General features: G+C 37.6%; 5 protein-coding genes across 8 annotated transcripts; 2 read left to right on the plus strand and 3 right to left on the minus strand.

Moving 5' to 3' along the window:
• Window positions 1-15811: 15811 nt before the first annotated feature.
• On the plus strand, window positions 15812-37473 carry LOC139119730 (uncharacterized). 2 transcript variants are annotated; one of them, XM_070683606.1, is made up of 10 exons: window positions 15812-15942; window positions 25766-26051; window positions 26627-26697; window positions 27501-27530; window positions 29809-30091; window positions 31010-31080; window positions 31424-31462; window positions 31926-32056; window positions 35995-36234; window positions 36968-37473. In XM_070683606.1, exons 1-9 carry the CDS (start codon window positions 15885-15887, stop codon window positions 36118-36120), a joined length of 1095 nt encoding a protein of 364 aa, XP_070539707.1. In that variant the 5' UTR covers window positions 15812-15884; the 3' UTR covers window positions 36121-36234; window positions 36968-37473. The 2 variants fall into 2 exon arrangements, with proteins under 2 accessions (XP_070539707.1, XP_070539716.1); XM_070683615.1 differs by having other exon boundaries at window positions 31926-32049.
• Window positions 37474-42246: 4773 nt separating this feature from the next.
• LOC139148180 (tumor necrosis factor-inducible gene 6 protein-like) lies at window positions 42247-70204 on the minus strand. 3 transcript variants are annotated; one of them, XM_070719494.1, is made up of 6 exons: window positions 70128-70204; window positions 66813-66882; window positions 65338-65605; window positions 63710-63779; window positions 62531-62818; window positions 61868-62038 (listed from the first exon to the last, which is right to left on the minus strand). In XM_070719494.1, the coding sequence occupies exons 2-5, from the start codon at window positions 66859-66861 to the stop codon at window positions 62771-62773; spliced, it is 435 nt and encodes a 144-aa protein (XP_070575595.1). In that variant the 5' UTR covers window positions 66862-66882; window positions 70128-70204; the 3' UTR covers window positions 61868-62038; window positions 62531-62770. The 3 variants fall into 3 exon arrangements, with proteins under 3 accessions (XP_070575610.1, XP_070575602.1, XP_070575595.1); XM_070719509.1 differs by lacking the exons at window positions 61868-62038; window positions 62531-62818; window positions 63710-63779; window positions 65338-65605; window positions 66813-66882 and adding exons at window positions 42247-42420; window positions 42920-43204; window positions 44545-44614 and having other exon boundaries at window positions 70128-70152; XM_070719501.1 differs by lacking the exons at window positions 61868-62038; window positions 62531-62818; window positions 63710-63779; ... (1 more) ...; window positions 66813-66882; window positions 70128-70204 and adding exons at window positions 42247-42420; window positions 42920-43204; window positions 44545-44614; window positions 46028-46096.
• Window positions 70205-75285: 5081 nt separating this feature from the next.
• Window positions 75286-84764, minus strand: LOC139119745 (very low-density lipoprotein receptor-like). Its single transcript, XM_070683626.1, has 10 exons — window positions 84589-84764; window positions 83629-83871; window positions 82570-82707; window positions 82156-82272; window positions 80874-80993; window positions 80539-80652; window positions 79599-79694; window positions 77868-77990; window positions 76949-76982; window positions 75286-75590 (listed from the first exon to the last, which is right to left on the minus strand). The coding sequence occupies exons 1-10, from the start codon at window positions 84650-84652 to the stop codon at window positions 75569-75571; spliced, it is 1071 nt and encodes a 356-aa protein (XP_070539727.1). The 5' UTR covers window positions 84653-84764; the 3' UTR covers window positions 75286-75568.
• Window positions 84765-92307: 7543 nt separating this feature from the next.
• LOC139119752 (transportin-3-like) lies at window positions 92308-121495 on the plus strand. Its single transcript, XM_070683638.1, has 22 exons — window positions 92308-92504; window positions 97180-97269; window positions 97669-97856; window positions 98524-98680; window positions 99328-99468; window positions 100427-100501; window positions 100916-101016; window positions 101451-101526; window positions 102184-102393; window positions 103156-103263; window positions 104126-104223; window positions 105011-105150; window positions 105529-105720; window positions 106440-106531; window positions 107542-107621; window positions 108121-108322; window positions 108811-108927; window positions 109813-109907; window positions 110801-110957; window positions 114229-114396; window positions 114698-114810; window positions 115733-121495. The coding sequence occupies exons 1-22, from the start codon at window positions 92388-92390 to the stop codon at window positions 115791-115793; spliced, it is 2778 nt and encodes a 925-aa protein (XP_070539739.1). The 5' UTR covers window positions 92308-92387; the 3' UTR covers window positions 115794-121495.
• LOC139119759 (P2X purinoceptor 7-like) lies at window positions 112201-115737 on the minus strand. Its single transcript, XM_070683650.1, has 3 exons — window positions 113240-115737; window positions 112874-113000; window positions 112201-112403 (listed from the first exon to the last, which is right to left on the minus strand). The coding sequence occupies exons 1-3, from the start codon at window positions 113634-113636 to the stop codon at window positions 112235-112237; spliced, it is 693 nt and encodes a 230-aa protein (XP_070539751.1). The 5' UTR covers window positions 113637-115737; the 3' UTR covers window positions 112201-112234.
• Window positions 121496-129501: the final 8006 nt, after the last annotated feature.

Consider the following 129501-nt stretch of genomic DNA (forward strand, 5'->3'; position numbering starts at 1 on the left):
GCGATAGCGGTCCGCTATACCGTGTTGGATGAAATGACAAGCACGTCTGCACTCCTAGAGTGAGACAAAGGTTGATCAGCAATATGATCTCTCTCTCTCTCTCTCTCTCTCTCTCTCTCTCTCTCTCTCTCTCTCTCTCTCTCTCTCTCTCTCTCTCTCTCTCTCTCTCTCTCTCTCTCTCTCTCTCATATATCGACAAACATGTTGTCACATGGATTCTACTTATAGGGTTTGCAATGGATGAAATAAATTCCCGGGGGGCCTACATGTTCTGACTCTAAAGTATATTCAACATATTGCTTGTCTTCTGTTTATTTAACACATTTTGATTCAAGGTGTCCATAAAGAGACTTAGGACACATGCTCAAAATTTACAGTTTCGATAGACACACTACCTAAACTGAACAGTGATGTGAAGTTTGGAATGGAATTTGCCTTCAGTTTATACTTGCTCTAATCATGATTTCATAAAGAAAATATGACAATTTTTAACTATCGAACGATTTCTAACACTTAAATACTGTACAACCTACCAATATGTCAACTTAATAAATGTGCGTATATGATGAAAGTGTAAGCATAGTGCAAATCCAGTCTTGTCGTTAGTTTGTTCCCTGCCCCATTTCTACCGCTGGCTGCGCTGCTAACGAGAATAGGGTAAGGTATAGGCTAATGTTTCAGTCAGAATTTTGACGGTATATTAATGAGCACAGTCACCCGACAAGGCCATGTGATCAGCACATCTGTACAGTGGCAAGCTCGGACATTTGATGACAAAACATCGACCTTGAAGTTGATTGCAGGGCTTCACTTTTAAGTCGCCGACTCTGTTCTTCTATGATTGCATTTAGTGGTGGTGAAATGATGGTTATCGTTTATGCCTTGTTTCTCAGATTTGACCTGGTGACTTTGATGACCTTGACGTGTACGGCAATGACTCAAAAATAAATGATTTTTTTTGTTTTTCATTTAATGTCGACATAGGATGCTTGGTTCGGGAAACTATAGGATGACTCCATGGGCATGCGAAATCTAAATTCCAAAGTATCTCCAAGTTGGAAATAAATTCAACACAATTACTGCACTCGTACTATTGACCAATGCTAGCCATGCTTACAATAGACCATACTTGACCCTATTTATGTTAGCAGCGCAGTCAGCGGTATCATATATACAGTACATGCTCAGTGAAGAGCGTCCTCTAGAAGTTGTTTCTTACACGCCTTTGTTTGCTTCCTTTAATGTTTTATGCGCTGCATACTATGCATGCCAGCGGGTTACAAATGCTGGACAGTCAAACGGGTCGAGGGAAGTCACAGAGCAGTTTGTGAAGGAGCATGGTCACAATAGACCAATTCATCTACTTGCACCTGTTTCAGTTGCCGAAAATACAATTAAAATTTAACTTTCGTCAAGATTGAACTATATACTCATAGATGCGTAAATGCTATTCGTCACACAGGCGCTTGGCACATTGCTTGGATAATAATCTTATTTAATATGTAGAATGTCTACATACGACTAGTGTATTCAATAAAAAAAATCACCGTACGTGAAATAAGTGTAGGCCTATAGGCTACGTGTTGACTGGCACTATACCGAGTGGCTATGGCTGCCTGGCTCGGGCCCGGCGAACGCACTGCATAATCATCAATGTTTAGAATGTCTACATGACTTGATTATTTGATAAAGAATAACGGTACGTGATATTACTGTACATGTCGGCTAGCCAAACCGAGCGGCTGTTGCTGCAGGACTTGGGCCGTGCTTGGGCCCGTTGTCCACTGCTGCACAGACATAAACTCAAGGTGAGAAAACTTTTCACAGCCCGATTACATAAATCAGAGAAATTCACGAACTCTGAGCGTTTCCGGTGATAAAAACTGGTCAACGGTCAGATGGTTGGATAAACAATCGATCGACCGGCCTCTTTTGCCTAAATTCATACCTTACCCTATGCTACTGGCGAGAAATCGTCTTGAAATCGGCTGGGCACACCAACCCAGCGTCGGCCATTTTGAATAAGCTGCATGCAATATATGCGCCTGTGCGTACAACCCTTGGCAGATGACGTATTATCTTTCAATTGCTCTTCTCTCATTGGACGCGTACATTGCATGCAGCTTATTCAAAATGGCCGGCGCTGGGTTGGTGTGCCCAGCCGATTTCAGGACGATTTCTCGCCAGTAGCATAGGGTAAGGTATGAATTTAGGCAAAAGAGGCCAGTCGATCGATTGTTTATCCAACCATCTGACCGTTGACCAGTTTTTATCACCGGAAACGCTCAGAGTTCGTGAATTTCGCTGATTTATGAAATCGGGCTGTGAAAAGCTTTCTCACCTTGAGTTTATGTCTGTGCAGCAGTGGACAACGGGCCCAAGCACGGCCCAAGCCCTGCAGCTACAGCCGCTCGGTTAGGCTAGCCGACATGTACAGTAATATCACGTACCGTTATTCTTTATCAAATAATCAAGTCATGTAGACATTCTAAACATTGATGATTATGCAGTGCGTTCGCCGGGCCCGAGCCAGGCAACCATAGCCACTCGGTATAATGCCAGTCAACATGTAGGCCTATAGGCCTGCACTAATATCACGTACGGTGATTCTTTTATTGAATAATCAAGTCGTATATAGACATTCTACACGATTTACTATCCCAGCAATGTGCCAAGCGCCTGTGATTCGTCATGTGATAATCATACGCTTCAAATATCAGAAAATAGACCATTATGATGTTACTTATGGTGAAAATATGACGGTATTCAATGTCAATACTCAAGACACACGATTGGAAGTCTTTGAAGAAACCCTATGGTGTATTGAGTAAATTAAATTTAAAACTAGTTCATGTATGATGAGTGATATTTCTGTAAATCTGAAGATGTCATACAATGCGGGACTTGTAAGTCTGCCACAATATATACAGATCGTAAGGCATGCTTGCTTGCATACATATACATAAAAATAATTACCAAATCTTTAATACGTATCCAATTCTGTTGATTTATCATTGATGTTAATTTATCACTGACTTCTGGCAGCTCTAGAACGTTTGTACATATCCCTTCTTTCGAATTTGACTAGGTCGTCTTGTTTTATTTGAACTGATATCTGTACGACTTCTCTCCAGCAGGTTGAAAACAGGACACTATATATTCTTTTGTCAACTTGACGATCTCTTAATTTCATTGACTTCTTTTATATCAATCACTCTGTATTTCCTTTTGGGGACTGTACAATTAACGATTGTACAGTCATTTTGGTAAAATTGCACTCGGACTATTAATGATCAGCTATCTTCACAAAAATTCTACCTTCAGTTCTTCTTTAACTCCTTAAAAGGTAAATTCTACATGACAAAACATGCTTAATTGAAATTACACATTTCATTAAATTCTCGTTGTGATTCAAACTCACAACGCACGGCACCCAGTCACCTAGCGAAGATATCACGGTCAATACCGCTCGGCTAAACCCCCATCCTTAAAAAAATGGTTCGATAACTGAGTTATAGTTGTTAGAACATTTCTGACTGTGACCGCTCCACACGCTGAAGCGTTCAAGCACCGCGCTCACACACTCGCTGTCACACATCGCTCACGGACTTTATAGAAAAGCGATGAATACATCATTTCAATGGGCAAAACATAGCTTCGGGGACAATTCTGTCCACTAGCAGAGCTATCATCCAACAGCAGACATTTCAGTAAATTCTCGATGGAATGAAAGTCTGGTTTTCTTTTTCATTTGATCCGACTGAGATGCGTAAAGCGGACTTAGGAAAAGGGACGTCACTGGATTAGCAAAAGTGCCGCAAAGAAACGGATTGTGCAAACCCACTGACAACAACCTGTAAGTATAAGCAAAATATTATTTTTGGATCACTAGAGTCGAAATAGTAAAACATATGCGGCCTCGCCGGCATAAAAAAGCACGGTCACGAATTTAAAAATGTCCTTACCATAAATTTTAGTGTTTTTTTGCATGTAGTTACAGCCACACATCAGGTGAAATATATATGCGCAAAGCTTAGTAGTAACCATGGCAGACTATACTTTTTAAAGGATATAGTTTCACTGCTGTATATTGTGTTGTCAAATTCTTCAGCTCCAAAGTTACTTTAATACTTTATACTTACTCATTCTCCTAGCTTTTTTACGTACACTTACTAATGTTAGTCTTTCTGTTGCTCACAGGAACTCCATTTGCGGATGTCATTTTTCTGCCCTTTTATAATATATTACTTTACTCATATACCATTCGTAGTGTTACCTAAGATTCATTTCTACATGAACCTTTACTTTAGTGCAGTTATTAGAAATCAAAACAGCTTTAATAATCAACCAGAATAATTCAACTTGAGTAACAATTTACCAGGTACAAGGGCATAATCATAATGGCAATGGCATCAAGGTCACCTTCACCAACTGATGAGTGGTAGTGTAACTTGTCTAAAGATTGTTAGAGTACCTTGCTAGCAAACCACAGCCATCAATATCACCCGAACTGCCAAATAAAGTCTCATTTATTCATTCCAACAATGACCATACTTGTGAAAGAAGACTTGCTTCGACAGAAATGAAAAAATCTTTCTTTTTCATAAAGGATGGTTGTGTATACTATTGACAAGATCTAATGTTCGCCTACTCTGATCACGCATTTTTTTCCTATTAGCTTCTTGAACTTTTCCACATCAACGCACTTCATCAGGTTTATTAGAACGGTGAAAATTGTGACAATCGTATAGTGTAATATAGGAAATATCGATCTTTCAATATTTTGTGTGAATCCTTGTGAATTGAAAGTAAAAATAATTCCAACGGCTATACTGCCAGAGCAGAATCCAATGCTTTTTCTGTAAACAAAAATAACTTTAAACTTGAGGGTAACATTCAGTCGTCAGTGAATGATGACCGTGATTGGAAATATCGTGATAAAATAGTGAAAAGTAAGGTTTTCGTTTCATTTGGGCAATTTAATTGCTGTAAACGTTTAAAGTCGACAAGTAATACGGCTTAATTACAATATTTGAGTCACCACAAAGTGTCTAAAACTGATAAATTACTTTGACGTTTTTGCACCTTGTAGCATTAACAAATATTGCCTATGTAATAATAAAACTCAATAAATAAAAAACTAAAACCAAGTTTTCACTGACAATAAAAGGCGTTTTTCCGTAATGAGTCTATCTAAATATCCATATAGCTATAAACTGTCTGTCTGTCTTTCTATCCCTCCATTTACATGAACAGTTGCATATATATGTTTTTTCATGTCTTTTCATTTCACATACAGAAAATAATTTCCGGTTGTCAAACTCCAAAAAGAAACATAAAATATACGGATGCATAATCTGTGTCGTGTTAATATGGTGAGGTGTTTAAATTCAATAAAAGAAATGCTATAAACAAAAAAACAGCCATTGAAAACACAGGTACAATCAACTTTTTCCCAAAAAATCATATAGTGTAAGGTATATATATGCTAATGCCACTTCATTCACATTTTTTTTCTTTTGATCTGCTTTTTGGTGCGTACACTGTGTTCAGGGGAAGGGACGCAACAGACGAGGAAAAATATCAAAGAAAAAGATTCTGCGTATAAAATGGCAACCCTGCTGACAGCAACCTGTAGGTATACGTCATGAATAACGGGCCATTATTTATGTTCGACTCGAAATAAAAACTATGCCACCTCGTTGACATGACACCAGCATGGTCATAAATAAAAACGAACTACATTTTAGTGTTTTTGTCCATGAAAGGTGCAGAAATCATTGGATTCCAATACTATTCAGTGATCGATGCAAAGAGAATACCCTTGACAGTATAGAGTATTTTTGTTTTGTTTTTGTTTCTTTGTTTTGTTTTTTTTTTGATCGGCTGCTATACATGGTATAAGGATTCATTCATTTTTTTAAGGGAAGGGTTGGTTGAAATCTTGGGTTGACTTTTAAAAAAACAAACAAACAATTTTTAAGGGGGTCAAAGTTTACCAACAATGATTGGGGGGTTAAGACTCTCTAGCTCGGTTAGAATCTTCCATGCCGCGCTACAATCTCTGTGTATGCTGTGTTTATATTGCAAAATATGTTGTGGGCACACTGTTTCAAAATACGGGCAATCGCGTGCACTTCTGAACTACCTTCATTCTATTTACTATGCGCGTTGTTATTCGGAAAACGTTTTATTTGTAAGCAAAGCCAGCAAGGGGTCAGAAAACGTTCTGATCGTAGAGATGACAGTGAAGCCTGCAACATCAGTTATTATCGATTTCAAACTTACTATCCAATCTGTCACCTGTCGCTCAGGTACATTGATATTCTATCATGGAATTGTCACAAACCAATGCCTGTAAGCATAATTTTGTTCTCAATATAACTTTTTTTTTTTTGGGGGGGGGTGATTGAATATCGCTGCCTGAATTTTATTCACGGTACATTTCATCAGACCGTTGTCCTTCGTACACGTGGACTTCTTCTTACATGGCATTCCGAGTTTTACAAGCAAATAACGTCATTATGTATATCAATCCAATACGGGATGCGGTCGTCGCTTTTCGAAAGAAAATGTCACAAATGGCGATGAAGTATTGTTATCGCATGCATTTTTTATTTCCAAAACTTTGCGGAATGTCATTTTAAAGTATTGATCATTCCATAAGGTATAAAAAAAATTTACGGTCTCGATACGGGTTTTCTGGACCGTTCGTACTAGGAACTCGCACCATCGCAACCTACTATCTCAGTTGCTCCACAAAACGCGTATCGGGGCCAAAAAGACAATCTGTTGAAATCAAACGTGAGAACATACTGGAAAATGAGGTTAAACGTTACTTTCTAAACAGGAAATGAGTTATTTTACGCGTACGGTATCATGGTAGGATATTGTACCAGCGTCTCTTCCCATAGTTCTTTTCCTATAGTTTGATCGTCACTTAACATCGGTAAATAGATAAGATAATAATCTTCCCTACTGTTTTTCTGTTCGGCAACTCTTGCTGCATGTCTCTGCTGACAGTAATATCAGTGTTTCAATATTCTCTGCAAATCTTTTCAACTTTTAGGAAGAAAGTAAAAATAAATCCAACGGCTATACACTGAGAGCGGAATCCATTGGTTTTTTGTTAATAAAAATAACTTTAAACATGCGGGTATCATAAAGTCGTCGGTGAAAGATGGGTGTGTTCGAAAATATCGTGAAAAAAACGAAGGGTGGTTTTCGTTCTATTTAGACATTTAGATTGCTATTTTTAAAGACGACAAATATTGCCCTTTTTTTGCAAGCGTTGGAACCGACAGTGGTTGCTGTCGTGTTTTGTGGCCAGAAAAACGTTTAAAAATGTAGAAAATGTTTTGACGATTTTTGCACCTAGTAGTTTTGAAAAGCCATACCTATTTGATAATGAAGCTAAATAAATAATTATAAACCTTAAAAAATATATTTTATTTACAATGAAATGCATGTTCCTGTACTGAGTATAGATGAATAGGTATCTACCTATATACTGTTTCTTTGTTTGTTTGTTTGTTTATCTGCCTGTCTGTCCCTCCTTTTCAGTCTGTAGCTGCATTTCTATTTAGGATTGTTAATTATTATGTATCTTTATATCTATTCCATTTAGTTGTAGGGAATAATTTCCAGTTGACTAAACTCTCCAAGGAACCACAAAATATCGGAATGCGTCGTGCGAACATGATGAGGTTTTTGAATTCACCAAACAAAAGGTTGTTAACATAAAAAGCAACCAATGCAAAACACAAGTCAATTAATATTTCAGCTACAACGAGTCATAAAGTCTATAGGCGACAAAACTTTGCGTCATTCGCATTTCCTTTTTCGTTTGGTGTGCTTTAGATGCATACAGCGGATTCAGGAGAAGGGACGTCAAAAACTTTGAAACAATTTTAGAGGAAACAGATGCTACGTATGAAAATGGCAACCTCGCTGACAGCAACATTCTATAGGTATACGTTAAGTTATTTATGGCCATTACTGATATGTCCGATTGCGTCAAGCTACAACAAGATATCAACCAGGTTGTGAAGTGGACGAGCAAATGGAAGCTGTCATTAAATGTTAAAAAATGTTCATGTATTTCATTCACTTTGAAAAAACCGTCAAAATATTTCCTTACAGATGTGCTTAGCAAACTATCTTGACTCGCACCAGCTTTTTAAAAAACCTTGGTGTATTTTTAACAAGTAAACTTAACTGGAGTAAGCACATTAACCATGTTGTTTCAAAGGCTTTTAAAATGCTTGGATTTATCAAGCGTTCATGTAAATATTTTAATAGTATCAAGGTTTTAAAAACATTGTGTGTCTCCTACGTCAGAAGCCACGTTGAATACTGCTCACCCATCTGGTCCCCTCATCAATTATATTTGATAAAGAAATTAGAAAGAGTCCAAATAAAATTTATCAAGTATCTTTGTTTCCGTTCATCGATGGCTTACTCAAGGGCTCTGTATAGTAACCTATGTTATGAATTTCGCCTTCCCACATTGGAGAACAGGCGGAAATTTTTAGACACCCTTTTTCTTTATAAAATCCTTCACTCAGTTTATAGTGTACCAGATGTTCTTGCACAGATTCATTTTAACGTTCCTGCTTTTACATTGCGTCGTGCTGTTCTTTTTAGACCAGTGTCAGCACGTACGTCATGGATTATGTAAGATCCTTTTTTCTGAATAATTACTTTTTTCTGGATGTATTTCTGTTTATCCTTCGCTGTGTTGTTGTTTTTTTGGTTTTTTATGTGAATTCTCCTGTCTGTTTGTTTACGTTGTTACTGTTATATTTTTTTCGTTTTTGTATTATATTTTAATTTTCAAACGAACCTGTTATTGGGGCAACCTGTTGGTTCGAGATTAAATAAAATAAAATAAAAAATAAAAAATTAAGAATAACAAGACATTATTTATGAGATGTTCGAGTCGAAATGGTAAAAATACACTGCCTCGCTGACATGACATTGCATGGTCATAAATCGAAAAAGGTCTTCGAAATAAATTTCGACAAATCTAAATTCGACAAAAGTCTAATAAAACCGCGTTCGCCAAACCTGAGTTTTCATAGTTTTTTTCCCATGACAGGCCCCGCAATCATTTGATTTCAATATAACTACTCAAAGCCCGATGCTAAGAGAATACCCTTGACAGCATATAGTATTTTGAGGATATGGATTGACTGCCAAACGTGGTGTACACAAATCTCCACACAGAGATTAAAACTGTGTGTATGATTTCAATATAACCTAGCTAGAGAATCTGCTCCCACAAATCTCTACTGCAGGCGACATTTTGCGCTGTTTTAATGTCTGTCTTTTTATGTTCATGTTTCGAACTTTAAATAAAATTAGATAAGTAAAGCGATATCAGTTTCAAAATCGATTCTTGAATCCGTGAAGACTTGCAAAATATAGACCTTGCTATTGGTTACGAAGATGATGTTAATCGATGATTCAGAATGGCTGCCCTTGTGGCTATCAGCTTGCGATTATTAAAGTTATGGCAGGCTATGAATTTTTCGTTTTGTTTCACTGAAAGTGCTATCTTTCTCCGGACAGCTCCTCATGAAATTTGAGATGTCCGCCATATTTTGGAGCCAATGTAAAACGCGCAGGACAGAAAGACCAAGTCTGGAATATTTAAATTTACATGCAGCTAGATTAGTGTGGCTTTTCATCAGACTCCCTTAGCTAGGTTATGATATCCACTCTGTGCTACAATCTCTATGCTGAGATCGGGTGTTATCAGCCCTGAGAGCGCGTAAATTTCTTAAATAATTTATACCAACTTTTTCTCTTCTTTTTTCCCTTTTTAGTACGCTCACTTACATTACTCCTTCTGTTTCTTTAAATAAAAGTCACATGTTATCACTCCCGCTTATCCTTTTTTTCCGTTTGAGAAACAATTACTTCATAACCCAGTGATGACACTCAGATTCAGTGCCACGTGATGTATTACGAGAGAAGAAATGAGACATCAGATAAGTTTCCTTATTAATATCTTTGAACGTAAATAGATAATGTACTAGTAAATGGGCCAAGGAACAAAGAATTGGCATGATAATGACATAGGGTCATCTTGAATCTCTGTTTAGTGGTGGTACCAGTTGTCTGAAATTGGTTAGCCTACCCTGCTAGCTTGCTCCACCTATCAAGATTGACCCCAGTGTTACATATGGCAAAGTTGTCAAATTATTGTTGTGAAATATAGCCAGGAATGTTGTTATTCATCATTTGAGAAAAATACGTGCTATATCTCTGAACAGTATCTCAGTATACACTTCCGTAGAACTTCAGAAATGATTTTTTCTAGCTTTAAAGAGGCCTACCCGTGAAACTTTTTGTCTAGTTTCATTAATATTACTAATTAAATAAATGTTGACTGTTCTGTGCTGGACTTAAAAGACATGGCTGATTGAAAAAGACCCTAATGGAGATTTTTGCAGCTCTGGATAATGGCAAACGCTTGTAAACCTTCGGTTACTAAAAAGATAATATATTTGGCCAGTCAAAACCCACCAGCCACTCATAGTCATGCTGTTAGTACTCAATGTGATACGAAGGATTTGTCGAACGTGGTTTTTTGCGTTAGTGGAAAATTCGTACAGTTTATTAATGAAGTGGTAAAATGAAGTGGTAAAATGAAGTGGAATGAACTCGTTTAAATTCAAAAACAATTTTTATCACATGCCTTCTTTCACGTGCTTTCGTAAAGCTTTGGAAAAAAGTGCTCAAAAAACATAACACTTCACTACAAGCACATCACCAGTTTTCTTTTAGGTGTTTACTCTTAAATTGGGAACTTTATGAAGAAACAAGTAAATTCTTTAAAAAAAAACTTTTCTTCTCTTCTCGATGTCAGCAATCACGACGACAGTTCCTTCAGCATGCAGTCTGTAGCATTGCCAGTGCAGTCTACTCTATCAACAAGTTTGACACGATACAACACTGAATATTGTCAACCAGAAAATGCTAAACACTCCTGTATGAAGCTTTAATCCCGCTTTCTCTTTTGTCTCACCTAAATGAAACTTTCTCAATTGACACTTCTCTGAGCTACAAAATAGACATGAAGAAAAGTGTTGATTTTGCATATGCTAGTGCAATTCAATCAACGCGGTACATTTTGTGCCATTGAATAACACACCCAGTGTTTCTGAAATAGTTCACTGTATTTTGGCACTTAATTTCCCGGACGGAATCATACATGGCAATGGGTTAGCATGGAGGGGACGATGATATATCTCTGCCTTCACAATATTCTTTACCTTGCTGAAGAAATACAATGTTCTACTTATAATAAAACGCCCAGAGTCAGTCCGGTTGATGTAGAGGACTTTCCTCGAGATATAGATCCGACACTCGAAAAATATGCCAGTGAGTTTTGTCTGAGTTGTATTTCCCAAATCAAAGTACACAAATAGCTTAAAGAAAACTTTGATGATGTGCTATAGCTATAGTGCGGTGTCAAGCTTGTTATGCATGAGTGGCATGCTGAAACGACTGTCATGATTGTAGACTAGACAGTGTATGGGAAACGTATACTGCGCGCGCTGTATAATCTAAGATCAAAGACTCAATTTGTTGCAAATGTTTACTTTTCTAATGATAAGCAACATGTAGACTTGTCGAGCTCTGCAAGGCAAAACGGACACTCGATCAAATTCCACTGTAGCCAATCTGTCACCTGCCGCTCAGGTACATTGTGATTTTATCATGAAATTGTCGCAAACCAATACCTGTAAGCAAAATTTAATATTCCATATAACTTTTTTTCTGATAGCGGGAACTCGCTGTCTGATACCACACGCTTTTTTATCTCAAAAACGTTGCAGAATTATCATTTTAACAATTAATCATGCAATGAGGTACATGACAAAAACATTACGGCCCTGATACGTGTTTGCGAACCTCGGTCGTACGGCGTACTATGCCCTCGCACGCTTGGGCCCTTCCGCCCTACTACCTTGCTATACAGAACGCATATTAGAGCAATTAAGATTACAAACATTATCTGTTGAAATCAAACGTTATAATATACGCCTACTTGAAAATGATTTTAAATATTTTGTTCTAAACACGAAATGAATTATTTTTCGGTATCACGGTACGATACTGTAAACAGTGTCTGTTCCAATAGGTTAATTTTATAGCATTGCCCAATATCAGTATGAGTAACCCATTGCCCACTGCCCATGCAGCAATGAGGAGTAAGTGCCTCGCTTAAGGGCACAAAACCGTCTCGAACTCACCCTCCTCCTACTCTGGACTTGCGTGGTCTCGATCTCACCATCCTCTGATAGTCAGAACGGTACCCTAACTACTGGCCAATGGTAATTCCCTCGTAACATCGGTATATAAATAAAAACATTTCCTTCTCTTTTTCTTTTCGAGAACTCTTGCTGTCTCTGCCGACGGTAAAAAATCTTGCAATAATGTATGAAAATCTTTGCACCTTTAGAGAAGAAAGTAAAAATATTTCCAACGGCTATACTATGACTACTGTCAGAACATGATCTATTCTTGTTGTTGTTTTTTTAAACAAAAATAACTTTAAATTTGCGGGTATCATAAAGTCGTCATTGAAAGAGTGGTGTGATCGGAAATATCGTGACAAAAAGCAAGGGAGTAACGTTTTCATTTCATTTATACCTTTCCGTTAATATCAGTTTTTAAAGACGACAAATAATAGGAATTTTCTTTACACGCTTTGGAACAGACAGAAATGTTAAAATTGTTTTCATTATTTAAATTTGTTTGCACCTTGTAGTATTACAAAAGCCATGCGTATATGATAACGTAAAACTTTACAAATATAAACCTAAAACTAATATTTGATGTACAATGAAATTCATTTTCCTGTTTTAAGTATTTCTAAATAACTATTCACCTATAAACTGTCTCTCTGTTTGTCTATCTGTCACTCCTTTTACGTTCGTTGCAGCTCTGCTACATTTATAATTAGGAAAAATATGCATCTTTATATCTATTCCCTTTACGTATAGGAAAACTTTTCAGGGTGTAAAAACTCCCCAAGGAATAAAGCTATCAGAATTCTTGATTTGAGTCACGTGAACATGATGAGGTTGTTGAATTGCAACAAAGTGCTTGTAACATAACAACAACCAATGCAAACACAAGCCCATTATTAACGTTCCGGCAACAACGGGTCATAAAGTTTAAGTTACATACTGTAATACGCCTTTTCTTTCACATTATACTATGATTTGTTTTCTTGCTTCTTTTGATCTGCTTAAGATACCAAAAGCAGATTCAGGCAAAGGGACATCAACAGGTGAGGACAAATCTTAAGAAACAGTCGTAAAAAAAAAAAATACTGCGTATAAAAATGGCAACACCGCTGACAGCAACATTTCAGTATACGTTATAATTTATTAGGTGTTCAATTTGAAATAGTAAAAATATGCTGCCTCACCGACATGAAAAACATGGTCATAATTCGAGGTATAACAAATTTGAGTCACATTTTCGGATGTTTCCTTAATTTACAAGTCATCTGTGTAGATGTTATGAAGAAACCTGGATTTGCAAGGTTTGTTTAAAATTATGAGAACATCAAAACATCTATGAAATATGAGAGGATAGTGTGAGCTTGTGGGAGTTATTTTATTTTTTTGTTTGAATGTTATTCCAGCATATTTGGTAGATATTTTTATTGATTAGAAAATTTAACATCTCAGTAGTATCCGCCTCGAAAGTGAAAGACTTAAACTTGTATTCAAACTTTCCTCAATGAAACTTTCAGCCTCTCTCTTACCAAATCAATGGTAAAAATCAGGGGTTACCGCCCAAAGTTTTGAATATTGAAATAAACTAAAAACATTTTGCGACATTCGAAATTCAAAATGGCCGCAATCCCTGTGTTAACTCTACGGGGAAAATTAAAATGTAGATTTTCGAAAAAACTAAGATGCTGAAAGTTTTTCTTTCTCCTAGCGCTTTAAAATGTGCCCCAAACAAGTGGTAGATCAGAAAAGAATTGTAGAAATTGTGAAAGTCCGAATATCTGTCCCCGAGAGCGTTCTACCTTAAATGTCCCGAGACACCAATGCATCCATACGTACGGCTACGATTGTTATACAAGGAGATTCAATTTTATCAGAATAAGCAGTCTTTCTTTAAGATTGTTATGTTGGATGGTTGTATGAAATATTGAAAATAAATCAAATGTTTCGATTGAACTGTACACGTTAGCTTAAAAATAATTATGATAATTCTTACATCTTTTGTATCCACATTTATTACTGTACTATTCTCATGAACTTTGTTACAATGATGCATTATTTATCAGATTTGTTAGTTGATAAAATGATGGAGAAACATTGTGATGAGCGTAACCAATGAAACGATGTTTACTAGGATTCTTATGAGAAATACATGAAAAGTATTGAAGTTATCATATACCAATGTCTGTATTAATATTGTGAATTATATTTACCTTATTCCCACTGTAAATATCGAGATACATGCACAAACATTACCTATTTCAGGGAGGTTCTTAACTGCGCTTGCACATCGCAAGTAAACAAAATAAACAAACAAAATGGTCACAGGTCTGCATCTGTGATGCGATGTTGCTGACATCAAAATTTGAAGTACTTCTCGGAACATGAATGTCTTTGTCTCCTTGTCTGTGATACAGTACTTGTATGCTGGCTCCTTTACATTTATTGTATGGTAGTGAGCGATTTTTACGCGGGATACCAACAATTTTATCATTGTCGAAGCTTCACAAAAAACGACGATTCTTTAATGAGTACCGTCTTCCTCAAGTCCCATAATGATGGTGGGCGTGTTCATATAAAGCATGGCAGTGTGACGCCTAGTGCGTTTCTAATGTAGGCCTTGCGACTTCCAGCTTGAAGAAAAAAAAAATTGGCAAAATTAAAGTCTACATGGAAATGAGGTGAAAGTTGCCTTCTAAAAGGGGCGATTGATTATAATGTGGCAAAACGTTCAAATGGGGCATGGAATCTAACGGGAAAATGATTGAAAAGATAGAATCCATAGTGAGGATGAACTAGTTGCTGGTTCCCACATTTGTGACGCCAGACAATAACAGAGAAATATGTAAGTTTGGGGAATGGATTTGTATGGTAGCAGGAGTCTTGATTTGAGAATGGTATGATTTTATTCTTTATCATTCGCCATCCGTTTACAAATAAATTAATATAATGTTCTAAAATGTGTTTCTGATCGGATCTCCATGTTGTTTCTGTGGACGGCAGTATGTGAGAATCTTCCAACTTCGAAGTAATTGAAAAGCTTTGCTTGCACTCACATCATATTCTATGCCATAGATAGGGTTTTCTTTCCAATTTTAAAATCTATACTTCTATAAATTGTTGATAGCGACCATTTTGGTTTCACTTCAAGCTTATGAACGAGCAATGTTTACTGATTTTACAAACGATGGCAGAATTATTCACACAAAAAAAGATTATGATACGTTTATTGAATTGTTTGTCAATTTTGACTAATTGTTAATATGTAACAAATATTTGAGTAACTTTTAAGTTTTTGACGAAATTTGAACAGATTATAATTTATGTTTTTATATTTATTTATTTATTATTTTTAAACATACAGCATTATACATACTAGTTATATGTGTATTTGGTCCACCGGATGTATGCACGTGTGTATGTGTTAATGCATTATGTATGTATTCATGAGGCAACCACTGTTTGCCAATCAGCGTGAAGAAAACAAATTTCTTCTGACGTATACAAACGTTTCGTGTGCAACGACCATTGGTCAGAAGTGATATATTTAGCATCATGGAATGTATAAATGCGACTGTGGACTACAACACAGTGTCTGTTTGATCGCACGGTCAGTTCATAACCATGAAGACGATTCTTGTTTCGATGTACATCGCTGCTGCGATACACCTTTGTCTGGCAGGTAAGGATTTCATATTACGTTTAAACCTTTAAATTACAGTGAAGTCCTGTCAAGCACATTACGGGAGCTCGAGCATAAACTTTAACATTGAAATTCAAATTGGCAAGTCTGTCATGAGCTACCCTTTCATAGTTTACACCCAAATGTACTGTTAAAAGCAAGCATATTTTGACTCATGCGTATTATGAGTGGCAAGCTATCTGAAATAACAACCTCAATGCAAACATAACACGATGGAACCAGCTCAATTCACAGGCTCATGAAATCGTATCATATGAATTATAATTAAATGTTTTGCAATCTTCAATGCTTAAGCGAGTGTGCTTTGATCATTCTGATGAATACAGTGAAAATTCAACATAATCTTTATCATCAAATCTCCTGTTTCAGGCCATTTTTTCCGATTATAAATTGATTACAATAACATCAACAAAAACTTGATAATTCAAACAATTAAAAGCGTGTCCATCGCAATTTCCAGTCAAGAACGTTTTCGCTAATATGGTTCTTAGTGCATATGTGTACAAGGTAACCCATTTAAAACAACTTAGACTGTTATGGTACAACAAGAAGTTGACTAATGAGAATCGGTGCGACTCTGCTACCCCTTATGATGTCAGATAGTGTCTGCAGACAGTGAACAAGTAATAGATGCTATTAATTATTTGCGATCACTTCCGCTCACTGATTTTTGACGATTGCGTGTGAATTTTGTGAGCTTTGACATAGAGGAGGACGCCTTAATGTCGTGTTTTCGTTTTCTCATGTCTACAATGTTGCTAAAATGTTGCAACAATTTTGCTTTTTAACTTTTTAGACCAACGAGTAAGGTTACTATAAAATTTGTTGATCCTTGATAGACAAGTATGTATTGTCAGATACTCGTGTTGCTTACTTGAACCGTGAATTAGCCAGGGACTTGCTCCGGGGACTTTCAAGACGGAGTCAGCTTGGACTCTCTGTTGTGCCGTGCTTTAACAAAGTAAACGCATTCACTGACGCTTTTTCAGACAGAACACCCAAACTAAACGCCATCAAACAATCGCGCAAATCAAACAAAAGATTTGTAACAAATAATTACGTGTGCAGAATTTCTCTACAGACGGATTAATTGGAAACACACTGAAAACATTCATCATTCCAGCGAGATATACATGTATACTGCAGACTGTAAAATGAAATGACAGAAAAACCGCAACCGTCTTTCTAGGGTTACCTGGTTCGTTCTCAGGAAAAGGACCTATTTCCCAGGAAAAACTACATGGTCAAATAGCCAACTTTGCGATAAAAGCCAAGGCAATCACCAGGCGTAATTTCCATTACTGCGCGAAGGACATCATATTGTTTATTGTCCTCAAACAAATGCCTGAATATCGGTCTTTTACATAGTGTCTTTAAGTGTCCGAAGACATACTCAGCTGCGTTGAAGTCAGGCGAGTAAGTTGGCGTGAAAATGTACTGTATTCCCACGTGATCTTAGAATTGTGCCAAAAGTTCACCTCCACGATTGTGATGAGTTGGGCAATTTCAACAATGACGACGTCGCCAACCATGAGCGAAGGAGTACCATCGTCCATTACCGAATTTGCTGCCGAGAATCGAATCAGTGTCTGACGCCCATCCACTACGTTTGCATGACAAATGCCCGCATGGGCGCTGACAAGTAGATTCAGCGTTACATTTGGTTGTTTAGCGTACCGTTGTATTTCAACACAGCGAGTGCCGATAGCTGCATGTCCGTACAGGCTATTACAAACTCCCCGATAACTAAATCCTGATTCGTCAAAAAAGAGAGAGTAAGAGATGGCATTCAATTATTGAGTGGATGGTGAAAACATACGATGGGTTTGAGAATAAAACAAAAAATACGGTAAATCCTGTACAGAAAGAGCTTGAACGGCGCGGTATCACGTTTTCTGCGCCCGAATCTACACAAATGCCCGATCGAGGAGGTGGTGTTAGCTTTGATCAGCGAAAGTGGGATAGCGTCAACCGAGCAATCTCCGCAGCACGCAGCTCAATTTAGATTGCTGCCTTCGTATTGCCAGTACTACACACCTTATCCGTATTATGCGATGCCACCTTCATCAGCGTACGTCTATTATCAACGTCCAGGTGAAATTCCGACAACAGCGAGCACACCGTCAGCGACTGTGACTGTGACTGACTCCTATATCTTCTCCCGCTAAACACATCAGCGACTAGTATCCGTACCGATGAATGGTTCCCACCTATTCCCAAAGAATTTCCACCATCGTATCCACAAACACCTTGAATGGCAAGGAACACGACTGGTATTGCCAGGCTTACGAACTTGTTGACATTTTCTTGCATGTTCATGTTTTAAAATTTTAGTGTTTCCATAGACCCTATCAATGCTTGGGGTCAATTTTTCACCCAAAGACGGAAAGCCTTCGTTTCTGAGTTGGATAAAATCGTTGAAATATCGAAATTTAACTTTTTTCATTAGTTTTTTGTTCTAGACATGGATATATTTATCTAACATCCATGATGAAATCAGTACGTTTAAAACAGTCCTGGTAACGCCAGTACGCCTTTTCAACAAAAAAGATTTCATGATATTTGCTACATTGTCTGTATGTTTTGTCTGTAATAAACGTCAGTGGCTACGTTTATTTTGTTGAGAGGCACGAGAGAGAGTCCACGCTGACTCCGTTTTGGCCGTATTAATCTTTACGGCCCTGATACGGCTTTTGCGGCCCGAGGTCGTACAGAGGAAGGGCCCGAGCGTGCCCTCAGATCTGTGCATTTTTTTAAGTATCACGCCCCGGCCCGGTGCCCAAATATGGGCAATCGCGTGCTTTTCTGAATTATATCGATTCTGGTTACTACGCGCGTTGCTATCCGCAAACGTTCCATTAGCGATCTTTCACTAAACGAACGTGGAAGACGGACGAGAACGTCGTGTTTCCAAGCATGCCATTGGTCCGCTTTCGTCACATTTGCATGTCTCGTCGCAAATTCTGCAACCCGGTTGGACAGTATCCTAATTACTTAGTAGCCGACGAGGACTCGTCCGTTCCTTTCGTCGTCTCTCGTCTCATTATAATATTCGGGCACTGCTTTGTGTCACGGACAAGACAATTGACAGAAATAGCTGCAAAAAGGATCCGTTCATTGATGCAGTCGACAGGAGGGGATAAATTGTCATGTTAGGGTTATATATTTGGAACCTTGGATTGGCGGTGAGATTTTTAGATGATAGGGTTCACATCGTGAGTAGCACGACTTCCACAGGCCAGGAGGTAAATAATTCATTTTCACTAAGATAAAATACCTATTACACGCACAATATACGGTGATAGTAGCGATGGTTTTAATTCACTTATATATTAGTAACCAGGCAAAAAAAACAAAATAGACAATTGACAATGTTGCGGGATTTTCCCTAGCGAAGTCTTCGCACTAAGTTAGTGTAGCGCTGGGGAGAACGGCATACACATCAGCAACTACAGGCATGAACCAACAAGGTTGGCGGTACAGATATTTTGTTGCCTTTATAGGTCTTGAAATATGCAATCACGTGCTCCACGTTAATGCGACACCGATAAATTCAATATTGAATATTATGCGATCCATTCGATTCTCGCCAACAAGCTGACTAGCTGGAAACTATCAGAAGAGGATACTTTTTCATGTATCCATGATCAGCAAATAAATATGTATCATTCGGAATATCCAATTCCACTTCAGAGCCGATGCCAGGCAGCAACTGAAATTGTCCGTTGTCATTTAAATGGCCCCAAAATCCAGACTGTAGATATATTATAGTCCCCCTGTTGTCACAAATTAATTGGGTTCTCATCGCATTACACGAGAATGTCTGCAATTGGTTCCGTTGTTGAACGATATATTACGTGCAACGTACCCTCAATGGTGCATATTGCGTTTGGAAAAAATTCCAAGTGTGCTCAGAGAGTTCAATATCCTCCCTTGAAGGCCATCTCACCATTCCTCTGAAATAGTGCCACAACAAGGGTATTAAATGGGTAATTTCTCTGGAAACGGTTCATATGCTAACGTGAAACCATGGTGCCAGTGTATTTTCATTTAGGTACTCTCCTAACCAGATCAGTACCAGTTAGATTCGATTTCTTGAAGTCATCGCTCGACGCTCAGAACAGTTTAACCTTGAATACAGATCGGTGACAATCTGATTCAAAGACTCCTCAGTTTCGCCGGTTTGCATTGAGAACAATGCAATGAAGAAATACATCTTATTTCTTTTTTAAATTTGATTTAAAACAAGTAATAGATATGCAACGTAATTTTCCAAGACTAAAGGCGCCGTGAATGTATCAAGAGACGACTCGAGTTAAACTGGTTGCGCAGCCTACAATACTTGTAACGCCCACATGTGTGTACACTCACACCACATCCATATTGGTTACTGAGTGGTGTAAGACTGGATGAATGCGAAAGTGTGAACTATTTAGGTGTTACACTTTCATCGTCTAATCCTAATGATCACATCAGAAATAGAATAAATGCATGTAGGAAAGCTTTTTATGGACTTCAAGGCGCTGGATTCAGTAATGGCCATATTGATTGTGATGTACTCGCTTATGTATGGAATGCTGCCATAAGACCAGTTTTATTGTATGGTATTAACTGTGTACACATGTCTAAATCATCAATTAATGAAGCCGAAAAAATCCAGTCAAAATTATTAAAAGCTGGGTTTGGCATTCATAAATATTGTAGAAGTACTTCTTTCCTGAAGGAAATTAATGTTATGAAAATTGATACGTCTCTTGAAATCAGTTCTCTTGATTTGATAAAATCCATCTTCAGTAATAAATCTCGTGCACGTTGTTTTTTACCTGCATCTTTTGAATATGCATTTATGTGGTAGATTGCATGGTCACACTGATTTAGTATCACGTGTTAATAGAATTTGTGTCAGAAATGGTATTTCACTTTTGCGGTATATTTTTGACAAGCGTTATTCTCAATCGATCCTTAAAAATATGAAAACATGTTCAAGGCCAGATGGGCTGACTGACAGCATTCGCCAGTTGTTACTTGCAAAACATTTGCACAGTCGTCATCTTCTTAATATGTTATTAAGACCATTTTAAACTTGGGATTTTTTTTTGTCTTGTACCGAGTGTTTTCATTTGATACCTGATTTTTAAATTGTCATTGTATTAGTTTTTGTATTTCTCTTCTTTTGAAGGCTTTATAATAAAATAATAATAATTAATATAAGTATTATATAGAAATAATAACGCGAATAATGATAGGTTCAATTTCCGTGAAAATTTCACCATAAGGGTATTTTGGGTCGAAAAGAGAAAATATGATATCGATTTCAGTGCCCCATGTTTCCATGGTAACCATTTTAGGGGTTGAAAATTTCAGTTTTTCTCGTATCCCCTGAAAAGTTATTTTAATTGATATGAAAATTACCTAGTGGGGGGGTTCGGGTCAGAGAACACAAAAACCAGACTTATCTTAATGTTTCAAGTTGCCATGGTAACTATTTTGGGATTGAAAATGTTACTTTTCCCTAATTCCTATTAAAGAACTGTTGATTGATGTACAAAAATTAATATAAGGGTTTTTCTTGTTAGCACAACAAAAAAATCACACTCATTTTAATGCGAGATGTTTCCATGGTAACCATTCAGGAGTAAAAATTACCAGTTTTTCAAAGATTCCTCCTAAAATCCAGTAACCAACAGAATATGTTATATCAAAGGGATATTTTGGGTTAGAAAGACCAAATATCAGTCCAGTGTAAAAATCCAGTAAGCAACAGAAATATTATACTAAAGGGTTATTTTGGGTTAGAAAGACAAAACATGATATCCATTTTTACTACCCTGTGTTTCCATAGTGACCTATTTGCGTTTTAAAATTTCAAGGTTTTTCCAAATTCCATTAAAAGTAATCCCAGTTACTATGCAAATGCTCTCCTAAGAGTATTTATCACAGCATGAACTCCATGTTCATTTTTGTTTCATGTTACCATGGTAACCATTTAGGTAACCACAGGTTTTTTTATTTAAAACCATGCATATTTTAGATCAGGGGTATCTTTTTTAGTTAACCAGACAAGAAAAGGCTAATTTACGAGATTCTGCCCATGAAGTGAATTTTCTAGTCTTTTGATGTGTATACTTGCACACCTTTAATACCCAAGGAAACAGGTGTAATGGACGACAGTGGGACTCAAAAGTTTTGTGACCTATTAACAACCCATTTGACTCTCAGAGTTGTATGCAAATTTTAAAAGTCGCCATGACAACCTGACAACAACATGGCCTTTTCAGCACTGAGACATACTGTAGCAGGGCTAAAAATTGGCCATGGCCCTTCTGCCGGGAGGAGACATAATTTCTGTGTCATTGTGATTGATACATTATTATCAAAATGCAACGAGAATGCGTTTTTATTGGCCGTCGTTTCCTGTGCCTGTCATTCAAGTAAGTCAGTTCAGATATTGAAACTTTGTTGCAAAGTTCCACCGCACGGCCGGTCGTCTTCGTAATTTCCAGAACAAAGTCACATTATGTGCCCAGCTGGGTTTGACTGCATTTATCTACCTCGTCCCAAAGTGACGGACGGATCTTTCAACCTTTCAGCTTGGTGAAAAACGCATTTATTGAATCACCAAAGGCATGTGGATTCGCTTCTTTTTGCACAAGTGCTACATGGACATAGGAAAAAGTTCGACTCACCCTAGCCCTCTCGATTGTTGAATACAACCACGGTCCATGATGAGAGTTCTCGAATCAAAAACTGTAGCCGTGCTCGAATACAAATGTCTTCTCATTAAATTTCGTCATTCTTGATATACAAGAGTTAGCATTCCAAATCTGTCACCCTGTGTTTTTCAAAGTTTGGAGAAGGGCGGCATTTCCATCTGAATGATTGAACGACGTGAAACGCAAAATTCCATCGCATATTATCCGGCAATATGTACACTGTACAGTAGAAATACTGCATACGCTCCAGGTACGTATAACTTTAAGCTTATAGGCCTACTCCACAAAATGGCCACAGGCGGTGTGAACTTTCTGAAAGGATTTCCTAAAGGTCCTACTTGTTACCTTAGAGACTCACATGTGATGTCCTGAAAAGTATTCTCTGCAGTAATTCCAGTTTCTGTCAACATGCAAAGCTGAACGACATGATTATAGCACGAGACGTAGTGTACAGACTGCACATTCACGCGCACGTTCACTCAATTGCGCATGCTCATATTGGCAGACTACACTGGCAAAAGAGTGCGCACGCGTAAAGTTATATTTAGAGCACAGATCTTGCGGAAACTCATGCCTTTGCTCTATTTCCATCCCAAAACGTCCTTGATTGCTTACATTTAATGCACATGAATAAAATAAAACCAACAACGTCAGCATAGGGAGAGGGTTTATGGTTTTCGCCACAACTACAAATGCCACGCTGAAGATACGTTTATAAGGCCAATTACACTGGCATAGACTCTCCACAGTCGCTGTGCCTTGTTTTGTGCACGCCAACGACTGCCACGATGGGCCTGCATTCGAGGGCTACGCTGTGCAGCTCAGCAGCTGTGAGCACGCGCTGCCAGACACAGCGACTGTCAGTTTTTGCAAGTATATAAATATTCATAAGGGTAGTGATGTCAAAAGGAACACCTAACTGGGCGGAAAGAATATACGTACGACAATTAGAAGTCACCCCTATTGAGAAAATTAAAATAAACAACACCTCTTTTTCAGAATTCCCACAGCTTCGATGAACTGTTATTAGATTTCTATATAATACTTATAGCCCCTAAACTTGTAATAATAATAATAATAATAATAATAATAATAATACATGCTTTCATAGTGACAAATCCCTAGAATTGCAGGAACACGATGGACAGGTGTGCATTTATATCGACACTCACTCACAGTCCTGCCATCCATCTGTCATACGCGAAGCTATTCTCTGATCGGAAGACATGAATCAAGCGCTACCGTGGCGGCATCACAGAGTAGCGTCTGAATATTATAGTGAGATGAGAGACGACGAAAGGAACGGACAAGTCCTCGTCGGCTACTAATTAACTAGGCTACTGTCCAACCAGGTTGCAGAATTTGCAACGAGACATGCAAATGTGACGAAAGCGGACCAATGGCATGCGTGGAAACACGACGTTCCCGTCCGTCTTCCACGTTCGTTTAGTGAAAGATCGCTAATCGTACTTGCGTTGCGACAGTGGAGCCGCGCACGTGACATCGGCTTTTATTTCTAAATTCTAGTGAAATCCTGTGTATACTAAAGTGCGTGCCTATCCAGTATAAATTACAAGAAACTGACATCACGCTTTTGTCCTTCTTACACCTCGATTTCAGCCTTGATCTCCGTTGGTCACGTAATAGTACGGATGTTACTTTGCGCGTTCTAGAATTCTGCATGTAAACAAATGACGTCATTATATATGTCAATCCGCGACGGGAAGCGGCCAACGTATTTATGAAAAACTGGTGCAAATGGCGATGAATGTTTGATATCGCACGCATTTTCATCTCCTAAACAATGTTGAATATTATGTAAACTACATATTTATCGTTCCATAAGGTACGGGCCCTCGCACGCTCGGGCCCATCCGCCGTACGACCTCGGGCCGCAAAAGAGAGGTTAAGATTTCATACGGGAACGGAACACGAACGAATACGTCATCACTTTCTGCGCGCTCTCATCATGTTCTGATGATGTCACACGTTCTCTTGTCGTTTGGCAGTCGTTTTCACGTGAAACTGCCACTTTTCTCGTATACCTTTTCCGAGAGCGATTTTCACGCTCGCTTCGCCATAGACTTAATATTCAAAACTAACATTCCTTTCGTTTTGTATTGTTGCTCTTGGTTTTATCGATCGCTGTCTGATTTTGAGATATTTTGAAATATTTTAGGTAACAACAAGGAAAAAGTAGGCTACCTCCTGCACTCGCAGACGATGGCATGCGCGCTGCAGACGTCGTTACTCTGCACTGCCGATACATTTAGTCTAGACTGAAATTAACATTGTCATTTGTTAATACCTCCGTGGCTTTACACGGTTTTTCAGACGCAAAGTAAAATTTCAGTATTTTCAAGTTTTTATCTCTGTGTTCTATTATTCGCGGCATGCCTTTTGTTTCATGGTCGTCTCGTAAATCTGATAACAAAGCAAAATTCTTTAGACAATGCGACTGTGTGAGTCGGGTGTGTGAGTCAGCACGCATAAGTCTTAATCTAGACATGCTTCAAGTCTATAAAATCAAAACAGAGCGAATTGAATGTATAAACTTCAGCAAACTGTCGCATTAGTGGTAGGCTGTTACGTAGATCATTAGGTGAAAACAGACATGTGAACCTTGCTCGGCTAGCCAGTTACTGCTGCCGTGGAAAGCAAAGAGACGGGGCCGGTCAAGTCTTAATCCGAATCTGTGCAGAACGTTACGCGTACGGAACGCGTCGCCAATCTAATTTACGTTCTCGCTACGGATGAAATCTTAACTTCTCTAAAAGCCGTATCAGGGCCGTAAAGATTGTTTCGACAGTACTAGTAGATAACGTGCTTCTGTGCACTTTCCAGACATATTTGAGTTATGTTCTTATACCATAAAATTGCTGTAAACACGTCTTTTAAGAGTGGTTTCAACGCACAATAATGCAGGAATGTATTGTTTATTCGTCTTTTAGCAGTGCAAAATGCCGCATCAGTGCAATTTATTCACACGTCTAAATCAATTTTCTCGGCTGTGCATTGTGCTTTTTGAATCATTGCAATTGTTATTATTTCTATTTCTCTTTTATGACTCCCTCATTTATTACTTACAGGCAAACGAAAACCGTACACGTTAGTTGCGAATTCCATGACTTATGACGAGGCACTGGCGAATTGCGAAGCTTTAGGAATGACATTGGTGTACGACGTGAGTGAAGAAACACATTCTGCAATACTTGCTCTCATAGCTGAGAATAATTTAGAAAACAAAGGTTTTTGGATCAACGCCCGCCGTGGCTCTAGTGGAAAGTTTGAGACCAGTAGCGGCATGGAATTGACGCATTACCATCCTTGGGGAGATAAACAACCAAATCAAGAGGGTGATTGCGTGTGTCTTATGTATGTATTTGCCAATTGTTAGCATAAATGTTGAATTAATGCTACTTCCGTCATAAAATTTATTATACATTTAGATGATTATTTCTATTGGAGTATTGACATTACCATAAGTAATTAGTGCCTGTATTCAGGTGAACAATTGTCACATTTATAGCAAAAGAAACTTTCTTTCAATTTCTTATATTTTACCGCCGTCAAAGTGTTCATAAACATGAGCTTAAAGTACAATTGATCGCTGAAAAAATACGTTATTAGTAAAATGATGCTTAGTGATATGAACTTCACATTTTGCCTACACCTATCGATGGCTTGGCATCTCGATGAATGTGTTTTCTTGATTATATTAAGCTTATATAAATGTCAAATCTGCCATATCCTCGACGATGACATTCTAACATTATGGATAAGTCAAGATGCACACGTTAAACGTCACCATTTTGGAATATATTTGAATTACATTAGCAACTTACAGGTAACCGAATGGGTATTTACACGTCAAGGCCGTTCCTTTACAATACCACTGATTCATATGATCTTGATTATTTTCTTCTGTTTCCCGATATTTGTTTTACTAGACCTAAGTATGATCATGATTGGGATGACGTTAAATGTAGCGCTGGCAAGCGATCTGTTTGTGGATATCCAGGTAATTTAATTATCATATTACAAAGTGTATGTACTTATTACATCAGTAGTAACGGCACCCGCGTCCTATGCAAACACCCTTAAATAGATTCACTTATTTAAAAAATCATTTACATCAACAGTTTCATGTGTTGTAATCCCCTGGTCAGTACTTAATGTCATTTTCTTTGGAACCCCGTAATGCATTGTTTAAAACTAGGAAATTGCAAGTAAACAATTACTGAAAATTCCTCATTGTAATAATAATTATATATATATATATATATATATATATATATATATATATATATATATATATATATATATATATATATATATAAGAAACTTGGGTTGACACACACTACCACACATGGTTGTTATGTGTTCCAAACGTATTTATTATACCTCAAACACAACGTTTCGCTCTAAATTTAGAGCTTCTTCAGGTATTTTCTACAATAAAAAGTACGAACATGAAAATTACAATGGTTGAATTGTGTAGGAAAACGAGCAATGTAGAGTTATAAGTCTGTGAAAATCTGGAAATGTACATGAATGACAGGGGAGAGACTTAAAAATTACAATGGTTGAATTGTATAGAAAAACGAGCAATGTGGAGTTACAAGTATCTGAAAATCTGTAAGTGTACATAAATGACAGGATATATATATATATATATATATATATATATATATATATATATATATATATATATATATATATATATATATATATATATATATGAAATACAGACTGAAACGGAAAATAATAGAGAAAAATTGTTTTCTTTATCCTTGCATCATCAAATATCACCGCTACCGTCAGAGAAACCTTCAGGTCCAATACCAGAACGAGGTAAGAAATTATTTATTATTTATTGTATATCCGATTGTCATATACACAGATTTGTCTTTCTAATTGGACAAATCTATGTGCAAAATATATAGAAAAATAGTTATATTTAAAGATGGAAAGGGACCATTCAACATCAGGTAGCGCCTAAACAAAGGACGCTTAGATGATGGCGAAAATGAAGGTTAGAAAACTTTAATAACCAGAACCGTTTATTTACTTAAAAAGTGGCGAATAACAGTGAACTTTTGAAATTATGCTGTAGTAGAGCCACATCGATACAATGAAAATATGCTATTGTCAAGTTTCCTCATGTCAGTCATTTTACTTTAATGTTTTGGTAAACTTGTGGCGTATGATAAAGTCTTCTACAATTCACAGATTTAAAATAATAATTTGTGGTTTTAGACATGCCAATGCTCATGCTTCATGCATAGAAAAATATATGAAACCAGCGAAAAATAAAATTGAAAGAACACATTCCCCGATACTTCGGTAATAAAAAATAATGTTCTGGGAAACCCAAATGTCTGAATAAACGGTCTTCAACTAACAAACAATCAGTTGGTCACGAAAATTCAATGTTAGAAAAAATATGCTTTAGAAGGGCTATACCGATACATTAAACACACAGTAAGTCGTGTTCGATTGGTTAATTTTCATGGCCCCAATCACGTGACTTTAATGGTTCAGTATACGTGTGACCAACGATATGTAAAAACTCCGTGACTTCGAGCAGCACTTTAATTTATGATTGCTTTATGCGGTAGTACCTTTCACGAGCGGAGCGAGTGAATAGAACAGCACAGTATGCTGCAAAATAAGCGAAACGTATTTACCAGATTGGATTTCGATTCCCTAAAACCGTTCGTTAGATACCATGTCCGACAGACATACAGACATCAACAATTGCAAAGCAATCATTTATTTATTTATTTATTTATTTATTTATCTATTTATTTATTTATTTATTTATTTATTTATCTATCTATTATTTATTTATTATTTACTTTTTTATTTGTTTATTTGTTTATTTATTTATTCGTTTAGTTAGTTAGTAAGTTAGTTAGATAGTTAGTTAGTAAGTTAGTTAATTAGTTAGTTAGTTAGTTAGTTAGTTATGTATTTAGTTATTTATAATACAATAAGCTGACTCAAGAAAAGGTCATGGTTAAAAAACAAGAACTGTGCAATTAGTACAGGATGAAGAACAACAGCTATGGTATATAGTAATTCATACGTATGATTTGTTTCATCATCTAACCATATAGGAGCCTGCAAACCACATCGGAAGATATATGATGCAATCGCTATTATCCTTTATGCGCAGATATATTTCACGTTCGTTGTAAATGCAATGCTGACCCTATTAAATGAGATCATAGGCATTATCCAGGTGCAGGAAATATCGATAGAGCTCCTCATATTAGTATGAGGAATACAATGTCGACATGTAAAAGGCCCTCTACGACTTGCATTATGCCATGTACACACGCCAAATATACCCCAAGGGAACTGAGTCGAAAAAGAGCATTTTTTTTATTTTCCCTTCCACCATAAAGTACATAACACCATCATTGACAGACGTACCATTGCCTTCTGCTCCAACTTTTCCACCTTATGCGTTTCTTTCTTTACGACCGGTTACGACGTGCAAAACAGCCCTTTACGTCATTGACACGCCTATTACGTTTATGTGCAATGCTAGTATCTAACAAAAATATTGTCTGACATTAAATCACTTTTATCTTAGCCTAGGGAGTCTCTTAACCAAACTGCTGATTCTAAAGGAAATGTATCATTGCGATGAGTTTTGATAATCAGCTCTATTCGTTTACCTTTCCCGCTATCGGTAACAAGTTAGTCTTACCTTTCACTATTCCGAAACAATTGATATGATAACTCATTTTACTTTAAATCAATGATTAGTAGCACATAACAATATCACTGTAATAATATAACAACGCTAAAATACACATACCTTGTAGTTTTTAGATTAGGCCAATTTTAATGAAGTTTTCAATAATCTTTGATAATTTTGGACCAAATGATAACCACATTTCATTTGCTACAGTTCTTTCAAAAAATTTCGCAAAAAACTTAGAAAAATTGAATTGGGTTTATTTTTTAAAAGGGACAAAAAAGACTTTGGCGCTGAAAGGGTTAAGGGTTTAGAATGGTGCATCAGTGCGATATTTAGCAATTATTTGTATCGTTGCATTCACCATTTCTTATGGCTATTTCTTACATCCTCATTTCTAACGTAAATGCCACCAAGCAGACCAGTACAAGGTAATTAAGAATTCCAGGACTTACGACGAAGCATTGGCGATCTGCGAGAATATAGGTATGACATTGGCGTATGACGTGAGTGAAGAAACACATTCCACGATACTTGCTCTCTTAGAAGAGAACGGCATATCAAACAAAGGTGTCTGGGCCAACGGCCGCCGGAACGCTAATGGTGAAATGGTCACCAGTAATGGCGATTTATTGTCGGCTTACCCTTACCAGGCATGGGCACAGAACCAACCAAATGGAGATGGTGATTGTTTGTGTCTTAAGTATGTATTTCTGTATAATTACCCTGATTTAGGCAATGGACAGCTAAAGTAAAAATTCGTGAATTTTTTTCATGATAATATTATATGTTCACAATATACATTATAGTGCCTGAATTCTATTGAGACATATTCATATTTTGATAAGAAAAATTCTTATTTTTATTTGTTTCATATTTCAGTTCCATTGGTTTGTTAACTATGGGTGGGGAGAACAATTTGATTGCCAAATATATGTTTATTTTATAAGAATACATCTCAAATTATGGCAGGATTGATTTTGTGACTGGAAAACATTGCAAATTAAGCCATTTAATTACTTCATTTGAAACACACAATAAATCGAAAGTTGACCTATGTTACACAAATAACGTTCGAACCAATTAAACGTTGATGAGAAGTGAAAGAGGGCTAAGTACAAGTTGAGTTCATTCAAATAAACATTCAATCAATTAATCAATTAATCCATCCATCATTCCATACCTACCTACCCGAAAACGAAACCATTCACACACCTGCAAACACCTACCCACCTATTTGCCTACCTACCCCCTCTTTCCTAAACAAAGCTACCTACCTCGAGCTCCCTCCCCTGTAGGCATGTATGCATACGTACGTACATACATACATACATACATACATACATACATACATACATACATACATACATGCATGCATGCATGCATGCATGCATGCATGCATGCAGACAGACAGACAGACAGACAGACAGACATACATACATACATACATACATACATACATACATACATAGTGACTTACTTACTTACATACATACATACATACATACATACATACATACATACATACATTTACAGTAACAACTCACAAGTAAGAAAATGGGTCTAATAGTTCATTTGAATACCATGAATCCATATGATGTTCTGTTGTTTGTTTTACTAGGGTTAATTTTGACCATCAATGGGATGACATTAATTGTGACGCAGGCAAGCGATTTGTTTGTGGATTTCCAGGTAAGTTTTTGTCTTTTTACACCAGTTTACAAAATGCCATATATTTTCCATAGTATCAGAATCTGCTTCGTGTATAAACATTTGGTATTTATATTCACTCATCAAAAGTCTTTAAAGATTGACAGATTTTTATAATTTTTTAAATCCCTTGCCAAAACTCGATAAAATTGTCTAATACAACATCTTTATAAACTATTCTATAACTCGAAGATTACAATAATGTACTATTACTGATATTCAACATTGAAAAACATATATTGGAGAACAGACTAAGATGGAAAATGTTAACGGACATATCTTTTCTTTATTTTGCATATTCATTGAATATTATCATATCTGTCAGTGGCACCACCCCCGCCTCCAGCTCGAACAAGAGCACCACGTAAGCTGTCATATTTTTATTAGAATGTGTTGTATGCAAATAAGTCGTTCTGATTTGAGAAGATATTATACAAAAATAGAAAAATTTTGCTGTTTGTAGCTGAAATGGGCATATCAAAACAAATGGTGATGAGATGACGGTGAAAAGTTTAGATGAAAAAGGGTAAATAACCAAAATTTTGAAGATTCTCTAATATCAGCAAACAATAGTGAACGTTCCATATTGATTAGATGGCGTATGGTTTTTCATGTAAGTCATTTCCATTTCAGTGTACCAGTACTTGTGACGCACAGTGATCTATTTTGAAATTCCAAATTTTCAAAATAATTAGCTATTTAGATCAAAAATTTGTACAACCTTTACCAAATATCACATTTAAATGATATCTATGATGTCTCAAAGTATAGAGTGGGCCTCAAAAATAGAATCAGTATGTCTTCATTTCTCCTTGCATCAAAAATAGCACCACCACCGACGGAGGCACCGCCGACTGAAGCGCCACCAACAGAGGCACCGCCAACTGAAGCGCCACCAACAGAGGCACCACCCCCGCCTCCAGGTAAACCATTCCTTGTATTGTATATCATGTTTCATGTACGCCAATGCATCGTTCTCATTACGCAATAGCCTTTGCTAGCTATTGTTAGAAAATTGTGACCAAACGGGCAAATCAAGTGGCACAGTGGACAATGCCGAAACATGGGGCTTTCAGGTAATGTCAGTATTGATCAAAAATATGGATATTATTTAAAAATGATTGTGTTGTGGTGAATCTTTGTTGCTTTTGTCGAATCTCATCGATCCATTCATATCAGACCTGTACATTGTCATCATCCGTATCTCTTGACTGAAAGACAATACTGATATTGTGACGTTCTCCAGAGGTGGACTTAAGCTTGATTTGCATATGGTTTGCACTATAGAGTTCTAGCCTAGGAGCTCGTTTATGTATCACGTGAAAGCAAACAATGTTAGTTTCTTATGTATACAAACTGTACCTGCGGTCGTTTAATTGCTTGATCTTACTGTGTTGTATATCGCTCGATTTACTTTTTACACGCTTGTCGTTCATAAAAGAAGACACCTATTGCAAAAACCATTTATTATATCGGGAAGAAGTATTGAAAATTGTATCAAATTATATTCGATTTTCTGACTCAACATATGGTCAATCATTTGTCTTCATCTATATTTCAAAAAATAAAATAAAATTTCGTATTTCTATACCTGTCCGAGCCAGGCTTAAAATACTGTTACAAAGATCAAATGGCTCTACTCCGGAATAAAAAGGACGCGATGCGTTCCACAGACTCAGTACGCCCAAATAATCATGTGTACTAGCGCGTATGGAAATACACGTACGTCTATGCGCGTTTGCGCACATGGCTTTGTTTTACCGTGGTCGATTCGAATTCCGGGTTTGGCCTATTAATAGCAGTCTTACCAATTCGTTATCAAAAATTATAGATCAAAATTCATATTACACAGCTACTGTTAGGGACAAACATGCATCACAGCAGGACCTGGTTATATAACACAGTCAAAATTAGGAAATAAAGATATCTGAATCTCTGGGAAAGCAAACAAGAATTGGTGCCAGGTGTTTTGAAGGGTTAAGCGCATCCCACGCCACATGAGGTACCCGCCATATGCTAATTTGGTAACAGTCTATAGACCCATATCTCTGTGATCTGTGAGCATCTGTCTGAGAGAGACATCCTACTTATCAACAAGACTGCGACACCTGCCATAAAGAGCAGTCTGAATTAATGAAGATACAACACTTTGTGATATAGTGTAGCTGCCTTGCAAGCATTTGGACGCTTAGGTACACTACCTACATCATATGAAATGTTCCGTATCTATACGGATGCAAAGCGTCGAGGACAATACCGTAGCGTACGATGTACGAGGACATGAATCCCAGTGTTTTGTGAATAACCGTATTATTATACACAGTTTTAGTCCGATTTTACCTGAAAAAAAATCGAAATTTAGACGTTTTTGGATGCTTCTCGAGCACTGCACTGAGCGATCGCGAGCAGACTGGGAACGCGTTCAGAGCGTCCACTAAGCGCACACTGAGAACGAAATTTCAACCCGCGCTGGGCAGTGCACAAGGTAGAAATGTGACGTCAGCAGCATAATTTCTCTCAAATTCACCGGTTTTTGACTGATCATGATTTACTTCGTGAAGAACTGAATGTTAAAAGGTATATATTTTTGTAAAAAAATGTAAAATATTCTCTTCTTTTTCCCCATGTTGACGTAAAGGTGTTTTGAGTTCAAAGGTCAAATAGCGTCCAATAACACCTAAAATTATTGTACTCCGCGTCAAAGCTATTGGAATCTGCGTCCTCTGATACCGAATCTTACTTTACATCAAAAATTCATAGGTTACAGACGTAGGTGTATAATAAGTTAGATTATTAGATTCTTAAAATATACTGCAGAATCCCCGAGATCATCAATCACCATCTTGCTCTGGGAATCCAGTACTAGAATAAATAACAATGCACCAAAACGCAATAATACACAGATAAATTCACACTAATGAGTTGACTTTATCGTAGAATACCACACGTGAATTCACATAAATCAACATGAAAACAGGCTTGCTGAATACAAGCAATGGATTATTGACTATATTCATCTCTATGTGCACTATGTAGCTAAAATACTGGCGGAAATCTATGCAAATACAGAAGGTATTATTGGGTTTTCGTATTTATAATAGTTCTCTCAAGATTCAAAAGTATTCTGGAGGATAGACGTAGACACCAGCTTATTCCTCTGTGGTATCAGCTTTTTTGGCATAGTGTTAAAATCATAATATATAATAATAATATATAATATGTTTTTTTCTCCTTGAATGCACTTGCAGTGGATCAAAGTAAGTTGATTTAGCTTCTCAAAGTTTGCATGTGAATGAATACGTTTGATTTCCTAGTCGAGGTACAATGAACGCCAGGCCCTGTTGACGCCATGATTGATGATCAAGTAGAAAGGATGTTTTATCTGCAGAAAAAGTGAGCCCATTCCTAAGACATACTTACTTTTACTATTTATTTTATATAACAACACACACATGTTCCTTTTGGTTTTTGCCTCATACTCATAATCATTGCACAAGGAATAATTCTTACAGTCGTTTCTGGGTCAATATTTATTGGCCTACCTATTTGTTACAGCTCTTTTATTTGCCTTGAAACCTTTCATTAGAAATCAGTTTAAACGAACTGCAGCTGCAATAAAAATATACCGCCTACATACTGCCATAAAATACATTAATTGTCAAACAAATCTAATCTTCTTTTCTCTATTTTTGCGTTGCCTCATTATTCAGCCACCATGATTCCGACTCTCCCACGTGAGTATTGTGATTGTATATATTTCTTACAAAAACATAATATAGGATATTTATAAAAATGATCTTATTTATATTTTATATAGGTGACAAAAGTGACTTTGGCACTCAAAGATTTAAACTGAGAGAGCATATACCTATAATTCAGATGTTAGTATGCTTTGAATAATGAAGTGACCGTTGTATTAAAATGAGTGCAATACAAAATCGCAATTGTTTTTATTAGACAGTAGGCTTGCATTTTTGCGAACATATTGTCGTGTTAAGTAAGCTTGGTACAGCATACAGAATGCATGAATACTCTTGTCAACAAAGGGGTCTATTTATTATTTTTCTTAACATGTATGATTGTTGTGCAAAGGCTTAAGCCTGACAAAGTTTGATCTCTCTACAACTATGTCATAATCGACACTAACATTACCGAATCTGAAATAACTGGACAATTAATGTTGGAAAAGTTAGGAAAGTGCAAAAATGTAGTTCCAGTCTAACTATTACATCATATGTATGTAAGTAAAGAGAGTGGATTCGAAGTTCTAAAGCCATGTGAGATACAGCTCATGGTAGTGGACAGCAAATCATTGGGCAGTGGTCCCAATTCAACCTCAAAGTAAACAATGTTGAAATGGTCTCATGGTAAAAATACGCTGACGATGTTACGTATATATAGAAGCTGTCTCATTGTCAGAGAAAGTTTGCAATGGCATTATCAGAGAAAGTTTGCAATGCCTTATCTATAGTACATAATGATCGGGCAGTTTTTAGAAATGCAAATTATGTCAACATGTGAGCTTTTGGGGAAGTTACATTGTCAGAAGTATTTTGTCTGTTGTCCACCTCATGGCGCAATGTACTGCCATACGGTTAAATTGACCGCTAGAGGGTGCCCTCATGTTTGTGTGCGAGATCATTTTATTGGCCCTTTGGGACACAAACTATTATTTTTATTCATTTGTACAGATACACAACCTGTTCTCTAAAATTGTAAATTCGTCGATGTTAACCCTACTGATAGTTTAGACGATGGAAATTATTTAGCATTTCCCAAGCATTCCAACTCTTTCGCCAAACTGAAACTCTATAGTTTATAACTAGTCATTTGAACACTGATATTTGAAATTATTTGGGTCGTGCAAAAGGTTCCATTCTCTATTTCTGTCTACAGCTTGTGAATTCCCTCCTGGTCTTCAAAACTTGGCACAGGGAAGACCAACCGCTCAAAGCTCAGACAAACCTAAAAAGGATTCGGGATCGGAAAACGCAGTTGATGGTGATTACAATACAGATGTAGCAGCGGGATCTTGTTCATGGACCGACAAAGAATTTCAACCATGGTGGACAGTTGATCTTGGAAGTAGACATGATATCTACGAAGTTGTCATCACAAATAGACAGGATTGTTGTCGTAAGTAGGGAACCTCGTATGTCATACAGACAAAAACGAACAGTTTAAGTCGGCCCATATTTAAAACGTCATAATTGTCGAGATTTTATATAGGTAAATCCATAGATCCATCCATCCATCGATCCATCCATCGATCCATCCATCCATCCATCCATCCATCCATCCATCCATACATACATACATACATACATACATACATACATACATACATACATACATACATACATACATACAGACAGACAGACAGACAGACAGACAGACAGACAGACAGACAGACAGACAGACATACATACATACATACATACATACATACATACATACATACATACATACATACATACATACACACACGCACACATACATACTACATGCATACATACATACATACATACATACATACATACATACATACATACATACATACATACATACATACGTACGTACCTACCTACCTACCTACCTACCTACCTACCTACCTACCTACCTACCTACCTACCTACATACATACATACATACATACATACATACATACATACATACATACATACATACATACATACATACATACATACATACAGACAGACAGACAGACAGACAGACAGACAGACAGATATACACACATACATATATACATTCATACATATAAAAAGACACAGAAAGAACGAAAGAAAGAAAGAAAGAAAGTAAGAAAGACAAACTCTAATTTGCATATAAATATCTATGACTGTTGCAGCCTTCCGCATTAAGAATGCGCAGATACGTGTTGGAAACAGTGCTAACTTTGAGGACAACCCTGTTTGTGGAATGATGATACTCGGTAGAATGACAAAAGAAAACCCTATCCATGTGAGATGTGGTTGTGAAACTCCAATGCGTGGACGGTATGTTAGCGTGCAGCTAATTGACAGAGAGCAGCAGCTAACAATGTGTGAGGTAGAAGTTATTGGTAACTAGATGCATCTGCTGTATATTGACGCCACAGAGAATAAGAAAAGTAAGACAAAAAAGAAAGAAACTGTAACGAGACAGATTCACTGCATGCATGGTTCATTGGTTTTGGAGAGGTTATCGTTAAATTATAACTTTCAAAAGATACTTTCCGAGATTTACGCTTTATTTTAATTGACCTGAAACGATGTACTAGGATTTTAATCCGTCAAAGTGTTCCGTCATATTTGTATTTCAGTTTAATTTCAGTTTCTTTTCTTCTGGTAAATAAAGGGATTGCAACTTCAATAACTCTGAAGTCTTTTTATTATATATAATTACACTGCTTATTCCTAACCACAGTAGTTTCCTCTACCCATTTAAACCACCTGACGGAAACTTTTTAATTGAAACATGGCCTTTGAGAATAATTGACATCGGAACAAAATGGTACTAGCGACGTCGACTGCATGTGTTCTACCTTTCGTTATACACATATTATAACCATACAATAACGGTGACCTGACAGTTTTTCACCACTTTTAAACTTAGGAGGCTATTAAAGTTTGTGCCAAAATATCAAAAGACATTTATAGCTGAAGCTTCAATTTTAAAAGTTATTGTGGATGTTGTTGAAGTTTATACAAGGCATTGGACAGTAGTGGGAATGTAGGGCAAAGAATGTCTGTCAGACTGTGTGCACAAGTCGGAGATCATGTGAAATTATAAAATTTACGTGTTCTGAAGACCAACGTAGTGCCTGTCAGGATCAGAGTAATAAAATGTCATATTTCTCCCTTAATGACATAAGGACCAGAGTAACGGTCATGGTAGTTTTCCCGGAACCGGAGGAAGAGAAAGTGCCTTTTGACCAGATTCAAAATCCCATTTAGATGTGTTGTCATCATATCTAGCTTTCATGGACTTCTGAGATGACTCAAGATTTCCTCAGCCTAGTACGATATTCTGATTAATATTATAAACGCAAAGCATTAATTATCATCAGATACAGTTTTCTCTTGAAAGAGCTTGACTGACCATGGACTGTGTCCCCAAATAGGGGCCTGCAAGCACAAATGGGCTAAAATCCATTCACTCTTAAATTGACTCTCTCACAGCAAACAGAAGAAAATTAACTCTTTCATCCCAGAGCTTTACACTGCCTACATATATTTTACGTCTGATGAACTTGTTCGCGAGCCCCATGGCTTTCTGAGTGGTAGACAGACGACCTGTACTGTTTAGTGCCTAATTGATCCATTCCTCGTTGAAAAATATTGCCGGCAAAAAGATTTGACCTTGATCAAATAGAAGATGTAGGAGGGACAAATAAAGTTTAAAAATTGACTGAACCTTTCACTATGTAGTTCTCGCCCTTATCGGGGAGGGGTGGCTTCAAAATCGAGATGTACATATCATAGTCGACATGAACAGAGACCAACACAGTCTTAAAGTGTCCCAAAACTGGTTCATAAAATGCCTGCATAATTGGACTAAAGACGGACCCATCGAGTAGTATGCTCTGATTTCCCTATCCCTTGACATAATGTACAGATATGGGATACACCATTCCTGAGACTAGGCCGATAAACGTGAGAGAGAATATTTTGATAGCTTTCCAACGCCCGAATGACCAGCAAGGGGAGTTCCATGGGCAAGCCAAGATATTTCACTGAGGTAAGATTACGGGACACCAAGTTGATGTTACATTGCCCAATTATCATCAATAAAGACATCTGGAGGTCTATACTTACGCATCAGAATAACAGGCTCTGTTTAATAACCAAGAAGATAGTCTAAATTTCAGTTCCTGTGAAAATCCTGTCAAACAAGCATAAAATATAGGGTTCCTTATGCTGTCAATTAAAGATATGAACTAGAAAATATCTGACCTTGGTCGCAGGCAATTGTTTGGAAGGTTTTACTCAACTTAACATAACGGACTGATCATATTCAAACACCTGACTTATAAAGGTGTCATTTAAGCCAACATCTTTGGTCTCATTTGTTTTATATTTTTCTCTGACATGGCTCTAGTAACGGCATATGCAATATACAAATCAGGAATTCCTTGTTCAATTGGTTAAGGCAAGGTTTATTGGTCACACTTGGATAAGTATTGACCTTGTCCAAAGGAAGGTCGTTTCCAAGTGAAAGGTTAATACCGTCAAAGGGTAATGCGATCTAAATCCTAAAGCCACAGATTCTATTCTGACTTGCTTTTGCACTGACAAATAAGCATCGCCACAATGTAAGGGGAAAGTTGCTCTCATTATCTGTATGAAAGGCACCGCCAATTTAGATTGCATTACAAAGTTTGAATTAGGTCCAAACTTTATGTAGCGGTGTATGTCTTAATCACGAAGTGCATTTAAGGTGAGAAGGCTTTCTCAATTTTATGCGCCTCGCTTATGGAATTCTCTGCCATAACATATTCGAGCAGTTCTCTTTCTTTGCCTTCTACCAACTGGTATAGTACACGATTTTCATCCCTGTCAGAAACCCGATTTAATACTCCTTCCTTACAAGCAATTGGTGTGTCTGTAATATTCAGGTTGGATATGCCACAACGCTAAGAGAGAAAGTGGCAAAGGCAGTGAAATAAAATCTGAACCAGCGTTCTCTGATACTTCTTAGTTTTATAAGGATTCTGATAGGGTAAGTAACGAACTACAAAATGTCATTGTACACCAGACGGACTGTATAAAGTAAGTGGTATCACCTGAGTCATAGCCGAAGTCATGACAAATGACCAGAATGCAACACGACAACATTGATTTGTTAAACATTGGTACATGGTGAGCACCATATAAGTCGTATGAAACATGATATTGCTACATGCGGCCATTTCGAATTTCAATTTCAAGTCATTTGTTTTTTCTAGTGCTAACATCCCTAATTTGTTTTCAGGATTATGAAAGAAAGGTTCAACATTTTCTGGAAAAAACTCTGGACAAAATTTCATTACTCTGTTTGGATTGGCGCACTACCTAAACTGAATGGTGATGCGAGGTTATAAAAAGAGAAATAACCTACAAGTAGGAGTGCTTGCTTTGTTCAATTCGAAAAGAAAACTATGACATTGTTGGAACATGAATTGAACATTTGCATGTTCTCATTGTACCTCTCAAACAATCTTGTAGAGTATCCCTAAAATTAATATTGTTGCATCCATGGGATTGATTAAATGAACAGTTATTAAGTCGCAACATCGAGAGAGGGGGGGATGGAGAAAGGGAGGGAGGGAACAGAACAGAAGGGAAGAGGAAAAGAACTAGACGGGCTTCTCTTTATTGATAAAGTGTGAAGACAATAAAAATACTGACGCGTATATGGATGGCTCACACACTTCATGATATAGAATTACTGTATCACCTACCGTTATGCCTTCAAAGTGATGTGCGCGGACGAGGTAGTGACGTAATGTGACAGCATCATACAAATATATTCTGTCGCATAGTATAGTGTTATACAGTACGTGTACAGTGAAGAGCGTCCTCTAGCAGTCATTTTTTAAATGTCTTTGTTTGTTTCTATTTCCTCTACTTTTAATAAAAAACCATTTAAATCTTACTGCAGCTCGACGTAAGCGTGTTTAATTGAAATTATCGGCAACTTTGATAATTTCTTGTTCATGATTCGGTTTGCGTTCCTTAAGATATATGTTTACTGCGCTGAATACTATGCACGCCAGCGGGTCACAGATGATGAACAGTCAAGATAGTCCAGGAAAGTCAAAGAGATGTCTGTGAAGAAGCATCATCACAACAGACCAACGCATCTTTGTGTACCTTTGTTTTACTACATCTTAGATTATTTTCATCAAAGTTGAATTATATAACCGTGTATATATTCTGCCTGCCATGGGATAATACTTCAAATTAACTATGAGAAAAGAAGCGATTATGTCATTACCAATGATGTAAGGTAAGACTGTATCCTATTTTGATCATGATATAGCACTGAACGTCTCTTAAGAAACCCTATGGTGTATGTAATAAATTTAAAGTAAGTGCATGTATATTGAGTAATGTTTCAGTAAGTTTGAAAATTTCATGCAGTGCCGAGAGGTGCGTGTCTAAACCTTGTCCCTAGTGCTAAGTCACGATTGATTGCATTGTAGGAAAGAGAATTATTCAGTCTTAAGTCTCATCAAACGATCAACCCAATGCATGTAAAATAGCCCAATCCACTGATTCAAATATAATGAATTAAAGGACGTTGAATCTCTCAATCGGTCAAGTAGCAGACCTTTTTTTTCTGTCATGAATACGAGCACATACACTTTCTTATTTTCCTTTTGTAGAGAAGTGTGCCATTGGACTACAGGATGTTGTATACAATGATATACTTATCACAATCTTGAAAGTACTGTCTGATACAACCATAAACATGCAAAATTTTGTATTTAAAACATTCTTGATAAATATAACTCTTTGAAAGGCCATTAAGTAGCAAAAAGCATCCGGCAATTCCTCCAAAATGGATATTTCTAGATTTAACGACGGCCGTGACGAGCTAAATTACAGACGATGGCCAATACTCTTCTCTTCATAGAAGTTACCCTTTGAGTTCTGTAATTTTTTCCACCAAAATTTAGTCCAACAGTTTACAATTTTTTTATGAATTTTTCAGTAAGTTTTGGTAATTTTGAACCAAATGGATATCACATTTTATTTGCGACAGTTTCTTATCAAAATTATTAGGGCAAAAATCTGAAAAAAATTGACTGGGGTACATTGTATAAAGGCGCTCAAAATTGACTTTGACGCTCAAACGGTTAATAGACCTGAGATTGGAATTTTGTCAGAAGTCAATACTATCTTCATGACGCAAACTATAGTCATAACTATATAACGCAAACTATAGTCATATAGTCATAAGGGATTTGGCTTATAAAGTATTTAGAACTTTGCAGTTGCCAAGAGAAGCGGGCATGGTAAAAGTTTGATTCATTTTATAAAAAGCGAACGATTACAATTGATAATCAAGGTTATGTGTAATAAGCTCCTACAAAGGTAAAAATATCAAATATATTGTATACCAATTTCTTAGATTTCGAATGTTAACATACCACAAAAACTATTTTGCCTTTAGACAGCTTTTTATTACCCAGAAATACCCAGTAATATTAGATGAACCATATAACTACTGAAAGATGTAAAAACAGCTCAGCTTATTACAGTATCATAATTTCATTCAAGTCTTCGTTGAACTTTTCATCGAGTGAATATCTTTGAAGTGTGCCTCTTTAATAGCCTGTAAGAGAGTAAAAGTATACTCATGAGGGCCTAAAGAGAAATAGCATTTTCCTTTTGAAATCATTGCCCCGATTAGCGAGAAATTGATAACCTTTCATGACGCGTTGCGCTCCCCGGAAGGCGATGACCAGAGGGAAAGGTAGCTTGATTAGACCCAGTGAGGGCTGACTTTTGTCAATTATATATTATTGTATACCTGAGATCTAAAATTGAAATCTTAAACTTAATTCACAACATATTTTTGGTATCGATACTGTCAGGTATCTCAATATTTTTGTTTTATCAGCATTGAGTCATGGGTAGGTTTTACATGCCATTTTGCGATGAAAAAATTATAGCAACTAAATTTGTAACGGGTATCTTTGTACCATTTCCTTGAAATGTAACCCTTATCATAATGCGTGAACAGGTGTAGATCCAAATCTTCTAACAGCATGGGTGTAAGTCCCACCGATCTAAAGTGATTTCCGAATCACTGTGTGTATCGCCGGACTTACCGTGAGTTTTGCAGTATACATCGTACGTTTTCGATTCGTCTACATTGTTAACTTCCACAATGCCGACCTTATTGCCGCAGGTTCCTATGGCTTCCTGCATAGGATATGCAACACGTACTCCATCCAACCACCCAGCCCTGCATTTCTCGTAGCCAACATTCCATGCCTCCTCAAGATCTTCATACGTGGCTATTTCGGTGCGGTACTTTTCGCATTCACTTCTTGCGTCTTCGTAAGTCAGAGTGTATCTTCCATCACACCCTTCGACGTGAAATACCGGTGAATCTGTAGAGATTACACAAGGGAACATTATTATTACACTTTTCACACAGCCAGATGAGACTTGAAACAACTGTGTCCTGCCCTCTGTGACACCATAGCATTGTTGATGAGAAACGATACATACCAGCAGGTATGCTGAGAGTATACGCATATAGACAGGCTATAAGGATAATTTTGTTGCTAGGTTTCCCGATGGGTAGTGAATTGCATGAGATATAATGTTTTCCTACGGCCAGAAAAATAAAATTGTGGCAAGAGAATCATAGATCCGAAATAATACAGCAAACTATAATGTTATCAATATATGAACCGCACACGTCACTCTTTTTAAAACACATACGCATTCCATTTTTCTCACTGCAAAATCATGAAATGTCTCTGCTATATCTTGTCTCTGTCGCAGACAGCATCGACTTTGAACTTTTTTCAGAGCGTGTACGTGCGTGTGTAGACGGCCCTTTCGGCAAAAAAAATAACAATCTCCTTAACTTATACCCCTGCTCGTAAGTTAGATACTGGATTCATACTTTAAATGAGTCACCAACAAAAATTGTGCATCCTCTGTGGCCATCAATTGTCCATTTTGGACTGCTATTGTGGATCGGGTATGTTTTAATTGAAACTCTAAAAGAACCAGGTAAGCGTCAAACCGATCACGACAATCCGCATGGATAGACTTATAAGTAGCGGTGTTAAAGCTTAAAGTCAGGTTTTAGGTGATATGCGAATTGAAAGACTTTCTCAAACTTTCCTAAGTGAAACCCTCAACCATTCTCCAACCGAATCAATAATAAAAGTCAGGGTTTGCTGAGCAAAATATGTTACTAGGGGAAAACATTACCTAACATTTACCGATACGTGAAGCTCAAAACTGCCGCCATCGCTGTTAACTCAATTGAGGGAAGATGAAATATTAGAAAATTTGAAGGTATAGTTATATATATATATATATATATATATATATATATATATATATATATATATATATATATATATATATACCCGAAGCACATTCTAAATTTAATTGATTTTCAAAATGACTAATTTTCAGGAAGAAATCAGGCGTCCTCGAGAAAAATGTGTTAAAAAAAACAAATTACCCAATATTTATATACACTTGAAATTCAAAATGGTCGCCATCCCTGCTTTAACTATATATTGGAACATAAACTTTTTCATTTTACACAAAAATAAACCGTTTAAACATTAGTTACTTAATGACCTTAAAAATGAGCCCCAACAATTGGTAAACTGAAAAGGTATTGTTATTGCTTAAGAGTCTGAATATCTATCTGCCATGCGTACATCACTGATGGACGCTTGTGGCTATTATTGTAGCTTACCTGCTGTTGCAATATGGAACAACACCGCTAAAATTAGAATCTTCTGCATAGTTTAAAATATAGAATTCACCTGGAAAGAATTCAAAATACATAAATCGTTGTAATACGGTAAGTTTTTAATCGGGTTTGAACTCAAAACGTACGACAACAAGTCACCTAGCGGAGAAGCCACAGACAGAACCGCCCGGCCAACTCCCCATTCCCAAAAAAGAGTGGTTCCGAGCTAAGTTGTCACAATTTTTCTGACTGCGATCTTTCCAAACGCTGTAGAGTTCGTACTCACGCCCGTACACTCACTATTACACGCACTCTTTATCGAATCAGTGAATACATCGCGTAAACTGGGCGCTAGACAGCCTCGGGCAAATTCTGTCCACCAGCAGAGCTGTTTTCCCAGGAAATCACAACATACGGAAGCCAGTCACCTAGGAGAAGCCACGCCACGTTTGATATAACAATCGCCAGACAATCGATGCAATTAATATGTTGACAATGTTGCATTGAGCTATCAAGATGACCCTATCAGTTTCGTTATTTTCTATTTGTTTCTTTGAATCTGGTAAATTATTCAAATTCAATTATATTGATTATTGAACGTTTTGAAATCATATAGTACTGGTACAACGTCGGTTGAGAGGCTATTTTTATTTCACTCCTTATTGTGACTCGGAAAGCAGGAGAGATTCTTATAAGTTTAATACATACATTTTCGCAAATATGTCTATTCCATTATCTATTGTATTGATATTTCTTTAAATAGCACCATGCTAACCGTTCCATATCCAGAGAGCAGAATCAATTTTGATTGATTATTGCAATTGTCGGTAGAATCCATGAGAGTATCCGTCATTATCCAGCACTGGGAATTTAAATTACATTAAAGATCCCTCAGGATTCCAAAGTATCCTTGTAGAATCCAAAATAGAATCCAGCATAATCCTTTGTGAATTCATATCTTTAGCATAATGTAGGAAATAACAAATATACCGACTTTTTGTAAAAACACACAATCAAAGAAATTTCAATTAAGAATGACTCATGAAAGTCTTTAATTACCATAAAACGTGTTCTGTTTTAACATTACAAATTTATTGTTACAGAATTTAATCGGAAGAAAAGTTCGTCAACTGACATTGTTTTGCGCCCTTTCACACGATGTTACACAAGTTTTTACACGAGCGCGCAAAAGTTCAATGAATGTATCTTAAGCTCAATCAAACAATTCAATTATGTCTTAAACGGATTTACACTTGCAACTTCGGAAAAGAAAGAAGCAATTAATAAAGAAATCGGCGGCGACATTACCACGTGTATATTTCTTGTTTACTTACAACATAAGGCAAAAACTTCATTCTTTCAAGAAGCTTAAAAATGAATCCATATCATGCGGGTGAATGACAAAAGTACTGAGTGAAATTCGAAGTGAAATTATATCTGAGAGCAGAGTATTCGAGGTGTATTTACCTGGAGAGCAAACACTTACCTCTTGCTTTGTACGAACGGCCAAAGTTTGTCTATTGCACCTCAATGTTTATGATGCCGATGGTACTGTGATAAAATTTGTTGCCTCGTGCTACTTAAATACCATCGGTAATTTATGAACCAGCTAATCTGCATGCACAATGGTTCCTCGTTAATTTGCATTTTTAATCAGGTCGGTTCATCACTGTCTACCTATAAGCTGTCGTCATTCGGAGCAATGTCAAATTGAAACTGACACTGACATTTTAATGCAAAAAAAGATTATATCAATAAATGATTCATTTCAGAGGCATTTGGACATCAGTACTGTGAACTAATAATTGTGTCCATCTCTCGACATGACCACATCATTTGCTATCCATGTCACAGAATGTTATTATCTCGTGGCACACTTCAAAGAAGGCATGTTTCTGGTGTTTAGAAGGTCCTGGACGTCATTCACTAGGTAATATAGCATGCAATGGACCTAATAAATTGTGAAATTTTGTCAAAACGACTTGCGTTCGATACAAAGTCGTTCTGCAAATAAATTCAGAGTACTCGCGAAAAAGCTGAAAATACTACGGTGACCGCAAGTGACTTGCACATTTTCTGCTAATGAAATATTTTCGGGAGCTCAGGAACCAGTCTTCATCTGAATAATTTAGTAGACAAATATAAAGATGAATGTGTGAATGTAAAGTTAGTAAAAGTAAGTAAGTAAGTAAGTAAGTAAGTAAGTAAGTAAGTAAGTAAGTAAGTAAGTAAGTAATTTAGTAAGTAATTTAGTAAGTAAGTAAGTCACTATTTATGTATGTATTAGGTAGGTAGGTAGGTAGGTAGGTAGGTTGGTTGGTAGGTAATATAGCTATGTACGTATACATGCAACGATTTTTCGATTAAGGTAGTATTTGCCTCGAGAGAGTGAAAGACATAAACTTTTGCTTCAACCTTTCTCAAAGAATCTTTCAAGTCTTCTTTATCAAGAATTAAAAATCGGGGGCTCACTATGCAAGTTTCGTACCAGAGAAACAAATAACATAAGCCTTCCCGATATTTTAATTTCAGAACGGCTGCAACCCATGTGTTAATTATATGGAGCCTTAATTACTTGCTATTAATATTGTTGCTATTACGCCAGTAGAGGGTGCTGGTACTTTATGTTTTTTTTCTGCTGATTCAATGTCCCATATTTGCCTGCACATATGTAAACTGATGGAATAGCGGTTTTTTCGCTTTAAGATTTTCAATCAACAATGTGGCAGTTTTCAATCGCATGCCAAAATTTAACGAACACCATAGGAACACTTTTTGGAAATTTGAAAAATATGAAAATCCAAGTATCCCAAATTAGTTCCAATCGTGTTAACGGTTCTTAGTATTTTCAGGGCGTTATATGTTGGAAAATATTGTAAATGATTTTATATGAGACATATACTTCATATTGACAGTTTCTTTGAGCGACAAATTGACTCAATAGAATACGACGAATGTACAGTCGATTTTGTAATCGACCAAAAAACACTGAGGCCTGCTTAAAAACTATTTTTACTCTGAAACAGCCGCCTATACGTCCACCGATTTGAAGCATTTGGGGAAGTCCATAAAATTGCAGCAAATACTTCTAAAACGTTTTTATCATTTAATTTCAGACCTGTAATTAGCCTCTTTCTCAGCAGTTCTCACTTTGGTAAAGGTGCCGTTTCGACACTTTTGTTCTAATATTTAGATTTTCTCTTCTTCTCCAAAATCATATTAACTGTTCTGCATTCTCTTTGTAAATACAGCCCTCTCTATGCAATATGCACTATAACTGCTCACAACTGAATTTAAATAATCAGTATCAATTAAAAACAATATTTATTGTTTCCCTCCGTTGATATAGATAAAGTCAACATTATTGATTCACAAAAACAATGCACTCGCTTTTGTTATCCTTTGCCAACAATCTCCAAAGAACAATATTTTATATTTTGCGTAACTAAACTCTACTACAAAAAATGAACAGGTGTATTTACATTGATATGCAGATAAAAAAGGACAGTGAAAGTGATCTAAATGTTGCCACACTTGAGTAAATGGTTTGTAAAGTTGTTCCAAAACTTGCCTCAGAAGTTGCACTTACTTGTTCACAGACCAGTCGCTCGTATTACCCTTGTGTCCTCAGCCCTCTAAAAAGTGCCGTGGTCAGAATTATATAGACTTGCATAGTACTTGTGCAGTTCCTTTAACCATATGACGTGAGTGTACAGAGGCAGAAGTGTCTAATGTTGATCAGTTGATTGGTGCAAACACGTGAAACTTTTGGTATTTTACATTGCTCAGAAATGACAGGTTTGCCGCCTACTAGTGCGTCACATCTGTCTCTCTTGACGGACTGACCGGTATTCGGAAATGTATTATGATGACACAAATGATAAGTCAAAGACATCTTTAAGTAGAGTGCCCCTTTGGGAGAGATATTCTGACTCTAAAACTTTACAATGCTTGTTTGGTCCGCTTTTTAGCGGTCATAAAGCCCGTGGAGGAAAGAGTTTTCACATACATATTTTGGGGAAATCGAAAAATGTAATATTTTCCCGGTAGAGGTAACGCAGGGTTTGGCATTTTGGATTTTGAGTGTCGGAAGAGAGTAGTTGTTTCTTTATTGTCAAATTTTGTCCGGCGGCTCCAACTTTTTATTGATGATTTCAAAAGAGAATGGTCAAAATCTCCGAACAGAACTTAACAAAAGTTTTAATTTTCCATTTTAGATACAGATGATAGACCGAAACTAAGGCCCTGTCACACATCCCTCTCTACGGTATATTGATGTATTCGTGGCCATGCAGACCAAGCCCTGATGAGTAATAGCTCTGTTGACTAAAACGTCAGGTTTTCATATTGCTGCACGGGGTCTTCTACTGCCGACGTGCCAACAGTAGTAGGGATTATTTTATATGCAAATTATACTGCAAAATTGTCATATGAAACAAACTTTGAGGGTTATTTCCGTCGCTTATTTAAAATGCAGAAACCTGCCCAGATCAGAATTCCATCATAAAACTTTTCTCCGCTCCAAACTTAGCATCGCTGTAGGTAGAAACAGTAATGTTTTTATACCAGCATTTAAAAGGGTGCGAAAACCAATTTACCGTAGTTCAATATTATATTGCCACTGTAATAAGGAACCTTTGTCACACTAATAGTTAAGCCGAGGGTTTGAAGCGGTATAGAATTTAAGGTCGCAAGTTATCGCTTTCACTTTACATGTCATCGAAGTGCATTTCCGTATCACGCTTTCCTTGTATCTACGCCCTGACGTGTTTATTAACAAATTTGAATGATATGCTTTGTATGTGTCGTAACATTAGAAAAGAAGCTTGAACTGACCACGAGTGATTATGTAGAAGTTTAACTTATTTATTGAAGACGAACCATGGCTAGGACTCACGGCCCAGACGCTGAAATCAGCCCTGTCTCCTCCTTCAGTGTCTGTGTTTGTCCCTGAGTGAATGTATCTACCTAATGTTTAGTCAGTCAATCTATACAGCGTCATGGTTATGTCAGATACCGACGCCATACAGAATACAATGAGATGAAATACAATACTTTTGATTTACACCGACGTAAGAAAAGATATAGAAGTATATATTATCATTGTCCTTACGTGGCTTGCTACAATTCTCTTGTTTCAAAACCATGCCATGAGTAAATTAAAATGAATGACAGACAAATATTACAAATGGTTGAAATACAATAGAACACAGGGGCAGTAAGCAGAATACCTCCATGAGAAAGATATGTTACTGGGTGAATTTTAAATGTATAAACAAGTAAGACCATGTATCGATACCGTGCTGGTATTTCGTGGCGCCATTATTGTTAGAGTCCAAATCGAGAAAAATTGCTCGCGATTTATTGCGTCCAACGACGCTAAAGTCGAGAACGCAAAATATCAATTTTCTTTGTGCCAATTTTGAAGCTTATGACATGGGCAAATTTCTAAATGAAAAATGACTTTATTTTCAAAGTAAAACATCCGTTCCCTGAAAGCTTAGAGTATGACGAAGCACATTTCTTTAAAAAGAAAGTTGAAACACAGGTATGTATGTATGTATGTATGTATGTATGTATGTATGTATGTATGTATGTATGTATGTATGTATGTATGTATGTATGTATGTACGTATGTATGTATGTATGTATGTATGTAGGTATGTAGGTAGCTAGGTAGCTAGGTAGTTAGGTAGCTAGGTAGCTAGGAAGGTAGGTATGTATGTATGTATGTGTATGTATGTATGTGCAAAAGGTGTGCCGATGCAACAATTTTCCGATTAATTAGTTGCTATATATATTTAGCCAACACGCCAGTGCATGTTGCTGGTACGTAATGTATTTTAGGGGCATTCTCTTTGAAAGAACAGTAATGGGAATTGTCGTGTATTTGCCCGCAAATGTGTAAACTGATAAAATAACAGTATTTGCGCTTTAAAGCCTTAAATGAACAATATGACGATTTTAATAGCATGGCGAAATTCAAGGGTTTTCGTATTTAACGGATGTTACATGTCAGTATTGTAGGAACTGTCTATGTTAGGCATATAGTTCATATTGACAGTTTCTTTGAGCAACAAATTGCACTCAAAGGGATATTAATATACAGTCAATTTTGTGATCGACAAAAGAATACCGAGGCCTGCTGAAAAATTAATCGTTCCTCGGAAAAGCCGCTTAAATACATTTGCTGAATTGAAAACACCAGGGGCATTCCATAAAACGGCAGCTAATACTCGATACAGAATTCTTACACGAGGCAAAGCATAGGGCCAATTTAAAGTGAAACAAATAACATCAGTTTAAGGATGTGTTACAGATAATTGTGTTGGTGTAAGTTGATAATCACCGGGGTTTTGGTAGCACACTTAATGAGTTTAAGAAGACAACACTCTCCTTCATCAGATGCCGAGGTTGAATGAAAAGGAAAGCAGAAAGGATTAAAATTAATTAAGTTGATACATGTAACAGTGGAGTACTTGTAACGTTTCGACACTTTTGTTCTGTGTACATTATACATGTTCTTTTCTTCACCAAAATCACATTAACTGTTCTGCATTAACTTTGTGAATAACACCTTACGAGTAATGTGCACTGGATCTGCTCACTACTGAATTTAAGTAATCAGTATCAATTAAAATCATTATTTATTGTGTTTCGCTTCGTTGATATAGATATAGTCAACATTACTGGAACAATTATATGTGATTTATTAAAAACGATACACTCGATCCTTTACCCCGAATCTCCAAGCAAGATGTCGCATTTTGCGTAACTAAACTTTACTGCAAGAAATGAACAGGCGCATTGAAAAATAAATGTCCATGTAAACATGCTCAAATCATGCCCGTGGTGCATGTCATGTAAAGTAAGTTACCCTATCGATAAGCATGAACTCGCCAAGTGAAAGACCTAGGTTGAAAGACCAGTCGCTCGTATTAGGCTTGTGTGCATAGCCTTCTAGAAAAGTGCCGTGGTAAGAATTATATAGACTTGTACATATTTGTGCAGTTTCTGTAACCATAGATATGAGATGTGAGGGTACTGAGGGAACCGTACGCGTGTCCAATGTCGATTAGATGATATAGGTGCCAACTCGTGAAACTTTTTGACGTTTTACATTACTCAGAAAATACAACTCTGCCGCCTGGTAGTGCATCGTATAGAAAACTTGCAATGTTTTCACAACGCTGACACGTCTCTCCTGACAGACTGACCGGCATTCAGAATGCGGTAAGCTAGCACAAATGATGTCAGATGACATTCTTTGAGTAGAGGCCCCTTATGGACAGATATTCTAACTCTCAAACTTTTACAATGCTTGTTGAGTCCACCATTGGGGAGGGAGCGTAAAGTCAATAAAGTTTTAACTTGCATATTTTTGGGAAAGAAAGACAATTGCATTTTCCTGGTAGCATTAACGTAGGGTCTGGCACTTTGATTTTTTTTAGTCTCGGCGAATATTGGGTGATTGTTTCTTTTTAGTCAAATGTTGTACGCGGGCTCCCAATATTCATTGTTGATTTCAAAAGAGAATGGTTAAAATCTCCTAAAGGTAGTGAATATACGGCTAGTTTTCAATCGGGTTCGAACCCACAACATACGGCATCAGTCGCCTAGCGGAGAGGCCACAGAGAGAACCGCTCGGCTAAATCTCCACTCCCAAAAAAGAATGGTTCAATAGCCGGCTAAGTTGTTACATTTTCCTGACTGAGACCGCTCCACATGTTGTACAGTTCTTGAAGCACTCACGCACGCACGCTCACTATCACACATCGCACACACAAACTTTTATCGAAGCGAAGCAACGAATACATCACTTTAACTGGGCGAACGATAGCCTCGGGGACAATTCTGTCCACCAGCAGCGCTATCAACCCAGGGTAGAAAATACGGCTAGTTTTCAATCGGGTTCGAACCCACAACATAGGCCTACGGCATCAGTCGCCTAGCGGAGAGGCCACAGAGAGAACCGCTCGGCTAAATATAGGGTTAGACCGAAAGTAAGGCCGTGTAACATATCTCTATGTACGGAAAAACGACTTGTTTGCGGCTATCCATCTAGACCAGAGGAGTCAAGGCTCTGTACAGTTCGTCAGACTTAAAACCGTCAGGTTTACACAAGTGCAGCACACGGTTTTTTAGGGAACGAGCACAATTAACGGCAGGGGGGCTGGAAGAGAAAATATGTGGTGCATATTTTTTTTACAGCCCCCCCCCCTCTAACACCAGCATAAATTTTAGTGCCCCCCCCCCCATCACAGACAACAACATTTTTGTGCCCCCCCCCCAAAAAAAAGAAAGATTACATAGGTACAAAGTTGTACAAATATATATAATCCTTATAACTTTTAATATATGCTTTAGTGAAAACAACATTCTTGCATTCTTGAAATAAATAACAAACAAATGAATATATAAATAATAAACAAACAAAATAACATATGTTCAAGCTTTACTACTTGTAACACCTACAGAGCGGTGGCTGCCACTCTGTATTGCTCTGGGGAAAATACTGGGCTATTACATGTACAAAACTATTCATTTTGTACATATTTTGCATACAGAATGGACTGGAAACGGTTGGTGTCACTGCTCCCTTTACAGGGACAGTGGCTATATCTTTTGAACAATTTTCAGTGTGTTTTTCTCTTTTAAATTTAAATTTCTTTTTCAACTCCTTAAAACATTGCTTAAATACCCAATGTTCAGCTTGTTATTACAATATGTGCAAATTGCTCTGTTATAATTGAAATATTGTGACATTTAATCTAGACTATCAAGAACATGTATAGTATGCTGTCACTATGCTGAACACTGGACAATGCCACATATTTTAGGGATTTGAACAATAACTGTCAATTTATACCGAGACTAAATACCAGGGAAATTAAGAAATTTAGCTACTGTACCTTTAACCAACCCTATATAAGAATGTTCAGTTATTATGATGTGTGTTGTGTGTTTAGTTTGAATACCCTGAAACAAAAGACATTTGGAGGACATTTTTGACAGATTCCTACACAACCCTAAAGATAAGTGTTTTTATTAGCAAAATTCCATGTAACTTTCCCCTTCAGTTTAATATAGTTTTAAAATTAACCCTTTACTCAAAAGTCATCCGAACAAATGGTCATACAGGGGTCATGTACATATTACCCATGCTATATAGAATAAATGCATTGACTTTTTAATTTCCAAAGTATGATACAGCAAAGAGTAAGAATTTTAGGACAATTTTGTCACTGAGAAGACTGAACTGAACTGCATAATTATTTTTGAGTCTGTTTGCTGGTATGCATGTTTAGCATTTCATATACCGGTATGTCTATGCTTTACTTCAACTGAGTATCTGTATGATGTTTTCTGATGTTGGGGGAAAATGTATAACATGACCATTGTGATGTCAATACACTTTCCACAACCCAGTGTCTGCCTTTCTATGACTACCCAAGATATTCAATGTTACTCCAAGGTAATGACAGTCTAAAAATGGAATAGCCCTTCATGGGCTAACTATAAAAGACCCATTAATGCCATTTTTTCTCCTTTTTTCAGTATTTTTTTCCTGTATATCCACTATGTATTCTAGTTCTTCCTATAGCATAATGAAATAACCAGTTTCAACCTAGCCTCTGTATCATTACCAACCATTATTATTGTTGTTGACAAATGAAGTCAATTTTCAATAATAACATTGCTCATTTTACACATAACTGCATTGTGAGGTTTAAGACTTGGTATTTCATCATGCTACAAGAAGTTTAACAAGGAACTCCAGCTTCAACAAGGAACAAAAATGCTGGAAAATATTCTCTGTCTGTCATGGTGTAAAAAATTTTGGTGGCCCACCCCTTACCTTCCATGGAATTTTCATGGCCCACCCAAAGAACACTCATTTTTTTTCGTGCCCCATCCCCCATTTTCTCTTTAGCCCCCCTGCCGTTAATTGTGCTCGATCCCTTACTGCTGATGTGAAATAATGCTGACCTACCAAGCACCAAAAAGGGCCAATTGTATTTTCACCCAATTATACTGCAAATTGGTAGTGTAAAAATATATTTGAAGGTCATTCCGTGCTGTATTCTAATGAAGAAACATGCCCACATCTTGACTTGCAGCATTCCATCATGAAATTTTTTACTGCTCCCAAAATTAGTGTCGCTCTAAAAACAAGCTTAAACGGTTTTGTACCAGCATTTACGCAAATACCACTTTACCTCAATTCACTACGACACGTGTATTGCCACTTTAATAAGAAACCTTTGTCACCCAAACAGTTAAAGGTCATCTTCAGATAGTTTGAAGCAGTATAGAAAATCACGAGTCATGCTTTCACATGACGTGTCATCGTGCAAGCTTAGTGTGTTTTCGTGTCACGCTTTCCTTGCGACCACGCCCTGACATGTTTATTAACAAAGTCGAAAGACATGCTTTGTATGTATGTATGTGTGTATGTATGCATGTATGTATGTATGTATGTATGTATGTATGTATGTATGTATGTATGTATGTATGTATGTATGTATGTATGTATGTATGTGTATGTGTGTATATAATTATGTATGTATGTATGTATGTATGTAATTATGTATGTATGTATGTATGTATGTATGTATGTATGTATGTATGTATGTATGTATGTATGTATGTATGTATGTATGTTATGTGTGTGTGTGTGTATGTATGTATGTATGTATGTATGTATGTATGTATGTATGTATGTATGTATGTATGTATGTATGTATGTATGTATGTATGTGTAAGTTTACTGGTGCATTTAAAAAAGATTCATAACAACAAATTTACCATAAATGAAATTTAATGACGTTAATTGGTAAATAAACTGTGAAGGAAGCATGATATTTGACAAAATTAATATTCAAGAATTACAAATTATTACAGAAACACCCTCAGGGCACACAGTGTAAAAGTCAGAGTAAAAGAGTGGCGGTACCTAAAATTCAGAAAGATAGCAATGGTAGTTATAGATGTGAATCGTAAGACACAGAATCTAAGTTAGCTTTCTTTTGAAGCATTGTTGACAGGGGCTTTATCGACAGTGAAGTTAGCTTTCATTTGAAGCATTGTTGACAGGGGCTTTATCGACAGTGAATGGCAATATTACACTTTCGATTAACTTCATGCTTTTCCGCCATTGGTTCTTGAAAATAAAAGAAAATATTGTAATTTGTGTCAATTATTTCAAAGAACAGTAGGCAACTCACAAACGAGTATGTTGACGTCATAAGGTGTATTTTGGCACGAATATCGTCTCTCCACACAAAGGCACACTTCGATGAATATGTAATCTGTTACATACATAATCGAGTTAGGAATGTGCTTATGATGTCTTCGCTGTTTTACACTGTTTTATGTCTTCTTTGAAAACGCAAAGTCAAAAAATGACAGTTATCGACATCTTGCTAAAACGTTGTGATTAAACCGAAAATAGGCAAAAATTGGTATCAATTTGCAGGTCTTTCGACGTTTGTGAGACATTCCATACTAGTATTTGTCAATTTGGGTGTGGCATCTTTTTCTTGACGTCTTTCAGTACTAACAGAAAATCAAGATATGTATTTGTTGTGGAATGCATCGCTCTCATTATTACTTGCTTTAAAAAAAAATTTACTTTATATCATGCCACCTCGGAAAATATGGTTTCCATTAATCCACACTAAATGCTGTGCGAAACGTGTTTATACTGGCAAATGTATCTTTCTTACTGCTGCATCTATAATATCATATGGTATTGATTATTTTGCGATGCCCTATTTAAAATAATGACATAGAATTGTATTCAATTTTCACTGAAGTGGAGTACGCAATACAAGTTCACATGAATTTAGGAATGAAATTCGCAATATGAGCCAAACCCTCACTCCATAGTGGCCATGGTCTTGATAAGTTTATGGTTCCAAAAAAGGTAACTGATCAACCCCCGTTTTATCGATTATTCTCAAATTGGGTTTACTCTTTAGATTTTTCTGAGTCATTAGAAATTGAAGGCTCATTGTTAAGAAATGTGCCAGAAAATCATGCCTTTAAGGCATATTAGTGTATAATGCTGTACTCGTAGATTTTAATATAAGAAAATTCCTCTGTGATGGTATACGTGGTGGCACTTACACTGATTGATTTGTGTCCAACCAATGCTTCATAGCTTAAAAACAACAGGTGAGTAAGCGAGTTAGTTCATTATTTCGTGAGTGAGTGAGTGAGTGAGCTGAGAGAAAGAGAGTCAAAGAGAGAGTTAGTAACCTATTGATAAGTTCATTGGAATAATTTGTTATTATTATTCCATACAATTTATTAGATAAGCATTTATTATTAATTGATTAATAAAGGAATGTTCTTGTAAAGTCGTCAATAAATAAATAAAAAATAAATGAATACTCGCGTAAGCAAAATCGCAGCGGAAGTCGGTAACGAACGTGCAGTTAAAGTCATTAACTCTTAATTATGCGTCGCTTACAGGGTTTTGGGGGTTTCCATATAGAAAAGTAGTGTTTTGTATAAGATTTCACCGCTTAACTTCACTGCATTCATAACATACTTTGTAAAATATACTAAAAGCTCCTGGATATTTTTAGAACGTCATAATGCAGTGTAAATAATGGAATCGAAAGGAATAGTTCCAGCTTTCGTTCTTGAATATGACGTCAAAAATATTCTGCTACGGTTTTTGAACATCCTAATAACTTAGATTTCACAACTTTGACTGGACGCATCGAAAGAATTTAATTACTCTGGCCCGATTACAAATTACCCACTGATAGTTTGACGGTTTTGCAAGTTAAGATAACTTTATACCCTATGTTTTCTTTTCTCTCTGCATTGAAATACTAGTATTAAGTCCAAATATCACAGAGTCAATGGACTTAAAATTCGCCGTTCCATATAGAAGCTCTGTTGTACGACAAGAGATTACCCTTACTCGATGTACACGTGCTGTCTTGGGAAATCATACGTGAATGCATGGGGCTACATCTTTTCATGGTGTTATAACTTACGGCAGTTGTGTTCATCGCTCTCATCTGAGCAGTCGGGAAGCCATCGCAGAAATTTCATCGTTTTTGGACACTAGAGGCGCCCTTTATGCAATGCTGTCTCCGTCCTACCGGAGGGTATTCTGTTCACGACTACGCCCGCAGAGATAGTTCTTTATTACATGCCTCGATGTGAGTGCAAGTCAGTGGATAAAATTGGTGATGGGATAAATGGCTGTTCTGAGCATTTGTAATTACCCCTAGGCCTATGTACTAGTCAGACATCATGTTGCCTTGCCTATATACTAGTTCTAAACATAGACAGTAGAGGGAGTAAGTCCCCATCTACTGTCTATGCTCTAAACTAAACCAACAGTCATAGACACACTGTCTATGACTAAACCATAGTCCCTCCACAAAGGACCGTGACCAAAATACAAAAACGTGTTACACTACTAAAGAGAATCGTTTGAGACGCCATGCCTAGTTCCTTCTCAGTGTGTTCTAACATAGGAGTGGATTTAGATCAGACGCTACAAGACAGAAAACGATTCAGAAATTATGTGACATACATTATAGAACTGAACATTCATCTACATTGAAACACTTAATATATTGTACAATATAGCAGTCGAAAGTCCGAACTTCGGTCATGTGTTTTCACCGTGACGTGACGCAACAAACATGGAGGTAGCGCCATGCAACAAATGACTCAATCGCCGCACTAAAACCCGGATGTTTCGCAACGAGAATACACAAAAGCCGTTAGGGGTGTTGGGGGCGGGAGCTAGTATAGAACTGCAACAAATCGACATCAAATTATTTAAGTTGGTTAAGGGCATATCAGTTCAAGATAAAAATACAATCAAATTTGCAACATATGTGGTTGGGTTGAAAAAGAAAACTACATTCCATGGTGTCCCACCAATCCACATATTGAATTCATGGAGTAAAAAACTATGATGTCCCTTACATCACAGACAAGGTCTGTATCTACATGGATCGTTAATACGAGAGGAAATTATGGGTCAATTTGTGTTCGCTAAAAAATTGCAACAAGCTTTAACTAGGTGCTAATTGTATGCATTCAATCCCTCTCTAAAGAAAAACAAGATATGAACTGAAAATGCTCACGTGTTTCATTATATATTGCAGTTATGTGTAAATTTGAACCTTTGCCACATGTTTGCAACTTCATTGAAAGTATTATGATCAACATAATAATCAATAATCACCGCCGATTAATTCTGAAAGGTCATGAAGTATACAAATATCTAATTAGCTGAAATAAAAACATTAAAGTTCTTTGACTGCTGTCATTGTATCACCATTTTATATAGCAAGTGTAATTACCTTTGGCCAAGTCCTTCAAGCCATATATGCCGAGCAGTGAAAGTTCATTAGATATTCAAATTATAAATTAGCTGACACGAAAATGTGAAATGACTTTCGATATTGTTTTAACCAGGTATAATCGTTAATGTACATAGCATGTTTTGCCAACTTTGATCAAGTAAATCCCAGTATATATCCCTAATAAGCAAAGTTCTCATCAAAAATACTCATGTTTTTCTGATGCACATTAGGTACGGTGCTGTGTGGACCTTTGTTTACATGTCATGAATACGAGCACATTCACTTTCTTATTTTTTGCTCACGTGTTCACACAAGTGAGCATATGTCGCAGCGATGTCTGTCTGTCTGTCTGTTGGTCCGATATCTCAAAAACGGCTGATCAGATCAGAATCAAATCTGGTACATAGATTTAATTAGCAAATGGCAAGAACTGATTAGTTTTTGGTGGATGTGGCTTGCATACTTTTTACTCATTGCATAATTAATGATTTTAGAAAAAAAGAATGTAAATTAAAAACTACTGCACGCAATTTGATGAGATTTGCTACAAATGTTGATCACACCAAGATATATTATCAGTGGGAATCATTAAGGGGTGAAATGAAAGATAGTTGCTAATTTGCATATTTAATTAACTTTCCTAATTAGGGATATATATCTGATTTGACTTGATCAAAATTGACCAAACTTGGTATGTATATTAAAGATACTATGATTTAACATTATTGAAAGTCATTAAGCATTTTAACTTCAGCCAATTCCTAATTTGCATATTTAATGAACTTTCCTTATTAGGGATATATATCTGAATTAACTTGATTGTTGTTGTTGAAACTTGCTGTATAGATCAAAGATACTGTGATATAACATTATTGAAAGTCAAAAGACATTTTTACTTCTGCCAATTCCTAGTTTGCATAAACGAATTTTCATAATTAGGGATATATATCTGAATTGACTTGATCAAAATTGATGAAACTTGCTATGTACATTAAAGACTATAATACAATATAATTGAAGGTCATTAAAGCCGCATTTTTCAATCCCAGGTTCTCGCATTAGTGGAGTCAAACACTTGGCCAGTACGATGTTTGATTTCTATAACATTAATTACACAAACTGATCTCAACCTTTTGTCACCTTTGCTAATCCTGCAAACAGAGTTTATACAAGCGTTTGATTGACGGTCGGTTCAAATCGCCAACGGTCGTTGACGTTGATTTCCCACCACTTACGCTCGAATTTCCTAAAAAATTGTTTTCCAGTCGCCTTAGAATTTGAATATAACCACAGAGTTCGATCGGTAGCAGTTTCGCGCTGACTGCTTGGCAGTCGGTCTGCCTTTTTGCGGCCGGAGAAAACTGAAATGTGGCATTTTCTGGAGCGTGTGCCCGCATGTTGCCTGTTTTGTGTCCAGTTACACAATGAACGCCACCATAGCTTCGCGGCCTTTTAAAGGGAGGCCTTTTAAGCATTTTCTCTTCAGCCAATTCCTAATTTGCTTATTTAATGAACTTTCCTAATTAGAGATATATATCTGAATTGACTTGACCAAAGTTGACAAAACTTGCGATGTGTATTGGAGATACTATGATACAACATTATTGAAATTCATTAAGCATTTTTATCAGCCAATTCCTAATTTACATATTTAATGAACTCTTCTAATTAGTGATATATATATCTGAAATGACTTGACCGAAGTTGATTAAACTTGCTATATACATTAAAGATACTATGATACAACATTATTGAAAGTCATTAAGCATTTTTTCTTCAGCCAATTCCTACTTTGCATTTTCAATGATCTTTTCTAATTAGGGATATATACTGGGAGTTACTTGATCAAATTGGCAAAATATGCTATGGACATTGATGATTATTTGAGGTTAAAACAATATCGAAAGTCATTTCACATTTTCATATCAGCTAATTTTATAATTTGCATATCTAATGAGCTTTCACAGTTCGGCATATATGGCTTGAAGGACTTGGCTAAAGGTAATAACACTAGCTATGCAAAGTGGTGGTGCAATGACAGCAGTCAAAGAAATTTAATATTTTTGTTTCAGCTAATTACATATTTGTATACTTCATGATCTTTTAGAGTTAATCTTCTGTGAATATTGTTCGTTATGTTGGTCATAATACTTTCAATGAAGTTGCAAACATGTGACAAAGGTTCAAATTTACACATAACTGCAATAATAATGAAACATGTGAGCATTTTCAGTTCATATATGGTCCTTATGTAGGGAAGTGTACCCTTGGACGTCAGGACGCTATATACGATAATATACCGACCATAATCATGAAAGTACTGTCTGATACAACCATAAACATGCGTAATATTGTATTTAAAACTCTTGGGGAACATTCAGTAGCAAAAATAATCCGGCAATTCCTCTAAAATGGATACTTCCAGTCTTTTACGATGACGAGTTACATCACAGACTATGGTCCATACTCTCCTTTTCACAGAAGTGACTCTATGAGTGCTGTAATTTGTCCCACCAAAATTTAGTTCAACTTTTTACCAAATTTTATGCATTTTTCAGTGTTTTTGATAATTTTGAACTAAATGGATATCACAATTTCATTGACTACAGTTTTTATCAAAATTATGGCAAAAATTTGAAAAACATTTCCTGGGGTACATTGTATAAAGGCGGCAAAAATTGACTTTGGCGCTCAAAAGTTAATAGATTGTAGATTTGAATTTTGTCAGAAGTCATGACTATCTTCATGACGCAACCTATAGTCATAACGCTAGGGGTTTGGCTTATAAAGTATTTAGAACTTTGCAGTTGCCAAGAGAAGCGGGCATGGTAAAGGTTTGATTCATTTTATAAAGAGCAAACGATTACAATTCATAATCAAGGTTATCTGTAATAAGCTCCTACTAAGGTAAAAATATCAAATATATTGTATACCAATTTCTTAAATTTCGACTGTTAACATACCACAAAAAATATTGTGCCTTTAGACAACTTTTATTACCCAGACATATCCAGTCATATCGGAAGAACCATATAACTACTTAAAGATGTAAAAGTACAGCTCAGCTTATTACAGTATCATGATTTCATTCATATCTTCGTTTAACTTTTCATCGAGCGAATATCTTGGAAGTGTGCCTCTTTAATAGCCTGTAGGAGAGTAAAAGTATATCCATGAGGGCCTTAAGAAAAATAGCATTGCCTTCAGTAGCGAGAAATTGATAACCTTTCATGACGCGTTGCGTTCCCGGAAGGCGATGACCAGAGGGGAAGGTAGCTTGGAAAGACCGAGTGAGGGCTGACTTTTGTCATTAATATATTATTTGTATACCTGAGATCTCAAATTGAAATCTTAAGATTGATTCAGAACATATTTTTGGTATCGATACTGTCAGGTATCTGTACAGGTATCAGGTATCAGGTACATTTTTGTTTTATCAGCATTGAGACTTGAGTCATGCGTAGGTTTTACATGCCGTTTTGCGATGAAAAATCTTAGCAACTAAATTTGCAACGGGTATCTTTGTACCATTCCCATGTCAGGCTAAAATAATAACCCTTATCATAATGCCTAATAGCATGGCTGTAAGTCTCACCGATCTAAAGTTATTTGCGGATCACTGTGTATATCGTCGGACTTACCGTGAGTTTTGCAGTATACGTCGTACGTTTCCGATTCGTCTACACTGTTATATTCCACAATGCCGACCGTTCCTTTGCCACAGTTTTCTCTGGCTACCTGCATCGGGTATGCAACACGTGCCCCATCCAACCACCCAGCCCTGCATTTCTGGAAGCCAACGTTCCACGCCTCCTCTAGATCTGCATACGTGGCTATTTCTGTGCGATACTTTTCGCATTCGCTTCTTGCGTCTTCATAAGTCAGAGTGTATCTTCCATCACACCCTTCGACGTGAAATATTGGTGAAGCTGTAGAGATTGTCAAGGAAACATTAATTTTACACTATTCGCATAGCCAGATGAAATTTTGCAACAGCTGTATGCTACCCTGTGTGACACCGTAGCATGGTTGATGAGAAACGATCAATACCAGCACGTATGCTAAGAGTATACGCTTATAGATAGGCTATACGGGTAATTTTGTTGTTTAGGTTTCCAAAGGGGCAGTAAACCGCATAAATGTTTAACTCCGACCAGGAAAATGATGGTAGGCGAGTCACAGACCCGAAGTACAGCAAACTATACTGTTATCAACATATGAAGCGCCACGACATTCTTTTTTTAAACACATACACATTCCATTTTCCGCACAGCAAAATCAAGAAATGTCCCTGCTATATCTTGTCTCGTTCACAGACGACAACGACTTTGAACTCTATTTTCAGAACGTGTGCTTGTGTATGGCGCTTCAAGCAAACCATAATAATTTCTTCAACTGTTTCCCCTTCAGGTAAGTTAATTATTGGCTCCATACTTTAAATGAGTAACCAACAAACATTGGTGCATCCCACGTGACTATCAATTGACTAACCACGACAGATTATGTAGATGTGATATGTTCTAATTTATACTCTACAAGGACCAATTAAGTATCTAACCAATCACAACAATCCACACCGAAAGACTCATATCAATATTTGAAATTCAAAATTGCCTCCAAGGCTGTTATCTCATGGGGGTATAAAATTTTCGATTTGGTAAAAATGTTTCTTACTCCCAGGGCTTTACAATAAGCCCCGATAGGGGTTAGACCAGACAGGAAATTATTTGAAAGTCTGGAGGTCAGAATATCCTGTCCCCGAGGTACATTCAACCTTTAATTGATTTTCAAAATGACTAATGACATGAACGGTTACTTACGTATCGTTTCACAGATGAATCCTCTATTTGAGTCACAGCTACGTCATCAAAATCATAGCTACGGTCTTTCCTGAACATTATGCACGAAAAAAAGAACTTTGACAAGCGGGTATAATAACATTATTCATATTTCTCAAATGCTGGCACTGCTGCCACATTCAATTTCATCGAAAATATGCTGAATCTGAATGAACTTGCAGGTCACACTATCTTACAAATGTTCCATTTACAATTCATTTAACTTGATAGGACATCTCACCAGTGCCCATAATTTTTTTCTAAGTTCAATGCTATCAGATGGTGACTTTGCAGGTGACATTGCAGATCTGACTATCTTGCATATGCTGAATTCACAAAAGTTCAATTTGACTTCATTTGACTCTCTCCAGTATCCATAATTTTTCGGTTGGTATTCAAAATCTCTAAATCTCCGTTATGGACAATAAAGACATTCAACAATAGTCAATATAATGTCGGTATCAGATGCGAAAGCAGAGCTTATAAATAATAACACAAAATTACTTTAAGTACAAAGTAATGATATCTTACCATTACTTTGATAGTACCTGTCCGTGGGCGCTGTGAGCAATTGTTATATACTTTTAGCTAAGAATGTTGAGGCCGTTTTGTGACAATGTACCCAGTTTTGAAATCCAGATGGATTCTATTTTCTTGCGTAGCGTGTCATTTAGTTTATTTATTATGATAATCCATATTATTGAAACGTCGTGAATGGTGTGTTGATTTTCGTTGAAATGAATCGCGATGGGATTGTCAGTTTTGAGTCTTATGGTGGATATATAGATTTTGAATCGCCACTTTCCATCTGCGCCACACATAAACGGTAAGAATTTTCATACCCTCATATCTTTTTAACTTTCTAATTTACTCAGCCTATAAAGTCCGATTAGCATTTAATGAAGATCAACACTGGCCTTACATTTACATTGTTCTGTATTTGTCTGTATTCTCCTTTTGTAGATATCTTCAACCTGATGAAGTCCTACTTTAAGGACGAAACATTGTATCAAAATTACCAACAGAATAAACAGAAAATATACAAGCTGATCAGTAGACGTGTGCAAATTTATTCATCCGCTACTACCAAACCACGCTACGAAAAACACTGGGAGCTATCTCAAGTATACGTATATATATATATATATATATATATATATATATATATATATATATATATATATATATATATATATATATATATATATATATATATATATATATACACATATCCCATGGCGGAAAATCTAACTCTCTCAATTATGGCAAGATACAACATAATTTTTCGATTTACTCGCTTTTACCTTCCAGTGTGTACCTGGGATCATGACTTGACCTACTCAACCAACAATTGCATCTTGCAGCTGCATGCGCACTCGGAGGGTCTACTACGACTCCCATGTTTGACAGGTCAGAAATTGGGTGAGCACTAGAAGGGGCCAAAGCCAGTTGCGGGGGGGGGGGTTAAATTCAATTACTTAGTGTAATAAAATTATCAAGGTAATCTGATTTCTAAACTTTGTAATTTTGAATATTATAGAAGACAAAATACAAGACCGTTTTGATTTTTATCGACATTACATTGGCTATAATCATCAGATAATATTTACCATAATTGTATACACGGTCCATTCCCAGTGGGTTCACCAGAAGCAAAGTTTGAATAGGTCAGTTCAATACCATTATTTGTCTCTAGCTGGTCTCCGTCAGTTGTTTTTGCATCAATCCAAAAACTTATATCGGCGCCATTATCCGTTATCGCCTGTAAGGCTGCGTCGTTATCATCTGCATCATCGATTCTTGCCAGACGCTGACCTTTGCCAGCGCAGAAGGCAAACGCATCGTCGAATGTCTTCTCGTCCGAGTAGGCAACCATTTCTGGGAAAAAAGAGGAAGACAAAAAAGCATTTTCACTCCGTGTCACTGACGTCATCTTCTTTCACTGAGCAGTTAACAAAACTCAGAATAAACAGAAGAGAACTGGTATTTGTATTTTGAATCTGGTAAACAACAGACCAACACCATAGAGGTCTAAGCTCAAACTGGGCCAAACCATCTGCTATTTTACGGAATCTTACACCAATTTAGTCGAGTCCTCAAAGTCCTTGTGCGCTTCCGATCTTTGCCGGTTAAAGAAACTTTTCTAGGGTTAAATTGATACCGTAATCCAGCAATAGTCGTAAACTGCTCTGAACTAACGATTCTACGATGACATCGCCAACAAGTGATTAAAGGAAATGCAGTGTAAACTCAAGTGACTTTCTTTTTGACGCAACACCAATCATAAAAGTTTTAAGAGACAGAGCAGGTTCTAAGCGCCAGAGGTTTGTCTACTAAAAAATGCCAGAGGAAAATGCACACGTTTCGTCGTCAACTTCTGTGCGCACGCAATGTTTCTCAATGACCTAAAGCTAAGATTAGTGTATTTGGAATTTAATAGACTGAGCTGTTTGAACACTTTGGTAACTTAGTTCTTCATTTCAAACATATGACCTGTATATATTTCAAGCAAAATGATTTCGCCCCGGATTAGCCCTGAAGTGACATAACTTCCGGCCAACTTCATGGTCTATGATCAAATTGCGTGATCTAATTTACAGATGAAATTCCCGAAAGGATTTTTTGCTTCATAAACCATGTGAAATAAGTGGCACTCACTGTAACACCCTAGAAGTCGATAACGAAGTAGTTCGTGCCTCGAAACTGTAAGACTTAAGCTTCTGCCCAATTTTTCCGCGAGGAAACTTTGAACCATCCACTTTCGTAATCAAGGAGGAATCAGGTATCACCGAGCAAAAATTGATAGAGAAGCAAATTGCCCGATATTTATATACACTTGAAATTCAAAATGGCCGCCATCCCCGCGTTAACTATATGGTGGAACATAAACTTTTTCGATTTACACAAAAATAAACCGTTTAAACATTAGTTACTCAATGAGCTTCAAAATGAGCCCCAACAATTGGTAAACTGAAAAGGTATTGTTATTGCTTGAGAGTCTGAATATCTATCTGCCATGCGTACTCCACTGGAAATAAAAAAGTGAAATGTTGCATCGACATCTGCGGCTATTATTGTAGCTTACCTGCTGTTGCCATATGGAACAACACGGATAAAATGAGAATCTTCTCCATCGTTCAAAATACAGAATTCACCTGGAAAGAATTCAAAAACATGAATCACTGTTATACGGTGAGTTTTTCTATCGGGTTCGAACTCACAACATACGACAGCAAGTCAGCTAGCGGAGAAACCACAGACAGAACCGCTCGGCCAAATCCCCACTCTCAAAAAAGGGTGGTTCCGAGCTTAGGGACTGGTCAGTTTCTTCGGCCTGGGGGGGGGGGCGGTGGATTATTTTTTGCCGACGTCAAAAAGTGGCTGACCCCCCTATTCCAAATTTTGAAAACAGGGTGACCCCCCCATTCAAAATTTCGGCCTGGGGGGGGCCGGTGGATTATTTTTTGCCGACGTCAAAAAGTGGCTGACCCCCCCTATTCCAAATTTTGAAAACAGGGTGACCCCCCTATTCCAAATTTCGAAAACAGGGTGACACCCCCCCCAGCACAGCTAATATGACAAAAGGTGGACATAAATTATATATATATATATATATATATATATATATATATATATATATATGTATGTATATATATATATATATATATATTATATTTTACATTTACATATGTTTACATTTTAAATAGTCATTCTATGTTTTAATGAAATTGTTGACATGTCAGTTGTAAGATAGGAATTTCAAAGTGTCCATCTTTAAGTTTGAATACAGTACATTTTGAATGAGCTGTATTTTGAATGAGCTGTGAATGTATTTCACACTTTCTATGCTTAACCAGATGTCCTGAACTGTTGTACAGAAATGGATGTCAATCATTAATATCAAATAGGAAAAAGCAGTGAATCAAAAACTTTGATGGGTGTTAAGACTTGCCAACCATCCAATTAAATCTCCTGAGGAGCCATAGAGAACTTCTTTAGCCAAATCTGATGTGTACAGTGTCTGAGAGGACCTTTTCTTGTAACATTGAAACCATAAAAGCACAGCTAATAATGACAAAACTGCCTTTTTAACTGTTATTTTGTTCATAAAAAAGCATCTTTCTACAGAAAACCTGTGAAACAAAGGAAAATAATTGCATCAATGAGAAGGAAAGATATCTTGTCATTTTTCTATCTCTAAAATAAGTCACTGTATCAAATATATATTGTGAAATATTTGTGCATGTTGCTTTCTCATACTGAATTCTCATAGAGAGAACAGAAAAGTATCAGGAATTTGTCATCCTTTTCATATGAAATGCAGATTTCATAATGGTACACTTTCACTTAGCAAACATCAAGATATCTCTGATTTATTAAAGTATGGCGCCCGAAGGGCGCGCCGAAAAATATGAAACATCCTGATATCTCTGATATACATGCCTTGTATATTAAAGTCATGCACCTGAAGGGCATGCTGAATGAGCTTGAAGAGCACGCTGAAAAATATTGAACATACAGATATCTCTGATGTATGTATGCTTGATATGTTAAAGTTGGGCGTGCTGAAAAATATGACTGATTATTAAAGTTACGCTCCCGAAGGGCGCGCCGAAAAATACAACTGAATGATGAAATTTGTGGCTGACACTAGCAATAGTAGCATTTTAGGCAATGATGAGCCTGTGTCAAAATTCAAAAACACACTGACCCCCCCCCCCTATTGGGCATTTCAAAAACATGGTGACCCCCCCCCCCTATCACCAAAGTCAAAAACAGGGTGACCCCCCCATGAATCCACCGCCCCCCCCCCCCCCAGGCTGAAGAAACTGACCAGTCCCTAAGTTGTTACACATTTTCTTACTGCGATCCCTCCACACGCTATGGACTGTATAGAGTTCGTAATCACGCCTGTACACTCACTATCACACAAAACCTTTAGCGAAGCGATAAATACATCTCTTAAACTGGACGAAAGACAGCCTACGTGACAATTCTGTCCACCAACAGAGCTATCAACGCAGGGTAGAAAATACGGTAAGTTTTTCAATCGGGGTTCTAACTCACAACATACAGCAGCCAGTCACTTAGCAAAGAAGACACATCACGTTTGATATAACAATCACCAGATAATCGATGCAAACAATATGTTGACAAATGTTGCATTGAGCTGCTCAAACTGACCCTATCATTCTTGTCATTTTCTATTTGTTTCTTTGAATCTGATAAATTATTCAACTTCAATGACATTGATTATTGGACATGTTGTGAAATCATATTTTCCAAGAAAGTACAAAGTCGGTTTGGGTGGTTTTATTTCACGCCTTATTGTGACTTGGAAAGCAGGAGAGATTCTTATAAGTTTAATATACACATTTTCGCAAGAGCAAATAGAACGTCTATCGCCATTAATGATTAATTATTATTATAAATTATTATTAATTATCTATTGTAACGATATTTTTAATAGCACCCTGCGAAACGTTCCGTATCCAGAGAGCTACAGCGGAATCCATTTTGATTTATTTTTGTGAACAATAATACTTGTTTTATTGTAGTTTTAATGGACCGGGTTCGAGGCTGTGACTGGGACGGTCCCGACACGAGACCACCTAACAGTTAATCACAATTGGCTTCGAACCTGAGAAAGCCTTCGTCCACAAAGCTACTGTTCCCGTCAACGTAACAGAGGATATGCACGACGTGCTAATTACACAAGGCATCCCATCAACCGATGTCCTGAAGTGCCTCAACAATATTCGATAGAATCCATGAGAGCATCCATCATTATCCAGCACTGGAAATCTAGGGTACATCAAGGATTCCCTCAGGATTCCAAAGTATTGTGGTAGAATCCAAAATAGAATCCAGCATAATCATTTATGGATCCAAATCTTTGGCATAATGGAGGATATAGCAAAAATACAGAGTTTTTGTTAAAGCACACAATCGTAGAAATTTCAGTTAACAATGACTCATGAGAGTCTTTAAGTACCAAAAAAACGTGTTCTGTTTTAACATTACAAATTTATCGTTACAGAATTTAATGGGATGAAAAGTTCGTCGACTGAAACTGTTTTGCGCCCTTTCACACAATGTTATACAAGTTCTTAAACGAGCGCGTAAAAGTTAATGAATGTACCTTAAGTCTTAAACGGATTTAAACTTACAACTACTACTAACCCAGAAAAGAAATCGGCAATTAAAACCGCCCGGCGACATTACCACGTGTATATTTCTTGTTCACTTACAAAATACGGCAAAATCGTCATTCTTTCCATAAGCATCAAAATCAATCTATATCATGCGGGTGATTGGCAAAAGTACAACGTGAAATTAGAAGTGCAATCATGAGAGTCGGAAAATTTGAGGTGTATTTACCTCGAGAGCAAACACTTACCTCTTGCTTTGTACGAACAGCCGAAGTCTGTCTAGTGCACCTGCAATGTTTCTGATGCCGGTGATATTGTGATAGTACTTGTTGCCTCATGCTAATACCTTTCTCTGTAATTTATGAAATGCTAATCTGCATGAATAATGGTTCCCCGTTAGCTTGCATTTTTATTCAGGTCTGTTCACTACTTTTATATTTATTTATACCTATATGCTGTCGTCATTCGGAGCAATGCCAAATTGACACTAACACTTTCATGCAAAATAGACCATATCAATAATTGATTTATTTTGAGGCATTTGGACATCGGTACTGTGAACTAATAACTTTGTCCATCTCTCAACATGACCACATCATTTGCTATCCGTGTCACAGAATATGTATAAATAATTTAGCAGACAAATATAAAGATCAGAGTTTGAATGTAAGTAAGTAAGTAAGGGTATGTATGTATGTATGTATGTATGTATCATACTTACAAATGGATCTATCTATCGCATGTGTGTGAAAACAGACAGACACACAAAGACACAGACATAGACACATAGACACACACAGACACAGACAGTCACAGACACACAGACACACATATATATGTATATATAATACTATATATATATATATATATATATATATATATATATATATATATAATATAATATTATATATATATATATATATATATATATATATATGCAAGAGGCGTAACAATGCAACGATTTTTTCGATTAAGGGATTAAGGTAGTTTGCGCCTCGAAAGTGAAAGACTTGAACATTTGCTCGAACCTTCCTCAAGGAATCTGTCAACCATTCTCTATCAAGAATAAAAATGGGGGGGGGGGATCGCCATTCAAAGTTTGGTTCTACAGCAACAAATAGCCCAAGATTTGCCGATATTTAAAATTATGAACGGCCGCAAACCATGTGTTAATTCTATGGAGCGTTAATTACTTGCTATTAATATTTTTGCTATTACGCCAGGAGAGGGTGCTGGTACTTAAATCAACTTATGTTGATGAAATGCCAATCATATTTTTATAAAGGCGCATACTCTTTGAAAAGAAAGAAATGAAAATTGCTGTATATTTGCCCGCATATGTGTAAACTGATGAAATAACGGTTTTTACGCTCTAAAGTCTTCAATCAACAATGTGACAGTTTTCGATTGCATGCCAAAATCGTATTTTCGGGACGTTATATGTTTGCCAGTATTGTAAGTGCTTTTTATATGAGGCATATCGTATGGACAGTTTCTTTGAGTGACAAAGTGTACTCAAGAGGATATGAATGAACAGTCAATTTTGTGATCGACAAAAGAACACTGAGGCCTGCTTAAAAACTAATAATTATTGTTCCTCTGAAACAGCCGCCTATACGTTTGCCGATTTGAAAGCATTTTGGGGACTTTCATAAAATGGCAGCAAATACTGCTATATCGTTCTTACCATTTAATTTTAGGACAACTGTAATTAGCCTCTCGGCCCTCAGTTGATCGGTGCGAACTCGTAAAACAATTGATATTTCACATTACTCAGAAATGAGTCTATCGTCTGCTAGTGCGTATAGAAAACATACAATGTTCTCAGAACGCTGTCACATCTGTCTCTCTTGACGGACTGACAGGTATTCAGAAATGCACTAAGATCGCTCAAATGATATGTTTGATGACATCTTTAAGGGAGAACGCGCCTCGGGGACAGATATTCGGACTCTCAACTTTTACAATCCTTTTCTGATCTACCACTTGTGGGGGTTCATTTTAAAGGTCTTGAAGAAAGAAAATGTTTCATCGGCTTAGTTTTTCGAAATTCGAAAATTGGCTTTTTCTCCATAGAGTTAACACAGGTTTGGCTGACATTTTGAATCTTAAATATCGGTAAATCTTGGATTGTTTGTTTCTCTAGTACCCAAATTTGCAAGGTGACCCCCAATTTTTATTCTTGATTTTGAAAGAGAATGGTTGAAAGACTTCTTGAGGAAAGTTTGAGCAAAAGTTTAAGTCTTTCACTTTCGAGGTGCATACTACCTTAAGTAGAATGCACCTTTGGGACAGATATTGAACTTTCACAATGCTTGTTTGGTCCTCTTTTAGGGATTCATTTTAAAGCCCTAGGAGTAAATAGTTTTCACCTACATATTTTAGGGGAAATCGAAAAGTGTAATATTTTCCCAGTGGAGGTAACGCAGGGTATGGCATTTTGAATTTTAAGTGTCGGCAAATACAGGGTAGTTGTTTCTCTATTGTCAAAGTTTGTACGGAGGCTCCAACTTTTTATTGATGATTTCAAAAGAGAATTGTCAAAATCCCCACAACAGAACTTAACAAAAGTTTTAATTTTCCATTTTAGATTCAAAGGATAGACCGAAACTAAGGCCCTGTAACACATCTCTCTGTACGTACAACTATTTGTTCGTGGCTATGTACCCAGCCCTGAGGAGTCATAACTCTGTAGACTTAAACGTCAGGTTTTTCATAATTGCTGAACACGGTCTTTTAGTACTGCTGACGTGAAATAGTAGTAGTGACAGAGCAAGCACCTAAAAAGGGGCTATTTTTATGTTCCAATTATACTCCAAAAAGGTCGTATAAAACGAAATTTGCAGGTCATTTCCGTAGCTTTATTGAAATGCAGAAACATGCCCAGATTAGAATTCCATCATAAAATATTTCTCTGCTCCAAAATTAGTATGGCTGTACGTAGAAACAGTGATGTTTTTATACAAGCATTTAAAAGGGTGCAAAAACCAATTTACCTTAATTCAATACTATATTGCCGCTGTAATAAGCAACCTTTGTCAAACAAATAGTTAGAGATCAGATCATCGTCCGAGAGTTTGAAGCAGTATAGAAAGTCACAAGTTATCGCTTTCACATGACATGTTATCGTGCGAGCGAAGTGCTTTTCCGTGTCACGCTTTCAGTGCACCCACGCCCTGACGTGTTTATTAACAAATTTGAATGATATGCTAAACATTAGGAAAGAAGCTGGAACTGACCACGAGTAATGATGTAGAACTTTAACTTATTTATTGAATACTGAACCATGGCTAGGACTCACGGCCCGTCCTGTCTCCTCCTGTTAGTGTCTGAGTCAGTACGTGAGTCTCGGTCACTCCACAAGGGAGTGACCGTGTTCTTGAGTGTCTGAGTTAGTCCGTGAGTGATGTCTTGGCTATGTCGGATACCGGCGCCATTAAGAATACATTAAGATGAGATACAATACTTTGATTTCTACCGACGTAGGAAAGTATATAAAAGTATAAATTATCACTTGCTCGTGCGTGGCTTGCTACAATTCTTTTGTTTGAAAACCACGCCATGAATAAATTAAAATGATAATGACAGCCCAATATTACAAATGGTTGAAATACGATAGAACATGGGAGCAGTAATCAAAAAAAAAGTTACTGGGTAAATTTTTAAATGTGTAACGAGTACGACCATGTTGTCGATACCCCGCTGGTATTTCCCGGCGCCACTGAATTGCGCGGGATTTATCGCGTCCAAGGACGCTAATGTCGAGAGCGTGAAATATTAATTTTCTTTGTGCTAATTTGGAGGATTATGACATGGGCCAATTTCGATTAGAAAATGACCTCATTTCCAAAATATTAATAAAACATCCGTTCCCTCAGAGTTGAGGATATGACAAAGAACATATCTTTAAAAGGAAGTTGCAACACTGGTTTGTATGTATGTATGTATGTATGTATGTATGTATGTATGTATGTATGTATGTATGTATGTATGTATGTATGTATGTATGTATGTATGTATGTATGCATTGTATTTGCGCAGTTTCTGTAACCATATGACGTGAGTGGATAGAAAGACCCGTGTCTAATGTTGATCAGTTGTGCAAACTCGTGACATTTTTGATATTTTACACTGCTCAGACATGACAGGTCTGCCGTCTGCCAGTGCATAAAGAAAACACGCAATGTTGTTACACGGCTGTCACAACACTATCTCTCTTAAAGGAGTGAACGGTTTTCAGAAATGCTGTAAGATCTTACAAACGATATGTCAGGTGACAGCGTTAAGGTAGCATGCATCTAGGGGACATATATTCGGATTCTCAAATTTTTATAATACTTGTTTAGTCTACTTCTCATTTTAAGGTTCAAAGGGTAATAAAGTTTCCAATGGCATAATTTTAGGAAAGCAAAAATTGCATTTGGCCCGTAGAGTTATCATGGCATTGGCATTTCAAATGTCGGTAAATATTTGGCAGTTTGTTTCTTATTTCAAATTTTGTATTGTGGCTTCAAATAGTTATTCTTAATTTCAGAAGAGAATTGTTATAATTTCCATACGAGAATAAGCAAAAGTGAAATCTTTCAATTTCGGTGTGCGTAATACAAAGGATAGACAGAAAATAACATAGGCGCTGTCACACATCTTTATATTAGGCGCAACGATTTGTTCGGGCTATGTACCCTGACCTGAGGAGTCACAGCTCTGTTAAGTTCGCCAGGCTTGGATGTCAGGTTATTTTAAAAGTGCTGCACACGGTCTGTTACCGCTGAGGTGAAATGTGGTAAATACTGATGTTCCAAGTATACATGATGTACTTGCAAAAAGATAAAATGAAATAAGAAGGACATTTCCTTTGCTTTATTCAAATGCATAAACGTTGCCACATCTTCATTCGAAGAATTCCATCATGAAATTTTCTCTACTCACAAAATTAGTATTCCTGTAAGTAAATATAGAAATGTTCTCGTACCAGCATTTAAAAGGGTAATTTACCGCAATGCTAAATTAAATACTATTTTGCCACTGTACTATACAGCTTTTGTTACCCTACTTATTAAGGGTAAGGTCGTCATCTGAGGGTGTGAAACTGTATAGAAAACCACGAGATAAATGATTCATGACGTTTCATCGTGCTACCGAAGTGTGTTTCCGTGTCATGATTTCGTATCGGCTATTCCTTGTTTCCGCGCGCCGACGCGTTAACGAATTCGAATGTATGACGTATGTATGTATGTATGTATGTATGTATGTATGTACGTATGTATGTATGTATGTATGTATGCATGTATGCATGTATGTATGTATGTATGTATGTATGTATGTATGTATGTATGTATGTATGTATGTATGTATGTATGTGTACGTTTATAGTTGCATTCAAAGAAAGATTCATAACGAAAAATCAACTATTGATTAAATTTAATGACGTATATTGGTAAACGTACTGTGAAGGAAAACATGACATTTGACAAAATTAACTATATTAAAGAATTCCAAATAATTACAGAAACAGCCTCAGGGCACACTAAAATAGTGGAGGTAATTGAATTTCAGAAACATAGCAATGGTAGTTATAGATGTCAATCGTAAGACACGGTATCTAAGTTAGCTTTCACTTGAAGCATTGCTGACAGGCGCTTTATCGATAGTGAACCATCAAATAGCAACATTTCTCTTGCGGTTAACTTCAAGTTTTTCCGCCCTTGTTTCTGGAAAATAAAAGAAAATATTAAAATTTGCGTTAATTATTACAATGACCAGCCAACTCACAAACGAGTATGTTGACGTCACAAGGTGTATTTTCAGGCGTAACGTAATTTCTTTGAAAATCGCCTCTTCACTCAAAAGCACACTTCGATAAATATCGAGTTAGGAATGTACTTATGATGTTTGCGTTGTTTTAAACTGTTTTATGTCTTCGTTTAAAACGCAAACTCAACAAATGAATGTTATCCACATCTTGCTAAAACGTGATTAAACCGAAAATAAGAAAAATATTGGCATCAGTTTGCACGTCTTTCTTGCATATTTGGTTGAAAGAATATCTGTGACTGAGATCATTCAAAGCTTGTTCTTAACTCTCAAGTATGCACGATAATTGGAACCTCATACCCCAACGGACCGAGATTGAATGTCCCACACGATTTTGGAAATTCTCCAACGTTTGTGAGACATTCCATCTTATCCCGTTGGAGTGTGGCATCGTTTTCTTGACGTCTTTCAATACTAACAGAAAATGAAGATATTGTATTAATGCACCGTTGTCATTATTACATGCTTTTACCTTATATATCAAGCCACTTCGAAAAATATAGTTCACATTTATCCACACTAAATGCTGTCAAATCGTGTTTATACTGTCAAATGTATTCTTCTTACTGCCCTACCTATAATATCATATCATAATAATTATTTTGCGATGCCCTGCAGTCAAAATAACGACCTAAGATTTTAATCAGTTTTCACTGTATGGGAGTATGCAATACCAGTTCACTATACAGTATGTCGTGTGTCCGTTTTATAGTTAGGTTTTACAGTACACGACCTCCCATTCGTCAGATATATACGAGCCCCTTCGGTGCGGCGGCATGCAATCGCTAATGAGCATTCGTCAAACGAAAATACATTTCGCTCGCGCGATGATACAGAATTTGAAAACAATCTGGTTTCATACTGACATTTCCACACGCAAAGCGTAAAAGTGACGTGAAGATCATTAATTGAGATAAGCTTACTGTGATTACTTTAAAAAATCACGCGTGGAAATAACTTGTTGCGAATTTAGGAATGAAATTCGCAATGTGAGCTAAGTGACTCCAAAGTGGCTTTGACCTTGAAAAGCTAATGGTTCAAAAAATGGTAACTGATCAACCTCCGCTTTATTGATTATTCAAGAAATGTGCCATAAAACATGCCTTAAAGGCATATTCATCCATGATACTGTACTCGTAGATTTTAATATTGATTTTCTTTTCAAAGAATTTCCCGGTGACGGTTCGGGCCGAGCAAAATCAAACGAGCTAATGTAAATCCCTATTTTGCTCATGACTAAAACGTTGGCACTTACATTGATTGATTTGTGTCCAACCAATGCTTCGTAGCTGAAAAACAACAAGTGAGTTAGCGAATATTTAATTATTGAGTGAGTGAATGAGTGAGAGAGAGAGTCGGAGACAGTGATAATTTATCAGTTAGTTCATTGAAATAACCAATTTGTCAATTATTGTTTTATCATAATTTCTTAGATAACCATTAATTATTAATTGATTAATGAAAGAATGTACTTGTAATGTGATCAATGAAATAATTAAATAAACGAATAACGGCGAAAGTAAAATCACAGAGCGAATCGGTAATGAACGTGCAGTTAACTTATTTATTCTTAATTTTGCGTCCCCGCGCTTATAGGGTTTTGGAGGTTTTCATGAAAAAAACTGTTTTGAATAGGATTTCATCGCTTAACTTTCCTGCCTTCATATCATTATTAATATACTATGTAAAATGTACTAAAAACGCCTGCATACTTGCAGAAGTTCATAATGCAGTAACAATAACGGAATTGAAAAAAGTTTCAGCTTTAATTCTTGAATATGACGTAGTACAAGGAAACAACCAAGTAAATGTAATGTTTTCGAGTCTAAAATATTCTCCGTGAGTTTTTGAACCTCTTAACAACTTAGCTTTCAAAACTTTGACTGGATGTTAAGAAAGAATTTAATTACTGTGGCCTGATTACAAAATACGACCTGATAGTTTGACGGTTTGAAAGTTAAGATAATTTTACACCCATTGTTTTCTTTTCTCTCTGTATTGAAATATTAAGTCAAAATATTATGGTTGCGCACATAGTAAATATACATAAAAGTCGCCGTTTTGTAAGCGTTGCTCTACAACAAGAGGTGTCCCTCACTCGATGTACACGAGCTGTTTTCGGAAATCATATGTGAATGCAAGGGGAAACGTATTTTCATGGTTTTATAACTTACGGCAGTTGTGTTCATCGCTCCCATCTGAGCAGTCAGGGAAGCCATCACAGAAATAGTAGGGTGAGATACATTCGCCGTTATCACAAGGGTAGTTAATATCTGTCCCGCAGTGTGCTGGATACTCTGTGAGAAATAAACAAAATAAATATTTGCAGTCTTACAACTTGAGATTTGGTCAGCAGAGCGGCTGGAATATTACGAAAAGAGTAACTCATGAAATTATTGATTTTGACTGACATCAATGTTTTATAGAGAAAAAGAAATATTTACATATGTTTAAGGTTTCAACTAGGAATGTTTTACGCATGCGTATTTTCCGGATAGGCGCCATTACACTTTTATACTGTTTGTATCTTTTTGAAGGAAACATGTGTTCCATAAGAAAGTATTACGTTTGCTATTATTGTGCATTGTATATGTTGAAATCATTGATATGTCAATTCTCGTCCTGATCAAAATTCAAATATCAGTGTTGACATATAGGTTTTGTTGATAAATTCAAAAGAAGGAATAATTTAGGTACAATTTCAGGATATGAATGCGAAAATGCACTTTGAAAATGGATGGAAATACCGGATATAAAGTCGAAAATTATGGCAAATGAAGCTGTAACTGTCTCTTAGCCGTTTATCTTTGGGTTGTTGTCGACCATCTTATCCACAATTTACGTCAGCACGATTATGCCTCTTAAGGTTCCAAGACAAGAAATGTGACCTTTTTAATCTAACAATTCTCTAACGGTTAATAAACTCAGAACCCCCCTAAAGTATACATTTTCTGAAAGCCTACATATATGGGAACATTTTGGTAACCACAGTGTCACCATTGTTTACATAACTATCACGTGACAAGATAATTTGCATAACTATTCAAAAGTCGGTTTTCCCTATGTTTTGTCTCAATACTTCAAAATATCTGACTCAAACTTGCTGGAATGCAAGCTGTCACAATGCTCTTTCAAAGTGTGTCTCAGATTTTTTTTATCTTGCTTAGTTTTTTTGGAGCACAATTTTAAAGAAATCAACTATGGTAAAATTCACTGCTCTGGAAGTTTTTCTGGCATAAAAACTGTTTAAGAAGGTTTAAAAAAATTCTGAGACACTTTTTTGAAGACCTGTAGGATAGCTTGCACTCACATGAATTTCAGCCTCATATCTCAAAGCATTGAAACAAAACATAGGGAAAACCGATTTTTGAAAGGTTATGCAAATTACCTGTCACGTGATAGTAATGTAAACAATGGTGACACAATGGTAACCAAAATGTTCCCCTATATCTAGGCTTTCCAAAAATATACAATTTACGGGGGTTCTGAGCTTATTAAACACTAGAGAATTGTTAGTTTAAAATGGTCAATTTCTTGTCTTGGAACCTTAATATCAATTTTTTATTCATCGCACCCTGATGTTATGAAGGAATGCGGCCTACAGGCTTTTACAGGCTGTTTTGGCATTACTATTTGGAAGGTATGTCACCGAGTACAATGCGGGTGGAAAACTATCATTGGTTATATCACAGCACAGAAACCTGCAAATTACATTTCATCGTTTTGGACACTGGAGGCGTCCTTCATGGTGTTATGCTGTCCTACCACCAGGAGGGTGTTCTGTTCACGACTACGCCCGCAGGGATAGTTCCATAAAGACAAACGTTAGGGGCGTTTTCATTCCCAATGGCCATCTCCGTTATATTATGAAAGAATAAATTTCAGGGGCGGAAATATCTACTTACGACAATTTTCTTCGTCGGAATTGTCACCACAGTCGTTGAAAAAATCACATATCGAATCCAAGGAGATTACATTACCATTTCTACAGACAAACATTCCTATCAAATGAAAATATATTTTACACGGGATGATTTTCGTCATAAAACAAAATAATATGTTATTACGAAAATACCGCACGGGGTGCACGAGGACACTGGCGCAGCACCGTATCACCTAAATGCAAAGCCCAGGGCGATGAGAGCCGTGTCCGAGTGCATCCTTTGCGGCATTTTCGTGATAACTAGATATGATACATCTTGCATTTTGACTAGGGCGTCCAATGGGCAGCGTATTGACCGTGTTTGTGCCATGTTAAGCGCGTCTTATGGGCCCCTTTAAACCATTCAACAGTGAACGCGCATATACAATTGCAGGGGGTGCCGAAAAGATGTAAATGTTAAACACGGAACAGGCGTTCTGTTGACCTTTTTAGCGCGCGTCAAATTTAATATACGACAATAACTTGTTTAGGGCAGGTAATTTGAGAATTTTAAATTTTTCAAAGTTGTAGCCATGCCGGCTAGCTCAAAATACATGTTTTGAGTAATCTTGTCGGATGAATCTGCATGCAAATATTCCTTTCGTTCTCTCGATTGTTGATTGGTTCTATGTTATCCTCCATTTTCCTCGCAAAATTAATGTTTGCTATACTTTTGGGGTCGTACCCTTTGCTTATGTCTCGATTTTTAAGTTAGTTTAGTGGCGTTTGTCAATGGTAGAGGGGGGACCACGAAACAAGCGTTCAATTCCTATATGATGGTATATATATGTTCTTCTGCATTCCTGTCTCACGTGCGTTCCTGATGTCGACACAAACTCTTGATAATGGTTTAGACAAGCTAACTGTTCCACGCACTTTCTGTGTTGTTGTCGTAACTGAACAACAATTACACTTTAACTTACGGCAATTCTTTTCATCGCTCCCGTCCTGGCAATCTTTGTAGCCATTACAAACAGCTGTATTCCTATCAAAGCAGGTACCGTCTGGGCAGATAAACTGATACAAGAGGTCACAATCTAGAATAAGAAAGCAGGGTAGTTTTACTGTGTAGAGCGGTCTGATGGCGCGCTTTAAAAGTCGGCAAACTCAAAACCAGCAAATAGAAATACATAATTAGAAGATCAGGTGGATTAATAAATTTACTAATAGAACAAGACGTTGATATGTAGTCAGGCAGATCCATAAAAGGCATGAGCATGAAGACCATTTGTCGCTGGAAGACAGAATGGCAACCTACATTGCGTGGGCTCCCCACAGTCATCTTCGTCAGAGCCATCTACACAGTCAGGGAATCCATTACACCTGCGCGATATTGGGATTTTCCTCCCAAATCTCACGCACTCGAAACGCCTTTCCACTGTAAAAGATTCATATGAGTGAGGCGTCACGGGTAGTCTTTATTGCTCAATGAAAGCCAATAAATCAGTTATTCGTGGACACAATCCATGAGAGTTGATTGGCTTACCTTAATCCTGCTATGTGTACACATTAAAGACTTTTGTAAGGCTTGGAACTTGCAACAGACAGCGAACAAGGTAGACAGCAAGACAGGCAGACGGACAGAGAGACAGACAAGCAGACTAAACTGCATACATTGGCAACGGAAGACAAAGAAAAATACTCACAATCATACCCATCCGTAATCCATAACACTAGGTCAAAATTCGTAATACATTAGTTATAAACATAGACACAAAACAGCACAGAACAGACAGTAAAGCACCGGTACACAAAACAAAGTCAAATTCATGAAAGAAAGATATATGGACCTCTTGCCAAAAGGCCAAGAAGTGGTGTCAGGTGTTTCAAAAATAGTAAGCGCATCCTGCCCCACATGTGGCACCCGCCATATATCAATCTGTAAGTCAAATAGGTAAAGGTCACCAACTAAGGTCCAATGTCACTGATGCCATCAGCGATCATTGTCGAAGAGAGATGCTGTATTTATCTACCAGTAAACTCAATGATAAAGAACGACGTGGGTGCCGACAGGTAGACCGACAGCCATATATAAGCTTACAGAATGTGATTTCCACGGAAGCAGGTAGCCGGGGATAAATGCATCATAGAATAGGTTTCTCGGAAGGCTTTTACATTCCAACTGTGGTCAGATATACGCAAAAATCCATTGTGTACACGCATATACATCTAACACTTGTACTACACATACATATAATATTACCTCAAGTATATGTAAACAAGATGAACATTTCACTGAGATTACACTTTCATCTGATAATACGGTGATGCATTGACTTGCAGAAATTATAATGGTACATACATACATACATACATACATACATACATACATACATACATACATACATACATACATACATACATACATACATACATACATACATACATACATACATACATACATACATACATACATACATACATACATACATACATACATACATACATACAATTTACTATGCACATAGACAGATATAAAGAGATGTATATACAATCATTGAAAGAATGGTTATGATCTGACATACGGGGACATGACTTACCGCATGCATACTCATTTTCGTCATCTTCATCCGGGCAATCAGGATAACCATCACATACTTGAAATTTGTGAACACATGTAAGTCCATCTGAACAAGTGACTTCGTCCTCATAACATTCTGAAAAAGTATTAGAGTTGTTCGTTTGTGTAAATCTGTTTCGAGGGAGTGCTTGCATTAAATTACGACATGGTGGAGTTACGACATCTGCTTGTCATGACTATCGATCGCGTGATATCGTTGAAGAGTGGAGACTGTATGAAAGCGGAACAAATTGTTGAATATGTGTTCCCATAGTTGACCATCTTCGTGCAAAATGTAAATAATCTAAAGCGGGTACATCTGCATCCTACGCAAAGGATCGGCGGAGACAATCCATCAGTACTAAGGGCTTTAACAATGTCGCGCTGGACATACCTTGTACAGGTGCCACACAGGTCCTGCCACACTCTGCCTGGCAACACTTCAAGTTGGAAGGACAGTCAGCATCCGTGAAGCACGACGCTTCGCATGATGGGATCTCAGCAACTTTAGGACACTGGCCAACTTTTAAATCTACATTAAGAGAGTAAATGAAGAAAACTCCAAAACTAAAATGGGCCATTTGATTCGTCTTTCGAACGCAAGTGTTTGCAGCAAATCTCTGACACGAAACTCTTACAAACTTCTTCACGCCAAGATAACATTGATATGTATGTCGCTCTACTAAGAGTCATCGGATACATTGCATTGTATGAATACGAGCTCTATGCATGTCCATGATCCATTGACTTTATCAGGATTTAGTAAGTAAAGTATCAGGATTTGCTAGATGTAATAACGAAGAAAAAGAGAAGGCGTTGAATATTTCAATCTTCAGAAGCGCATCCGTATCAAAAATGCGTCTGCCGAACTATTTATAGCATTTTGAACGGTCATGGCGCAATAGGCAAACATTACTGGCGAAATATAAATTTTACTATAACCCAAACGGGATTCGAACCCCCACACACTCACGGCAACATCGCCTAGCTGCTAGGCCTCACACAAAACCAGTCGGCCACTGCTTCCAACCCAAAAGAGTTGGTCACAGTAACCGACTTAGATGTTGCAATTCTGTGTGCGACCGAACAACACGGTGTGCGTGGAGCAGACGACACACAGACACAGTACACAGTACACACACATATATAGTAATCGGAAAAGCACGAAGCTTTATACTGAGCTATCAGCGAAAGTTGTGTATTTGTAGCCTCAAGTTTCCTCAAACGATCAATCTAGGATGCCTTAAAATCAGGGATACTACAACAGTTCAATTTAACCTGCTTTTTGGAGCTGATTTTCGGGTGAATGACACAAAGTACGCCATAGAGAGCACTGCTTCCAAAAGCGCACAATTTGTACTTTTGATGGATTTTCAACTTCCCATTTATCAATAAAATGTGTCTTCTACCAGGGATTTCTTTGATAACCCACACTGAAACATGCAGTGTTTACCTTTACATATCGGTTGTTCTTTGTTTGCTGGTGTTAAAGTTCTCGCTATCCGGTTGCCAAAAACTGACACGCACCAACACACGCCATTCGGACTGCACTGCCTCGACTCGAAGCCCCCATCGGATCGACACTGGATCCAGTAGTCGATGAACGGACTACGGTCTCCATATTCCTCAATGGATGCCTGGATGTATTTCTCTTTTTTGGAACAAAACAAGGGATCTTTGCCGTAGTGATACACGCCTGGCGGGAAATGCGACAAACAACAGTCAACCTATTACCACTTTATTCAAAGATACAAGCAGGCAATATAGACTTGTCAAAAACTGAAAGCTTATTTATGGCAGAATGCGCCTCGTTATAGTAAAAGACTTCATCTTTTGCTCAAACTTTCATGTGGGAAACTTTCAACAATTCAAAATCAATAATTACAATTTGGGGTCTACATGCAAATTTTGGTACTAGAGAAACAAATTACCCAAGATTTACCGACATTTGGATTAAAATTACTGCCTTAACTCTGTGGAGAAAAATCAAATTTTCGAAAAATTAAGACAGTGAACATTTGAATTACACCGAGAGCCTGAGCTCTCCAGTAAGCCAGCATATGTAACTCTGTCTGGACCGACAGCTGAACAGTTTATTGCACTTGATCTACAATGTAACTGTTTTAGTAACAATTACAGCATAACTGTTTGTTGAAGTTAATTCTGCCATGGTCTCGCACACAGAGTCCTGGCACTGAATTGAAACACACCGTAAAAGTAAACTGCAAAGCTTGTCATTTGTTTAGATACCTATGGAATGTGTCATCATTGAAGACAAAGACGTTGACTTTTATATCATTCGCCGAACCGTCAGGAGGACGCGCATCACACATTGAACCAGTTCTGTGCGATATCCTTTGTCGGAATATTCTGAACACTGAAGGTATATAAAGTAAACATGCTTCAACCTCACCTGAGATACCGTTTATAAGAAGTAAGGCCAACATACACACACCTAATTCACGCACTCTTTCCATGCCGTGGACACTTTGATGCTCTTATAATAGCTTTACAATTTGGTCGTTTCTCTCCCAGACGCTGGACAGACTACCTATAAAGTGCCTTCCGCTAGTCTTATTATATCAATATGATGAGAGTTGCTGAATAAGTAGTTAATTGTCATAAGCTCATGACTAGCAATACCTCGATGAGCCAATTTCAGATAAATTGCAGTAAATTTGACGATAAACGGAAGCGGATATTGTTGGAGCAACGTCAATTTCCATATCTCTTTTTCAAAATTAATGATGGCAAAATTCGCAGCGTATAGTTCCCGAATTTAAATCTGATGTTTAAATCGTGTTATCAAAGCAATGTGTGGTTTTCTCCCTCCAGGGAAATGTTACACTGTAAGACTATGTCGAGTGCGGGCGCTCCTTGACCTCCAAAACAAAACTTACGGAGCCCAGCATATAAGTCAGACAGCCTAGTTGACAAATAGTCGTCGATTGCGATTACGTATACAGTATCGGCACTTACCGTCACCGTGGGTGTTATGATCTAAGACGTTTTGATCGCGTAATAACAAAAAGCAGGGTAGATTGCGCCTAAGGACAGTTTTTTACTCATTTTTTGTACGGCAGCGTTTTGATGCACTGCTTGTGAGAATTAAATTCCAAGCCTGTGTAGGATTAATATGTTAAATTTTAACCATGCGCGCCATAATCAGGGGGCTGAAAAGCAATACGACAAATCAATAAAACATGAAGTGCAAAGCCAACCTCTTAAACTAGCTTTCATTTGACAAGGAATCAACACTTCATGTATGCGTTTCGTCAAGAAAAAAAACGAGAATGAGTTCACTAATTTTAAAATGCAGCCCCATGGCAGCTAAGAATGAAATAAGCACACACGGGGAAATAACATACAAATAGAACATGGTTGTAATTTCGTTGTAAGGTCGATATAATGAATTCGCAATTAATATCAAGGCAATAGGTAATATTATATTTTTAATGATCAAAGACAACGAACAATATATGATAGTTCAATAAACCGTTATCATCATGGATACTCGTCTTTGTCGCTGGTGTTGATAGCCTTACTGGCTAAGCGTACGGCAGCTCTCCGAGCCTGGCTATTTGGCCAGCTGTATGTAGGTCAATAGCTGTGGTATTTTCAGACTGGAATCCTGCCTTTTACGGGCTGATTTTGACTTTTACAACTCTTAAAGGGCGGTGGTCGTCGGAACGGCGCTCAAAGGTCGCTAGGGACCCCTACGACCGATATAAACTCTGTATTGGCGATTGATGAAAGTTAGAACATGTTGGTCTTAATGTACCTTGTAACATTTAAAAGTTGCAGCTATTTTGACACGATGCATCTATATATAGTGCATTAAATACAATGTTTGTAAACAAGAAAGTTGCACATGCGCCGTTCCGACGACCACCGCCCTTTAACCCGTCCACCACAGTCATAAAAGTCAAAATCAGCCCGTAAACTAAAAGGCAGGAGTCCCTGGAACCGTGCTTAAAGGCAGGAATCTGGTAATACCACAGCTACATGTATGGACCCACAGCTAGTAGGCTATAAGGTAGCGTACTGTGCCTCAGCACGGTGAACTTCCCACACAGATCAAGAATTCTGTTATTTTGAAGTTATCCACGTAACTTCATGACTATTACTTAAAATCTTGACAGAAGTAAAACATGCGGAAATTTGGCCATGGCGTTTAGCATGCACTCACAAGCAAAGTGGGATTGTAACGGCAGCGACTATTTGGTAAGGAGTGTACCATTTACTTTCGGGGAGGAGCTGGAGGAAATAGGTATGGCAACAAGTTTTTTAACTCAACCTGGCAGCATTTTTTCAAGGGTTACCTTGAAACATTTTTTTCTTTCAGTGGAGTCAAAGCATTTTTTATCAAAAAACGAAAACAGTTTCGTATTCCATATTAAAAGAAATACTCATCTGTGTGCTATTTGAGGATACCGGTACACCCACTGTCTATCGTGGACACAAGTTTCGTACCTGCTTCAAGCATCTCTTGGTCTTCTCCGACTTCCTGGCGTCAATCTCCTTTGTTGCGTTTTTCTGCACAGTCCAGCACTTGGTCATTATTGTGTTTGAATTGCTTCTCGCAGCCTTTCATCTTAAATGTCCTTGGCTCTCTGTACTTCAGGTGGCTTTGGATTTCGTTTAGATTCTCATTTGCCCGCTCGTTGACTTCTTTCCGAAAGACGTGCAGCTTCGAATCCATCAGTTTATCTATGTCGTGTAAAAGTTTCTCGTCTCTGCCTACCATCCATGCCCCAACTTCGGCGGTAACACGATCTAAGTGCTCTGGCAACCCAACTTATGAAGCAGATTGCTGAGGTCCGTTCCGATTCATAGACATATTACTGGGATAATTCGTTTGTTTCGGTAGATACGGAGGACTCGGTGCCTCACCTTGCCCCGGCCAGTTGAAGCGTAAGTCTGGACTGGTGCTACCTCGTGCGTGTGGCACCCTCACTTCATCCAAGACTTCCAGTGTCACAGCCAATCAACGACCTCTAGATGTTTCCTTCGAAACTTCCGACCAATCACCGATCAAGGCAATCCCGCCATGATTACAGCAGCATTGCAGCTGGTGTCGTTTCCTTTGCTACAGTTTACATACTTTGTATCTATCCAAATAGATCCACCAAGCCCAAATAGCTACATATATCTCTGCCGACAAAAGAATATTTTAACGCTTTACTTCGAATCGCTATTGGGGTAGCATGCGTCCATGCGGGTCATTAAAAGGTCAACCCCGCGGGGTTGACCTTTTGATGACCCGCATAGACGCACGCTACCCAGCCACGGATAGCTGTGTTTCCACAGCTAGTGGATACCCTGCCATAAGAAAACATTAGATCCCGGTCCAAGCTTACTTCCTCAGCGAGAAGAAAACATTTCACCGATGCTTTTTGAAATATTACATGCCGGAAAATGCCGAGAGAGTTTGACCGGTTAAGAAGGGCTTGACTACGCAGTTTCTGCGTAGTGAAGCTTCATTACGTATTCATGGTGACCCCTGGCCAGCTGTCAATAACTTTGGGGGCTTTTGTCTTTTGGCCTGCTTTGCATATGCGTCGTTGGACACGACCTGCCAATCACCCAGGTAGTCAATTAAACTATTAGTTGACTGTTTACCGACCCAATTAACACTATCCAGCAGTATCAGTCATATTTTAATCGCGTGGCCCCGGTGGGCACAACGTAGGAACGCGTGTATTTCTATGTGTACGTTTCACTTGTGGTGTTGTTTGTACCATGGAGGTAGGAATGTTTGTACCATCGTGCGTTTGAAGTAAGCTTACTTGTTTCACCTACAGCATTACCTTCAAGGTGACAGGCTAACTATTAATGTTCAGTATCATTGCACCGAGTTCTGCCCACGGTGAACACCACCTGTTTTGCCTACTAATTACTGCCCGTCGCTGCCCGTCCTGAATGTAGCCTATCTATAGCTACAGTAATCAGTCAATATATAATACCCCGCGCCTTATAATTTTATATAAACCACAGTCTCTCTATCCACGAGGGACTGTGTATAAACTTATAAAATCATAGTCCGTGCCGTAAAATTGTTGACTTTCGATGCGATATAGAGGTTGATCGTTGAATCGCACCGGCGCATCCATATTTACTTGCCCCATAAGCTTACTACTCTGTAAAGGGTGGGTAGATGGAATTCCTGGGCCAAAAATGAACACCGGGGCGAAACTTTTTGTGAACCCATGTGAAAACATAAATCATTTATCAGTTTGATATATACTCCTAAATTGTAAGTTTGATCATGGAGGTACCTCCATGGTTTGATCAAAATCGAGACCACATTCAAGGGCTATGCAGACTGTCCATGTACGCACACACAGTGACAAGAAGGCGGCAAACACCTACTTACCAAGCACATCGAATCGGCGAAAAGAAGCATAAAAAAGCTATAGGCTCATCGCCAAAACAAACGCGCCAAGCGCTAACAAAAACCCATACCAAGCGGCCCTTTTCAGGGCACCAAACACTCCAACAAGAGAACTACCCAAAAAAAACCCCATAAAATGACATAGAACACACAAACACTTAAAAGAAATAACAAAAATCGTACACATAAAAATAACGTGACAGAAAAAATGGCCGTGGAAATAAATCAGCCATTTCCAAAGAAAAGCCGACAACAACATGAAATTCAACAACAACCTATCATCGCACAAACTATGAAACTCTGAAAAATAGTACTAGGCAAAGGCCTTAAAATTAATTCGGACGCCAACAAAACCAAACAGAATAAAACCACCTCAGGATTTCAACAAATAAAGTCGTAAAATGTGACTACGCTACATCGTGAAACACAAACAATCGCAACAACACAAATTCAAAGAAAAGTCAAATTGGCTCCACAAACAACAAACACCAAAAACTTGAAAGCTATCTGAAGCTGCTAAACTCGCACTTCTGGAGATACCCTTTCAAACAAGGAAACAAAACATGTCGCGTGCTAAAAGAATCGCGATAAACCAGCTTGCAAACAATAGACAAATTTCGGGAAAAAAACCCTCGACAAGGGTCGGGTTTTCGTCATTGTCAACACAAACGATTACGTACTCGAATGCGAAAGGCAATTACGCAACACTCAGTATTATACACAACAAGCCAGAACAAACAGTAAACAAAGTAAACGAACTATGAATCAAAATGTACGAGAACAAGCACATCAACCAGGATACTTGTGAGTATCTTGATCCAATAAACATAAAATCCGTACCCCCAGTGGTACTTATTGCCTAAAAATTCACAAACCTCCGCAAAAATCTAAAAGACACGCCAGTCAAAACAAAATTTACCGAAGTAAAGAAACATAGAAACAAACAAACCGAACCACCAAACGGACTCACAACGTACAAAAATTAATATACTTGCCTCGCTAATCGAAAAGCGAGACCACTAAAAAATGCATTAAAATAAATTTTCACAAACACAAACTAAGGAAAGAATCTACACCGCGACTGATGAGAAACCACAACCGGGTTTCGAAACGCAAGCGTCAAAGGGCGACTCTATCAACTTTTGTAACAACATAGGTCCGGCTGCGTCTCGCCATAAGCTTTCCCCACACAAACAAAACATTACCGTACACACTAATCCAAACTTCTCTACAAATATCCAAAGCGAAACAAACATTTTTATTAACACACACAATCGGATAAGAATGTAGGAACACATTTTCGAAACGAATCAAACACAAACTCGACACAAAAACATTTAGGATAGTTAGATGGGGAGCCTCTTTCACATTTTTTACATCTCGCTATACTGTCTATGATTCTAAAAATAAAGTCATCTGCCACTTTTTCTGTATACGCGGTTTGGCAAAACTCATCTCTTCAATCGAAAGTCGGGCGATTTCATGGTTCTTTGGGGTACGTCGAGCTTAAGGAATGTGGTTATATTCGCGATGTTTTATTCGAAATTATTTATTTCTTCTAGGGCAAATGCACGTAATTCATGCTGTGGAAATACTGGCCGCTCATAAACAAGACAATAAACTCGATATCTGTGCATCTTTACTTTTATTGTCAAAGTACCATCGACACCCAAAAAAAACCAAATGGTTCAGTCCACGCGTGGGTTCAGTCCAGGTATTTGCAACGCCAGTCACCTAGGCGACGGTAATCCGCACCACTTATCACCATCGGGAAGGTACTCCTCCCCCTATACCACTGGCGATCCCACCCTCAAGGCATGCGTCATTCGACCAAGCATTGTTATTGTAATTTTCTGTATAAAATTAACAGCGAGGTCAACCGGTCAAACTCTCTCGGCATTTTCTCTCATATTATTAACTTCGATTTTCGCGCCTGCATTGCATCTTGACGATATACGTACGCATGGCCGTAGCCTGACCAAATTGCCAAGGGGGCGGAACCTAACTTAATAGCTAGGATAAATTTACATATTTTGCATTTAATTAGCAAACAACACTGAATGTAGCAAGTATTTATATCTACGCATCCGCTCGATATACGTCCTGGTCATCGCGAAAACTAAGCTATAACAATGGTATAGTTTATGTGTGTGATATAAAGTAAAGTAACGCCTAATACCAAATAAAAAAAAACATCGAGTTCAATATTTTCGGCCAAAGTTTATAAAAAGCAGACTTCAACAACTTCCATCTGACATCTTTCCTCTATGGCTATCATGATTATAAACATGTTCATTATGATTTTTGTTTCTTTCTTTTCGATTAGGTAGAGAGTGTACGTTGGGACAGAGTTGCATCGGCTCACATAATGATAGCATCCCTGTAGTGTTTCTTAGGACATCACATATGTTTTGAACAACAACACAATAGTTATGTTCCTATGATTGGTCAACACCAACATGACTAATATCAACATAAACAGCACTATAAACGACAAGAACAACAACGACAGGATTTCTTGGTTCCCTATGGGAACACCAGAATTCTGAGTGAGCTTCATGATCAGCTATTTCGCCTCCTTAGGACTTTAGGGACATATTGCCAGTGCCGGACATAAGCAGTGAGCAATGCGCGATCTACACGCACCCTGTTGCGAAAGTTCTTTGACCACGGTCCCTCGTGGGGGAACCGTGCTTTGACTATGTAGGCCTAAACCGGAGGGAAAACTACCCGCGAAAGCCGCATTGAGGGTAATTTATTTCTTCTCTACTCCACGTTCGTGTCACAGGAGTATATTAATTTTGGACCAGTATAAGCGATCTTTTGAGTATCGGAACTGGGAAAGATCGTGGATTCAATAATTTTTTCCCGATTTTCAGGGAATGACCATCTTTAATCAGACGAACCCAAAATTCTGGCAAGGAATGAACGACTTCAGGTTGTGACTCTCCCCATACACTGACAAAGCGTGATCACTGTTGACTGCATTTACACTTACTCACAAGCATTTCGGATTTTTCACCATTAATTAGTCAACACAACTAATTATGCGAATCCGTGGACTAATCAGGGATTTTATTGGTTGGTCAACATTGCGAAAGAAAGAGATGTAAATGAAAAAGAAAAAGTCCTTCCCCTTTCAGTAACCTTTCCTATCTTTCGCACTGTTGATTAACCCATAAAATCCCTGATAAGTCCACGGATTAGCATAATTAGTTGTGTAATTAATTAGTTGTATGAGAGATAAACTTCCTTGTAATGTTGTGTAAAATAAAGAGTTAAGAGGCTAGGTTAGGTTATATAATCAATTATTTTATTTACTCAGATCAGTTAGAGCATGGAGGTTGTAGAGAGCTCTGTACTACCTGCATGGTCAGATCATGAAGAAAAGGAGAGGAACTGATAGATAAAACAGTGAGAAAACTCAAATACGTTTGGGCCGCCTGTGAATATATGTTAACTGTCTCTCTCTAATGCAAATGGGCGTATGTTGAGAATAGCTTCCTGTGGTAGCTATACCAGTACCAGAATATACACATATTTTGTCTCTTCAGTGGAGCCTTCAGTCGCCATGTTTTCTGTAAGTTATTCACATGATTTGTATTCTTTTGGGGCAGAGGACACTAATTTCTCTTGAAATTTGGCAGGAAAAAAGACAAAGACATTTTAATTGCGATAGCGTGATGGCGCCATTTACAGCGACGAATTTAAATGAGAAAGTTAGGGTGTCCGGTTGTCTGTTCGTCGTTTCCATTGAAGTCGCACATTTCGGCCAGTGACAGTGTGTATTCCTAATATTTTAACTTGACAATCGAATTATGGAGGCTGCACCCACCTTGGAAACAGTTGTTCAAGCAGTACAAACACTCTACCACAGTCCAGACCTTTCGGCGAAAGAGAAGGCCTCGAAATGGCTAGGAGATCTTCAGAGATCGGTAGGTTACGTTGAACGTTTGACGGATACAACATGTACAAGCCGGGTGTGTGCTGTGAACTTTCGATCAAGAGGTTATTTAGTTTGTATGTATTGCAGCGGAATCGCCTTGTACATCCACCAGTAACTGTCAAATACCAGACGAAATGGCTCACTTACTCGTCATATCACCGCACGTAGCTCGAGATGACGATTTCTTTATTGTCTGATCGCAAACCGAGCCACCGAGGACGCGGCTTGTATTTGAGAACCTCAGGCGTCACGTCAACCTCGACTCACTCAGCGTGCAGGCACAATCTTATCACTCGGTTTGCATGCACGTTTGGACACGAGGGTGTAAACTGTGAAGTGGAAGTAGCCAACGTTTGACTTCTTTATACTCTTTTCAAAAAAATTTTTTGGAGAGAACTCAAGTTTTCAGCGTCAGTTTACGTGGTGAAATCGGTCAATTCATGTGGTTACGCCGGATCAAAACAGGGAGTATTAACAAAATTTTGAATTGCTGTTTATCTGGGCAGTGCGTACAAAGAGGTAAGGTAATCGGACAGAGAGCACAGTCTAGAGCATAATATGTCTTCAAAAGGACTTGTAAGTCACAAAGCTCTCCCAAATTGATTGCCTTTGGTCAAATCCTGTGAAATGTACCCACGAGTCGGCTGTCCTTCCGGCCAAAACTGTCAAAGGCAATTCCTGGTTTGGGGAACAAGTCAACTTGGTTTGAAATGAGATCAGCGTACGTATGTTGTAGAGCAGCCGCTGTGACATGTTATCTCCATTGTAGCTCCGTGTTCATGGAGTTACCTCCATGGTGTAGCAAACTCGTGTGCAGAATCCAGTAATACATTGATATGTCAATGTCAGGGTGAGCATATCATATCATGTGTACACCATGGAGGTACATGTAGAGGCCAGACAGGATAGCACTGGTAACCTACGTGTATGAAGATCACCAGCCCAGCCTCAGTTTCCACATTTAGGTAGAGTCCCTTCTTACTAGTACCTCCATGGTTTCCACTACTGAACAGGTTCCCTGTCACTCGATCATTGGGCTAGGAGAAGCAACAAGCTATTTGCCTGTCAACTTGGGCTCATGACACAGACATGGTGCATGTTTATGTACTGTAACGTCTACACGAATCAATGTGTCATTATTATCAAATGAATAGTAAAAAAATTGGCACGCGTACTTGTGATATTCTTGTGAATGGTAAATGTTGACCAGTTTACAGGGAATGGAGGATGAATAGGTTAAAGGGGAAACAATTCCAGGGATTTCTGCCATGTTACATTAAATACATACTTGTTATCTCCATTATCTGCCACAAACAAAAGAAGAGCAAATAAACTGTTGTCTTTTCATTTGCAGTGCTTGATAAGGACACCATTTTGAATTCACGAAAGGTCATTACAAGCAAAACTTGTGGCAATTTTTGGCCATTTTTGCTCAGAAAGGTGTGTTATTTCCAATCACCCCCACCCCACCAAAACCATGCAAACTATTTGAGGAATATTAACTTTGAGATATGCTATTTACCCATTCACCACCATGGTTTGGCCCAACCCCATTGTTGTCAATGGTGAGTGTGGACCTGTTTACAGGGAATTGGGGGTGAACAGGTTAAACCATGCTGACTTGTTTTGGTCCAAAGCACAGTCCATCCTTTGCCTCCAAACACTAGAAAATTGAAACTTCAGTTGAGTGCCAGTCATCAAATGCCATTCTGTAAACCCCCTTCGATACATGCTGTTCCCTTCATGTAAATCCTGTCTCTACCAAGGTCTAACAACAACTCCCTAAAGCAGTGATTTTATCAATTTCTTATGTACTAAGTGCTGAGTGATTGCTCACTTTTAGTTTGTAACCTGATCTTTAAAGATCAATTCTCTTTTCTACCATGCAGTTGTTAAAGCAAGCATTACAGACTTTATAGCGTAAGGTTATTCACAAAATGCCAGAATTTGTGTCCAAATACATCATGCAGGTGTACACGTCTCAGACAACACTGAAGCTTACGATATACAAGGACATAAATCCCGGTATTTTGTAAGAGTCTTTTATGGTACACCTTTGAGTCCTATTTTGCCAGAAATAGTAGAAATTTAAGTGTTTTTAGGATGCCCATAACACAATGCGTCACATGATTGCGAGCAGACTGGGACCACATTCAGTGCGTCTGCTAAGCACGCAGGCCAAAATTTCAAACAGTGCAGAACAGTGCACATGGCAGATATTTTAGTTCAGCGGCAGAATTTCACTGAAATTCACAGGTTTTGGACTGATCATGATTCAGTGCATGAAGTACTGAATGTTTAGATGTATAGTTTTTTGTAAAAAATGTAAAATCTCTTGCTTTCCCCTCGTTGACATGAAGGTGTTACAAGTTCTTAGGTCAAATAGATTCTTATAACACCTAAGGTTATTGCACTCCACGTATTCCGAAACTCATGTATGACAAAACTCCATAGGTTACAGATGCAGATGTATTTAAAAAATGGAGTTGTGAGCAATATTAATTTCATAATTGTGACCGATAGATAAGGGTGCCAGAAAAATAAAGTAAAATTTGAAATGGAGGGAACCACTTTTTAGCAGTCCCAATTGACACCGCTTGTCACCAGTTTTCTCTATGGAGTATGGCATAGGTCATTCTGGCAGTGGCCCTGCCGCTCTGAGAAACACAGCTCTGTTGACATGGTAACATGTATGGAAATGGTAGACTTAGTCTATATCTGTGTGTACATGGTTACGTGTCTTTATTCAAAAGTCAACTTCCTTGGGGAATTGCATGGCAATTTGCCCCACGAAGAAGTTTATCAAGAACCCTATGTTTGGAATAGAGGGTTGGAGGCTTATGGGAAAGCCATTCGTACATGTACTGCTGCATTTGTACAACATCAGCTTTAAGTGCCCGCAGACATGGAAATACATGTATGTCTGATACTTTTGCCAACAACATCCTGATTTGCAGGAAAATGTATAAATGCAATAGATGTACATGTTACGAAGGAAGGTTATGTATCATGAAACATCAGGCTCTTAGTAGTAGGATAAAGCCCGAGTACGAGGGCTCTTCTGGTATATAAAGTCCAACCCAACGATAAAATGTCGAGGCCGCAGGCCGAGACATTTTATCGTAGGGTTGGACTTTATATACCAGAAGAGCCCGAGTATGAGGGTTTTATCCGACTTAAAAACTATCGCCCCTAACTGATATATTTTCGTTTTCAATGTATTTACGTCAACCGTCCCCTTTGTCAATGTAACTTGTTTAGGATATGAATTAAAACTTTTATTTGTGAAATAGCCTTCCAATGTAATGGAACATCCTATAAATGCCCTAGGGCACATTATGTAAATGCCCTAGGGCACAGCAGATTTTGTGTTGCAGCTGGTTTCCGCTGTATTACCAAGTTTGAATATTAAAACGTACCAGATGTCTACAGAATATGACATGTTCACTTTTGATTGGACAGTACTTTACTATGGCGCTGTCATTTGTTTCTGGAATTTGGTGACCAGGGCTTTACGTGTAAATAAAACACCCTGAATGAGCACTCTGATTGGTCAATCAACAGTGGATATTTTTTAAGTAGTAATACAGTCACACAAACAATGGAAGAGAGAGAGAGAGAGGAGGGGAGGGGGGCATGTCCCATAATCCCCTGTTTGCTTCACAGCCTTTAATCTGTCACTCACAGTGATATGCCCTCAATGATCTGGCTAGACAAGCCCAAAGCCAAAAACGTGCAGGGCTGGCTGCACCAGCTCAGGGCCACATTGTGTAGCCAACATGGGGCTGTGATAGAGTGTACAATGACACATGTGACATTCCAGAATTAGGCCTTCAACAGCATCAGGAATTCCTTTCCACAGCAGACTGGAACTGCAGTTATACATCTGCAATGTAATTTTTCTGTTTACAGAAAAATGACATGTAATTCTGACAGAAATTAACAAGTCTTTTCAGTGTACCTGAGATTTTTTTATTCATAAGCAGTACAAAGAAAGGAGTATATACATGTAGCTCACCAAGTTCACATGCCACTATAAGGTCAAGTTGGTTAAAACCAGCAAGGCTTATACATGTAACGTACATGTTACATTTTCAGACAGGCTTGAATATTTGAAGATCCCTGAAAACACAAATGCGGTCAACATTATTTTCACAGACATAGATTTGAAATTATATACATGTCAAGTAGGTGAATACATGTTGGTTTTGGGGCAATATAGCATTTTATTGACTCGGTAGATGGGAAAATGACAGGCCAAGCAGAGACATGGGTGAAATCTGTGTCACTTCTGTGGTTACATGACTGGGGCTATCACGTTTTGTCAGAGTGGTAAAAACACAGCTAGTATCAGTTCAAATTACAGCAAAAACCGGGTGCGAGCATCCATAGCACATTATATCATCGAAACCTCTGAAATTGAGAACCCATTTTACTGCAGTATGTACAGAATGACCTACCTATTATCCAGTATGAAATGTCAATTTTAAATGAAACATTTAGTTTTGACAAAATATCAATAATGTTCTGGTACTAGTGGTAGTGAAAAACAACTTCTGTAGGTAGTTATTTTAAATTTTTGAGACTTTCAGAAAATCTAAATAGAGACTTCACATTCCAATGTATCATTCCAGTGAGTATTTCATATCCTCTTGTCTTTGCAGGTCCATGCGTGGCAGATGGCAGATCAGCTTATGAGGCTGAGTCAAAATGTTGAATCCAGTTATTTTGCAGCACAAACGATGAGAACAAAAGTAAGTTGGGACACTGAACGTTCCACCGCACAAAATACCAAGTGTCTGTATGATCACACATGGTCATAGCAGCACGCGTTCAATATATCAATACACTGTACAGTTCTGAGCGTTTTATAACCGATAATCATGTCAAAATTATCTCTGCATCCAAAGGTTGATTCTTAGCCCTACACTCTCATTTACATGTTTTGGACATGTACCATACTATTTGTAGATGGTGTTAAAATTTGAAAAATAATATTTGTTTTGGTGGCGACATTTTGAAACCAACTCAGAGCGTAGATTTGTCAGCATTGATAATGTGCAGCTTTTCTGATATACAAAGATTGCATTGCTTGCTTGCTTGTGTGTGTTTACTATATTTTATAATTTATTTTACACTGTTTTTTGTGACAGATTCAATATGCTTTCCATGAATTACCAGCCGATTCCCACGCCTCACTCCGAGACTCGCTCATCGCACACATTGAACAGCTGTCGGCCGAGGCCTCTCCAGTCATCTTAACACAGCTGTGTCTAGCCCTGGCTGACCTGGCCCTGCAGATGGTCATGTGGAAAAACTCAGTTCAGGACCTATTGCAAAGGTAAAAGTCGGCTGGCCAGGTATTTGGTATTGCCCGGTTGTTCTGCGACCATGCTCGTCGCTGTGTTCGTAATCTGCTTTGAAAGGATTTTGGATTCTACATGTAATTAAAATCCTTTTGTGATGTTGTTACGTCAGACGTGAGCGTGTTTGTTCACAAACACTGTTGGGCCAAAAATTAATAAATTGTGCTGTTCCAATAATATGGTTTTCAAAAATAGGTTAGGTAGGTCGGTAGGAATTTTTTTTCCCCAAAAATATTTTTTATTTTTAAATATGCATGTTTTAGGGGTTCAGGGCAGTCAAACACTGGCTACAACATTTCCAGAAAAATGTATCATGCATATAAAAGGAAAAACAGATGAAATACATCCTTGTTCACGCAAGAATCAAATGCCAAGTAATGAACCCGTGATTTTACATGTACTGGTTTTTTCTTTCTTTTTTTTTTTACTTCCGTGTTTACGTAGCTCTAAAAAGTTTAGGGTCAGCAGGTAAAAAATAGGGTAGGTCGCGTTATCGGAACAGTACATTTTTTTTTTGCCTAGGCAGTAAGCATAACCTTCTGACTACAGGCAAACACAGTCCTAACATGTGTATGCATATTTCTGTTCATACTGTATACCACACCAATTTTTTAAGGAAAATACTCAATTTTTATCTTCAAGGTTTGGTAACGACCCCAAGTACTTATCGTTCCTCTTAGAAGTATTAACAGTCATTCCTGAAGAAATAAACAGCAGAACTTTGAGACTTGGCGCTAACAGACGAGAGGAGATTATACAAGAATTTAGTCAGTCAGTTTCTATGGTTATCACACTCTTGGTAAGTCAATTGTCGGAGAATGAGCAGTTTTGTGTCGACACTGTATAATGTAAATGTGTACCAGTGCGCTCGTATGTACTCATGGAACACAATGGAGAAATAATACGAATTATGCAATCTCTTCGAGTGATGTCAGCTTGATATCTGTGGTAACGCTGTATGGCGTGAAGGTGTACAGAACAACACAGAAATAATATGAATCATACAGTCTCATCAGGTGATATTTCTATGTTAATCCAAGTACTTTTCAAAAGTTATATATCACGCTCGCTCCCGTCAGGAATTTCCCTATTGACTGTGCAGAAATGAGCGGTGGGAATGTGTCAACCAAAAATAAGAAACTGTTGTGAAACAATACAAGTACCCCTGAGAGTTGCTCTCAGGATCCACGGTCTTTTTCACATTCACATTACGCCATTCTCAATTACTGAAACGACAAGTTAGCCAATGACATAAAATGCTTGAAAAATGTCACATAAGAGAATGATATTGCAACAGTGAAATCAATTGTATTTACCCGTGATGTCTAGTATGATTGGTAGAAACTTACAACAACACAGCTCATACCTGAACTCTTCCGGTCCCTCGGTGTGTACACAGTAAATATGCGAGGCTGTTCCATCATATGTTTGTACCCCCCTTTCCAGACCAATTGTATAGACACCACCAATGACAGCCGGCTACTAACTAAAGTGTTCAAATGTTTGGCAAGTTGGTTCAATGTAGGAGTTATACCAGATGATCTCATCTCTCAATCCAAAGTAATGAAGGCACCCTTTCATGTTTTGGTAAGTGTTTATATAAATCTTTATCTCCAGGCAAAGAGCATGATCTTTTTCTCAGATGCTTATGCCAGTTACATGTACATGTATGATATCTGTTAACTTCTGTGTTCCCTGTCCTTCGTTGTTCATATGTCACTATCATGTCGAATTGCTTATTATAATATATATTCCATGGTTTATAGTGTTCTCCAATGGTTGGTAAAACAGGAAGATGATTAATTTACATGACAATACATAATTTGCATATTTTGTTGTACAGTTATTGACATTTGAATAGATTGGTCTGAAAACAGGGTTGGCCTGAATCTCACAGTCCGATATGTGGAGAACCCTGGTTTTAAATCGGGAAATGTACAATGTGCCCTCTTAAGTTGTTGTACTTCCAAAATCACATCATACTTATTAGGCAATAAACCGCACATAGCGATGGTATACAACGAGATTTTGACCAGTTCATGACATATGTGCACTGGTCAAGAACTGGTCAAAATCGCGTGGTATACTAGTTGCGTAGGTCATTTATTGCTATTATATCATAATTTTAAATTGAAATTCTGGCATGAAACATCAAAAAGGGACGTTTTCTGTAGCTGAGAGCTATCACCTGTTCCAGCTGTGCTTTTAATATAAATATTGCACGGTTATTTCCATGTCTTGACCAATTAGATCGCAGTATTTTAGTCATCAAAATACTGGTATGATATCATGTCTGGTAGTGCACAGCCTGTATTTATGCAGTGGCTACTGTTGCATTTGTCAACTTAATTTTATCCTGAACGAGAAGTCCTTTGTCAACAGCAATATTGCATATTGCACACGACAAATTTTTGATTGACTTTAACATGTCCAACATAGGCCATCTGAGAATCTTAAACATTTTATGAATGCCAAAAAACTATAAACATGTTCAGTCACTTGATCTAACTTCCTATATATTGCGTTTCTTGTATTTGCATCTTAGTTGAACAGAGAGACACCATCTGGTCTGCATGAAGCGGCAACTGATTGCATCTGTGCTGCCCTGTATGTTGCTGAGGTAAGTGTTTTCACGGAAACTGCAGAAGCCGTTTTCTCTCCCTCATATATTTTTTTTCAAACAACATTCACTGCGTACCTGTTGTTGCAGTTTTCATGTATAAAATGATAATATCTGTTGCCCTCTTTGCAATGTGTTTATTTCTTTACTGTGTTCACAGCAAATTGTTTAAGGTAATATGCCTCTCACGATTGAATGAAACATTGGAAACATTGGTTTATTCTTGTTTATCATCAATAAAGAAAAGCAGGGATTGCCATTCAAACTTGAGCACCAAAAATTTTGCTTAAAATGTTTCACATCTGTCTATTAATCTGCCTCTCTCTCTCTCTCTCTTTCTCTCTCTCTCTCTCTCTCTCTCTCTCTCTCTCTCTCTCTCTCTGTGTCTCTATTTGTTTGTTTGTTTGTTTACAGGATTTGAGTAAACATTACCCCCTAGCTGAGTTATTATCTCAAGGTGTGATGATGTTACAAGAACCTTATCACATGTCAGTTGCAGAGGAGGATATAGACAAGTAAGCAGGCTTTGTCAGCATTTTCTTCAACCTGTTCACCCCCAATTCCCTGTAGACAGGTCCACAATCACCACTGATAACAATGGGTTTTGGCCAAACCATGGTGGTGAAAGGGTTTAGATAGAATGGAGAACGCACATTAGGGACAGTTATTTATTACTTTGCCTGTCTGCTGCGTCTCATATTGAATAGAGTTTTTGCAGCTGTTTGTTTTTATCACAAATTTAATTTTACCGCAAGAATTTTGTTCCTCAAAATGAAAGGTTCCAAACTTCTGTCCAAACTTTCCCCTAGGAATGTTTAAATTATTCTCTTTTATGATAACCAATGAAAATCTTGGATCATTTTGTAAAGTTCAGGATCAAAGAAACAATACATCATGAAAATATCATCAATATTTTTCAACGCCCCTTCTTTATTCTCCTTGAATTCAGGTCAATCAATTTTTGCCGAATATTTACAGAATTAGCAGAATCATTCCTTGAAATTATGGTGAAAATGCCAGGAAAGGTGAGTGTACGACACTATGGATCTATGCAAATTTGCTGATGCACTCTTTTACCATATATGGATCTATGCAAATTAGCGGATGCACTTTCTTACCATATATGGATCCATGCAAATTGCAGTGTCAGGAGTACATGTTATTGCAGTCCCCTTCCTGAAATTGAATGTCTGACATGCTGAGAATATTGATCCACATGTCGTATATAGCTGTAGTAATTTATTTATTTAAGCCAGTTTGTGTTGCAAAAAGTAGGAAAGGAAAATTTGACACTCATGATGAGAAATTGTATAAATATTGGCAAGCCAGCAGCCCATAAAAGCCTCTGTAGACTGTCAGTGTTAAAGGTATACAGTCACCTCTAATCTAAATATGCCCATATATGGTCAAAGGGGCTTTCCTTGGTATTCAAAATGCTCATGTAAGGGCGCTGTTTTTAAACAGCGGCTACCTGCTTAAAATCTGTGATTGGTTAGATTTTCTCTTTCCATGATAACTGTGGCAAAATTGGAACAGGTGACAGTATACCTTTAAAGCAAGAGGGTGATCTTATATAGGAATACATACATGTATGTAGGCAATGGTAGCCAATTGTTTTCAAAGTGTCTAACATTGTGTAGTACCTTACAGAAGAAACTAAGATGATGCTGTCTCTTTCTTAGGGTTTGGGTCAGTTGGCCATTTTAGACTTTCTGCTAACTTGCGTTGGTCATCATCAGTACGAGGTGGCCGAAATCACCTTCAATTTCTGGTACCGCATCTCGGAGACGCTCTACAAGCAGGACAACCAGGAACACTCGGACCTCTTCCGGCCGTACATCCAGAGGCTAATCACGGCGCTGTGTTTCCATTGTCAGATGGATCCGGATCATGTGAGTAATGAGATATGAAACATTCAGAATATTTAATCAGTCTCAAAAAATAAAACCAGGGGATTTGAATATTGTGTGTTGAATTTTGCTGGCAATGCACAGCTTCTCAAAAGCTTTAGCTTTTTGGTTGGCTGAATATTAAATCATTTTAAAAACAGCCAATCAGGTACGTAATACATTTAGTTTCAGACCCCTTAAGTTGCTGTGCATAATTATAATATACCAATCAGCTGCAGTCTTCTGAACGGCAGCAAATTTGCCTAATCTTGCTTGTGATTTTTAAGACCCAACAATGAAGATATGAGCCCATGTTGAAATGTTGAAATGTTTACAAATCCTCAGGGGTCCCATGTTTAGAAGGTATTTGAGGTACCCCCTAGGATTGTGTTCATGAAAAAGATTGTGCCCCGCAATTAGTCAGATGTGCTGTCAACCATAAATTCTGTAACATTTTGCCCAAGCAGCACATGAAAGAGTGCATTCATCCAAGATGTATGCAGGTTTTATGAGAATGTGAGAGAGGTGCTAGGCTGTGTTATGTCAATGTGTTACTTCATAAAAAAACAGGACACTTACAAATCACGGCACTTTTTAGAATTAGAGAAAACACTGTTTCAGTATACTTTGATGAGTAGAACAGGAACTTGCAAGTGACATACAAAACGAAATTACTGAAAAAAAAATCATGAAAAGTTACGGCTACTGGGCCTTTAAATAAATCCTGGTGATAATGTATCGTTGAATTTTTTTTCCGTAATTTAGGAAGGAATTCCGGACGAAAAAGACGACTTTGGTGACTTTCGGATACGAGTCTCCGAGCTGATCAAAGATGTTGTCTTTTTGGTCGGCTCGTCCACATGCTTTAAACAGGTAAGATTTGGCAAAAACAAGCATGAGGTATGGAATTTAATGCCTATGATTTATCAAAGTGGCTTATTCGGTGATTTATTTTTCTCGTCATAGAGGTAAAAAGATTTTAATAGAATTGGGAGAAGTCTTTATGCAGACCTTGATTTACTTATAATCCAGTACAGTAGATTGTTATGACGAAGACTGTTGAACAAAATTCTGTATTTGGGGTTTGACTCTTGCCGGCCACTTGATACTACCAAATACCGTTCATTTTCCTGATAAGTAACATAATTATGCATAAGAAAATTTGAGAAATAGTGGAACGAATTGTTTTACAACTGAAATTTGCAGTTTACTGCGTAAGGGAATGAACTTAACAATACAAAAATTTTATAACATTCCAATGCAGACAGATTCCAAAATGTAACAAAATCGGTTGATGTATAATGTATGTAAGGTATTGTAGAGATACATGTATGTGTGTTGTAAAAGTAAAACCCATTATATTCCATTGGATGCGTTTTGCATATAACTGTCGTTTTATACAAGTCGATTCTAGCTGCTCGCTGCATTCTGGTTGTGCTGCACTGGTTTGTCCATGTGTGAATAAAATGTTGAAATATAAAATAAAATATGTATACGATTCTCAGTGTTTCCGGTAAGGTCTGGGAACAGAGGTGCATGGTTTCGGAAACCAGGTATCATTTCTAATGCCCCCTAAAATGGTTGCATTTGTATACCACAGGGAATCCCCATAACATGATACAGGAACCCTGGTAAAATTTACCTAAGTGCCACCCACAGCAAAAGTACTGACAGTGTTTCAACACGACACGGCAGTGTTTTGACTATTTCCTGATTATCTTGCTTGAAATTTCAGATGTTTGAGGCGTTAGCAGCACAAGGCCCCAACACATCCTGGGAAACCACAGAAGCAGCCCTCTTTGTCATGTCTGCTGTAGCCAAGAATGTTTTACCGTGAGTACCGGTAGTCTGCATTGACCTACATGTATTCACCCATTTTTCAAGCGTAGGCTTTTGCGCCGACACTTTTGAATATGGGATGATACGTTTAACATTGCTGATATTTCATTGTTTTCAAGCTCATGAAATTTTGCAAAAGTCTTTGTTCCTCTCAGATGAAGTGTCAAAAATAACATTTAGACCAGTATTGTAGAACGATACACTGGTTCTACTTTTGTAATGAATGGGGCGCATACATGTACAATTATGTTTTTCACTTATGGCTGTCATTATGGTAGTAAAAAAATTTACACCAGCTTCCCAAAAGAAGTACAATGACAAGCTCCATGTACAAGACAAAACAACAGCGTGAATTGTGAATATTGATAGCAAGTGCAGTATAATATGTAAAACTGGTCTGTCTGGTTAGAATGCATCTCACCAACAGATGTTCAGACACTCAAATTTTATGATACTTTGCTGGTATACTGCTCATATACATGTATATGCCTTTTACACCCATGGCATAAATGAAGTTTTCACCCTCTGATTATGCGAACATCAAAGATTTAGTTTTTCCATGTAAAGTTTACACAGGGTGTAATAGCCGTTTTGAATTTCAACTCTCATTAAATTAAGGTAGATTGTTTCTCTAATCCGAAATTTTGACTCCTGATTTTTACGTTTGATTACAAAAGAGAATAGTTTAAAGTTCTCTCTATGCAGAGTTTTGGTGAAAGTCTAAAACTGTCAGTATTTAGATATTCTGTAAATTCTGTATTCTTTGCATTTATTCATACAGCAATGAGAGTGAAGTGGTACCCCACGTCATTAAAGCAATTATTAACTTACCCAATGATGCCCACATAGCGGTGCGTTACACAAGTACTCATCTTATCGGTGAACTCGGAGAGTGGATCGAGCAGCATACAGAATATCTTGGTGAGTCTGTGCAGTGTGTGCATTTTAACTTTTCACCAGTACAATCCTCTCTTTGCAAACTGTGTTGTAAGACCTGCTCACGGAAAAACAGCAATGTAAGTGTTTTGTTATTGCTGTCATTATATAGCCTGTTCATACTTGTAGATGTTAGAGAAATGTTTTACTCCGAAGACAGGCAAGTTGCAAATTGGTGAAAAGTTTCTTCTCTTTATTTAGTTAATTATTCATGTATTTGTTTGTCCGCATTTATTATTTTTGTGTACATACATATAATTTACCAAACTTACTTACAAATTCACTTTCTTGATCACCTATTACCTCCCTGTTCGCTTAATTCACTGCTTGCATACTGATGCACGTTTTCCCAATATTTTCCAGATCCAACTCTGGGTTTCCTAATGAAAGGTCTGCAGACCTCAGAGCTGGGCTCAGCTGCAGCCCACGCCATTCAGTGCATCTGTGATGTCCTCAGTGATCACATGACCAATCATTTTGAAGGCTTGCTGCAGATCACACAGGCAATAGATTCCTTCAACTTGTCCCATGATGCAGCCATAGGACTCATAAAGGGTAAGCTAGGGATACTTTCAACGACTGTCAACTTGCAGGTACCTAGCAATGAGCACTGTCTCTGAAGCTTGTGGCCTACTGGTTGGCTGAATATATTATTGAAACATTTCTAGACTGCCAATCAGCTACACAGTAGAATTAGTTTCAGACTCCTTAAGTTGATGTAAATAATAGTTTTAGACTCCTTAAGTTGATGTAAATAATTACAAACCACCAATCACTGATAACCTTCGTAGTAGCTTGAGATTGACCCTGCAGGTATTGTGGTATTGTGAATGAATGAGGGCGATACATGGCGTCAGTGTCCAAGCACATCCTTTGTAATATTTTCATCTAATCTTATTATTGTACAGCTGAACTTTGTGACAGGGGCGTCAACATTTTAGCCTCTGAATCATAACACAAGAACAGAACACTGTATTGGACATGCTTTTGGATAACCTGTGCACTACATGTACAGAGTAGGAGACATATTTTGACTATCGCCCAATGGGTCCCTTGAAACCGTTCAACAGTAAATCGCACAGAGGAAGCCACAGAATGCACTGCATATCAGCATATGGAGATGCATAGAAATAGAAAATCTTACGGAACAGGCATTCCGTACGGCGATTTTTAGTGTATGTCAAATTCTATTGTTCTCAATGGTAGATTTATGATAAACGTATTTATACTGTTACTGAAATTGCTTCACTTTCATTGACTGTATTCTCTTGCAGGTGCTGTAGTCATCTTAGCCAAGCAACCGTTTGAAAAGGTGACAGAAGGAGTCAAGCAACTTGTGACTGCCCAAACGCATCCTCTTAGCCAGGTAAGTGTGACCATGACCCTTGACCCTAAATATTACCCAGTGTCCCCAGAGAAATGCAAGTGAACATTCAGATTTCTCATTAATGCTTACCCTAGACTTTGTTTATTTGTGGACTAGTTTTCAAATTGTGTTTGTAAGTTAGATCTTTTCTCAACAAAAGATTTTTAAATCCTATGAGGCAAGTAGAGGTGAGAAAGTGTTCAGTGAGATAGTTATTACTCATGTTTTGGTAGACAAATAAGGGTTATTTTAACCTTTTCACCTTCGGTGAAACAAACCAAATATCTCCAGGAGATCTGCAATATTAGCTATAGTAAGTACAGATTTACACACAAATATAATATTCTAGTATTTAAAATCACTCACATATGACTTAGGAGTAGCTGCAGGAATGCAGATCCAACTTTCAGAAGTGTGGCCTGTTTTCAACAAACAAAAATTAGGCCGTAAACAAATGCATAGACCATTTCTAACTATAGAGGGCGCTCTGGAAATCACGTACAAACTGATTATAGCCTGAATGCATTCTACATGCATTCATATGATGATCTTTGTAATTGAACAGCTAATTATCTGGGGGTTTTTTTCAGACAAGGCGCATTGTAATATGTAGATTTATTTTATTGTGACTATGTTGAAATAAATTTATCTTTTTCCAAAAAAAAAAAAAAAAGATTATAGCCTGTCTGTAGGTTTCATTCTGTAAAATATATTTGTCCTGACTGCGATATACCGGTAGTTACTTGTTTGAGCAAGCACATTTAAGTAGGGCTTTAATGCAACATTTGCCGTAATGAATTGTTGAATGTAGTTGGTTGGATAATGGTATAAGACATATATTGGTAACTTATATTTTGTTTGTCTATACAAGCTACCAGCCAGTCTCTTTACCTCTTTACAAAATCATTCAAAGGTGTATCTGTGTTGTAATAAACAATCTTCACCAAGAAACACCTCAGAAGTATGTTCTATATATTCTGTTCATATTTTGTTTCCTTTTGAACTTGTAGCTTGTGAAAACAGATGGTCCGCGAGATGGACTCAATAGTGATCCAGCTATATGGTTGGATAGGCTGTCAGCAATTTTCAGGTAAGGTTTAATGTCTAATGAGAATGCTGTGTTTACAGGCCACCTATCTATCTAAATTCTTTTCCTTTTTTTTTCTATTAAAATACTTTTATTTGCAACTGGGTTTCAATTCAGTACCACAACTCTGTATGTGAGACAGACACATTACATGTGTAATATTAACGATTAGCTTGGGTATCACCACACATTTCAAAGTCATGAATTCTTGATTAGTTACAGTAAACCAGCATTGAGCAATTCTGTCTGGACTGATAGCTGAGCAGTTAATTGAATTTGATCTACAATGTAGCTGTTTTTGTAACAATTACAGCTGAAAGTTAGGAAGATGTTCGCTTAAGCTAAAATTGTCTCATACAAAGAGTTGTGGCACCGAATTTAAACCCACTGTAGTCTGGAGAAGACAGAAATGATACAATGCTACTTCCTGTCTTTTGCCACATACTCCATGAACTGACTGACAGCTCAAACGTGCAATCAATATTTGCCATGTCATCCACAGGTACGCCAATCCCAGCATAAGCAACGGTCAGCTCCACCCATGTCAGCCAGCGCTGATGGAGATCTGGCCAATCTTATCACAGATCATGGGCAAATACCAAACAGACGAACGGATCATTGAGAGATGTTGCAGGTGTCTAAGGTTTGCCATCAGAAGTGTCGGTAAAGGCGCAGTTGCCTTGCTGGAACCGTTGGTCACTCAGGTAAGAAAAGATGGATATATCAGTGTTCTGTGTATCTTGGAGATACAGGGTGGGTGGCCAATTTACAGAAAAAAGGATATTTTTTATATTATATTGTCGTGAAAATGTATTGTTTTTTACGGTTATTAACATTTGAATACATTGCTCGAAACACAGAGGGGTGGCCCATCCCCAAAAATCCCCTTGTGGATCACACAAATAGTCAGTGTCAGTTAGCAGTAATGAAAATACCAGGATATCAGTATTGCCACTTTATCCTGTTTGCCCTAATTCCCTGTAAACAGGTCCACATTTGCTCTAGATAACAATTGGTTTGGACAAAACCACATAAGAGAATAGGTTGAAGAAACATCAGCTGTAATTTGTAACAGTAGTTTCATTATTTTGTTCTGTAAATTGATTACACCTTCCTATTTACACTAAGGCAAAAAACCCCTGCATATGATTTATTTGTTCCCGTGGCAATTTTTGTCACTGATCTATTTCAGATGGTGGTTATCTATCAAGTTCATCAACACTCCTGTTTTCTATACCTTGGTAGTATACTGGTGGATGAATATGGTAGGGAACAGGGATGTGTGCCAGGGCTATTAGATATGCTACAGGTATGTGGGTTAAAAGACCAGGTTGATAATATGTATCCTGGCATGGCATTGGTCAATACTTTGGTCATTAAAAGGTTTGCATAATGACATGGGCAATAAGAGTTTCCGAGGAAGTCACATTGATGTATTAGCATATTGGCAAGGATTGAATGCAATAGTGTCTCAAGCAGCAAATTCTCAAAAAACATTCTGTACTTAAAGGTATACATTCATCTGTAATCTAAATATGCCCATATATGGTCAAAGTGACGTTCCTTGGTATTCCAAATGCCCATGTTAGGGAGCTGTTTTTAAAAAGTGGCCACCTGCTTACAATCTGTGATTGGTTAGATGTTCTCTTTCCATGGTAACTGTGGCAAAATTGTTACAGGTGACAGTATACCTTAGGGTAGTATGTGCAGTGAAAGGGAAATACTGGAACTTTTTCTGAAACTTTCCTCACGGAAACTTTCAACCACACTAACACCAAATCAAGAATAAATCAGGGGCCACTGTGGAAATTTGGGTACCAGAGAAACAAATTACTTAACATTTACCCATAATTGAAATTCAAAATGCCCACCATCCCTGTGTTGACTCTACGGTGAAAAATGAAATTTTCAATTTTCAAAACTTATGACAGTGAAAACTATATTTTGTCCAAGAATGTCAAAATAAGCTCCACAAGTGGTAGACCAGAAAAGCATTGAGTCCGAATATCTGTTCTTTAGGCCCATTGTACCAAAGGATGTGTTTGTATATGTACATTTGTACATATTGTGCATATATGTGTATGGGTGTAGTGTACATGAATACCAGACAAAAATTCTGAAAAATATGAACATGTATGTTGAATTTAATATTTTTCAAGTAACATATTTTTCACTTCACTTGAACTTTTTGCAGGCACTGAGTGTTCCGACGTTCCAGCTTTTACAGAAGGAGAATGGTTTTCGAGACCATCCCGACACGATAGATGATTTATACAGATTAGCAGCAAGGTGTGTACAATAATCCATAGACACAGCAATGTGACCTTACCCATGAAGACTACCAGGCTGTGTTACAATCCCAGTATTGCAGTGGGAATAGGTGGACTTCTCCACATAGAATGGGGGGGGGGGGGGGGGTTTAACTTCCAAGTGAATATACATTTTGGCTACATATGTAGATGTACCATTGACAGCACATAAATATGCACTGCATTTTACATCAGGAACTTCTATTCTGTCAAGCATGTCACTTCTCCATCTGCTGAATTAATAAAAAAAGCAATAGTGAGCCAAAATGTATGTGTACAACTTCCTTACTCAATATTGTGTTGCAGAATAGTTAGTGAGTGAAAAACATGTTTACAGTTCTGTATTAAGAGGCCTCCACGTGTTCAAGTCTTTGTGAAATTCAAAATGAAACACAGGGGGAAATGTTATGCCTCACTTGTATTAACCCTTTGAGCAACCTTTTGAACCCCAAATATCAGGGCAACATGTTACCAATTTTATGAATTTTTCTGTAATTTTTCCAAGATTTGGACCAAACGGATACAAATTTTCATGGACTACACTTTTTGACCAAAATTTTGGTAAAAATCAGAAAAAATTGTCTATCTGAAAGAAATTGTTTGGCGTTTTATTGTATAAAGGCAACAAAAATCGACTTTGGCACTCAAAGGGTTAACCAACATGACATAACCTGATGGTCATAAACAAACTTGGAAGGACAAGTGTTAAAAATCACCAAAAGATCTTGTTATTACCAGAGTTTCGCCTATGTTAGCCATGGTGGTGGCAATGTCTATAACAGTGAAATAGAGTGTGAATACATGTATCACCATCCAACTCTAGAAGTGACTCACTAACGGAAAACTAACAAGAAACTATTGGATGTCTTTTAGATTTTTACAGAGGTGTCCCGTATCATTTTTACAAAGTCAAGTGGTTGTCCCTATTCTTCAGTGTGCATTAGCAGCTACTTCACTAGAACACAGAGATGCCAACGCGTCGGTGATGAAGTTTTTCAGGGATCTAATTTATTCATCCACAGGCCATGAGGTAAGTATTACTCACATCAAAATTTTTACTTCCATTTTGCTTCTTGAAACATTTTCTTAGAGCAACAAAAAATATTTCAAATAGGAGTACAACAACCGACCGTTCCTGTTTTCTGAATAATGGTGAACATTTTTTCCTGTCTTGAGCGATTTCATTGTACTGGTTTTATTTTAGCCAATCAGTGATTGTCAATGATTTGCTTAGGGCTGCAGAGAAATAAAATAGCCATAACTTGTACTGGTGTTTGTATAAATTTGCCTGACACACATTGTTTACCATATATGGATATATGCAAATATTGTGATGATTGCCATATCTGGTATACAAAAAAAAGAACATGGCCATAACTTGCAGTGGAAATGATATTCTGTAAGTAGACTTGGCTAACACACCTTTCTTACCATATATGGATATATGCAAATTTAGGACTGAATACATTTGACATGTCCTGTGATTTATCAGGAACAATAAAAAGGAGGTCTGAATTATTGTCTGAATTGTAAAATAAATTCTATGCTAAGCTGATACATAAGTACAGTTTTTCTTTTGCAAGGAGTTTCAAATTTACTTTGTCATCATCAATTAAGGTCGAGTACGCCTCAAGGACAGGTTTTTGGACACTCTGATTTTCAGAATAGATTGCTAGTTTACTGGTCGTGTGGACTATACTGGTCGTGTGGACTCAATTTGAAGCTTATCAAATGGAGGACATTTTTGCCTTGTTGTTTTTTGTGAAAAAATGAAAAGTAAATGTCTTTTGGAGTAAACATTGTAAAGTGGTTGTGTATCCTGTTTTACGCATTTATATTGCTATTTTATTAGTTCCCACGGACAAAGTCCCGGGGACTTATAGATTGGGTCATGTCTGTCTGTCCATGCGTGCGTGCGTCTGTTCACGCAGATATCTCAGACATACCGTGGTCAATTTCTTTTAAACTTTGCACAAGGATAGTAACCTACCCCATACAGATGCACGTCGATTTGTTTCACAATGCGATCAAATTTGGCCGTGTTAGAGGACTTTTTAGTTTACACCTCCATAGACTCCCATGTATAAGGCAGTTCTCCATAGACTCCCATGTATAAGGCCAAGAAAAATAAAAATTTAGTTTCTCATCGTATTCATATTGCAAAAAGGATGCAGTGACACAGTTTTTAGTCCCGGAAAACCGGAAAATGGGGCTTATCAAAATATCACACATTCACCCGACGCTAACAGAGATTATTTCTTGATATTTTATTTACACCATTCCTCTATCAGTCTTAGTATACACACATTAAAATGGAAGGTGACAATCATTAAAGCCAACGTAATCTCCGGACTCTTCTGGATACAACTTTCTAATGGCCAATACAACACAGGCGGGAATAACTCTCCTTACTCGCCGTCCAAGCCTTCCGTAGATCCAATAAGTGAACTGTGTATATGCTGCCCAGCGATACGTACTACAGATAAACGACACAGAAAACTTTTTTGAGTAAGGTTTGGCAGTCATGACGTTGCATCGATATATTAGTCTTTTATAGTCTTTCATTCTTATGCAAACTCAAATGTACATGTGTGAAACGCTTACGAGAAAGTGAATCTCTCCATGCACAGAAGTAGCTGATTCAGGGAATAGCAATTCTCTTACATGAAACTAAACGTGATTTTTCTAAATAACTAAGAGCTAGAAAATATCAATCTACAGATCGATCAAACTCAGGTATCCATCTTAAACTTTCAGTGTACGTCATCTTTCATGCATTCATGTATTATGTAATGTACCAAGACCGATGTTCTCTATGGGTGTGAATTGACACTGGGAAGTGCCTGTAAACAACACAAAATTTGAATAAAGCTAGTCGTAGAGCTGAAAAAAAGCTACGAACTATCAGCTAAGGAAATAAAATTCATTGAGAAATTGAGAACTTACCGATTTTCGACTGGATTGGTAATTTTATCGCAACGCAGGTCTTGCAACCTCAATAGTGCAGTTTCCAGAACAGCTTGGTTTAGGCAAACAGATTGAAAAGTTGTGCCGCTTGTGATACATGTCTCACCTATGTAGAAAATAAAATAAAGTTTGAGTTACAGTAAGTAGCATTGAGTATAAAAGCTGGCTCGACGGTTCGTCGTTCAATTACCAGTAGGAAAACGTAACACTCGACGATTTTCCATAGCGTAGACGGATGATAGACGCGATGAGCTTCTAGAAAGTCAGTTACAAAAATATATCAAGTTTCGTTTTCTGAACCTTACGGTGAAGTCAGTTGACAGAACATGCAAACTTAGTACTTACCTTTTAACTTCTGTTCGATGGCATCATTCTCAAGGCAGCAAACACACTCTGACAGTAATGGCATCGCTATACAATTTTCACAGTGACACCAGTCACTGTTAGTCTGCCGACTTGAATCTTCAGTACTGTCAGAGCCAACACTGTCATCACTCTCATCCTGATCGTCACTGCTGTCTGAAACTTCGCCTTCGGTGTATCTTGGCTCAAATTGGTATGGTTTGATTTCAGTCGGGGAAAAGAAACACTCTGTGTCAGAAATATCGCTGTCCGAACTCTCCATAGTCAGTCTTGCGAACGCGCTAAGACTGTTCACGCAGATTGTCAGTGGGCTACACAATCGTCTGTGTATCGCCGATGACGTCACGCCCGTTCCTCCCATGAGCCCTTTCGCGCCCATGGGATTCGGAGCTCATTTTCATAAATGTCGTCTACTTCAAATTCTCTTTTCGTCGCGCCGTAGTCGTTTGCGCGTGCGAGCACGTTGAAAATTCCGGCTACATTTTATTCAGGGGTGATTTTGGAAGGGATAAAGGGTGACATGCGCTGGACTTAGGTTTCCCTTTAAGATGTCACATCTTGTACCTCATTTATCATGCGCATATGTATGTCTTGGCTTGCCAATACAGCTAGAGGTCTGATCTTTTTTCCTGATTTAGAACCATAACCTAAGACATGCCTCATGTGTTTCAAATTGGGAACAACGACATAGACCTATGTGCCCATAGGTCTCAACATATATATACACACCAGTAATACTTCTTAATGACCACATTTCCCTGCCCCATCAAGACTAATACTGCTATTACAAATGGGGACTATGTCATCGCAATGACTTGTTACTATTTAGTTTTGTTTCCCATGTGTTACTTTTTGTACTTTAAAATAAACAGATCCCCCTGCTTGGTTGTGAAGATTTTAATTAATTTTAATTAAAAAATTATAAATGATTTTTTCACCATTTATATTTCCATTTTTCTTGTCTATATCAGGACAGGGATGATTACGAAGTGAGAAAAAGTGCAGTGCAATCAGCCATCAATGAACATGGCCAACAGCTCATCAACAATCTCATTGTTGCTGTCGTCTTTCATTTACCCGTCTACATGGTGCCTGAAATAGGTGATGTCATCTACGAAATGATGGTCTTTGATAGGCCGGTGAGTGTCACCTGACAGTCATGTGGTTTGGACTTGTTGCCAGGATTGGCAGTTTGGTAGTCGATGTAAAAGATTGACAGAGAGTGAAATTTATTCCATTCCCACGCAAAATTTATTGAATGGATATCTCAGAGATGCCTGGAGTGATTTCATTGAAACGTGGTAGAAGGATTACCCTTTATGTCATGACAGATTATTCACTACTATCATTTAATTGACAGCATAACTTTCCATCAGTACATGTGCAATTATGTCGTTAAAAAATGGATTCATCATTTTTTTTAATGTTTCTTTGTTACAGAGTGTTTGCAGGTGGCTTGAAGCAGCCTTGAAAAGTCTCCCTACAGAAACAAAACCAGGTTCCATCAGTGCTACACACAAGCAATTAATAGATTTCCATAAAAAAGTTACAAGGTACAGTATGCTGTGGCTTATCTCGTGTCTTGTTCATGTTTGTGCCCCTTCCCTTAAAGGGCGGTGGTCGTCGGAACGGCGCTCAAAGGTTACTTGGGACCCCTACAACCAATATAAACACTGTATCCAAGCTACATTGGCGATTGATGAAAGTTAAAACATATTGGTCTTAATGTACATCGTAAAATTTAAATGTTGAAGCTATTTTGACTTGATGCATCTATATATAGTGCATGAAATACATTGTTTGTAAACAAGAAAAGTTGCACATGTGCAGTTCCGACGACCACTTCCCTTTAACACACATGTTAAGCTGCACGCAAATCCATTTGTGTCTATCGTTAGGGTAATACTCATCTTGAACTGGAAAACTTAAAACGTTTGCACAAACTTGTCTCAAGGAAATTTTAAAAATTTGCTTTCACCATGCAAATTTTGTTACTAGAGAAACACAATACTGACATTTCAAATTCAACATGGCTGCCATCACTGTGTTTACTCTATAAAATTAGAAATTTGAATTTCACAAAAACAAAATTTTGATAACTTCAGTTAATGCACAAACTTCAAATTGAGCCCACATAAAGCAATAAGCCAGAAAAATATTGTAAAAATTTAGGAGTCCTATTATCTGTTCCCAATGCACATCCTGCCTTAACTCAGAGCAGATGATAGGTCCCATCTGGTCAATTGGTCAATTGAGGGCGCTTCTGGGACTCCCTTCCCAATGAGCGCCCTCAAGTGACAAGTCTCCTTGTTTAAACTTCTTTTGGTTGCAAACTGTGCAGTTTAGCAACAATGTTCACATGGTGATGGGAAAATAAAATCAGCAGTGTCCTAATATTGCAGAAGCAGCATAATAATGTATGTATGAGAACTTATTTTTCTCTTTTCCATGTCCTCTTCTATTTTCCCTCTGTAGCGCTGAAGATCAGAATCAAGTGTCCTACGCTCTGAGAGATTTTGCAAGACTTTTCAGATAATCAACTTCCCACCAAACTTGGCTTGTGCCACATCTTTTTTGTGAAGATAAGAATTTTTTTCTACAGAAAAGAACAAAAGGACAAAATTAGTGGCGTTGTTGCTTACGTAGTTTTCACGAAAGTATGGATTCACCTTGCTGCTGTCAAAAGAAAGTTTTTTTCAGTTCGATCTCACGAAAACAGCTTCCTGCCACATCAATAGCTCTGTGTATGCAAATATGCAGTATTTGAAGTTGTCTATGTAGCCAAATTGGTGTCCGGAAAATTTTGTCAAAATACGGGAACTTATTCATGAATTTTAAGTCTTCAAAAATTTGTCGGCTTAACGTATTGGTGGTTGTCCCAACACAGAGCTGAAGTGTCCGTACCTTTGACACATGCCACTGTCAAAACCATTTACTAGTGAACAAAAACATTATTTGGGGGTAATTGTGTATTTTATTGTCAGTGTTTGGTCTGTTGGTATTATTTTATCTGCAATTTGATCAGAATCCGTGTTCACCCTCTTTCCACTGCCGTTTGGTACAAACCAATTGCTTTTTATGTCTTGGTCAGATTCATTCACAGGGGGCTAGAGAGATTCATCGGAACTTTGACATGTGTACCCCTTTTCCTGCCAAGTTTACACTTCACCATCGGGTCAAGTTCGTTAAAAGTAGTGAAGCACATATGTCCCATATGGTGCATTTTAACAACTTTTGAGGGCCCCTGGAATCACAGATACTGTAAACATGATTTCCATGGACTAAAGTTGTTGGAACAGACCAAGCCAAATGGGTGGAAATACGTATGATTTTGGCTCAATACTGCTTTTCACTTGAGTTGGCTGATGGGGAAGTGATACTGTCTGGCAGGAAAAGGGGTACTGTCAGTCTGCGGAATTTCTTCAAGATTAGCTCTGTTGACCTTGGACTTTGTGTTGGCTTTGTAGTGTGAAACCAAAGTTATCAAGGGGGAAATTCCTGCAAATCATGCCCAACGGAATGTTTTAATGAAATTTTCTGGCCCTGTGAATAATTTCAGGAGAATGATCTAATTTATGAGTCAGGTGTCATTTGTATAGCTGACTTTGATCTGTAGGTCAAGGTCAAACAAAGAATATTTCCTTTCAAGGCTATTGTCAACTCCACTTTTTTGACAGAACAAGAAATTTATATGGTGCTCATTTTCAAAATTTTTGATATGCCAATATCACTCAAAAAAAAGTTGTTTTTCATGTATGAAGATTTTATTTGATTTTTCATGAAAAGATTACAAATTGACTGGTTTGTTTGTAAATATGTACGAATTCTCAGAGATTTATGAAAGACTTTGACGTCAGTTTTTTGGTGCAAGAGACAGTTATTTTCACAGTAATTTATATGTAAAAATAATGCATTTGTTTTCTACTTTCTACCAAACTTTAAAAAAAGTCAATTTTCACAGAAAACTTGAGCAGATTCATATACATTGATAAACATTTATTGAAAGTTGACAATGACAGTGAAAGGCCATTAGTTTAGAATTACTCAACCTTCCATCCTTCTACATTGTTGCACGTTGGTTTAACTTTGAACTCTGTTCCGTTGTTAATCTCCAAGTGCTGTCACAGGTCACCAGGTGGTCAAAGTTCAATGGGTTATTCTAATTCATGTCAAGGGTCAAAGTTCAAACAGTTAATCTAATTGATGTCAGGGGTCAAAGTTTCAAGGGTTAATCTGGTTAGTAATTTATTTCCATAATAAATCTTGTGATGGCATAGATGATCACAGGGGTCAAAGTTCAAAGGCTTAATCTGATTATTGCCAAGGGGTCAAAGATCAAGGGTCAATCTTAACTCGCTGACTATTGAATTTGAGTAAGCAAAGGGTAAAACTGAATATTATTTGGTAAAACGAAAGTCACTCCAGGCAATCTGAAATGATAATATTAGTCAGTCTTGGATAGACCGTAGTTTTTTTCTATTCTTGCAATGCACTTCTGTCTTGTGAGATTATTGAGTCAAACGTGAATTTTAAGTTCCATGAGGAACCGAAAACGTAGCCTGTGAAATTTCCCATGATTCAGTCCGATTTGTACTTATTGACGTCATCGCACAAACATTTGTTAGATTCACCATTTTGTTTTTGGATCATCTTAATTTTTCATTATACAAATATCAATTCAATAAATGTGAAAAATTTGGCTAGTAAGCAACATGTTCAAGAGCAAATCTCACAAAAAATTGTACATATGGTGATTTTTTACAGTATAAAAGTTATCAGAAACTGACTTTGTCCAAAATGCCCTCTATCTGACCTGTAGATCTCTCTTGTCATCTAAATTAAAAAATAAATTAAATAAATATTTTTTTAGGCAACTCATGTGCAATTAAGATTTCCTAGCCTTACTGCAAAACATTTCACATGACCAGCAAATATTTCTAGCCAAAACTTTGCAAAATTATCATAATAGAAATTAATTTGTTTTCAAGATATGAAATATGGTGTTTAAAAGATGCTTATAACAGCAACATATTTGCCAAATTAAAAGAAATCTGACCGTGGTATTTTGTGTTCTGAAGAGATTTCCTCACCCAAAGATGTTACCTTGTTATGTTGTCCACTATGACTAAATCATGGGATCTTTCACTTATTTTGTAACAGTCCAAGTGAGGACATTTGATTTTCTTTACTAATCTGGGTGACACTAGAGTGTTGAGTATTTGCAACTTCTCTGTTTGCACACAATCAAGCTTTGTTCTCATCTATGAGAAACTAAGCACGGCAGTTGATGTACCAATGTGCTTAGGGTAAACTACGATTTGATAGAAAGGATTGTGTGACGCATTCAACAGCTGTTTTTGTTTCACACTGGGTATTTGTTTTCTTAGATTGACTACAGACAAAAAATTGGAAAAGTGGCAGATTTGCTAATCTAAGCTCTCTGGTAGAATAGATCATTGTGTCCAAAAGGTAGCAAATAGCAATAATTGTATGATGCAGAAAGAATCCGTCAGTTTGTTCATTGAATTTTTCTCGTTTAATAGACGAAAGATCATAGTATTATTGATCGTTTCTTGCCTCGAAAGTCCATATATGACAGTTCTCCAACAAATACGCCATTATGATATCAGTTCTTGAGGATTAAGAGCAGTAGGTGCATGAGAAATACTACCCTGTGTTGGAAGACTAATCAAAATACTGTAACAGCGCCCTCTAAGTGATCTTTCACAACAAAACCAGTGTAGCCTGTGCAGCTGACATGTCCAGGTGTTGCTGCTTTTGTACTCCACTGTTCAGAAATGTTGGACCAATCTTGTCGTACCATGGAACTTTTCACCACCACATTGTGGTACAACCATATTGTTTCACATCGCAACACTTGACCTCCCCATGGGTAGAAAAGTGAAACACAGTTACATGATATAGTAGGGCTCCTGTGAAACTAGGGCTTGAGTTTCCTGCAATAAGTCCCATGCTATCAGTAATTGGATAGTTGATATGCTTGATACGCACAAACGTTTCATTGGTGGCTGTAGTTGACTCATTTTGCAATACAAGTTTTTCACTGACCTGTGAAATACTGAACCTGCCATGAAAAAGAAATTTGGTGTGTTTGTATGCACAACCATGGAAAAAGAAATTTGGTGTGTTTGTATGCAGGACCTTCTCTCAGTAGCAGTCAAGTGTTTGGATTTTGAAAAAATAACTTAGGAATTAATTTGCTGAATACACTAAGCAGTAATGTGTCCAGACATTGAGGTATCGTCGTTCTTTGCTAGTCAAGCTCTAGGAAACCGTGACCACACTGTGAATGACCCGTTGCACCCAGGTTTTTACCAAGCTCATCTTTTGAAGTGTAATTTATGAAGATTCTCGGTTCTGCAAAATACCCCTAGACACTAGGCCAACCAGACACTTTAGGTAGCATGCGCCTCAAAACTTTAAACACTTAAAGTTTTTGCTCACACTTTTGGAAACATAGCAATTCTCTTTCAAAACCAAGAATAAAAACCAGGGTCACTGTTCATACAGTGCATTTCACCTAGGTACCACAACTCAGGGTATGAGACGGACACATTTCATGTACAAATCAAACGTTTAGCTTGGGTATCACGACACATTTCAAAGTCACCAACTCATTGATTAATTACAGTAAACCAGCATGGGGCAGCCGCTCTGTCTAGACTGAGAGATACACTTTACCTACAATGTGTGGCTTTTTTTATTTACTTTCTGTTGAGAAAACCTTCAGCTCTTCAACTCTTAGCTGAAACTGTTAAAACAGCTACATTGTAGATTAAATGTTTTGAACTTTTATCTCTCAGTCCAGACAGAGAGGCTGTCCCATGCTGATTTACTGTTATAAATAAATGATTCGGTGGCTGTGAAATGCGTCGTGATGCCTGAGCTTATTGTTTATTTTTACGTGAAATGTGTCTGTCTCATACACTGAGTTGCGGTACCAAGGTGAAACGCACTGTATTTTGGTACTAAGGAAACTAATTGCATTCAATTTTACAGATATATGAAATTCAAAGTGGTGTTAACTTTATCAGGAAGGACAAAATTTTGGTTTACACAAAAAATTAGATGGTGAAAACTTTGGTTTCTCCAAAAACTTAAGAAATTAGCCTACGGAAGATCAGAGAAGTTTTGTAAAAATTTGATAGTCTGGATATCTGTTCTAGATGCACATTCTACCTTAACCTAGACATGTTAAATGAGGTGTCTGATATGTCCAGGGGACAATTGTCCTGACATCATCTGTTGGAAGTTGTGTCATGGTAGAGCAAGGCTTTATGTTACCACTGATTTCAAAACATTGACAACATGCCATTTTGATATCCGTTGACAGGGTAAGATAACAAACGCTATTGTCAAAAACATTTTAAACTTTATTAAGAAAAGAGATAATTTCAGTTTCTTTTTAGTTGGGCTTGAAATGATCAAACTTATTGTGAGGCCAATAGCAAAAAAAAACACCAACCTTTCTCGTAAAACTTAATAATTATCATGTTTTCACCATTTTACCTGCTCAGTAATGTTTGTTTGTATGGTTATCACAGAAATTACAAAAAATATGTTTAGTGTCTTAAAACATGCCAAATATGCAGCCTTACAACTGCTCCTGCGAGATCTAATAATTTGTGCGTTGTGTGCATGGAAAATCTCGCTTGTAATATGGGGTGTTTGTCTTTTGAATTTTATTTATTGTATGTTTTTTGATTTGTTGGACGTAGTATACATGTATCAAATCTTGTCACTTTTGTGAAATTTTATTTACAATCATATTTGGGCCCCCCTCTCCTCTCTATTCCTGGATCCAAGATGGACTTCAAACAACAACAAGCTGTAGGAAAATGTTGACAGTTTTGCGCCAACACGTCCAGCCAAGGAAATGTATGTGACAAACAGTCTTGTCTTTCTGTGTTTATGCATAGCATGTAGCATTTTACTTCAAACATGATAAATTTTCTGTACAAAAATGCTTGACGTTGTTATAGATCTTAAATACCGATTTTTTTTTTTTTTTGTGGCTGGCCTACTATAATGAAAGTCGCCAAAGGCAGGGCAGAAGAGTGCTTTCTTTTAGAACCAAACTTTAACTGTCATACAGTTTTAGTTCATTCATTTTAGTGCATTTTTGTAAATTTAAATGTACATGTCATGCATTTTGTTTGTCCGGTTTTTCCGTTTTCCAATAAACAACACAAAAGTGAAATTTGTGGTTTATCAGTCTTGGTTTGTCCTTGTGGTGGTGTTTCAAAAGAGAGGATTTTGTGAAGGAGAACACGGTAAGTTAAAGTCCTACAGGTGCATATCTTGTCAATGAGTGGTTTGTTTATACTATTCTTTAAGGCCGGTAGTATGCACCTCCAAAGTAAAAGGACTTAAACTTTGGCTCAAATTTTCCTCAAGGAATCTTTCAACCATTCACTTTCAAAATTAAGAATAAAATCGGGGGTTGCCATGCAAATTTTGGTGTAAGAGAAACAAAGTACCCAACATTTACCAATAGTTGGAATTCAAAATGATGGCCTTCCCTGTGTAAATTTTATGGTGAAAAATAAAATTTTCGATTTTTAAAAAAACTAAGTCTGTGAAAGTTTTCGTTATGCAAAGAGCTTTAAAATGAACCCCAACAAGTGGTAGATCAGAAAAGAATTTAAAAGTTTTGAGAGTCTGAACCTAAAAGAGGCAGCAACTTTTGGTGATTTTTTTTCACTAGATTTGTCTTTAATGTCTCAACCAGTTTCTTGTTCTACTCCCCAAAGCATGTTGAAATACACAGTATTCAGCTTGTCAACTCAGCCTGTTCATGTGTAAACTGCATTTTTATTCCTGATGAGCGAATTTTGTTTCAGGTCAGAAGTCACATGTGAACAATAACAATGCATTTTACACATATACAGGCTATGTGGACGAGGTAAATAGTGGATAGAAGGCGATAGCAGGTCGTAACGTTAAAAGTCATTTCAAAGTTAAGAATTCTTAAATGACGATGACAATGGTAATCGTAATGAGACTCACCTAATGATGATGGCGATGATGATACATATAGCAAGAAATTGGTAAATTAGGCATATTATTTGATGAAAACAGGCATCAGTTAAACAAATGATTATGATAACTGTCGATGACGACAATGGTGACGCGCATAGCAACTGATGTGATGAAAGTGCCAATAGTTACGTAATGTTAAGGATCATGGAGTGTTCCCTTCGCAAAATTCTTATTAACAGCTTTACTAAGCATCAGGTTCAATTTTAAGAGCACTTGAATAGCCCCTTTATCGATATTCAGACTGTAATTAAAGCAGTATGTGCCTCGAGGACAGATACTTTGCCTTCAAATTTTTAGCTCACATTTAGTATACGTATATATACCAAAGAGAGCTTATCTGATAGGTCAGTGGCATCTGCATGTCTGTCAGTGTATGTACGTATATCTGTGTCCACCCATATCAAAACCAATAAAAAACACAGCACCTGCCCTTTTTGACTGGTGTAAATGTGTACCCAGGGTGGAAGATGTGACTTTTTTGAAATGAATATGTCAGTGCCAAAATTATGGAAATGAGGTAAAAAAAGAGGCAAATCCTGCAAACTGCTGAAGTTCTGTAACTACAGGCCAGATTTGGTTGAAATTTAGTATGCAGATTCCTCGAGATGACTTAAGTTAGATTTGATGAAATTTTGGTAACATTTTCATATTTGTATTTTAGAGACAGTTTTTAGCTCCGCTGTCAGCGACGCGGAGCTTATCGAATAGGTTGATTTTCCTCCGTCGTCGTCCGTCAACAATTGCCTTCTCCTCTGAAACCGCAAGTCCAATTGCTTTGAAATTTTATATACAGTTCACTTGGGGTGACCTCACTTAAGTTTATTCAAATCGTGGTGAAATTTGCATATTTGTATTTTTGGGACATTTTTTGGTGTTTTTGGTAAAAAAAATCTTCTTCTCTGAAACTGGGTGTCCAATTGCTTTGAAATTTGATATGCAGTTTACTTAGGGTGACTTCAGTCAGATTTGTTCAAATCGTGGTGAAATTTGCATATTTGTATTTTTAAGGCAATTTTTGTCATTTTTGGTAAAAATATCTTTAAAAATCTTCTTCTTCGTCAGATAGCTTTGATATTTGGTACATATGTCCCTAGGGATGATCTATTTCAGATTTGTTCAAATTGTGCAGAAATATGACATCGTCCAAATACTCGCTATCTTTACTATGTCCAGTCAGTAATCTTTATAAAGAGCTTGCGCTTATATGATGAACTGCATTCAAAAGTCGACGTTTTTGATACAGCGTGATTATAAAAAATCTGCACTACAATAGTCCATATACTTGCTGTTCTTATCAATACTTTGGTGCTACTAGGATAACAGCATTTGCATCGGAAGTTTGATACATCATAGCAAAGCGCGATATCTGCACAACACTTGGTAGGGATATTCCTATTCAATTTTTCGAAGGTCGACATGCAAGCTTTATAGCATTACAAAGTAGTCCCAACAATACAAGACTTAATGTAAGGCTGAACAAAACAAGTTGTGTTCCGATAACCCAACCTACCCTATATTTTGCCTGCAAACCCTAAACATTTTAGAGGTATGTGAACACGGAAGTAAAAAAGATAAAAAAAAACCGTAAAATCACGCGTTCGTTACTTGGTATTTGATTTTTGCTTGAACGAGGATGTCTTTTATAGTTTTTTTTTCCTTTTATATGTATGACACATTTTTCTGGAAATGTTGTAGCCAGCATTTGACCGCCCTGCACCCTTGAAAAATGCATATTTAAAATTAAAAATATTTTGGAAAAAAAAATTCCTGCCGACCTACCTACCCTATTTTTGGAAACCATACTATCGGAACATCATTGGCCTCCGTCCGTCTCAAGAGACGATGGATTGAGTCATGTTGAGCTTGAACAGTGTCTACTATGGCTGTGGAGACCTATCTGTGAGTGGCAGTCCTTGTTACAATTGTTGCAGATAAAATCTGTGCTTTTTGGTGTGGTTAATACTTTTCTCTTCTTGCTCTTTTCACCGTCCCCTGCTTTCACAACATGTCTCCATGATGAACGATCTGATGCAATGTCCTCCATGACTCTACCTCAATGTGCGTAGACCTAAGGTCCCTTTTGCATGTATCTTTGTATCTCAAGTGGGGACGGCCTCTTGGACGTGATCCGCATTCAAGCTGACCATACAGTAGATCCTTGGGAATGCGACCTTTATCCATGCGACGCACATGACCGAGCCATCTCAGACGGCGCTCGCTCAGCATTGCAAATATGGTACTAGATCCTGAGCGTCTAAGAACCTCAGAGTTGGTGACCATGTCTTTCCACGTAATGCCCAATATCCTGCGAAGACATCTCATGTGATAGGCATTCAGCTTTTTCTCTTGTCTGGTATATGTTGTCCATGTTTCACTGCCATAGAGAAGGGTGCTTAAGACACATGCCTGGTAAACCTTCAGCTTCGTGTTGGTAGTCAGGTTTTTGTTATCCCAGACTCTCTTGTTCAGTTTTGACATCACAGTGGCTGCTCTACCAATCCTGCCATTGATCTCAGCATCCAGAGACTGGTTGTTGGTAATGAGAGATCCCAGATATCTGAAGTTGTCAACTACAGAGAGCATAGAATCATTGACCAATATAGAGGGAGGGTTTTGGGTGTTCTGGGCCATCACCTCAGTTTTCTTGATGCTGATGGTTAAGGCAAAGTCTCCCCATGCATTGGAGAATTGATCCATGAGACACTGTAGGCCATCTTGTGTATGACTTGCAAGGGCAGCATCATCTGCAAATAACATCTCCCTGATAAGGACACGCGTTATTCTAGTCTTTGCATGCAGACGGGCCAGATTGTATAGTTTACCATCGTGCCGAGTGTGGATATATACACCATCAGTAGAGGATTGAAAGGCATGGGTCAGGAGAAGTGAAAAGAATATGCCAAAGAGGGTTGGGGCTAGGACACAGCCCTGTTTTACTCCGCTCAAGATAGGAAAAGGTTTAGATGTATCTCCATCAAAGCTAACGGTGCTTTTCATGTTGGAATGGAAAGACCTGATGATGCTGAGTAGCTTTGGTGGACAGCCTATCCTCTGGAGTAGTCTAAATAATCCACTACGGCTGACTAGGTCAAAAGCCTTTGTGAGATCGACGAAAGCCAGGTACAGTGGTAGGCGCTGTTCTCTGCACTTTTCCTGAAGTTGTCTCACAGAGAAGATCATATCAATGGTTGAACGGCCTGATCTAAAGCCACATTGTGCCTCTGGATATACACGATCTGCTAACAACTGCAGTCTAGTGAGGACGACCGAGCAAACACCTTACCAACAATACTTAGAAGGGAGATTCCGCGGTAGTTGTTGCAGTCGCTCCTATCTCCTTTGTTTTTGAAAAGTGTGACAATCTTAGCGTCTCTCATATCCTGTGGTACTTCACCCTCCTTCCAGCAGAGACAAAGAAGTTCATGTAAGTGTGGGAGAAGTGCTGATTTTCCTTGTTTGATTACTTCTGTGGGATGGCATCATTCCCTGGTGCTTTTCCACAGGCGAGAGCATTAATGGCCTTTTCAAGATCAGGCATAGTTGGCTCCATGTCAAGTTCTTGCATGACTAAGAGGGTTGGAATGCTGTTAATGGCTTCATCAGACAGAGTGTTCTCTGTTAAGTATAATTCCAGATAATGTTCTACCCATCTTTCCATTTGCTTACTGCGGTCAGTTATGACCTCACCCGATTTTGATTTCAGGGGGCTGTTTTCTTCACATTTGGACCTGTAGCCTGCTTAATGCCATCATACATGGCTCTGACATTTCCGGTGGAAGAGGCTTGCTCAATGGAGGAGCATAATTGCAACCAGTAGTTGTTGGCACATCTCCTGGCTATCTCCCGGCATTTGACTCTGGATTTTCTTAGTAAATTTAGATTTTGCTGCGTAGGTTCTTTATCGGAACAGCACAATTTAGTTATTTATTTATTGGCCTAAGATATCTTGGTGATGGAAGTCGTCGAAATTACTGGGCACATTACATGATAGCTGAGAATGAAGGTACATAGCCAGTTGTTGCAGTGATGAGTTGAAATACTTTTAACCGCCAGCACCATAATGCATGACTTCATGTCCAAGAGTGAAAATATCGCTTTTCTTTACGGGGTCGACGAAGACACTTTTGACGTTTTTATTTTTTTTTAGCTCTGCTGTCAGCGACGCGGAGCTTATCAAATAGGTTGATTTTCTGTTGTCGTCGTCCGTCGTCCGTCGTTGTCCGTCAACAATTGCCTTCTCCTCTGAAACCGCAAGTCCAATTGCTTTGAAATTTCATATGCAGTTCAGTTTGGATGACCTCACTTAAGTTTGTTCAAATCGTAGTGAAATTTGCATATTTGTATTTTTGGGGCATTTTTTGCTGTTTTTGGTAAAAAAATCTTCTCCTCTGAAACCGCTTGTCTGATTGCTTTAAAATGTGATATGCAGTTTACTTAGGGTGACTTCAGTCAGATTTGTTCAAATCGTGGTGACATTTGCATATTTGTATTTTTAAGGCAATTTTTGTCAATTTGGTAAAAAAATCTTTAAAAATCTTCTTCTTCAAAACTAACAGTCAGATAGCTTTGATATTTGGTACATATGTCCCTAGGGATGATCTATTTCAGATTTGTTCAAATTGTGCAGAAATATTGAAAATTGCATTTTTAAGGCAATTTTTGCCATTTTTGGTCAAAAAATGTATTTCTCAAAAAGTACTCAACTTATAGTTTTGAAATTTGGTATACAGGTTTGTATTGATGAACTAAGTAATACATATTGAATTTCTGATGAAATCTGTAATTTTGTATTTTGGGGGCAATTTTTGCCATTTTTGGTCAAAAAATGTGTATTTCCAAAACAACTCATCTGATAGCTTTGCAATTTGGTATACAGGTTTCTACAGATTATTTAAATGATATTTATTGAAATTATGATGAAATCTGCAATTTTGTATTTTTGGGGCAATTTTTGCCAATTTTGGTCAAAAAATGTGTATTTCCAAAACTACTCATCTGATAGCTTTGCAATTTGGTATACAGGTTCCTACAGATCATCTTAATGATATTTATTGAAATTATGATGAAAATTGCAATTTTGTAATTTTGGGGCGATTTTTGCAATTTTTGGTCAAAAAATGTGTTTCTGGTCTGATAGCTTTGAAAATTGGTATAAAGGTTTCTACAGATGAGCTAAGTAATATATATATAATTTCTGATGAAATCTGTAATTTTGTATTTTTGGGGCAATTTTTGCCATTTTTTGTCAAAAAATATGTATTTCCAAAACTACTCATCTGATAGCTTTGAAATTTGGTATACAGGTTTCTATAGATGAACTAAGTGATATTTATTGAAATTATGATGAAATCTGCAATTTTGTATTTTTGGGGCAATTTTTTCCATTTTTGGTCAAAAAATGTGTTTCTCAAAAAGTACTGGTCTAACAGCTTTGAAATTTGGTATACAGGTCTCTATAGATGAACTGAATTTGATCTTTTGAAATTATGATGAAATCTGCGATTTTTATTTTTGGGGCAATTGTTGCCATTTTTGGTAAGAAAATTTTATTCTCAAAAAACTACTCATCAGATAGCTTTGGTTGACATGTTCTTAGGGATTGTCCGATGTGATAAATTCAAAGTATGATGAAATCTTCAATTGTGTATTTTTGCAGCTATTTTAGCCACTTTTTTCTGGCCACTGCATTGAGCTATCAAAAATTTCTACCTTCTTCATCAACATGTGTCAAAAATAGTTATTCTCTACATAAACACAGCGGAGCTATATCGGCCGCTAGGTCGCTTGTTTAGGGAGCGTTCAGTTTTTACGGCCTGGGGGGGGCCGGCAAAATCTTGTCGCCGGTGTTCAAAAAAATATAGACCCCCCTGCATTTTTCGTGAAAAAAAAGATGACCCCCCTTTGGCAGATGAAAAAATTTGATGACCCCCCCCCCCCCCCCGCTGAAAAATAACCAAAACCCATATGTCAAATTTACCCGCATGGTTTGGATTTGAACTCCGGTACGCGGCACACTTTATTCGTGTAGCAGAGATGCCAGTGCACAAACTTCTCAGCCACATCCATTGAAACGTCTGTTAATTAGGACGACTGTAAGGCACTTTTTAACTTCATTTCCATAGACAACTTATGTCCATGGACATTGTATAAAGTAAACTTTATTGGAGTGGTTCGCCAAAGGCAGCCCTCCGGTTAAGAGGGTCATGGGCCATTATGTAAAGTCAACTTTATTCTAGTGGGCCACCAAAGGTGGCCCGCCGGTAAAGAGGGTCGATCATGGCTATTGCATAAAGTAAACTTTACTGGACAGGGCTGCTGAAGGCGTGCGGTCATTAAGATTGCTGTGGGGTATTAGGCCAAAAAAAAAAAGAAATGTTTCTGGTCAGCGCGCGCGTCACTTGAACAACAGCGCGTCACCCTTTTTTCCTGGTTTGTGGCCGGCGGCTGTGGCAAACTACATACTGATTACTATAACACCAAACCAAAACGGCTGAAGAGAAAGAGAAAATTCTTTGGGGCACATGATCAGTGACTGCATGAACAATTTAAATGTTACTATATTGATAAAACTGTAAAACTCAGTGTTCTCCCCAGACCATAGCGGTCCCGCTACGCTTTCGCCTCTCCCCGTACGCTTTGATTCTCCCCCTTACGCTTTCAAATAGTCCCGCCATCCTTTAGTTCACACGCTCTGCGTAGCTACCAGCTGATGCATGCATTGTCTACACATTAGCGCTCACTGCAACTTTCAACCTGGTGGAAGGTGTGAAGTATGGTATGCATCAGATAAGTTGTCCGTAAGTGTTGAGAGGAACGTTAAAACAATAGAAGAATCGGCTGGGTTGTTCACAAATTTTCATTCCAGAACGACTATTACGACCAACAAAGACCTTTAATACTCAGTATACATCGCGGACAAGTGTTCACAGAGGTAGGCGGTGTAGCACTAGCAGGGCCTTTGATCACATTCCCATGCTTTGATCAACGAAATGGGTCGGAAAAGAAACAAGAGTTAATTGGTGAGGTTGATTATGATTGTACAACGATGAGTTTTGTCCTAGTACGATCACGATCGCGATCGAGTTCACATTGCATAAATTTCAATATGGCGGTGGCCATGTTAGTCGACGGGTTTATAACGTGTTGACATTGATACTGGCGTCGCGTGTGCCACTCTGACA

The sequence above is a fragment of the Ptychodera flava genome, chromosome 2 (assembly GCF_041260155.1).
Source record: "Ptychodera flava strain L36383 chromosome 2, AS_Pfla_20210202, whole genome shotgun sequence".
NCBI classification, from domain to species: Eukaryota; Metazoa; Hemichordata; class Enteropneusta; family Ptychoderidae; genus Ptychodera; species Ptychodera flava.

Coding starts and splice junctions, on each gene's coding strand:
- LOC139119730 (XM_070683606.1), top strand. CDS start 15,885: ATGAAGACGATTCTTGTTTCGATGTACATCGCTGCTGCGATACACCTT. Junction 27,531..29,808: donor AGGTCCAATACCAGAACGAG/GTAAGAAATTAT, acceptor GCCACCAAGCAG/ACCAGTACAAGGTAATTAAG. Junction 32,057..35,994: donor TATTGTATATCATGTTTCAT/GTACGCCAATGC, acceptor TTCTGTCTACAG/CTTGTGAATTCCCTCCTGGT.
- LOC139148180 (XM_070719494.1), bottom strand. CDS start 66,861: ATGGAGAAGATTCTCATTTTATCCGTGTTGTTCCATATGGCAACAGCA. Junction 65,606..66,812: donor GTTCCATATGGCAACAGCAG/GTAAGCTACAAT, acceptor CTTTTTTCCCAG/AAATGGTTGCCTACTCGGAC. Junction 63,780..65,337: donor GGACCGTGTATACAATTATG/GTAAATATTATC, acceptor CATAATGTTCAG/GAAAGACCGTAGCTATGATT.
- LOC139119745 (XM_070683626.1), bottom strand. CDS start 84,652: ATGGAAAGAGTGCGTGAATTAGGTGTGTGTATGTTGGCCTTACTTCTT. Junction 82,708..83,628: donor AGAACAACCGATATGTAAAG/GTAAACACTGCA, acceptor CTCTTAATGTAG/ATTTAAAAGTTGGCCAGTGT. Junction 75,591..76,948: donor TTGGACACAAATCAATCAAT/GTAAGTGCCAAC, acceptor TTTATTTTCCAG/AAACAAGGGCGGAAAAACTT.
- LOC139119752 (XM_070683638.1), top strand. CDS start 92,388: ATGGAGGCTGCACCCACCTTGGAAACAGTTGTTCAAGCAGTACAAACA. Junction 101,527..102,183: donor TGGTGAAAATGCCAGGAAAG/GTGAGTGTACGA, acceptor TCTCTTTCTTAG/GGTTTGGGTCAGTTGGCCAT. Junction 107,622..108,120: donor AGGCTGTCAGCAATTTTCAG/GTAAGGTTTAAT, acceptor TGTCATCCACAG/GTACGCCAATCCCAGCATAA.
- LOC139119759 (XM_070683650.1), bottom strand. CDS start 113,636: ATGGGCGCGAAAGGGCTCATGGGAGGAACGGGCGTGACGTCATCGGCG. Junction 113,001..113,239: donor CATCGAACAGAAGTTAAAAG/GTAAGTACTAAG, acceptor TTTTCTACATAG/GTGAGACATGTATCACAAGC. Junction 112,404..112,873: donor ACCAATCCAGTCGAAAATCG/GTAAGTTCTCAA, acceptor GTTTATCTGTAG/TACGTATCGCTGGGCAGCAT.